General features: G+C 40.4%; 2 protein-coding genes across 2 annotated transcripts; one reads left to right on the top strand and one right to left on the bottom strand.

The window, feature by feature from the left end:
• Positions 1-21,059: 21,059 nt before the first annotated feature.
• plppr1 (phospholipid phosphatase related 1) lies at positions 21,060-63,021 on the top strand. The gene is made up of 8 exons (XM_041059600.1): positions 21,060-21,197; positions 35,383-35,492; positions 44,480-44,668; positions 51,680-51,812; positions 54,838-55,088; positions 57,301-57,477; positions 60,978-61,109; positions 61,518-63,021. Exons 2-8 carry the CDS (start codon positions 35,433-35,435, stop codon positions 61,521-61,523), a joined length of 948 nt encoding a protein of 315 aa, XP_040915534.1. The 5' UTR covers positions 21,060-21,197; positions 35,383-35,432; the 3' UTR covers positions 61,524-63,021.
• Positions 63,022-66,662: 3,641 nt separating this feature from the next.
• On the bottom strand, positions 66,663-105,057 carry grin3a (glutamate receptor, ionotropic, N-methyl-D-aspartate 3A). The gene is made up of 10 exons (XM_041059599.1): positions 104,296-105,057; positions 96,087-96,841; positions 85,188-85,857; positions 83,531-83,914; positions 82,460-82,605; positions 79,426-79,541; positions 78,443-78,594; positions 74,771-74,932; positions 74,315-74,385; positions 66,663-67,239 (listed from the first exon to the last, which is right to left on the bottom strand). Exons 1-10 carry the CDS (start codon positions 105,055-105,057, stop codon positions 66,663-66,665), a joined length of 3,795 nt encoding a protein of 1,264 aa, XP_040915533.1.
• Positions 105,058-142,567: the final 37,510 nt, after the last annotated feature.

Here is a 142,567-nt window from a genome sequence, read left to right as displayed (position 1 = left end):
ATACTCTAATCCATTTCCACCTGCAGCATGCCAGATGACTGTCCAGCTTTCCAGCCAAGCCCTTGCCTTCATTGCCTTTTAATAACGGTGAGTTGTTTGAACTTTTTATCGGTGTCTCTGCCTGAGTCATGCATTTGAGTTGTGCGTGTGTGTTCTGCGCCTTGAGAGACCGCTTGTCATAAGATGTGCGATGACAAATCTTTTCAAAGTTGGATTTGTAGAAAAGTTGGATTGAAGGCTACTATTTGTTCACTGCATAATGGAGCTACAGACTATTATAATCATCAAAGGACCACCAGTCAACCTGAAAAAAGAAAAAAAAAGTTTCATGTGTCAAGGGGAGCAGCCTGGAAACTAATCAAAGTGCAAGGCAAACACAAACTGCACAAAGGCTCTGCAAGTTGAATTCAAGCAACGCAGGTCTCACGGACATTTACAGTAGAGAGCTGGCTGATGGTATTTGACACACCACCTAATTTTTTAGACAGATTTATTTTTTTCTTCCATGCCAGACAAGACAAGAATCCTGCTGCTCCTGTAAGTGTGGTGAGAACTGTTTAGTCTTTGGGGACTTGCCTCAGATATTTCTCCAAACAAGAAGCACAGCAGTCTTTTTACAGAGTCTATAACCTGCTGGCTGTGCAGTGACTGGAGGGCAAAGGGAAAACAAGACTTTTTCCTCTGTCTATCTTTTTTTTCTTCTCCAATTTTTCCCTCCCTTCTCATCTTTATTTGTTTCTTCCTGTTATGTTCTTCAAAGTGGCTTGTTTTCTACTTTTTCTGTCTTCTCCAATCCCTTTCTCTTTTCCTATTTGTTCATCTTCTGTTTCATCCAAACTTCTTTGTGCCATTTATCCTTTTATCCTTCCTTTTCTCCCTCTCTTTTCCTTTGTTCCCCTTCCTTCCCTCCTTTGCTGTCCTCTGTAGAGAACTGGCTGTCCTGCAAACTTGAGAATGTTTCTCTTTATTGACTAAAGCAGATTAACCCTGATGTGCCAGCGAGTGAATCAGTGTAACTGCAACCTGGTCATTAAATACATCACAGAGGTCCATCATTGAGTGTTCATTAAATATTTATAAATTCCTTGTTTATAGAGTAATCAGACATTCTTTTCATTTTAAAAGAAGTTCTATTTAAGAAACTAATAGAAATAAACTTGAAGCAATTTATATTAGAAATGTGCTGAATGGGAAAAGAGACTAAAGAAGGGTAGAAATGGAAGCACAGACTTTCAGAAGGAGTGGAGAATTTCCACCATTTAGGAAAAGAAGGCAGCCAAATGGGTTGGAAAGGAAGAAAAAACATAACATTTAACATGATGGCCCAAATGTTGCCAGAAAACATAGCTGAATGTCTGAGTTTCTGTTGTTTTGTACCAGCAGTAGAGTAGAAAACTTGTAATTCCCAGACTTAAAGGACAAAGTAAAGGTCACATCTCTTAAAGTGCCAAGACGCTTCACGTTCCTGGCTGTCACACATTTAGATGTTTACACTTGTAGGGACAGTTTCTCGTCAACTTATCTGCCTCCCCTCTGCTCCCCCCTTCTCTCTCTCTCTCTCTCCCTTCCTGACAGTTCACGTTGAGCCCATGGTTATCATATTGCGTGGTATGCCAGTTATTCCAAGACTGCTCTTCAGGTTTAGGTAGTGACCTTAAATGGGCATCACACATGCAGCTGGTACCCGCCACACTCCTCACTCACCCTTTACTCCCCCCCTGCAGGCTGTGTGTGTGTGTGTTGAGAGTTGAAAGTGTGTCTTCGATCGATTGGCAACCTGTATGGCTAATGTGCTTAAAGTGCAGCTTAATTAATACATCATCATTCCAGATCAACGGGCTAAATGCATTCTTGCTCTAATGCAGTGGAAAGGAGCCATGATCATTACAGACTGATTGATTTAACTCTTGGTCCTGCCAAAGTATCAGTTATAAAATTTTGTCTAACTTTTGAAAAACTAGAAAGTTTTAATACTATGCATTTAGTTGTAATATAATAGAACATTTATTAGGCTATAACTATAAGTTATGTTTGGAATATATTCACAATATGTCATGTTTAACACCTTGTACTGTCTATAATCTATTATGATGATAGTGACAGAGGTTAATGTCCCTTTTTAAACTGCAGAATATACTGCCATCTTGTGGATTAATGAAGCCAGCTGAAAATATCTGTAGTGCTGGTGTCAAAATAGACACAAGCGCAGACAGCAGTGACCCTGCTCAGACAAAGCTGGTTTGAGATTACATTTTCGAGGCCATGGTGAATCAGAGACTTCAAAAAAACTGCCATGATTAACCCTACAGGTGTTTCCAGTTATCTATCTGCACAGTCAGAATTTTAAAAAATGAATGATTGGAAATGAAGTCAGAAGTAGAATCATAGATGAGATAAAGGAGGCTAAATTCTTCTGTGTGCCTTAATGCAGACTCACGGCATCAAATGTCTGTCTGTCCATTCACTGTAAGTGAAAAACACAACTGGTGCTGGTCTTTCTAAGTATCCCATACAATGGAGAATTACTGATGTCAGCAATGTTTGGGGGTAAGGACTGTGTTGCTATGTCTGGAATATACAGAGGTGCACAAGCTATCATAAAACAGGGGAGTGAGAAGGCTTACTTTATGCATTGCTATTTACAATGATTTAACCTAGTTACTGATAAGTGTTATAAGAACATAAAGCCTCATGTGACTTTCAAAAGACATGGCTTGTTCACTGATGTGCAAAAGGAGCTGATGGAAAGTGACTCCAAAAGACCCAAGACACTGATGGCTTTGGGTGTCACAAGGTTGTCAGGACAAACTGACAACTACAGAGTCCTTCTCACGGTAGAGACAATGGATTGGATTCAGACCAGTGACGCATTTGGACGGGACACATCAAGAACTGCAATGGCACTGAGAAAAAACTATTGGTTTTGAGCTGTGTCTCCATCTAGTGGCCTTGAGCTGAATTTTCACATCAATTGACTGACATTCTCTGAAAATGCCTCCAGGGTGTAGACATGGACCTCAGCATGTGGACGACTGCAAAATGGAGCTGTCCATCCTGAGGATGAAGTTTTTGTGGAGGTGTGGGAAGAAGAAGAGATGGTTGGCCATTATAGCCTCACGGTATTTACACTAAAGGTGATTTAGTAATGTCTTTAAATATATAGGTCAAATTGCAGAATATTGCATCATTATTGTCTTTTTTTTTTTAACTAATTAATGAATTTATTTATTAAGGATAAATTGCTAAACAATCATGAATAACGTCCAACACACCCCACTGTAACTTGACTAACTTAACACATTCGTTTTCTTTGCTCCTATGCAAAGTAAAATACTCTCATTGGAACTGTAAATAATGATGGAATGAGTGAATGAAAAATGAACATGTCATATTTTACCAGTGTATACAGTATACAGTAAATAGGGAACACCACAGTGACTGTCCCAGTGTTTGCACTGCCAGAGGACATCCAGTAGAGGACACTGCTAGTCAGATTTTAAAGCAGAGGAAATCTGTTAATGATACATTTAATACATTTTGACTTTTTAAGGGTTTCTTATTCTCTTTATGTTTTTTAATGTATACATTCACTAATTCCATAACCATGTTCGGCTAAATTGAAACAGGAAATGGGATGCTCCATGTTTCATAAACAGTGTTTAGTCTACTGTTTGTTACATGCCAAGGTTAGACCTTATTACATCAGTGTCAACAGACATACTGTTTTGCAGACTGTGTATGTCTTTACAGCTGCCAGGTCAGATTCCTGTACATACACAAACAGACATGCACACACATTTAAAAAAAAAAAAAAAAAGAGAGAGAGAGAGAGAGAGCGCCAGTGGGAGACGCTTCATGCTCCAGTGGGTTTTGGCTGTTGATCCAGAAAGTCTGTCAGCTTAGATGAGCCAGCGATACCACAGGAACCACATCTGGGATTTACTGTGACCCACTTCAGAAGTGCTTCCAAATTGTTTTACTACAGCACAGATCTGACATCTTCTTACAAGGAGGGGGGGGGGCAAAAAAGGCTTTAAATAAGTCAGAAAGTTTTGATATACTTAAACTTTTAACAAGAAATGCAAATTTTCATAATGTTGCACAGTTTTCAAATGAGATCAGATATTCAGGCCATTCAATTCAGAAAGCCAGAAAGCTTTATTTCTTCTTGTTTATTGGCATAAATAAGTACAAATAACTTACAATTCTGACAATATTATTCTAACCACAACACATGAAGCATACATAATCAGAAAAATCAACAACTATAAGCCAAGGGGAGTTCACACAGAACTCCCCTTGGAGTTCACAGAAAGAATTTAAATATAAAGAAAGTGATATTTTTTCCAGCCCTCAGATTAATAGAAAACCATAAAAGACAATCTAATATCTGACCTCCTCAGTGAAAACTAAAAAGTTTGGCTTTTTACCTGTACATTTGCGTTTACGTGCATGAAATTTAGACAACAAAAATGAAAGATTAGGAGTATACAGTAATATAAAATGTTGACTAATATGTTTGTTAACAGAAACACAAACGTTATTCCATAAAAAGTCTCACAGAAGGACAGCAGCATGCTGAGTGAGGAACAGTCTCAGAGGAAAAAGCCGGAAATCTACTGTTTTGCATCTTCACCAAATCCCTCTGCTGGAGCCAGGTTGATTTGACTTTCAGAGTCAGCCTGTTATAGAGGAAATACAATATAATACTAATTCTAATTCTACTATTGTAATAACAATATGTACGTTTATAAAGAAACACAAATGGAAATCAAATCAACAAAAAAAATACATATTTAAACTACTGAACGTTAAGCTGGGATTTTTGTCCTGAATAAAGTGAGTTAGGACAACAGATACCTTTGATCCAGCCAGCAAGAAATACGACTGTGTGACCCACTTCACTTGTGCAAAGACGTGTGTTTGCTACAGTGGAGGTGATAAACAATTCATTAACATCCTGGGGAGGATTTGGGTGGTGATGAAGGATGATCACATCCTTCTTGTCAGGGCAAAGTTATTAAAACAAATGAAAAATTAAACAGAATAGTTCCATTGTCTCATCTGCAGTGCAGCTCCAGCTCCAGCAGCAGGTAAATCTTACTGCAGCTCTAAGCAGTGGGCAGTGACACAAGTCTGTGATCCAAATGTAAAACTGAGAGATGGATCAGTGACAGTCGGTGGCTGATAAAGTGACAGCATGTGACACAGAGGTGGCAGTGGTCTGACAAAGTTTATTGTAATGTGTCCAGGTTTAACCTTCATTTCTGCACTTAATGTGAGATATTCATAAGCACCTTCAGACCATTTCTTTATTCCAGGAATAAACCATAAAATACATATGAACATATAAACACATTAAAATTTCCAACATAGTCGCACAGTGCCAGTTATTGGGAATATTTCTACATTTGTCTCAAAGCATCTTTTGTCAAACTTGAGTACTTCCACTCAGTTAAAAATTCAGCTGAAAATTCTGTGACTCATTCCTTCCTCTGAAACACACGAGGTATAAATACCTTCCGGCTGTGAATCTTCACCTTGTCGCAAGACAACTGACAAGTAAGACATCAACATGAAACCTGTCTGGGTAACAGAGCTGTCATTGGTTTCTGCTTCTAATTTTCACACTGTAAATGTCAGAACAGCTGTTTAAAAAAAAAAAAAAAATTCTTCCAAATTCTCAGGCAGGATCAGTTTCTGGATAAGTTTCAGACCAGGAATAGATTGTGTAGTTACAGAGTCAGGTTCTACTGTAAATGTCTACAACAGGTAACAGTTTAGGTATTGTGGTTCTGTTCTTATGGTTTACAAGTTTCAGAAGGTGGTGAATGAAAAAAAAACAAACACACAAAAATCACTTAAACCACCTACTGTGGTTAACTGATTCCACTTCCAGCTGTTGAGTCCCATCGATTCTTGCCGATGTTTTTCAGGATAAAGGTTCACTGTAAACTGAGTTATGTGTTTGGCCAGTGTGAGGCTGAGGTGGAGTGAGGTGAAGAGCGAGGTTATATTACTCGTCATCAGTGTCCAGCTGCACTTACATTTATCCATCTATAAGCAGTGTGAATAAAACATCAGAGAGGAGAGTGTTAATTTTTCATTCCAGTTTACAGACTGGTCGGCCAGCTGCAGTACACACGCACAAATACCTAATAGCACAGTTTAGACCACTGGGATGGTGTGTGTGTGCATGAGCATGCATGTGTGTATGTGAAAGAGAGACAGATTTTACACAGCCTGCTGTTATGGGCGGAACAGTTGGGAAAGCCCTTTTAACATTTAACTGGGAAATCCCAGGCACTGGTTTGGAGGAGGAGGAGGAGGCGTGTGGGAATAATTTTGGGGAGAACCCTGTTCTCAGAGGGTGGAGGGGTGGTGCTGTAAGTGCATACAGTGTGTATTGTGTGTGTGTGTGCGTGTGTGTGCAATGAGAAGCAAATGTTTGTTTTAAGGGTTTAATGTATTTATAATTGTGATTTCTGCAGGTCTGTTTGGGTGTGCATGCGTGTTCTGGTATGCTTGCTCGCATGCATGTGTACGTACGTGCATGTGTGTGCGCAGCTGCGGGACGCAAAAGAAGGCCAGGGCCCCCGAGACAAACGTGGCCGCTTACCCGCTTGGTTGCCATGGCGACGAAGAGATGGGAAAGGCTCTGTCGGAATTGCCATTAAAATGGAGAGCGGCACACCACTGCATGCCTGCACACACACACACACACACATACGCACCCAATGCATTCACATGAAGACAAAGCAAGCATACACACACAAATGTGAGCATGCACACACGGTTTTAGCTCCACTGTTTCAGCAGCATTGTGGTGGTGTTAATCAAATGAGAGGTGTGATTGGTGGCGATCCAGCCACAACTACAGCATCAATATCACAGTTAATGGCTGGTAATTCCCCCTGGGCACATGTGTGTGGTGTGTGTGTGGGTAGGTGTGGGTGTGGGTGTGAATTCTATTGTACTTATATCTTTGTGAGCTCCTTGAGCGAGAGCACATTTTTGGAAACCGATAATATTTTGGCCAGACATCAGTCGACTTCAAAGAAGTGCTTGAGGGTTAAGACTTGGTTTTAGGGTTGAGGAATTAGGAAGTAGATAATGTTAATGTCAAGGGTCCTCACAAGTATAGAGGCACAAACGTGTGCTGTTGAGGGCAAACTGATTCTGTAGTCTGGCATTGTCTCACCTAAAAAACCTTGTTGTGCCCTGCCAGTCCCATAAAACTCTTCCCCTGCCTACACACACACTCACTCACTCTCTCACACACTCACACACACACACACACACACACCCACACATACAGCTGAGGGTTTGCCAGTTAGACAGCTGGCTATAGTAGATGTCTACAGGACACACATACTCTGTGGACTGTGCTTCTAGCTGCTGACTGTCAGCTTTGGTGGCTGAACTTCCAACTTATTCTAGTGGGATTTATCAGCTGTAGCAAGCGAGTTTATTAGGTCAAGCTTATCTTTATTAGTTGGCTGAAAATGCTGTCTCTCTTTTTAATGTTTCTAGCTGGATCATTTTAGTACTGATCTCCTGTAAAAAGGTTTGATTGCTACATTTATGATATTGTGCCTAAAGACTGAGGCCAAAACTGTATGTCCCAGAGTAAAAGCCCAGCACCATCTCCAGTTGTTGTCATCCTCATCATGTTCATCCTTGCAGCGCATTGATGGAACTGTGAGCTAACATGCATGATCCTGATGTTTTACACTGGTGGTTTTCTGAGTCTGACAGTAGATAAATGACACTGTGCTGGACTCCTATAAGGCATGAATACATTTGTTTTTGTGTTTATGGCCGTTGCAAGGGTAATGAGTCCACACACCGTCTGTAAAGAAAGGTTAAACTAAATGTTATGGGAAACCTCAGGGGTAAACGCTTGGTTCCCAGCTGACTTTCATGTTTGTTCTTTTTTTTTTTTTTTTTAAAAGATGCATTCAATACAAGTGATTGGGTGGGAGGAGAATGGCTGTAGTCTCAGTGTGTATTATGATGATTTGTTTTGCACAGTCTGTTTATATGGGAGATTGATGTAATTTATATATGTGTACATAAGTTAGTTTCTCTCTCTCACTGTTTGCGAGTCTTCTTCAGATGGCTGACCAGATTTGTGCGTTAGCCCTAACAGATTCACGTTGTTGCCCAAGGCCACAGCTGCAAAAATATGGTTTCATAATACTGCTGCTTTGCTGCCTGCATAATCCTTTTTTTTCAGGCTTTGGATCTCCCTGCCTTCATATCTTTTTTTTCCCTTTTTTTCCCAGTCGCTCTCCTTTCTCCTTAGATTGTCTCTTCTTAATTTAGGCTGCAGCTCCCACTCCTCTCTTGTTGGCATAAATTCTTACAGACAAGAAAAAGTCTTTGTTTTCCTGACTCCTTTTCTTGTGAAGTCCTTTCAATAAGACAACTTGTTTCAAGCCAAAATATTTAATATCCATCATTAGTCATGTTAACATCTTTTCACCAGCATTTATCTTATTCATATTTTCTGACCTCAAAAGGCTTTTACGAGATGTGATGTGCTGCATCTTCTTCTCATCAGACTGAAGGAGTTTCGGCACCGATAAGCCATGGGGTTATCGCCTGCCTCAGGTGATAAGCCATTGGAGTTCGTTGTGGATAACTGCACGGGCATGTTCCTGGGAGATACCCAGCTCTGTGACAATGTACCTTTGTGTTATTCATCCAACTGTCTAGATCATGTCATGGATCTTGTCAATAGTCTCCTATATGATGACAGTAACTGACTTTCCAGGAGTGGTGGTCTTCGTCCTTTCGAATTCAGGAGTCCACTTCTTCACCATTCTGTAAGGAGGGGCACTTTCCCCTAGCGTTACCTCCATGTCTTCGTGGACCTCCCTGAGTGATAAGTCACTCGCTAAACTCATCCAATCAGTTTTCTGCAGAGCTGTGCTCCTCTGCATCATCAGTGTGACATCACCAGGAAACCCCTCAGCTCTGCTCATTAGGGCTTCACTTGTCGTAGCAAGCAAACTGCACAGCTGGGGCCATCTACCATGTGATTAATATGTTGCCACATGTGTACACATGTGCTCAATCATGTGGTGTTATGTGCTACAGTGTTGCAAAATCAGGCATCTCCTGATGTGTTTGTTGATATCATTAACTATTAAAAGTTAATGTTCAAAGAGAAGAGTCTCTCTTCTGGACTTGATAAACGATTTTCATCAATGTCTTGTTAATCTACTCTCTGTTGGACAGAAAGTACAAATGCACAAAATGGATTTTACCCCATAAAGTAAAGTTTATAATAATTTCTTAAACTACTTACAAGTATAGGAAGTTGTCTTTGGTTGCTTTGGGGAAAAAAATGGTTGCAAACAGCAGGGGGTTGGAGGGGGCTGTAATCAACGCAGTACATTAGTCCTCTGCTGTAAGGCTTATCTTCAAAGGATAACAAAAACAAAGAGGCTTTTAGAGAAAGCTTGGTTGAACGTCATTGGCTGCAGGTTTGTCAGATTTATTTTTAATTGAACTTATGCTGTGCTATTTTGACAGATCATTATCAAGCCATAAATTAAATAATTTGTGAAGCTTTAAAACTGATCTGTATCAAAGTGTGTGTGCTTAACAATCACTAAAATGAAGACGGACAAAGTATGATCATGTCATATTAAACCGCAGTGATGTCATTCTGCAAGGCTGCAAGCATATTAAAGGATGTGGGTATGGGTACATACAAAATAATGCCAGTACAATGGCAGATGAAGAACTTCACCAATTATCCGGTGGAATCAGTTTCAGAATGGATCTGGATCCTGTAGGCCATGCAGAAGCTGGATCATGTTTCGTTTTACATCTGAAACATCCTGATTAAATACTTTTTTGCTCCTTGGGTGGATATTTTCCAGATTTAAATCTCACAGAAAAATACAAACTCACTCTTTGTGAGGCTAAACGTCTACCAGTAAATATGTTTTTCAGAGTTACTGCAGAGGACGGAGTCATTTCAGTGGCATCAACAGAACAGTGATGTCAAGCCAAGCATATGATGGATACACCCCACTCATATTCTGGGAAGGTAATTACTTGTGTGTTGACATTTATGTCAGCAGCGTCGCCTCAATGTGTGTATGATCTAAAACAAATAATTTAGAGCTTCAATCAAACATTATGTTCATATCAGCTCACACCATTTATAATGACAAAGTCATTTTGATGAGACAACACTGACCTTTGCAGGGTTCATCAGCATCACGACTAATGAAAATAAAAGCTGGAGATACTCTATTTTATTATACTGCAAAATACTGAATTCTATTTTATTCTACTCTGCTGTATTCTGTGACACATGAATCTTACAGCATGGAGGAATATTTTTATGCACAGACGGATGGCTGTTAGATTTGCATCACATTTGTACTTGTGCTGTGTTCACTGACCTGTGAGACTCTGTGAGGGGAGGAGAGGTGACAAAATACGAGAGGAGAGGAATGGAAGAAAAGGTTGCAGATGCTTAAAAAGGGAGGAGAAGAGGAAACAAAGGCTTGTATATTGTATTATTTATCTCCTGCAGATGTAAGTCTACATTATTTATCCTCATGGGGAGCACGTGTCCGCTCTGGCCGGTAATAAATTACATCCTTGGTGTGAAGGATAGTTTTCATTGCAGTTCAGATCCTCTGTGCGGGACTCAAGCCAATCCCATACACTTATAATGCAGAATTGAATCGAACAAACTCAACACAACATGTGTAGTATTTTTGGTATTTGGATATATTCACATTTTTATATTTCTCCTTTGGATAAATCAGTGCCCCGAGCAAACTCCATTACTAATATGTTTGCTTCTCTGTGTCCCCAGTGTGTGTGTGTATGTGTGTGTGTGTGTGTGTGTGTGTGTGTTGAGTCACAGTGCCTCCATGAGCTTTCAGCCCTCTGAGTCTCTAATGGAGATGAATGCTGCCTCTACCACCTTGGAACACTGATTTAATCACACAAATAGGAGGCACAACTCACCTTTGTGTGTCTGTATTATGTATATGTGTATGTGCAGTTTGTGTATACATGTGTGTGTGTGTAATACTCTGTCATTGTTTAGGTCAGACCACATGGTACAGAGTTTCTGAGAGAGCTCCCTGAGGCCTGCGCATGAAACTGCACTAATGTGTGTGACAGTGTGTGTATGTGTGTGTCTGTCTATGTCAGAATGTGTGAGTAGATTTCCATACAATGTCCTCATAAGATTGGAAAACCTGAGAGAAATCTGTGCTCCGGGGACATCCTGCTGCTCCTCACATGTTTAGGGAGCTATTTTTGGGTCAGACTCTGGGTTTTTACGGATTACAGATTAGAATAATTATTCATTTGCCTGAGGTTAGGTAAAGCATAGGATGTGAGTTTACTAGGTAACTGCAAATTTAGGATTTGAGTTTTAAATCAAGACAAAAATAAAACTGAGGCTGAGATTAAATTTAAGATTGAAGTGCTGAACAATTTAGGGAATGAATTCAGTCGCAGAAGTCCTCAAAAAAATTTTGTTCCTGTGTGTCAATTAGTGTCTTAAAGTGTATGTCTTAATTGGCATTGCCATGGCAACCATTTAACTCCATCCTCCGGTGACATCAGAACCCCATTCATGTTTCCCAGAGAAACATCTGCTCCCATTCAGTTCAAATTGTTCACCTCAAGAGATGACTGATCATCTTCACTGCTCACAGACCGGGAGTCAGCGCAGTTTAAATCTGCAATAAGAAAAAAAGGGTCGAGTGGGAGAATTTTTATGGGCAGGTGTTTTACCTTTAATTGACTTGCTCATGAAGGTCATAGAAAGTACAGAAAGTTCATCACTGGCTTGGCAATTTGCAGAATCCTTGTTTTGATAAATACAAAAACTGGGCCACTGCATTTTGCTAAGCTGTGCACTCATTGTACCGAAATTGTATAATACCCGAGAATGAATAAGTCTGAGCTTCTGATTCTGTTTCTTCTTAGTGCAAATTATTTATTTATTTATTTTTTTTTTCTCTAAATCTGTAATTGAAAGTGTTTAGTAAATGTGGCATCAGCACTAAAAACTGGCATTCTTGGACTGTTTGCTTTTGTTTAGAAGGAAAGTGGAAGTTCCTGTCCCACGCTGAGAACTGAGCACCACAAGGACTGTGATAAAGGAGGCTGTAATCTAGACTGCATATTCTCCTGAATCAAATCCTCCCATATTTTTGGATGTAATTCAAACACTGCAACCAGAGGACAGTTTAAAAGAGACACTTCAAATGTCTCCATACTCCCACTCTGTAGGATTTGTTTGAAAAGTTGGATATACACTAACACGGCTCTGAAGCAAAACTTTTAGCTTGATTTTATTTGTGTCTTGTGTTGCAGGGAAAGAAGAAACACTCTGGAGGGCTTCATTCTTGTGGGAAATCTCTTGGGGAAGTCCTGCGTCACTGTCTTCAAATGGATATACACAGAGGGAGAGCGGTGGAGATGTGGAATGAGAGAGATACACAGGGCGAAGCTGAGAAATGGAAAGATGTGGAAGGAGTCGGAGGGATGGAAAGAAACTGACAAAGGAAAAGAGATGTGTAGAAACAGACTCGAACAATAACAGAGAGGGTTTTCCTCCGGCTGTGTTTATGATCAAACAGATAAACACAAAATGAAGTAGGATGGAAAAGACACCACAGAATGGGTGTGATGATTTATGGTGGATGTAGATGAAAAGCTTCAGCTCCCTTCGCAGCTCTAGGCTTTTGTCTTGCCTCACTAATCCTCCCTTCACCCCCTCTTCCTTAAGCCCACATTTTCCCTGAACGTTCCCAGTCTGTGCTTTCCCATCATCCCTCTCACTACTCCTCACACATCTCCCTGCATCTTTTTCCCCTCAAATGCACCTAAACTGCCCTATATTTCTCCCCTTCGCTCCCCCTTGACCCCTCCTCTCTGATTTTCTCCAGTCAGTTAAACATCTCCTTCTTCCCCTATCGCCCTCTCTCGCACATCAATCCTGCCCTCTGCACCCTTACGCTTCCCAGCTGTAACCACCACCACCACCCCCCTCTCCCTGTGATCCTGTTAAAGCTTCATGTCAGCATTAGTGTCTGTTCACACAGCGGTACACCACATATTAAGCCAGACAGCCGTTGTGTGGGTCTGGGAGTTAGAGGCAGACGGAGTCTAGGTCAGCACCAGCATCTGTCCAGCATGGCCAATAAAGGGGAGGAGGTTCAGGGGGGGTTATAATGTAGAATGAGGCTTCCTGTTAATGCAAGAATATAGAGTTTTTAAATGTTTATTGGGAAAAGAAGAAAAACAAAAAAAAAAACAAATGTCTGTGTGGCCAAAAGTATATGGAATGTAAAAGTATATAGTGCATTCAAATGTGATTGCTGAATATCTCTACAAGATTTTGACACCTGGCCACAGGGATTTGTTCCCATTCGGCCACAGAGGAATTAGGGTGGTGGACGGTGATGTGGGTTAGGTCAGGCAAGTTCTTCCACACTAAAGACAGAGAAATATTTCATAACAAACTCTTTCTCCTCTCTACTTATTCATGCCTTCTCTCCTCATCCCATGGTCTCGTTCTCATTCCTCATTGATCGTCTTCCAGTCCTCTTTCTCACCCCTTTCTCCTCTGTCTCCATTCTCCTTTTTGCCGTCTTCATTGCATTTCATCACCACTCTTTTATTTCTCTACATCTTCATCTTCGCTTCTCTATCTACTCCAGCCTTCTATCTTGTCATTTGCATCTTTCCTCCTCCTCTTCTGTATCCTGTCTCCTCTATATCTGCTGTATATTGCACTTTTATATCTTCAGAGATCTTTTCCGACTCCCGTCTCTGTTCCCATCCCTCCCTGTTCCTTTACATCTTTCCTCTCTCTCTCTCTCTCTCTCTCTCTCTCTCTCTGTCTCTCTCTCTGCTTGTCCCTCCACTGAATGTTTTCTCTTCAAGGAGCTGAGCGTTCCCACCCTGGCATCAGTTTGTTGGTTGCCACGACAACCTCCTGAGCCAAGTTATTTATAGCGGCAGATCAGCATGACTCCCATACAATACAGACTGTGTGTGGATACGTGTTTTGTTTTTTTTTTCTTTATTGTTGTTTGTGTTTTTTACATATTTGTGCCTGTGTGTGAACTTTCCTTTTGGACAAACATAATGACTAAAATCTTAGCTAAGCAAAATGTACGAGAGTGCATATCCATATAAATGAATGTGCATTTTATATTGCATCTTCAGTTCAGACAAGTAAAAATAATTGTAGTGACCTGATGCTCAGCGCCGGATGACAGGCAGATAAAGTTTGTGACTTGGCCAGTGAACGTCATGTGGCATTTAGCAGCTAGACAGCAAAGCCATAGCTTAAAGGAAACAGAATATTGGACCTACATTTGCTAGGTAGATGCAAACATGACTGCAAATGAAAGCTAATGTGCCATTAAAATAATTATGTAGGACACTTCCATCATATTGCATCCATCAAGAAAATGTTCTCTGATCAGGTTAATGCCTCTGGAACGTTGAACTTTGACCTTTTAAGGCCTTGAGATCCACATTTCAAATTGTTGTCCATTTAGAATGCATCGTCATGCACACTTGATTTAAATTGGTCCAGTAAAATGATGCACAAAAAAAAAAAAAAAAGATAATAGCATGAATGATTTGGCCACATCCCTCTGGAATTATTAAATTAACAAATCTGCATGAAAACGTTACACTAGTTTAGACAACAGATGATCTCATAAGTGTGATCAAAATCAATCCAGTTGGTTTACACTGACCACAAACTGGAAATCTTGCACATGTGCACATGCCAGAGTCAGTTATATATGTTTTATGTTTATGTTTATTTCTGTTTTACGCACAATGCAAACACTTTTTTTGTGAGTGTTGCAAGCTGTGCTGGAGGATTGTTGTGAGTCTGGTGGATCTCAGACTCACACAGACTCTCAGACGCATCCATTTGAAACTCACTGCTGGTAATTAACATTAAGTAACACTTCATCACAAAATGATACCTAAGTGGACCTCAGGGGATACATCTCCTCCAATGCAAGCTAAAGTTTTTTAAAGAGCAGCACTTTCTGTCAAATTAATATAATACATAGTTTAATAAAAGGGGAGGAAGCCACTTTAAAGAGATGATCTGTTTTCTAAATGCACATTATTTCCAGCTGTAACAATGACAGAGGGAATCTCTGGGTAGCACTGGAAACAGACAGTAGTACATTTAAAACCTCTCCATTGTCCGGTCTTTAGGCTATGTGTGTGTGTGTGTGTCATTGTGGCCGTTTGCAAGTCTCTCCAGCAACACTGATCACAGCCAAGGCCGTTCGCTTCGCGGCCAGCCTGTTAAGTTACCATGGAAACGAGCCCACCGCTTAGGAGCCGCCGAGAAACCAAACACCCTCCGATCAATAAGCTTCTTGAATAATGGGTTCGTGAGCACACACACACACACACAAAACATAGATGCGTACAGGCTCACACAGCAGTCTCAGTGCAACTCTGAAGCTCCATCAACAAGTATATAGTTGCACAAATTCAGGCAGTTATTCAGATAGAGCACAGTGAGGAGAAAGAGAGAGAAAGAGTCTTTTGAAACCCACTGAGACACTTAACTGAGTGCTGGAGAGAGGAGTCATGGCAGCTGGCAAACTGCTGAAGAGGGAGATCTGGAGTGCGACTACTATTCATCTCACAAAATGTTGCGAAATGAGCAGAGCCTGAAATACAGAATACACACTGTGGACATTTTTTAATGCGAGGACTCAATTCTTTTACAATAAATAGGATTCTGTGGCAACAATATAATATGTATTTTTAGGTCAATCACGACATGACAAACTGAATTTGAAGGTACTAATGTAGGTAGTACAGTAAGTAAGTAAAATAGCTGGATATAGTGTAACCCCATCATAATAAATATTTTATTTTCGACTCTGATCTTCATTTATTTTGATGTATCATTGTGCCTCAGTAGGTGTGGTTATTAATAAAACACAGTCTTGTTATTGTGTGCCCCTCCAACATGCTTCTCTCTATTATCATATTGGTGAAACATTACACTGTGCTGTTGAGTCAGTGTGGAGCTTCTTGGCAGATGGAGGGAATAATGCCAGGCATACAGTATGTGAGATGACAAGCGTATACACTAGGTGATGTAGTGAAAGCTGATATTCCTCTCTCAGTGTGTATGTGTGTGTGTGTGTGTGTGTGTGTGTGTGTGTGTGTGTGTGTGTAGTCTTCAGAGGAAGCATATGGATGTAGAACACAGGCCTGATAATCAAATGATTCCTGCAAATATTGCTGTTTAAACTCTGATTCCCTTTTATTTTTACATCTATCAGATGGAACAATTAAGAAGAGATTTAAAGGGAAAATGCAGATATAAATTCAGCTAAATTTAAATGGTTCCAAAGATAATTTAGTCAAATGATTTCCCTGCTATCATGGACAGACAGCTGAGCGGGCCGACTGGGCGCAGACACGCTGTTTGAAGTGACTGTTAACGTTTCTGGTTGGGAATTCAATCAAACGATTCAAAGCAACTGCAGATAGGCGAAACGATGACAAAGAGATGCAAAACCACCAAAAAGAGACACAGAATGACCATAAGAGGCTCAAAACAACTACAAAGAGATGCAAGATCCAAACAAAGCAGCACAAACTGACCACAAAGAGACACAACAGTAAAAAAAGATGGTAAATGGCAACAAAAAAAGCAGGAAACATCCAAAAAAGATACAAATTGATAATAAAGAGACACAAAAAAAGACACAAGCAACAAAAAAAATATTGAAAACAGAGACACAAAAATGCACGAAAAACAACCAAAAATACTCATTGAGTACAAAGAGAAGCAAAATTGCCTCAAAAGAGTGGCAAACAAAACATGTCTCTTTGAATCTATAGCTATTGCTTTCATGTAGGAGGGTTGTGGGGCCGTAGACATGCCTTCAGGGGCCCATTGTCTCATAATCTGTCCATGCTGTCATCATGTAACAACAGGGAGGAACAAGACTTTATTAGTCTTGTTCTCTCTGATGTTTCTACTTCAGCGTCTGACGAGTAAAGATGCCCTGAAATGCTCTTGTGCATGCCACCATTATACTGAGCTGTTTGTGAACGCATGGCTCAACTGTTTGTTTGAATAACTCTCACCTGACCTCTCTTTTGTCAACAAACCTTTTCAACTCTCCCAGGACTACAGCTGACTAGATGAGTTCTCGCCTTGTCCTTTTATGCTCAAGGCCAGAGAAACTGGAGATACTGGATCATCTGGCACAAGAATTTATACTTGGTCCCAGACATTCATGAGCAACTGAGCCCTTCTGACCCTGTCTTCATGCTTCACACACTCACAGTCTTAAGCATCTTAACACAATTAAGTAATTTACAGGATTCGAACAGTTGCCAACATTGCAGTACAAGCTTTATCTCATTGAATTCATTGGCAGAATAATCAACCACCAAGCAAATCACTTTTATACAGAGGATGTATTCCATAAATAAACCTACAGGAACAACACATTGATTTCGGTGTGTGAAAACAGTTTCTGCTGAGATTGCCATCAAAACATTGGTAAACACAAACTACGTGATGAATCTCTTTCCCATGGCAGACATTCCAGGGGGAGAACCTTGGGAACTGGAGCTTTCCAAAATACTTGTTTTTTTTTCCCCTGATGAGACTGAGACATTAATAGAGTGACTTTGGCTTCTTGCACTATAGATGTTTCAATCCTGCTCCTTCTCTTGGAGCAACTAAACAGTGCTGAAAAGATGAAAAAGATTACATGAAGAGTTACAATTATGTGAAAAGTGGTAAAAGAAGAATAAGAGCTAGAATTAGAGGAAGGTTGTCAGGACTAAGAAAATTAATAGTAACATGCCTTTTCCTCACTGACTACTTCCACCGCATCAAATTCTACAAATGATGCAGTGCCTTTATTTGTATTCACAGGTCTGCCAGCCTGGCCTAAATTACATTCATTCTCACTGGATCTGGTCCTGCTGTCTTACTGCAGGTCTCGAATCTGTGCATCAGAATGTCCAGCCCTGTGTCCTAGAAATTAGGTATAAACTGGATTAGATTTGCTATCAACATGATGAAACATTGTTGATTAGCCAAGTTAATCCACTTGAAATAACTAAAGCGTGAATCAGCTTTTTTATTCACACACTGCACTTGGTTGAAGTTAGGAAAAGGTAATGGTCATACACTGATGGGATGAAACATGACATTTTAACTTAATTGAGATTTAATAGAAGCGTGATCCTTCCTAAAATTTAACCAAAGTATTTCTGTTGCCTAAACCTAACCACACAGAGAATTCAGGATGTGAAAGTCCTGCACTTTGGCATCCACCACCTCCCTACAACTCGCATACAATAAATAAATGTATTACTCCCTGCACTACAATAAAATGTTGCCATGGAACATAATCCAAGCAGTGATTAGGTTTCCCTACAACAAATTAGGGATATGTAAATGCAATTTCCAGAAGAAGCGGTTGATGCATCTATTACCTGAGTGGACTCTACTGTTTATCAGCTCTGATTACATAATCATTGCATGAGGAAAATGAGGCAGATGGTGGGTGTGAACTGTGAGCTTCAGAGAAAAATTACACTTTCTGCTCATTAATTGTTGGAGCATCAGGCTGGTGCCGGTCTCTTCTCTCTATTGGGCCTGTTTGTGGCAACCACAGTTTGGATCAGGTCTAATTGTCCCTGGGTTTGAGTTGGTTTTTCACAGGTCTGTTTCTGATCAGGTTAAAAAAATCTTAACTTGTGAGACTCCACCTAAAAGTCTACTGAGAGTCGGGGCTTTCTCTTGCCTGACATCATCATCATTTTCTTTGTTTTAAATGCTACAGTAATTGTGTTTGAGGCTCTGAATACTTCCAAAACACAGGTGACCTACAACTCAAAACTGTGCCTGAAGGCAACACACGGAGCACTGGAGCTGCTGTTGCTGCTGCTGCTGCTGCTCCTCTAATGAGCTGATCATACTATGCCTTCTTTGTAGACTCTGCGCAACTTAAATAAAAAGACACTTTGGCAGCTTTTTATAAGAGTTTGCTACTTCTTCTCTCTCCCTGATAACATTCACTCAGATAATCTGGTAAATTATACCCAGCAACCCTCTGGCCTTGAGCCTGATTGTCTTCCTCTAGGCTATCATTGCCCCCGTTTAGATCCAGTACAACATCCCAAATGTGGTACCACATTTATCCATCACATCTTCAGACCATGTTAGCTCTATTGTTAATTATAACTTGTGCTGACTTCACATTTTGTGATTTTACAGTAATATCCATTTTTCTGCTCAGTTTGGTTAACGTTACTGAAGGCCATAGACGAGAAACGAAGGGGAGGAGAGGAAGAACTGGGCTGAAAAAGCAGAGGATTGGAAGAGGGGGAGCCTGAGTGCAGAGTGTAATGTAGCATGCTCTCTGAATCTAGATCACTGAACACACCAGTGTTTCCTCCATAATTTCTTGTTGCAGAGATGGGCTCCCTGGTTTCACTTGTCTGTCCCAGTTTTGGCAGCGGTGCAATCGCAGTGGTAATGCTACAGCTAGCCGAGTCACAGAGGTGGGACTGTAGATTTAGACCTTCCTTTGAGATGAGCTATATTATGCAATAAGGTAGAGCAGCAACCAGATGAAGAAAAAAGGGGGAGACAGAGATGACAGTTGGCTAGTTCCACTGGGAATATGGCTTAAATCCTTGTGTGGGTGTGCAATGCCAGAGTGTGTGGTAAAATAATAGAAATTCATAATTTGTATTTAAACCATTTGTGCTGTGGCTTGATATGACAGCTGAAGAATGCTTCTATGATCAAGGCATTGTACATGTGTTGTTTTGGTCCTGTTCATTCTCTGTAGCTTTAGATCAAATCAGTCCAATTTTACCACCAGATAAAACCAAAGTCAGACAATTTAAAATCCTGCATGTACAACAGAGGATGTAAACTGTAAAAACAGAATGGGGAAGTGAATACTGATACAGCATCTGTCATTTCAGTAAAACTGGTCTTTGAAGCTATGATTCTGAACTTAGATTTTACCAGATATAGAGGCCAAAAATCTAGCTTTGGGTACTGGGGCAAAATGATAACCACCACAGTTCAGTGTAACAGAGAAACCTGTCAGTCAAGTAAAAACAGCCAAAACATAAGCAAAGATCACAAAGATTTTTTCTTTTCAATCTGAGTTGTCTTGGAGCTAACATCTAGTGGCTGTTAGAGGAACTCCACCTTCCACATTATTTTTTTAACAATTAGTCTTGGCTGGCCCTGACCTGTTTCCTGGACAAATACCTTTAATTATCAACTAATCATGAAACTTTAACGCATAAAATCTTTATTTTACTTTATCAATACCAGAATGTCTTTTAGCAGATCGCATTCATACACTCTGCAGTAATAATTTTGTAATTTTTAAGACTGGGAGTGAAACGGTGATGCTAGAATTTCTAGCATCATTTCTAGCATTTTTGGACTTTATTTGTGTCCCTTTTATTACTGTTATCTATTTATGTAGACATAATTATTTGAGAGAAACTACTAGGAAAATCAGGATTATTTCTTACAGATAAATTCAATTCATACGTCTTTCCTTCGAAAACATGTCTGATAAAATAGAATTTGTTCTGTAAACAATGGTAGCAGTAAGAATCTCCCATATCAAATGTCAGCATACTGAATATCACCACAGCCACAACAGCTCAGCAAACCATTCACCCTGTCTGTGTGTGCACGTGAGAAGCTCCATGAATATGAAGCAGCATTGAAAAGACCTCCTGATGCCCTCTGTGGGATATGGAAAGGTAAAATAAAGGGAGTGTTCCTATAGGACTTGGAGGTCTATAGGGCAGGCTGGCTGGGAATATGCGGGACAGACAGCCGACTTGCTTGTAACACAAGGACCCTACACAGAATTAAGCACGCTCCACTGGACCCGAGTACGCGTCTTGTCCCCGCCCCCTCCCCACTCCCGACAAGGCACAGCATCCATCCTCATGCGCTCACACGCTGCGTGATCCCCATCACAAACCGAGAGCGGCGGCTTTACTGAACCGATGGAGTAGTAGTACTAGTAGTAGTGGGGGTGCTCACGGCTTCCTTTCGCCCTTATCTCCTCATTTCTCTTCAATGGATTCGCCTTTTCTCCAGGATATTGCTTCAAACCATCGCGGTAAGTGTGTGTGTGTGTGTGATGCTTGCAGAAGAAAAGGGACTGTGTAGCTATTGTCTGTTGCTGAAGCAAGTTCGGACCTTAATCAAGTCACAAGGCAACGTTCACATTTGATCAAATGCATCCAGGCGAGTAAAAAATAATAAAAAGAAAAGGTCTGTGAATGGAACAGATTTCAGTGAGGATGTGTGGAGAGAATTGTGTTTTAATGATTGTAAAGAATCGATATCGGTATTTAGACAGACACCTGTCTCCACCAGCAACAGTGACCGCCCTCCGGGGCTTATTTACGCTCTCACAAACGTGATTTTTGAAGATAGTATCCGCCTCGGTGCCGTGCACCCCTCACTGAGAGCAGAAAACGAAGATTTGCGCAAATATTGTCGCCTCCGTTGCCGAGCAAACGCGTGCGTTCAGTCCAGGAACAAAATTTTGGCCCATCTCCCCGCCCCCCAACCTCACAGGCTGGATATTCCTCCTCAATCAGCCCCTTAGACGCGGTCAATGCCTTTCAGATCACTGAAAGACTGAAAATCCCATGCTTATTATGGTGCCTTGATGAGGGGTGTAGGGTAACCTTGACGGTAATTCAGTGCAGCGTATGTCATCATCCTCTTCTGATTGCTTCTTCTATCATCATACAAAAAACAAAACAAAAAAAACGGCACTGTGCATGTGCAGCCTTGGCCTTAGCTTGAATGTAAGAACAGAATATAATGCCAAGATGAACCTCATCTTCTTGTAGTGCTCCTGGAGAAAATACTGAACACAGTAAGAATGAGGTGAGAAATCAGCAGGTTGGGTTTCTGTGCGATTTGTCCGTTTGGTTCCTCTGTAACCTCATCATACAGCAGCTTTCTGGCATCACATACGGTTGACATGTAGTGGAAATATATTTCACAGTAAGCTTTAGTTGATGTGGAAGCCTGGGAATGGGATCAAATAATGAAAAGTCAAAAATCAGTGGCGAATAAAAGCAAATTATTACAGAGGTATATCAGATCATTTGCAGATTTGAAGCCGAGAGGCTTTACAGATGAGCACCATTGCACATTGGACTAATAACCACTTGGTTACAGGACCCTGAAAGTAGCATAGGGTCAACATTGTCCTTAGCTTTTGGCATCAAAGTGCTTCTTCTTCTTCTTCTTCTACTCTTAGATATGAGCAAATATTGTTTTTCCTTCCATTCTTCCTGACTGCTTTGTGTGCATGTTGCCAGTTGTATTGAATCCTCCTTGTGTCCCTTGGCTGAGTGCTGAAAATAAGATTGTATCACAGACCCAGAGGCACAGCCATTTGTAGCTGGAGCCTGTGAATTTGTGCATTTTGGTGTGTATGTGTGTTTTACATTTGACAGTTGTATTCATGCCCGTCCCTGTAGTATAGCAGGCGAATGGTATTATTCTGCAGACAGATGGCAGGTGGCTGGGCATCAGGTGAGCCTTTCCTTGGCTGTCAGCAGGGCCTGCTGAATGCAAGACACCTCTTGGCAAACACCCACCATGCCGTTCTACATGATGGCACAAGAGTGCGTTTATACAGACTGTGTGTTTGTGTGTGTGCATGTTGTAGATTTGAGTGTGAATGTGCCTATTTTGCCATAGTGTGCATGTGTACGTGTGTATTTGCCTTTCCTTGACAAGTTATGTCGCTTTTGACCAATCAGCTAAAAAAACAGGCTGAGGTCACAATGACATCATCATGCCTGGCAATGATAAACTAGGGTGACGTTCACATGTGGCATCATGGGTCGCATTAGTTATGCTGCTGTGGGATCGCTCGCATTTTACTCATTTGATTATTGTTGGTTTTAATTTTGTTTGACATTTACTAAATATGTTTTGTTTCGGTCATTAAAATTTTGTTATTAGTTTAATGTTGGTTTATCACTATTTTTAGTTGTTTAAAATTTCAGTAAAACACTTTCTGAGGCTACTTGTTCATATAGTTAACTGTTTTTTGGCCCACTTTACAATATCATTCAGCTTCAGTGTTTTGGTCTTGTAAAAGCATAAATTAAGATTTTTTTTGTCATAGGTTTTATTGTTTTAGTAAACTATTTACACTCTTTGTCCCTTCTGTGAGATTTAGTCTCTGCCACATCTGTGTCATTATGTGCTGCAGGGATGCATTGCAGACCTACAAGCTCAGATTTTGGAAAAAAGATGCACTTAGTGAGATTTTATAGCAAAAATATGTTTGTCTCATCGTGCTAAATCTCCAAATGGAGGGCCACTAGAATAGAGCATCCCATGAGGTTTGTCACAATGAAATTCAGCTCTATTGTATGATTACTTTTTCATGTAGCCATTCATAAATCAGAACATACCTGTGAAATTCAGCATGCCGCTTGAACAGCAGTGTGAGGTGAGGTGCTCAGGAAGAAACGGATACACAAAAGCATATCATTTCCTGGCTGTTTACAATAAACTGCTACCTTTTGTAGCCACAAACGCACAAAGCTGTTATAGTGCACTTAACGCGTGGGGAAAAAAAATTATATTAGCCGCAACATGCTGTTCTGAAATGTGTTACAAATTACAATACTTAGAGGGGAAACACCAACCGATGCGTTATGTTGTTAAAAAACGCCAGACGGATATAGTAGTGAGGATGCGGTAAGCAATGACCTCTGAACTCTCGTCTGATATCTAATGCCTCCTCCACTCCCACAACAGAGACTGGCTATTGATCACCCACACACACACACGCACAAAACACACATACACATACGTACCCACCCAGACATGCACATGCACATGCAAACCCTTTCCATGGTCCATTGCTAGCAGGTATTTGATTACCACTAGATGTGGTGGCGGTGTTATTAGTGCAGTGGGGGTGTCCTGATTGGGCAATAGATCTGTCAGTGTGATGTCTCATGGGAAATGATTGGCCCTAAGGTGAGATAAGGCCTGTCTCTGGAGATTGAGTGGCCCTCCTTTTATCTGTAAGAAGGCCGATACATGCAGGTGATAAGGCGTGAGAGGAACAGGAAGAACGATAACACTGGCAGCGCTTCATGAATATTTTTGGCTCAGTTTCCCAGAAGCCAGACAATAGAGTGGCATCTAATGTGGCTAAACATTTGTATTTTATAAGGATGCTAGATTAATTTGAGGGAGAAGTGGTGTGTTGTTGACTCAGATGGGTGTTTTGTATAGTTTGCCAGAATGTGGCGTGAACTTCTCAGCCCAGACTCGTGTATATCATTAGTCAGAATGTGAATGTGCAGCTAATGGAGAAATGCTTACAGTTGTGGCCAAATATCCCCGCTGGCTGTGTGCCACAGTTGTGTTTTGTTTTTGTTTTTTCATACATGCTAAGTGCGTATTTGAGATTGCTGAACGTATTTGGGCATGCACAGAAAACAGACCAGGGCTTAAATTGGAAAATGTCAACCACTTCACAACTACACTCACGGTATGTTCAGAATTATGAATATATGAGCTGTTTAATTTTTCATCTCTAGTTTCCTGTTTATATTGAATTAATGTTCTTAGCAGTAGATGTTGCAGTAGACTTGATTTAATTTATATCTCGATTTGGATAGAACTCTTTGGTCATCAGAAACCTTAACCTTTGCTTCTTTCATTAAGCTATTTGGGGCCCCTGTCAGTGGTGGCCACACTGACAGGTAATAAAGAAAGTGACCATGGAGTACATTTCCCTTTCCCTTTCTTTATGACGCGCTTAGACAGAGGGCAGTGTGAATTTTAGATTGCTTTACAATACATATTGTCCATGAAGACATATTGGACGTGATTAGAAGCAAATTTGTCAGCGTGGACTGAGGCAAAGACCCGTCCATGGGAGTTGGAATTGTTTACGCTTGAGCAGAACATTTGTGTTTATCCCAGGGCTTCACAAATCTTCATAGATGCAGAGAGACAAATGGAGAAAGGAGAGAGGATTGAGGGAAATAACAAAAGTCAGAGTGTGAGTTGTCAAACAAACTCACAGGTGCATGCATGCTTTCTGGCTTGCAATAGCTAATGTTTGTACAGTTGATACATTGCTTGTTTGGGGCTCATAAAAACAGACTACACAAACAGTCCAGCAGTCAAATTTGTGCAAATAACACTGCGAAAGCCTGATCTGCTTTATGTTTGAACACACCCTTAGATTTCTCTGAAGCAGTAAGACAGACTTCACAACTGTTCTGCTGTGAAGCTGGCGTCTTGCGTTCTGTGCCGCTTAATCTCTGAAGTTATCTTATGTGTTATGTGCAAATGTCTTTTGAAATTTTTTGCTGTTTCTTTTATGTGTCATGTATAATATTAATATAATGTATGTGAGTCAAACCTTTCTTGTCAGATGTTAAATGTTGCAGGTGAATAATCAGTTTGCCTCATTAAGTACTGTCAAAGAATGGGCAAAATTCAGATTTAAATGAGTAAACTTTAAAATTTACATTTACATTTGATCAGATCCACAGTCCTCTTGGAGGCAACAAAGGTGCTTTGGATATGTTTAGAGAAAGAAAACTGTGGTTTTGGCTAAATCTAGATAAACTTGTTGTGTCTGAAGTCACTGTGAAGTTTTTCTGTATTAAACCAGACCACGATCTATCTGTAACCAAGTTCTGTGACAATTAAATTTCCTAAAATGTATTTGCTGTTGCAGATTAGTTGTATATAATTGCAAAGTAAAGGGGAAATAGGCTTGATTTCCCCATGTGGTCCCATTCTTTTATCTACACTGACTAGAAGACTTTAATGATTTTTGGGTGGCATAAACTAATAAGAGCAGCTCTGTTTTTCCACATATCTGTACATGATGCATGACCAGAACTAAATTACAGACAGAGATTTTACTGTTGTTCTGTCTCCTGTAAAATTTTTTGGAACGTGTTAAATGATTGCAAGGATGATACAGGAAGCTACAAAAGCATGATATTAATATTAAGAAATCTCATAAGGGAACACATTCTTTATCTCCAGCTGGGTAAGAAGGCCGGTACCGTGATGGTTCTAACAGTTGTTATTGGACTAAAAAAAAAAAAAAAAATAGCTGAACACTGGGAGATCAAGAGCTTGTTTGATCTAAATATAGACAGAGATGTTACAAGGCAGCATAAGAAAAACTTGCAAAACAGCATCACTCAGCATTCAACACACGGAGTGAAATGCACACAGAAGCCTTGGAGCGATCATGGAAATGCGTTTTCCCAACCTAAAACATTTACATTCATACATATGTAAATTTACCTGAAGCATTTGCAGTTGTTTATTAATGACATTTGTTGGGATGGAAAGCAACAACCACTACTCTCGTTGGATTAATTCACTGCATATTCTTAACCGGCAGTGTTGAATTTGAATATAAATAGAATTAATTCAATATTATGAAATGGTATTTAGCCTTAAGTTTCTCTATGAACAATCAATAAGTTAATAAATTGAGATTGTATTTAGAGGGAATCTCAAACCAGACATAAACAGAAAAGCACTGACCTCATGAGCATGTCACCGCACTGTGTTTAGCTCTAAATCAATAGGAGAATTTACAGTAATAATAAAGCATCTGATAATAAAATTGCTGTGTGTTTTTGTGAAGTCAAGAAATGAGCAGACAGAGAAATGACATTGAGGATGAAACGATCAAGGCTTTGGCAGCGAGTTGAAATGAGTTTCAAAGGCAAATATCACTTTGCTTCATCAGGAAAGACGTGAGGGTGAAACCGAGGCCAGCAGCTGAGGCGAAGCCTTGATATGTGGAAATACAGAAATGTGTTTGAAGACTTTTGAGAATGTACGTGTTGCTGGTTAGCAGCGTCTGAGGACGCGAGCTTAATACCTCCTCAGCTCTTCTCTGCTGCTTCTTCATGTCTGGCTTCTCTTTCTCACGTACTCTAAAGTATTTCTCCATGGGGAGTCCCATGTTTTTTCTTTGTGAAAATCTTTTCTAAAAGCATGCTCCTGATCTTCTTTTACTTTCAAAATTGTTCTTTGTCTGATCTCATCCTACTTGTCCCTGTGTTTGACATTCATATGTCCTCCACTGTATGTTGTTGCCAGGCACTGTGCAGACTTTCCAGATAAGCTGTCTGTCAGAGAGACAAAAAAAAAAAGTGATTCCCATAGTGATTCCTCACAGTCGAGTGTTTTTATCACAGCTGCTACAGAGCTTAATTTAGAAATGTACAGGCATAGGGACTGAAATAGATACCAAGCTTCATCAGGGTTAGCATTGTTTTGATTATTATCTGAATAAATAACCCTGAGAATATGCTAATTTGGTTGCTATTGAAACTTTATGTGATGTATGGGTTTTGTGAACATTCATCAGTACTTATCATTTCAGGCCAGAAGAACTTAGAAACAATAGAAATAGAAATAGAAACCTATTTTTTTTTGTACATTAGATTAACGATAAAATATCATTGGATTCCACTAAATGTAGTTGATTTGTACTGTGAAAGTTTTGTTGCCTGTTTAGCAGCTCATAAGTCTTGTGCAGTGGAGTTTTATTCAGCATTTGAGACCAAGTCAAATCCAAGACCAGATTAGATCCAGATCAATTAAAATCTGGAATTCAGGCCAGATGTAGTCTACACGTCTTTCAAAATTTGAAAAGTAGTGCTTAAAGGGATCTTTTTACATGATCTCTGGGCAACTCCTAGTGAGATTTTGTTCTCCTTTCACTAGTTTTAAGGGCACGATCCCTCACCAGCTTCCCACACCCAAACACGGGGGCAATTAATTGTGTTTGTTGGAATGCGTGACCAATCTGAGGGCTCGAACCTGGGGCCTGGTGGTGAATAAACGCTTTGCTCCTGCACCATCTGTGTATCAATACAGTGAGTTTATGAGAGTTGATTAAAAACTCGGTGTGACTCCTCAGATGTGAGTTACGATGTTACTGATTGTTCATATTGTATTTTCTTTTCTAGTGAGTGTTTTTTTGTCAACAGAATGTCTCAGAGCTCGTTTTAATTATGCCTTTGTTACATTTTTTTTTTTGCTCACTGTTTATTCAATCTATTTTACTGCAAAAGGGAATTACACTTGTAATTGATTCTTGTTTTTTCATTTGCACTGTAGGTTTTGAAATTAAAGGCACTGAATATTTCCACTAAGTAAAGCCTATGAGCATCTTCAGTTTGAAAATATAAGAAACAGGATGGCTCTTTAACATCCAAATGATGTATGTTGAACCCTAAATAGAACTTTCCATATGTGCAGATGGTAGGTGTGATATGCGGAGGTAGAAAGAACTGTGGCTGCCAGTGAGAGAGAAGCCATTTATCAAGACTTTGCTTGTAACTCCTGCTGAAAATGACAAGGAGTATCTCCCATAAGAGAAAAAAGTTCTCTCCCAAATGAACCACCTTCTGAAACATGATTTCCGTTTCACTTGATCTTTTCTTCCCCCCCTCTTCTGCTTCGTCTTTCCCACATCTTTTTTTTTTCTTCTGTTTCTCACTTTCCCATCCCTTTTCGCTTTGTCCGCTGTGAGTCCTTGTCCTGTCTGATGTTTAGCTCTGCGGGGAAATAGGAGAGGAAAGATGACAAAGTTATTTTATGTTAACACACAGAGTTGTATGTGGACAGATCTCTCTACAATTACTTTGTGAGCAAACTTGTAAATGTTATTTTCTGCAGTGATTGATTTCCCATAAATCATTTCTTTTAGCCACAAGGGAAGAATGAAAATGGACTATTTATAGCAACAAAGATGCTCTGTTGGCAAGAGTTGTAGCCATGGGACAGCTCTGTGTCTATGAGAGAGTGTGTTCGCACTGTTGTGCAGTCAGCAGATGAGAAATTCAAAATGAGATTTATACACCATGTTGACCACAAACCTTTTCCTGGCAGTTATGATTTCAGGAAGAAAAAAAAAAGATTTATATAAGAGTTGTATAATAAATGTGGAAAAATAACCATTTGATGACAGCAGGGGAATTTTTAGCATCCAAATACTCAGCAGATTTTTCTGTAGTCAAATAAAAAAGGCACAACAGTGTGCTGCAGGGTGGGTCTGGACACAGACTGGCATGCTGGGTTGGCCTGTTTCCCAGCAAACATGCTCCTCAGTTCTGCTGCTGCAAAAAGAAATTCAAAATACCTTCATTTAGGGCTGTAACTGTGGCTCAGATAATATTACTATTATACACAACGGTAGCACTTTTAAATAGGTCTGTAAGGCCCAGTAACAATGAGCAACAAAAACAGATGATAAATGTAACATGAAAAATTGAGTGTGAGAGTTAAGGTCTTTTTTTTTTTAGAGGTCTTCTTTCTTGTTTGTCTCTTTGGTGTCCTCTCAGGCTGTAGTTAAAGTGGCTATAATCATTATTTTAATTATCTATCAGCAATGTATCAAAGGATCATGTGGAAACAATGTGAAAGAGGTTGCTTGTAGTCATGAACCTGCATGAAATTATGACCCAAATTTTTGATTGTGCTCGGCTTTACAGAGCCTTGCAGTGAGTTGCATCTCATTTTTTTATCTGTCCTGTCTGCAGCTTTACTGTTTACCGTTGGTTCACTGTCACCGTGGTCATGGTGTCGTTGTCGGCTCTAAAAAGCCACAGGCAGAAAAAGTTAAGAACCAGCTGGGGAACATTGCCATTTCAAACAGAGAAAAGCAGCAAATCCTCACATTCGACAAGCTGAAGTGAGCAGATGTTTGGCGTTTTTGCTCAATAAATGCAGTTTAGACTTGTTTCTCTTGTATCTAGGTTGGTAAACCACAGTATTTGAAACCACCATGTTTTAAAGTGAAGCTATAAAATTCTGGCATTTGTAAGAGTTCAATAACTGATGCTCCTCTGTTCAAGTACAGAAGGAGAGAAGGGCACGGGGCCAACACGCTGGCTGTGATAACAGGAGGTAATATTTCATTTTTCCGTGCACAGCTTTTGACTCCCGGTTCTATCACCAACTCCTTCATTGTGACAGTTTAGTCACTTTCAGACAGTGATCACAGTCAGGCAGAACGACTCAGCTGGAGACCAGGAGATGGTCAATCAGATGATATTTCTGGGGCTCAATATTTCACAGTCAGCTCTTGCCGTCTCTGAGAGGAGAGCAGTCACGTCTAGACAAAGTCATCACAGCCTGGCTGAGTGGAGAGGAGATACTGATGAATCCTGACAAGGCCTGTAGGCTGCTCGTTTGATGAGCTCGCCGCTGGGAAGACAATCTGATCACCTTTCATCAGACTGTAATTAACTGGCTCCTGGAATTGGAAGAAAAATGCTCCACGGTTATGATCTTTGAAACGTCTTTTGAAACCGTGATGTCCCGGGGCTAGAAAAAAAGAGAAATCACGGTAAGACTTTGGCGTGACTAGGTCCAATTGTTCGGGGCTGTGACTCCTCAGAGCCGTGAGGCTGCTCTGGTGCGTGTGAAATGAATGAATGTAGTGTAAACTCTTTGGCAGTGAGTGCAGCCCCCTTAAATTTTCTGATTTGAATCATCTGTCACAGTGCCACGAGTCAAATCATCAAGCTCGCAGTCTAACTGTTAAATTGCCAGTTTCTCTTTTGTCCATTCCCTCTGCATGATTGCTCAGAACAGGACATAAATAAAAGCCTAGCCTGCAAAGTTTTTGAGTCTTTCACAAAAATAGGCTACATGTGTCAAAGGGTTTACAGTTTGGACCCATGTGTGTGTGTGTGTGTGTGTATATATATATGAGTTATATGTAATTCATTTATGTAACAGTTTTAGTGAATATCGTTCTGTCTCCATGAAAAAACATGGACAAATTAAATTTCAGTGACTGACAACAAATCGTGCAGCACTTTGCTGCATCACATGTTTATTTGTCTTCTCTGCTGTCACAAAGAGCTTATGGAGAATTAACTGATTATGAGCGTCAGTAGCAAAGACTGCAACTGAACCTCATATCTCATAAGGACAGATAGAAACAGGAGGAAAAAGAGGCGCTTTGTACTGTGATGTTACGAGGAGGACGTACTGTGTGTAATGAGGAACTGCCAAAATACATGAAGCAGGATTCAGGCACAACACAAGTTTGTTTTACTTCTAATTCTTTGTCATTGATCAGGGAAAATCCCAGCACTCGTGTATTGATATGCATACATGTTGCCATGGTTATCAAATGAACTGTTTGCTGGAAATTCTGGTGGTTTCGGCACAACATAATCTATGATTGCAAAATCACTGGTATAATGGTAGATTATGCATCATAGACCTGCCTTCACAGTTATCAATATTGTGTGAAAGATATTGTGGTTGTATTGTGTGGTCACTTACAGTGATAAGTGATTTCTTGCACTGTTTTGTAAAGTTCCAACTTTAAAGTTGCCTGAAAATTATGCACCAGTTATAATGCTTTTTGCAGTTACAATATGTTTTGCTCGTGACTACTGTATGTATAGCTAGCAATGCTGTATATTATGCAGATTTCAAACTAATCGAATTTCCCATTGAGATTGGAAAAAAAAAAGAAATCACTGTTGACTACATGAGCTGTTTCCATTTGACTAGCTTGATAAAATCCTGGTTCTGAGGAGCAAGCTGCAGAAGTGATGAATAATTCATTTCCTGTCAGTGGTTGTAGAGAAATTTTTAAAAATGCAGCATATTGTGAAGTATCAGAAGTATAACAGTGTAAATGTGATTAGTATGGTCATTTAATTTTGGGGGCTTTTTACCACATTACAAGCATGACTACTCAATTTCTTCTCTGTAGCTGATGCTTCTCCACCTGCCATAATCTGAAAAGTCACTGAGTCACTGGAGGCCGATTACACTGTTAATACGCACTGTGACGGATAGCAGGGATGTCTAGCAGTTGCTTTTTTTAATTATTATTATGGATTTACTGAAAGCAATTACATTTACATGGCGTGTAAGACTTTTCAGGCAGGTGTTTGCAATTTTAGTGAACTGGGAGACCATCCATCAATCTCGCCTGACAGCTATCCACCCATCTGGCGTGTACTCTAACAGGAGAGTGAGCTCTGAGTTGAAGTTCAGCGGAGAGAAATATAAATTACAACATTTTCTTTTGCAGGTAAATGAAACCTAAGTGTAAATTCTGCCATTCCTGTCAGCTTCAGTCACACAATGCAATTGTTGAAAGCTTTAAGCATCACATGGCAGGGTGGCAGGTGTCGGTGCTAATTTGAAACTGTAGGTGTTTTATATAAAGACACCAACAGACGTTTGTGTTGCCGAAGCTCGAGTGTAGCACCGAGAGAACTGTGAGGCCGACGGTCAGATTGTTGCCATCGAACGTCGGCTCGATTAACCCGGAGTGAATGGTAAATGAGATGGGACAGCCACTTCTTGGGGTCTGATTAGACCTGACAGCCTCGCTGTCTGCCTGCGTCTAATGACTCAGTGAGATTGAAGCGCTTGGTTTCAAATTGGGATGAGAGTTGGGATCGGTGATGAGAGTTTCATGTGAGGTGTGCGGAGGGAACTTTGCAATCTGTTCTTATGATACAGCAAATGCAAGCAGCTGCACTGACTGTGCTGCTTATGCTGCTGTCATTATGTTCTGTGCCTAAATAATCAAAAATGACCAGAGTCATACACGGAGTCTAATGAACACTTGTTTTTTGACTCAGTATAATTTTGACTAGTGCCATCTATGAGTTATTATGTATTAAGAGACTTTAAATAGTTTATTTATCCATTCTGTTCATTCTGTGTCTGATTGATGTACAGATTTTTGAGTTTGACGTTGTTGCTCAGATCTTCTTGCTCAAATCGTTGAAAAAGTACATGTGGATCATTTTGGTGTTTTATTATTTTACCATGATGATATTCCGTGGCTTGATTTATAGACAAAGTAGTTACTTACCAAAGAAAAGCTACAGGAAGTAGAGATATATATATACAGCGAAAATAACACACCTACATGTTTTTTAGAGGGTAAATGCGGACATCTATGCTGGTATTGGCCCTGAACTCTGAGATTCTGACTCCAGCTGTGATCCATGTTTTCAGCCTGACTGTATATTCCCTGGATTTTTGTTGAATTTTGTGCTGCTTTGTTCAGATAAGAGCATTTTATCACTAGAGCTCAGTGCTAAAACCAGTTTTTAGGTTGTTCCCTGCCATTTAGTACAATGTAGCTATGTGTAAGATGCAGTAAAGGTGGCAATCTTTTCAACATTTCAACAGAAATATGATGTTATTCATCATATTCAACTAAAGCGTCTCTCCAGTGGTTGAAATGAGCAGTGAGTGTTCAAGGGCATTTCATCTGGTACAAGAAAGAAAGAACGAAAGATGGTAGAAGTGTTGTAAATGTAGAATTTGAAACACTGCACAGCTCCTTTTTTTCTCCAGCTTGGCTCTACAACAAACCTCCTGCTCTCCACACTCACTGCCTTCACTCAGAATTGCACAGTAGGAAGAGAGAGCGAGCTCAAATTGGGAACAATGTTCCTTTTTAATGGGGAATTAAGTACAATTACAGCCCCGTAACACATTTATGAACATTAAGTATCTGCAGGGGGTCATAGCTTTCTTGATTAAGACCAATAAATCTACAATTGCCACAGCAGATCCTGACATTTCTGGCTTTCCAGAACATTTTTAAAACCCATCTAATCTACACCCACTGAAACTGCGAGACACCTCCTCCTTGTACTGTCAGTGCTCAGCAATTAAAAAACAATGCTACGACTGACTGACAAGCTCATTTCAGCCTCGGCTAGAGCCAGAAAAGCAAAGAATGCAGCAGTTATATTTTTCCAGTATTCGTCTCCTTCATTACATATTTCTATTCGACTCCCACTCTTACTAATCAGCTTGCTCTTCTCATTGGGAAAATGCCATGTCATTGTTTACGACAATTAGAAGCCATGATAAAACACAATAAAGCAAGATAGCAGAGGGAGAATGGAAGCAGTGCCAGTCTGACTGTAGATCATTTCCGTCAGTGTGGTTGTAGACTCTACTGGTTGCTTATAACCAGAGGAAGTAGTTAAATCATGTTAATGAGTCTGATATGATAAGAGAAATATTATCTCTTGAGGGCGAGTTTGGTCTTGGACTCAGTCCCGTTAAAAATGCAACAAAAAGAGGCTTTAACTGACACTGAGAAATGAGTTAGAATACAAACAGGAACAGAACAAAATACCAGCATCAGAGTAACAGAAAAAAGCACAGTACGAGGCTGTTCTTTGGATAGAGTGTTACCCAGGGTGTTTAAAGACTCGACAGATACTTTTGTGAATCATATTTTGTAGATAGTAGATGTTTAATCTGGAAACTTGCCAGTTTTTGCCACCGAGATCCACAAAGTCCCAATTTGCCTCGACTCTGCTTGTTCCCGCTCAGTCCCAACTCTTTGCCTTGCGGGTGGTGAACCCAGCGGGCTTCACAGTTACCTAACCCACAGAGGTGACAGAAAAATTAACTGCCAACAGTTTTTGATAATATGATTAATCACTTCAAACAAATCAAGCATCAACCTTGAACTCTAGGAACTTATGATAGGCGTTTTCACAATTCTCCAACAGTTTATAGACACACACGATTAATTAAGAAAATAAGAAACAACTTATTTGATGATGACTGATTGTTAGTTGCAACCCTGAGGGGAACAGCTGCAGCCGTGGCAACCATTAAGGAATCCTCCGATCCTCCTCCCTTTGAAGGTTTTATGACTGACTCAGAGGACTCAGAGGAGACCTAAGGGTAGGCCTAGGACATTTCAGAGGGCTTGAATCCTAAAGCTGCTCTGGGTGTTCTTGGTTTCCACCCGAGGGAATCTGTGAAGGAAAAAGGTCATTTGAGCTTTTACACTTGTCCTTTTTTTTGCCAGTGGGACCCGGGATAAACAGCTGAAATCTAGATAGATGGTGGACTGGTTAGAGGTGATTTTCCAAATGCAGTGTTTCTGACAAATATGATGCTTTGCTTATCGTCTTTGAGCAGAGCAGACGACAGCAGATTTGTTTTTTGCACATAGTGGGAAGGAAAACCTCAGCTTCCTCATTGTTTTTATTTTGCTGCAACGATATGGGCAGACATGAGAAAGTTCACTTAACTGTCGTCAAGTCTTTCTGTAATGACAATGTATAAAATAACACTCTCTAGCTGTAGGTGATTGGTTCTTATCAATAGTCCTTATCAGTGAGTACCATTAATGACATACATCTACTGTAATAGTTATACATGGCACTGGCACATTTCTGTCATTATCAGATAATGAGCTGTGACACTTGATGTTCCCATCTTTGCAGAGTGAGCTGCTGTGAATCCGGAGAGGAGAAGTCTCCCAACAGGAGACAAGATGGCGTCCAACAACACCCTGCGTAGCTACTCCATCATCCCATGTTTCATCTTTGTAGAGGTGAGAGACTGTGTGTATGTGTGTGTGTCGGTGTGTGTGTGCGCGTGTGTATATGTTCAAGTTTGAGTGATAATCTGCCTTCTTCTGTACAAAATGTAAAATTCATGTATATGGGCATTTTAATCCTGGTTTAGGGATTGTACATGATGAGTTTGTGGTTGTGTGTGTGTGTGTGTGTGTGTGTGTGTGTGTGTGTGTTTGAGTGACAATTTAACCATTAGCAAATGACCTCTTCTGGTAAATTATACACAGCTAACCAGAGCGTAAAGTGTTGGAATGAGTGGAAAGCCAAGTGTGTGTGTGTGTTGTGTGCGTGTGTGTATGGGTGTGTGTGTGTGTGTGTGTGTGTGTGCACAGGAACAGTTTTGCTGCTCCTCCATACTCCTCCATATTTAATTACCATGTCAGCTGAAAATCCTTCATCAGAGAGATGTCTCAGGACGCCTTGCATTACTCTCCGCTGTCTCTCCTTCTCCTTCACACTCTCCCAAACAGACACACACACAGACACAGACACACACATACGCACACACACACGCACACGCACGCACACACACACACACACACACACACACACACACACACACACACACACACACACACTTCTCCAAGGAAATATCCTGCATAGAAGTCTCAGACTCTCATACTGTGCCTCTGCCTTTATCTCATGCCTTCTCCTTGACTAACCTTTGTGTCTCACTCATATTTTCTGACAGCTATCCATGATGAGTGTTATACTGTATGTTACTATGATGGTGTGTCCTCTGAGATAAGTGAATTGGTGAATGAGACAAGTGAAACATCACCATTGCATATGATCATTTCCCCTTTGATTCATGATGTTCTGCCTTGCTGCTTGCTTCAGAGCAGCCTTCTTTTTTTGCCTCAGTACTTTTGAGGTAAGAATCACATTATTGTTGTGTACCTCTTGTTGCATATGAAATTTTACTCCCACACAGCCAGACTTTAAGTTAGGTCATGTGAGAAATCGTCCGGCATAGAAGTTATTACCGTAAAAAACACACTGTGTACACTCACACTGCAAGCACTGTCCCCTCAATAAAATGTTCCTCTGAATCGTGACACAGAATTAATCATCAAAAAGTCCTGCAGCTTCAGTAGAAAATCCTTCTCTTGGACAGCCTGTCATCATTGTATAGCAATTTGCTTGTTTACATCTTTCAATTTTCTTGGCTGGAACTTGACCTGAAATGCTCAGTTGGACATTGATAAACTGTACTTACAGTTTCAGGTTCAAACAACATGGCATCATGGGAAATTGAGGTTGGTTTGAATGTGACCTTTGACCTTAAACCATAGCTTTCCTAGCCGTTCTTTTCATTTAGGATTTGTACATTTTATATAATTATAAATAGCTCACTGTGAACTCAGACCAAAAACATGTGAAATGTCTTTATGTCTTTTATTTGTTTATTTTAATGATCAGATTCAAAATCAGTTTTGTTGAAGAGTTCCTGTCGAATGCTGCGCCGTGTACTTTAGCTTGTTCCCACCAGCTGGAGACGTCACTGTTACCATAGAAACGTTAACGTCTTCAAAGTTCTTCATTGCTGGTAGCCCAAGAAGAATCAAACAAATTAGCTGGCAACTGTCTTTGGTTATTGCTGAAGCTCCACCAGGATTTATCTGCCTGATGTTTTGAGGATGAGAAAATTAAAACCATTACAGTTTCCAGTAATGGTTTTTATATTGCTCTATTACACCAGTTAGCATCACTGAGCAAGATAGGGGAGAAAGGAAATGTTTTATACCCTTGTGCCCTCCCTAATCTTTACATGGGGTTTACATGACAGTCTCAAGATCCAAAAAAGGTGTCGAACCATGTGCATGTTCACCATGTGGCAGCAGAGCATGGGAAGAGCACTCCTAAGAGACACACTGTTATAGCCCACTGAGGAGTAAGCTTTCTTTGATTTTTATTACTCTATTGTCACATACTCCCTCTCACAGTTCTCAAAGGCGTCCTATCCATCCCTGTCTTGCTCTGCCCGTCCCTGTTTTCTCTTTTTCCCCCTCTTTGATGTCTCTGTCACATCCTCACAGCCTCATTTCTCTCTCGCCCCCCCCCCCCCCCCCCCCCCCCCCCTTTCCCTGTTGAACCTGCTTCCTCCCTCCTTCTCTCCCCTCATCTCTTCCTATTTCTCATGGTGTCACTGAAGCTCTTCCTTCCTCCCACTCCACCTTCTTTATCCTCCTCTGTATCATTCCATCTCTGTGCTCCTCTCTCTTTCCCTGCTCCTTTGTTTCGTCCTGTCTTTTTTTTTTCTTTCTCTTACTCACTCTGCCTGTCACGAACAGAGCATAGCAGAGGGACAGTGCTGTCACATGACCAAAACATCGCTTTCTGATTGGAGCAACTAGTTCAGTGCCAGAAGCAGTGTGACAGAGAGGATGTTTATTTATGGTGATTTGTTTATTTTGTTGTGTAACTTGTTGCTTTGCTTTCATCCATTACTTAAGCACAAGAGCATCATTTGTTGTCTCTATTTGTCATTTCTGTGAGAGTAAGTATGAGACTATAAGAGAAAAAAAAAGACTGTGATAGCAAAGGGGATGAAAAGAATAGGATGTGAAGACTGGGAGTGAGTGGGACAGAAAGGTGGGACACATGGGAGGAGGAGGAGAATAAAAAGATGACAGGAGGAGGATGAAGAAAGTACAATAAAACGGGAAGGAAAGAAGTGAAAGGTTGCAGAAAGGGTGAGAAATTAATTAAAGGCTGAGCTGTAAGGGTGAGGAGTGAAGAATGAGGAAAGAACAGATATATCCTGTACCTCCCTCCGGATGAGATTATGTAACACGCAGAGCCCCAGGCTTTTATTAATCTAACTAGGACCACCTAGACTTTTCGGGTGTTGTGTTCAAAAATGAAAACTTGCCTGTGTTCACATCACCTGTGCCAGGCTGCAAGGAAAATCTCCTAATAAACGTGTGAAAATTACATCTGTCAACCTTAAGGACAATTTCTTTCCTTTATCTCGCTCAGTCTCCTCCACCAGAACGGTGTCGTAATGTTCGAGGATGTCATTATTTCAAAAACAAAAAGCTCCATCCCCTCAGGGACCGATTGTTTTTGATGTTGCTCCGTCTCTCTCTTGGCTGCGCTGACGCAATATGGTTTTTTACTTGGGGGATTCTGAAAAAAAAGGGGGGATTTATCTGGGGAATCACATGTTAAATTTAGTTCTGGAACATCACACAGCCTAATTGAACCTGCTAGTTTTGATTACACCGTTTAGACAGAAAACATGCCATTTAAATCAGACTTGAAGCCACCTATGGTGTGAATCATTTCATCATTGTTTCATGTCTTTTTTTTTTCCACTGCTAACGGGAAAAATTTGGTATGAATATGTGAGTGGCCTTCTGTCGCACAGTAAATGAAAAACATTAATTTACTACTACAGAGTATGAAAAAGCTGTTTGCCTGCAACCTCTGCGGCCACGAATGGCAAATACAGGACATGTAGACATTAAATTTTGTTGGGCTCCAAATCCGAGCAGTGAAGGGCATTCGAACAGACAGGAAAGGAAACACGTCAGCAAGTGAGGTAAAAAAGACTGTTTGCCCTTTTACTCTTTTCTTCTTATTTTTAAGACTCAACTCTTCCATTTCCCCCGACACGTTTGTTGTAGTCACATTCCCTTTTGTTCTTCTCATGTTTTATAGTGGCTCACAAACTATGAAGTGACTTACTACCAGCACTCGCTGCTACGGAGTGTGTCATTGCCGTCTTTTCTTTTATGTCGGGAACTTTGTTCATACCTTGTTGGTCGGGGACACGCTATCTCTCACCTGAGCTTTTTAGAAAAAGTAAGATTTAGTGGCCAAAATGAAAGTAAGAGTGGGTTACAAAGGCTCTTTAAGACTAAGGGTAAAATTTACTCCATCTGCAAATGTGCACTGTGGTCCTTATTGAATTTGTCACACAGTCTGTGTGTGTTTAGTTCCTGATTTAATAATGCAGCAGAAGGAGATCATATCATCTGTAGGCACACTTCAGCCATGGGATTTCTATGAGTTTGCCAAATTTAGAAAATGGATAACACGGTGATCTCGACTCCACAATTTTTACAACCACCGCAGTTGAATTTGACATGAGACAGAAAATTATTACTCATGAAAGTATAACATTACATCTATGACTAGTTATATCACTGGTTCAATAGGAGACAGGGGATCTTTAAGAGAAATGAAAAAAGTGATGGAGTAAGACACAAAGGTTGAGGGTGGAGCAGCATGTCCAGCAGCTCAGCTTGCAGCAGGTGGAGGTGGAGATTATACTGAGTCAAATCTGACTGAATACATAAACAACCTTTGCTGATGTCCCCACCTATTATTTGCACAACCCTCCCTTAACTGATATGCAGTAAGGAAAGAGACACACCAGGCTGTTCCTCCAACCTGGTGTGTCTGTTCCTTGATTAATACACCACACGTATTTGGGGCATAATGCGTCGCATCTGTGCCTGAGAAACAGGCACAAAAGCCTCAGAAAATCTGGCCCTCGATTCTTAAGACACACCCCACAAAGACTGGATGACCCTTCTTGAAACCCAGAACGGCACAAGATGCTGTTCTTAACATATTAATGAGCCTGGATGAAGAGAGGAGTCGTCTTTTTTTTTTTTTTTTTTTTTATAGCTGGGATTCTTTTTATTTAAACCTATTTAATACGCTGGTTTGTAATTTCTTTTCAGTGAAGACTGTTTTGGGGCCTGTAGCCACATTTAGCAGCTGACTATTTATCATTATATCATCATTTTTTGAATACATGATAGGGAAAAACAGAAATGAGTAGCTGTCTACGGTGTCATTTCAAGACAAGTTTGATAGTGTAATATTATGGTATAAAACCAGGCAAGCTGGGCTAAGATGCCCATTTCTGTCAGTCTGTTTTTTTCCAGCCTACTAACGCAACATGACAGTGAAATGAAAATGTGGCACTTGGTGTTGGATTTATATAACATTTTCCTGGTTGTTTTCATTGTGTGAGGGAAGAGATGGGCGGCGGGACTGACAGTAAAAAGATTTTGGAGTGAAGGAGATGAAGAAGAGAAGAGAAGTGGAAGGTTAGGATAAGGAGAGTGATGGATAAAAACTTAAGTAGGTTTGGATTTTTATTATGATGAAATTAGCTGTGCAGAAGCTAATTATAAATACATAATAATGTCAGATTTCATGAAAATGGTCTTAAAAGCAAAAGCAAACATATGTATCAGAACTATCACACGCATTAGTTGTACTATATCCATTATAACAGACCTTGCACAATTTCTGGGTAACTACAGGACCTACAATAGTGTTAGGTGATAATAATCTGTGGGTTCATCACTACAAGCAACTGCAGTTACATTACAAGTCATTATATGATCAAATGTTAATATGAAGATATTGATTAGAACAGTTTTGAGGCTGACAAAGAGGATTATGAGATTTTGCTTTGTTGAGCATTTAAATTATATTATTATGGTAGCAGTGGGAAATTCCTGTCCACTCCTCTGAAATGATATTCTACAAAGAAATGTAGCCTGTTAAACCCGAACAGAGGTAGATGGCTGCACCAAAATGCCGTGCCAGGCTCATGGGCAAAAAGAGGTGAATTGCACCCCTCCCAGGGAGAAGGATAATGGCATGCTGCAGTAACTTTTTTATATCCGTTTTACGACAGCCACTCTTGTCGGTCTGCCCTTCACACGGCTAATGCAGCATGACGCTGGCTGTGGAGTGAATATAATGGAGCCACAAGTTATGCCACACAGAGAAAGGGGGCACTTGTCCAGGTGTAGAACTGTGACAGGAAAGCCAGCTCATGAAGAATTTAGAGAAATGGAGAGCGGCCTCCAGGGTTTAAACTGCGCTGCTATTTTCTTTTCGACAAACTTGGCACACTTCAATGTCTTTATCAAAAAGGTAATTAAAGGGCTGATGCACAACAAAGTGAGGTCTGCAGCAGACTGCAGATCAGGCGAGAGAGGAGTAAGATCGAGCTGAAATTGCAAGCTCGTCTCTCGTTGCCTGTTTTGGTCATTTGCCACAGCCTGATGACTCTCAGCATGTCTAATGGCTCACTGGTTGTTTATGGCTTTCTATGATTTATGATGTGGAGAAGTAGAAGGAGGTGGGGTGAATGATAGAGGAAATATCGGCGCTTTATAGAGATCTAGAAGAGGGAATGTGATTAGGAGGAGTAAAGTGGGGAAGAAATGGTCCAGAACTTGCTCAAGGGCATCTTGATCTCCTGAACTAGCACAAAGCTTTCTACCAGCAACCTTTACTTTTTCGGCTACTGCTGAACCCAGGCCGGTAAAGTATCAGAAAATGTGGTTGCTGTTGTAAATGAGCTTAAGGCAAGCTTTGGTCTTTTTTTTTCAAATGCAAATAAGGTGAAGGTCAGAGTAAATGAAATCACAGTAGTAATAATAAAGTTCAACAGGTGAACCCTTGCGTAAACCCCTCTATATAACATGTCCAATCCTTTTCCAGGTGTTTCCTTGTAAGCCTGACATCCTTAGGTATGTAATCACACGAGGTATTACATGGCATTTCTGCAAGCGCAGGAATTTACATATTTTCAGAGGGAGACCTATGAATAATTTTGTAGCCGATTACCCTGCTGGAACTTGTTTGTGGAACAACATGAAAACATGAAATTAACCCCTATCTGTCTGTCTCAGTAATTTGGCTGCAGTGTGTGGACAAGCTGCTTAAAGATAGAGGTGCAGGGGGATTTCTGTTTATTTGAATAGCTTTACTTTGTTTCTTACTGATAGTTATGAGTATATAACTGAGATGTGGTTAGGTATGTTGCGTTCCCAAGTGTTATGGTTGCTCATAACAATAGTTAATGTATGTGAACCGTGTAAAAATGTTCTCCACAGCCGGGTACCTTTATAATAGTAGGAGGAAGCAAAAAATATTGCTAACTAGCCTGGTGTTATTCAAAGAGCTGGCATAAAAAAAGATGAGGCACACACACACCTGGACATCTCTGCGTAGCCATCTGTCACTGGACTAGATCTGCCAACAGTTCTCTCCTGTTCTCAGTTGCTTTCTTGCCTTCGCTGTTTGAACCCCACTGGCCATAATGTCCCGTCTGGTTCACACACCCTCCATATTTCTTGCTTTTTTTTTTTTTTTTTCACTTAGTTTGTTCTGCTCAGCTAATTTGATTGGACAGGATACATTGTTAATAATGAGTGAAATAGCACTAATATGTTTTACTTTTATTCCAGTGACCATCTCAGAAAATCCACAAGGAATTAAATACAGGTCACTTTAAAAGTGCTATACTAGCTTTTTACTCCAGCTCGAGTAAAAAGTGCGTCTTCTGCAAAAACACAGAAAAATCGACCATCAAACAAAAGCATTTTTCCTCAAATGTTCAGGGTGCACCCATTACTGCTGACTGACCCTTCTTCTAAGACAATACAATAATGCATGTAGACTAATACATCTAAAGCCAATAGTACTTACCGCATTTATAGTATTTGTGGTTGTCTTCACCTAAGATGACAGCACAGTACAATTTAAGCTGGTTTAGCCGATGATTACAGAAAAGTTCTCTAAAAAAAAGCTGGAGAAGACACGCAACAAATCAGGCACAAACATTTTATTAAGATTGTGGTCCAAATGTTCTATTCTGCAATGGGAACCATGAATTTCCACTAGAAGTCACCAGAAACAGATGAGAAAAAAAGAAAAAGAAAAACACAAGACTTGATGAGAAGAGGCTATGGAGTATTGTACTGTATGAACCTCCATGTGGGTAGATTTGTGTTGAAGCACTGCTGATGCTTCTGCAGTGGCATAGTGACTCCTGGTGTTGAAGAGATGTAATACAAAGGGCTGGGTTCACCATGAATGACAGGAACCATTCATAATATCACTTCCATATGATTCTTTTTTTAACAAGCGCAAACGTTTAGCAGATTGCAGTTTTCCAGAAAATGATGGTAAAAAGACATGACTGCTTGTGACATGTTTTATCTGGTTGTGATAATCTGATACGTCATCAAATCCTGTGGGATAAATGATGCACATTATTATTCTGTCCTTTCATCTGCTTTCCTTGAGGGAAACTTGTCACATTTTCACTGTGATCATCGGAAACTGAGTCGCTTTCATTCTGTTATTCTAAAGTTACCTTAACGTGATTAATGTTCAAATTAATTGGCAGCGTTTTGCCTGACTAAGACATCTTACTCCTTCCAGTTCCAGTGATGTTGTAGGGCCTTTTTTTCCTTTGGCAGCCTTCCTGGAACTAAAATATGAAAACATCTCATCACTTTTCTTTGATATAAAACTGAAATATAAAAACCCCAGCATATAGCCAGCAGGTTGACTAGATTGGCAGTATTATTGGCATATTAATGGCTGAGTGACACAAATGCAGATGATTTTCACAAACCGCATTATAAGCCTTGCCGTGCAATGTCTTACATTTTCTATTCCAGTGTTGGTTTGTTATCAGTGACTAAAGATACCATATATAAAAAAATTGCCTGCAGCCGATTCTAGAAAGAGAGTGAAAGGAGGCCAGAGACAAAAGATGATGTTAGAGGGATAAAAGGATGAGGGGGTGAGGGAGGAGAGGAGGTGGTAAGTGATGGTGGTGGTGCTGCTGCTGCTGCTGGTGGTGGCGGGGAGTGCTTGTACACGATCAGAGTTAGCATGAGAAAGAGAGAGAGAGAGAGAGAGAGGAAAAGAGATGTGGTTTTTGGAGGATTTATGCGGTTGTTTTGTATTGAAACCTGTCAGACACATCACAGATGGTAGAGGAGCAGAGTGACGTTCAGGGATCAGCCACAAAACAGCTCGATTTAAGGAAATCCACTTTTTAACTACAGAAACTGAGGAGGACATCCTTCAGTGCACTGGATACTCAACTAACAACTCTCTCCTTTTTCTCCCTCCTCTTCTTCAACTTTCTCTACTCCCTCGCTCCAACATGTTTTTCTTCCAGCTTGTCATCATGTCCGGCACGGTGTTGTTGGCCTACTACATGGAGTGCACGGACCTGTTCAGCGTGCATGTGCAGGGTTTCTTCTGTAATGATGCTGAGCTGATGAAGCCGTACCCTGGCACGGAGGAGTCCAGCTTCATCCCCCCCCTCATCCTGTATTGCGTGGTGGCTGCTGCTCCTACAGCTATAGTAAGTAAAATCTATTTTATATATATTTCATGACTGGTGACTTCTCAAATTGTTACACTGCAGGATGGAGAGTAAACAGCAATGTGGAAAGCCTGTGTTCGTTCAGGCTCTGTCCATCTCTCCTGCTGCAGTTGTCCCTCTATCCCTTTCAGTTTCTCTGCCAAAATATGGAAGAAAATGTCATGGGAAATCATCTGGCTGAAGATCGTTTTCATATCTTTTTATGGGTCAGCTGATACATTTGGCACCAATTTTACAGACTGGACTTCTGGCTCTGTGTTTTGAACTTTGTTCAGTTTCTCTTTGACTTGTAATTCACTGTCTGGCACTATGAAACACCACGCTGAAATCAGAACCTCAGAAAGTCTAGATGTCTTTGACTCATTTCCTTCAGATATAATGTAGCTAAAGTCATTGTCCTTTCACAGCTGACAGGAAACAGAAGCTATGTTACTAACATACTACATATGTTTTGGTTGTGTAGTATTTATACTGGAAAAGGGACAAAATGCTCAAACCTGACTGTGTGCATACTACGGTCAATTTGTGAGTGTGCTGTTTACTGACACTAATCTCCCCCACTGCAGTGCAAAGGAAAATGGATGGAAGTCATAGCTGGATAAAATCTGAAATAACTTATGGGAGGTAATGGAAAACTTCTAGAGTGAAGTATTAAATCTTTACACAGAGACTTTGCTGTTTCTTGTGCAGTTTAACTGGTAACCTTTGCTTGTATCATCTTTTCCTGTTAGTACAGAATAGTGAAGTATGTTGAATTAGTTTGTAGTGGTGGTTTTGGGAAATTCTGAGAAACCTCAGTAAGCCTTTTCATGGCAGACGTGACATGACTTTCATTCTTAACTTGTCATAGAAGGAAAAGCACAGCTGTAAATTAATGCTGTTAACCATGGCTCTGTTCCATTTAAGTGTCAGCCAGCATGCAGTGCACAGTGGCAGGCCCTTGACACTAGTAAAGCTAAGTGGAGTGCGGCCTTCATTAATTTTATTAATTACACCTGTGTTACCTGCTATGATAAGTCAAAATATCTACTGTGAAAAGGGTCTGTTAGAAATCATTTTCTGAACATTTCATGATTTATCAGAGTTGTTCATTTGCAAAGCTGTGTGATGGTGTTAGATAAATGTAGGACAGTGGCTACATGCAATTATGATTCAGTTGCTTCATACAGAAGTAGCAACATACAGCCACCAGGTGTCAGTTGTGCTCCGTGCTTCTGGACTCCAGCTGAGCTCACCAGACCAGGAACTATACGTCTCAGGGCCCCTGAGTCAGTTCATTATTAAAGCCATGTCAAAGATTTTCTGAACATCTCCTGAAGAGTTATTATATGCTTTGGTTTAATTCATTGTTTTCAGATATACAGTTGTCTGGCTCAGTCTGCTTTAAGTAGCTGGTCCTTCAGGGTCAGACAGGCCTCAGTATGTTTTAGAGTTATGCAGTGCACACATGTTAAAGGCTGCGGTAGTGTATCACATCCCTTTAGATTTGATGTATAGTATAAAGTGCCAGCTTTGAAATAGTTCCACACATTAGCTCTGGACATGTCATCTAAGTCAGGTGGTGAAAACAAAATATTTTGGTAACTGTACAGTACCACTTTAAAGGAGTGTGTAGGATTTAAGGGGATCTATTGGCAGAAATTTTATATAATATTCATAACTATATTTTCATTAGTGTATAATCACCTGAAACTAAGAATTGTTGTGTTTTCAGTAGCTAAGGATGAGCCCTTCATATCTACACAGGGAGCAGGTCCCTTTCCACCCAGCCCGCCATTTTTGTGCCGCCATGTTTCTACAATAACCCACAATGGACAAACTAAAACACACAAATCTGCAACCCTACTACTAGATGCCACTAAACCCTACACACTGGTCCTTTAAATTGTGAGCTGAACACACTGACCAAAGAGTCCAAGCAGAAATATTTCACAGCACCATGTTTGTATTGTCATTATAATTATTTTTTGTTTACTTAATTCAGTGGATCATACAATATATGATTCACATTTTTACTTGGTGAATTGTTAGCTGTAGTTATTTAACTTCTGTTTATCTGTGTTTTCAGATCCACTGTAGTTCACTGGAATTTTAAGTGTAGACTGTAAAGTTGCCATCAAATTGTATCCAAATAGTGTATGGTGAGTCCATGAGACCATTAGGCATTTTAACTGAAACAGAACGAATTAGGGATTTGGCTGCTGGTGTAGCACTTTAGTGCCAGAATGCTGTGTAGACTCTTCTGTTTTTTTTTCTGTGAGAAAGTAACTATGTATGAATCATTCTTCACTGATGTTTATACCTGCTCCAACACCAAGTCAGTAAGAGAGAAACTGTTCACAAAGGAGACTCTTATTTTTTGTGATCTGTGTCTCCTGAACAATGGGCCAACCAGAACCAGTCAGCCAAAGCTGTCTGTTCCAATCAGCAATGCCTTCCCAGTCTGTCCTCAGTGGGAACGCTGTGTATTGTTACATTCAGCCCATGAAATTCTGTTCCACATCCCGAGTCCTTTTTATATAACTCTAATCTGTTTTTATATACTGAGTGCTTGACCCACTGTTATACACTAGGTATATAGCATATGTCTGTAATGGTATCTTAAAGTGTGTTACTGTATTGTTCTTTCTGAGCTTTCCTGACTTACTCACCTACTCATCTTTAGTAACCACTATGTCAGTGGAGTTACTTATACTGTAATGTACTGGATTTCTTGATATCTTGACATCATTATGAAATTTAGTGTTTCAAATGTACTTCGCGGGGCTACTAGTCATCTTCTAAGGGATGTTCTGCACCAAATCCAAAACTGCAAAGTGCCAAGAGAAGGCTTTTAGCAGTGAATTGTATGTGCTCCATTTACATATCTCAGCTTTTACCTCCTTCCCAAACAGACAGCTTCCTTTTCTATTACGATTTCAAGAGGCCCCTTAATCATGGCTGTGATTTTTCAAAGATGTCTCATTCCTGGACACATGCCACCCATCGTATTTGTAATGAGATATCACTGCTCTGCTGCCTCTTTGTGTCTCCTGTTTTACTTGTTTATTATCTGGGACATTTCCTTCTTGGCTCTCAAGCTCTAAACATTTGCGTGCTGTTACCAGCGTGTCCTGGTGAAGTAAAATCTGAATTATTGCCACTTTCATTGAACGAATAAAACAGATCCTGTAGCTTGCATTTCCTCCCTGCAACTAATTGGTGTGGAGATGCATCAGCGGTCTATGGTGTTACACACCTGTACACACACACACTCACACACACACAACGCTGACATACTCAATGAAATAAAATAAATTGGTTTAAAATCTGGAAGAGTGCTTCGATTGGCCTGGAAATGTGACAGACAAAATTATTTACAGCTGAACTGGTGAGAGTGCATCTGTGCGCAGTTGTGACAGACTCTTCTGCACTGATTAATTCACAAAATAAATAGATAAATAAAAAAGTAAAAATATACTTAAACTAATAAAAAGTGTAAGTCTTGATACACAAAAATCAGAAAATATTGCCTTTTTTCAGATTAAAGTGCAGCTCTTCCTGCCATTCTTTACATATCAATGTCGTCATGTTCTTTTGTCTCTTATGGTGATACAGTTTAATTTCCTATGTGTAGTTTTACATAAAACTCATTAAATCCTAGAGAAGAAAGATTAATACTTTCTTCCTTTATCCTGCTTTTCCCTAATCACACACTCCTCGTTGTATTGTGCTGTGTCAGCTGTTTTGTTTAACACTGCTGGTCATTTCCCATAGTTCCATCTCTTTCGCTCTCTCCCTTTCTGTCTCATTGGTATATATGTGGCCTTTGTATTTCACAGTCCCTTTTGTCCATCTGCATGCTAACCCAAACTTTTTAATTGTGCCCTTTGAGAGTGCTGTGTCAGGTGCTTAAGTTGTGCTTGACACTGTATATCGCTCTGTCTTCGCATGCGTCATAAACCAGAGAGGTGGCCAGTCAGAATTAATGATGACAAGGCTTGGATGTTGGCCAATTAGCTGAGAGGCAGTAATTTATGCAGAGTGTTCCACATGGACAGACCATTTGGAGGCTGTGGGGGTTAGATGGGTCGTACTTAAGCAACGGTCTATAAACCTTTTCAGTCATGGACAGGCATCAGGCATCCTTCACCCTCAGAGCCAAGATAATGATAGCATGATGTTGTTCTTGTCAAGTGTGGGTCCAACAGAAACAACCGGCCGACTTAATGTTGAGGACTTGGCGGTAACCACTATCCCAGACTGTGGTAGTTATAGAAATGGATATTGAATTGAATGGGCAAGGTGCAGCTCCAATGCATTTTGTCTATATCAGTTTAGGTCCTTGATGCCTGATTCCACTGTTATTTATATGTCTTGGCTGTTTGATGCTATAAGAAACAATATTGATTAGAGCAAGTCAACCAAATATTACGTTGTTGAGGGAGAACAAAAATAGTGAGCTGAAAAACGCTAATACGCTCCATAAATCTGTTAAGAACTGTAGAGTGTGGTGACCTCTGTGAGTACACAGTGACTGACAAGTGACTATAAGCGATTTTCTGGTTCTACAACAATGTCTATGAGCAGTTAACCTAAATCAGAGCAACAAAACGATCCTTTGGAAACTTTTGGTTGACACTTCTACAACCTATGAATGTGATTTTTAGTAGAGCTGCTCCAATTATGAATGGATTGTCATTAGTAATTAATAATCATCATGAAATGTGAGGAGCAGGGAAAGAAATAAAGTATTCCTTCCGGATGGAAATTTTCTGATCTGAATTTTTTTTTTTTTTTTGGTCCTTTTGAGGCCCACATTAGCTGGCTAAGACACGTGTATTGCATATTACTAAATAAATAATAAACTTGTAACCGTAATAATTTGTTTTTATTAATATTTGAGAAGATCATCAAGCAATATAAACATCTCATAAACTAGAACAATCAACACAAGTTTTTTGCTGCCTCAGGCTGCCCGCTCGATTGTTTTCTGATCAGAAATTCTCTGCTTTTGGCAGCCAGTGTGGTGGAACGAACCGCGCCATGAATCATTTATGGTTCTCCACAGGATATAGCAGTCACATTTAATGTGTAAAAAAAAAAAAAAAGGGGGGGGGGGTGAATGTATAAAATATGGTTCTCCTAAATACTATAGACAATTACTGTCTGTCATTTTCTGTCACAGGTACAGTATTTTATGGACTTTCAAGGGTATTTCAGACATGAGTTCCCATACCTCTTTTACAGCGGTGGATAGATCAATGTTAATGAGACAGTACATGAACCAGAAATCTGTTCTTTTCGTTTCGTGTCATGCAAAGTACTCCTAAGTAGTAGGCGTCCTGTGAAAGATTTGCTTGTTCTTTTTCGTGTCTGTTGTTTAACCTTTTCACTTTGTGCTCAGACATCAGCGTGTCAGCTGAGTGCCATGATGCTTCTCTGCTTTCTAACATGGTACATTTTGGAGATGGTTGTTTTCAGTCAGTTTTCATGACATTTGTATAAAAGAGGGTGGGTGTTACATGAGTTGAAATAAGACTATCAGTCAGTGGTAACTAACCTTTTCAGTTCTGAGGCAAACTCTAGTGAGACAAATACCTCAAGGCAGTCGCTGGATGCTTAAAAATGTTAATGTCCTCATTTAGGAAAAGTATCAGGGAAATGACTCACTCATTAACAGCATTTCAAGGACCTGGATGGAAATGAACTGATCACTAACAGATTTTTAATTTTGTTTATTCAAGTTTATTTAAAGTTTGTCAGTAATTGAGTCACCAGAGAAGAATCTAGCATAGCGTACTTCTGTGTCTGAGGATTATTTGCATGAGTGCAACAAGAAAACTTCAACCTAAATAATTTGTTGACTCTAATTATGTAATAGACACATGAGACCTAAAGGAGGCTAATGAATAATTTTGTTTACATTGAGGTCGTGGATTTTTCCTTTAAACCACCACAACAAAGATTCGCAGCCTACAGTAAAGTAGCGTGTTGTTACACTGCTCCTCCTTTTTGGCCTCTTTTTAAAAAAGCATTGTGATTTGTCACAACTGCTGCTCAGCCTTACCAAAGTACATGCTGCAAGTTGCCCGCCTTTTTTCGGTTACAGTCTATTCCAAGATAAAGGTCTTTTCTGGCTATGCTGCATTTGAAGACAGATGTTTCTGGGTCATTTATACATCAAAAGATGGATCTTCTGTCATGATGCATTTGCCGATAGTTTGATTCAGTATCAGCACGCTTTATGTCAGTGGGAGATAAGTGTTTGAAAATATTAATTCAGCTTCCTTCAAATCCAGACAGGACTGAATCCAGTGCAAAGTTTTAAAACATTCATATCCACTTTATGTGAGTGCTGTCAGTCCCTCGTCCTTAATAGTTTTCCCAACATAACAACATTGGTTGCTCTCGCTGCTCTTAGCCACAGAGAAAGAAACAGGGTAGAGCTGCATTCACAGGAACATGTTGATGATAAAAAAAAAAAATATATATATATATATATACAAACATTCAAAAGGGATGGAAGAAGACACAGGAGTTTTGTTAACCTGTCCTGGGGCTCAAAAACAAACTCTTTTGTGAACACACACACACATATATACCAAAGGCCAAAACCAGGTGGTTACATACATACACACTTACTGTATACCCACTCTCACTCACTCACTCAAAAACACACACATAGTTTTGTAGCAGCCTGCATCACCCAAGGCGGCTGGCAACGATTTTCATTTTGTGTGTCCAGCAGCTGTTTTTCCATTAGACCTGATGTAATGTCCACACTATAATGGACCTGAAGAAAGGCTGCATTAAGACTCAGTGGTTTTTGTAGACAGGCCAGACAGGGGCAAAATGTTCCTCTGCCTTAAAATAGGATGCCTAACCTTATGGTTTTTGTTTTCCTCCTTGTCTGTATGTGTTTTTTTTTCTTTACTCTGTTTATATTTTTATTTGTGGATCTTTCTGAATATCTTCCTATTTCTTCTTCTGTCTCTCTCTTGTGTGTAGATTTTCATTGGAGAGGTGTCCATGTATGTGATGAAATCGACGAGGGAAGCTCTCCTGGCCCAGGAGAAAACCATTGTGACAGGAGACTGTTGTTACCTCAACCCCCTTATCCGCCGCATCATACGCTTCATAGGTAAGAAAGTTTTCATGTCAAATACTCAAATCTGCGCCAAGACCATTCATGTTAATCATGTCCAGTAACTGACAAGTCCAAAACACACATCAATAGTCTGTGTGTCTGTGTCCTTTCACATCGGCGCAAAATTAGGATATTTGTCTTCGTTTGATTGTAGAACTTTGTCAAATCGGCAGCAATGGTGCATCACCTCAGTGCAGCTGCACCGGACCAAAACGCCGAAAAATGATGGATCATTTCACCGATTCAGTTCATTTCATTCAGTTCAGTACAAAGACTCATCCTCACTGACTGTGTCGTTTGTTTTGTGTTGTAGCTAAGAGATCACATCATTATTCAGATACCCATCAGTATGCACATCAGCGATCGCATCACTATCATGTCAAGATGCTTTTTTTTTTTTTTTTTTGACTGTCTGCAGTTCAGATTTGGATTCTGTTCAAGTTGAAGTTCAGTCTCCTGCTGTTTTCTTTTAGTGCAAACACACTTTAAGCACTAGGTTGATTGCTCAGTAAGCCAAGCGTCTGAAACATCGCAGTTGTTTCTGTGACTTTCAGAGTCTCTCAGTAAGCTTTTAATCTGGAAGCAGAATGCTGTATATCATGGCTGAGCTGAATGTAGGTGCTGTCAGTCACCTGTGAGGGGAGCTCCAATGCAAAAAAGCTACAGATTCCAACAGTAACCCAGATGATTCAGAGATTTAGGATTTGGTGTTTAAGATTAGTTTCATCACATTCGAATGCTCGCAATATACAACCAACATGGTCATCAAGTCCCTATGACCTGTGAGTGACATGGTATAAAATGGGATCAGCCAGTCTTCTGTTGTGTCAGAGACAGGTGGACGCAGAACAGTGAGGGATGAAATGACAGAGATGAGGAATAAAGTGAGCCAGCATGAGGAGGGCAGCAGCAAATTTCAAGGACCACTGCAAACATTTTTACATTTTTACTCTTCTTTATGTCCGAACACCTACTCTCTACTTAACCCTAACACGTCTGTCTTACATCTACACATACATAACTGGAGGTTGTCCAATACTTAAAGCTCTGATCTTCATTACATGAAAGTACAGTGCAGCACACACTTACCGTGTCGCCCAGTGTTACATCATTCGATGCCTGTAGCACACACCTGACGTGCTGTGCAGACAGAAAAAGTGAAGGTGTGGAAGTTGGGACCTGATCTATGGAGCAAATGTGACAAATTTGCTGCTTTTCTGAGCCACTGATGCTTATTGACACTGGGAAATAGGACAGTGGTGTATCCTGACGTGATGATGGGCTTCAGACGCCCTGACGGAGAAAAATCTATTTTCTCGGTCAGGTTCTTACTGTGATAGATTTGGTGGCAGAGAACATGAATACAAAATGTTCTGCCAAAGGCTGCAAAAACTAAGCATCATTTGAATTGTTGTCTCTTGACAGTTGTGCAGTTTTTTTTGCTTATGCTTATGTGCCTGTTATACTCTTAATAAATAGAACCCGAAGAAGGTGTTTTTTTTTCCCAAACTTTACCTTTGATTTTACTAATATAATCATTAATAGTTAATGTTACAGAGAAATACTTATCAGGGGCTTTAACTGTAATTACTTTCCAGTATCAGTCACACACACATGTATTGGCTTTACATTTTGAAGTGCGTGGCTTAATTTGGACCAGTCAGTGGAATCTGATTGGCTGACCACACCGCCTGCTTTGATTTAAATAAAGGAAACTTTCTGGTTGTGGCTTTTCAGTTTAAATACTGGATTTAAAATAAAATTTAAACACCTTTATCAAACATGTTGAATCATATACTGGATAGGTTGACTATGAAAGATTTTCAGTCTTACAGTAAGTCTGCTTTACACCACAAGTACAGGTAAGGTTTTTTAAGCTCAAACACCTGTATCACTTTTCTTAAAGAGCTAACAGGACACCCAGCTCCAGTCTTTGATGTGAAATTATTTTATAGCCACAACAAAGCTTGAGCAGAACTGGGCAAACTGACAGACTCTTTGCTCTCTGTTCCAGTAAAGGAGTTCTCCTGCTGGACTTTCCTGGCATAATCAGAACTGTATTGTTCATTTTTAAATAATACCCCTGCAACACTCATCAGAAATTCATTAGGCAATTCTTATGATTTATATTTCCGTCTGTTCCCGAACAGTCTCTCAGATTTGCAGGGATCACTGAGGCTTTGCGCTTCCCGCTCTCGTGCTCCCCTCCCAGCTCCTCTCCTCTCACCCTAATTCCCCCTCTCTCTATTTCCCTCAATGCCCTTCACACAATCATGTCCCTGTACCCCTCACAGGAACCCGAACTCTCCCGCACCCCCCACAAACCCCCCCGGATGAGAATACAAAGCAGAGTAATTTCATGGCTAAGCAGGCCAGATAATCAACACTCATATTTCACAGCAAAAGAAATGCAGACGCAGACACTGGTCAGGGTTGGAGTGCTGAAAGTGTCGGTGCAATCATTCATATTAGATACAACTTTTTGTGTGTGTGTTTATGTTTCTCTCTGTCTTTTCTGTTGTCCACTCTTATGTCCTTCCAGTTTAACTTCATTTGATTCCTGTATTTCTGTCCTACTAAACAAACGAAACTAAACAAGGAAAAACGTGTTGTATTTGGCATAAGGCCAAATACAACATGTATGCAGATCAGTCAAATCAGTCAGTTTGCATCCAAAGTTCAGTTCCTTTGCTTGATCAAACAAGAAGTATTTACACTGACTATAAATAATAGTTTTTCCTCAACAGAAAATTTTCAGGGAATTAATGTTGTGTTAATATTTCATATTCTGGTTCTATTCTGGGTTTAACTCAGCCTAAAGACAGTTGGAAGCTTATGTGCCAGCAGTGGAAGCCAGATAGTCACAGTCTAATTTAACCCTGGGATATTAGGTGATTGCATCACGATGTAAGGCGGAAATGCCTGCGAAGCACTGAAGGCTTCTTCTAAATTTTTATTTTTAAGCTTTCATGCTCTCGGGTTCTCATTGTGCTGTATCTATGTCTCTGTGTGCCCTCAGGTGTGTTTGCATTCGGTCTGTTTGCCACAGACATCTTTGTGAACGCGGGCCAGGTGGTGACGGGAGGTCTCTCACCCTACTTCCTGTCCGTCTGCAAGCCCAACTACACTGGCACAGAGTGTCGCTTTAATCATCAGTTTATCGTCAACGGCAACATCTGCACCGGGAACCCTGTTGTCGTGGAGAACGCCCGCCGGTCGTTCCCATCCAAGGATGCTTCACTGAGTGTTTACTCTGCTGTATACCTGACGGTGAGAACAATAACTGTAATAACTTACTTTTTTCACCATGTGATCACCTGATTATCTTCTCTAGAAAAACTAAGTCTTTCCCTTGGTGTTTTCTCTGAGATCTTCCGTTTCTTTCACTCTCTCTTTCTCTTCTTTTGCTAATTTTTTCTTTAAGATTTTAGAACAACTCAGTGTTTTCTTACATTTTCCTGCATATTGTTTTGACATATACAATACACAGTACATATATAGTACATCTCATCAGGGATAAAGAAGAATCCACTGATTTTAAACATCAAAGTCTGTTAACAGGTCTTTGGGTGTAGAACTACATGTAAAAAGTTATATAAAGACTTTTATGGCTTCGGATGGAGCCACAAGAACTGTCTGAAAAAGTTAGTTCCCTTGTGTCAGCATTGGTTCAGTCTGAAGCCTACAAATTTGAAAGTGAACAAAATCTGGGGGCTGCGGAGTTAACAAGAAGTGAGCTTACCAGACCTTTGAGGCCCGTTCTTCATCTCTGTTTGAGGCTAGGAGCTCGAGGCGACATTAGCTGCTACTGGCATAACACAGCCAAAAATAAATGTCAGCGGTCAAGTTGTATTGTGGGTAACGTAGGTGCCAGGTTTTGGCAAGGAAGAAATATGCATGCAATGAACGAACGAATAAATGAATGAATAAAGAAATAAATAAGCGATATCTCTGGTTCTGCTGCATCCATTTTAATATTGATGGAATCCGGGAATGAGGACATTTGCAAGGATCAAACTTTTCTTCCTGCTGCTGTATTATATTAATGATATAATGTAATGTAACAGCAGAAGGGTGATGCATCCATGACAGCAACAGAAAAATACTGAAGTCTATAACCTCGATTCACTCATCAGTTAAACCATTTAGCTGCTAAACTAAAACTTAGATCATGTAGTATTGTAGTCTAAATTCTGGGTTGCTGCAAATCTCAGATTGTGTAATTGGTTAATAAATTTTAAAAATACTTTCCTGATATGTCCACTGCTGTATCATTATTATATATATATATATATATATATTCAATTTCCATTCAACTTCCGTTCTTAGTGCAGGTACTTACTTTTCCTTGCTGTTTGCTTCTGTTGTTTTAAATTTATTTTTGTTGGTTTAAATCAGTGTCCCCTAAAATAGTGTGGACAGAACAAATGTTGAGATTCTCTACCAGATTTTTCAAATAGATTTTCTTCAACACAACATAAGCACAGTTAATTAAAAATCAATGTTAAATGTGCTTGTGGCACTACAGTTACTCATTTGGGACAGAATGTAATTAGTTTACATCTTGGAAACAAATTATGGAATGTTAAAAAAAACAATCACACCCAAACAATCAGGGAGGAATAGATCTTTTTAGCTTGGACTGATTAAAGATATACACTATGTACTGAGTTTAAAAAAGACTGAATAAAAAGGAGTATTTGCTGTGAAGAGGTACAACATGGCACCTTTGGTTCTTTGATGGAGGGATTTCATATTTCTTGAAATTGTGTCGAGGACTATTTCACAGAAGTGTTGGCGGGTTCAGGCAGTTTTAGAAAACTGGCTGGAGGAACACATGATGAACGGCTTTTCGAAGGGCTATTTGAAGAGCTGCTGTTTGACGTCGGAGCAGGGTCTCAGCCGCTGAGAAGAGAAAGGGAGAGCAGAGGTTCAGATTTTATTAGCAGGAGCAGGAGAAATGCAAGGACAGATTGTTGATGAAAAGAGGATTTGATACCTACAGCTCCTCGGCTGGCATGGGAGGAGGTAAAAGTTCAAGAAGTGAGAATGTGTAGGAAGACCGAAGGTATGATTTTTAAATGCTGAGATTCCTCTCAAAACTTTCACTCACAGTAAGAGATTCCCTTATTAGGTTCATCTTTTAATCTCTTATTCTCTGTGAAAAAACTCTTTGTTTTGGGGAGTTATTTCACTCACATGATGTAAGTTTTTGACATCTTTCCTTGACCGTTTTGCTATGCACTGGAGGCTTTGTGCTGTCATGAAATGGTAAAATATTTGACTCCATTTCTGTGGAAACATCTCAGGTTGCTCTGCATGAGACTTGCTTTTGTTCTTGTCTACCTAAAGAGAGGAACGGGAGCTATTTTTCATGGATATATCATTTTCCTGTCTCTTTGGGAGACAGAAAAAACAAAACATAATCTTGTTTCTTCACATCTTTGGTTTGATCTAATATTTCTACTGTCTTCCCTTCCAGATGTACATCACTAGCACCATCAAGACCAAGTCCAGCCGCCTGGCCAAGCCTGTGCTCTGTCTGGGCACGCTCTGTTCGGCCTTCCTCACCGGCCTCAATCGAGTTTCGGAGTACCGAAACCACTGTTCGGACGTGGTGGCTGGATTTATACTGGGTTCAGCCGTCGCTCTGTTTCTGGTGAGGTTGATGGACGAATGAAACATTTGAGGGTGTGGAAAAGGGGATTTGAGGAGAGGAGGGAGAAGAGAAGATGGCTATACTCAGGTGCATTCTGGTCATGAATTATTTTCAAATTATAATAATAATTTTCAGCTTCATTCAGTCATTGGAACTGACCCAAACCAGTAATTAAATGATGAATTCCGGCTACAGCCTATAATGTAGGTTTGGAGCCATTTCTAAGCCAGTGTTGATGCAAATTTAAGTCCTAAAATTGTTATGCACAGCAGATTTTTTTTGCAGTTATTATATGGATTTTTAATCATTGATTGGGGAAGCCATATACTAAAAGCTGTGTATGTAAAAGGGTTAAGTAAGCTGTGTGCCATTTCAGTCAGGAATAATGAGTTCTTAAAAACTTATTTGGTAAAGAAGCTAAAAGCAATAGTTCATGAAGAGGTGATTGGGGAGAGGATGGGAAACAGGATGCAGCAGGGTTTGTACTGGGCTTGGAGGAGGTTCAGATGCAGGTGAATTTGGATAGGGGGATGAAGTTGAAGACGCACTAGTTGATTGGGGGGAAAGAGGAGAAGAGAAGAAAGGAGAGAAAAGACTAAGGTGGCACCTGGATTTCTACTGAGATCAGCAGTGGCTCTGGTTTCGAAAGAGCACGGTGAGGAGGAGGTAGAGGCACCAAGAAAAAGAGAAGAGAATAAAGTTAAATGGGACACGTTAGTTTTAATTAGGGGTTGTGTTTAATTCAGAGATAATGGAGGAAACCAGTTGAGGTAACCAGTGATTAATTCTGGCCCTGTACTCCACAGGTAAGGGATCTTGTTATTTATTTCATCATATTAAAACAAATGTCACAATGATGAATAAATTGCACAGGCTGGACTTGTTCTTCCAAGCATTCAAATTTTAATTTAAAATCAAGATCAGTCTCTCAACATCTCGTGATGTGTCGTCAAACAGCGCGGCTTCCACTGAAAATGAAAAAGGCTTTGTCAACATCAGATTTTATGCTGAGTGTTTAAATGCAGGGTAGTGATTACAGCTGAAGGCCTCAGGTTGTTTTGGGGTTGAAGCGGAAAGCCCACTGAGGAGGAGGAAGGAAGGTGAAGGGAACCCCCCCCACAAATCAAAAAAGATTTATTTAACAGTCTCAGAGGCTTCATTACACGTAATTGCCAGTGGGGCCTGAGCGTCAAAGCAGGAAGGAGCATGAAAGAGAGGAAAAGGAGGAGGGAAGACTGTGGAACAGAAGACATCACGGGTTGGTATTTGTGCATCGGTTGCTGGTGGCTGATTTGACAATGAGCTGCAGACACGTTTTGTACTGAAAAGCCTCCCTTTTTGTCCCCTTGAGTAAAGTTAGTGGCAGACATTCCCGCTCTTGTCTTTGCCGTCATGATGTGTGCTTCGTTGGTGGAAGGAAGCTGAAAAGCCAATGATGATCAGCATTTGAGCAGCTTTGTCCTTGGAACATGAAGAAGAGGAGCCACTGCACATCACTCTTTAATGAAGGATATAAGCTTTCAATGATTGACCTATAAAAATTGACATACATTGAGTCAGTGATCTCCAGGGAAAGATGACCGCAAGAAAGTCAATCATCACCTCAGCAATTTTGGACCTGCTCATTTCCAGCTTATTATCAGCAAACCATGAACTGAGGGGGGCTGCCCGTCCCCTTCTCATGGACCTAATGGTCCTGATGAAGCTTATCAAGGTCTTGTCATCAGAGAACTGAGGCCCTTTGATGGACTGCTATCTTGAGGGAAATTAATTGGTACAAAGAGAAGTAGAAAGCAGGTATAGCTTAAATCCCTGTGCTACCAGTGCGCACAGAGAGGAAATCTGAATGGGCTCATCAAACAGCACCTGCTGTTAGTCTTACAAGAGGTTTGTCCTCTGCCAGCAGATTGAGTGGTCAGTGTTAAGCACTTGGTCGTGGAGTTCCGGTATGGTGTTAGTAAAATCCTGACAAAGGAGATAGAGGTGTCTGCTTGATCCAAGACAAACTAGAGGTCCATGCTGACACCTGCTGAGTCTGACAGAAGCCTTGAAATTTAAAATGGGTGCAAACTAAACCTCTAATTCGAGGCTTTCAAAGTATGAAAAATTGCCACGTGAAAGGCATGTTACATCATCAGGATAAATCCTGTTGTTTTATTCTTGTCTCATTTTATGTGGGTCTGATGTCTTCTAATCAGTCTGCAAAAAAAAACAAAAAAAAAAAAAAACTTGGAGACATGGAGACAGTTCAATCTGGACCTGATTCTGTGGCATAAAATTGGATTCTGGGGCCAGACAAAATGCACCTTTTATTTAAAAGCCTGAAGCCATTTTTTCAGTCTGTAAGGAAAATGTTCACTTTCCTCACCTGAGACAGTAGAGTGCAGCCTGGCCGAGCCTGTCTTAGCATGGATGACAAGACACAAAAATGGAAAGAAAGCAGTCCGCCACGATCTTAGGGGATGCAATTGAGTGAAAACAAAAAAAAGTGGATGCCATCGTGAAATGTCTTTGAAACATGCAGGATGGTTACAGCTTAAAAAATAGGTCGAATCGAAGAGTAGATAAGAGCAATCATGTGAAAACAATGGAAATCAGTGTCAGTGTGGAGTTGATCGCAAAGGCCTGAACTTTGAACATTTTTGGCTCTGCAACCTAATCAGCTTAAAGTTCCGATTCACTGTGACAGACAGTTTTGTGAAGAAACAGCGATGCCAAGCCACTGTGATATATTCATTTCCTTGGTTTGGCAGTACTAGAGAACGACTGTCCGTGAACTGCTACAAACAGGGAAACCTTGAGCGTCCTCCAGCAGCGAATCGTCCTGCTTCATTTTCTCCTTTGTCACTGCCTGAGGGCATGGTTGGCCTGCGGGGTTGGGTGGTGGGGGGGATCTTTCTTTGATTAACTAGTCCAATACAGCAGTTCAGAAATGCAGCAGTCTTGGTGGTGTCTTTACTGACTGATGGACCAGGACAAGAATTTACAAGTAGATGTAATTTATAGGAATTTTAACAGACATATAAATGAAGAAACAAGACATCAGTTCACTGTGCCTGCTGGGCACAGTGCCGTGCCACAGAGATGAACATCCCAGAGCATCTCCTGACTGCGTTAAATGATAGCTGACTTTTGTGCACTCATGCAATGTTTGATTAAGTCTTTACACCCATATAAACTTTATATTACAGCAATAACTGTTATGAAGCAGAAAATATAGCCACGTCTCAAAAACTCATGGGTGCTATTAATTTCCTATAATTGGAGTTTGGGATCTGGGTTGCAAGAGGGTTGGTAAGCAGTTTAATTTAAGCAGTTTAAATGTTTTTAGATTTAAATCATGTTTAAATCCAGTTTTGATGTACTGTCATTTAATTGGCATTCTCTTTTAACAATAGTTGGATAGTCTTTTTTGACCAAAGCCAATGTTAGCATGCTAAAACATTAAACTAAGAAGGTGTGTCTTTCTATTAATGTTGAACTGTCCTCATGCTTCACAGGGTATGTGTGTTGTGAACAACTTCAAAGGCGTCCACAGTGCGGCAGCTAAACAGAAGACTGAAGACTACCGTGGTCTGCCTCTAATGACTTTCCCCCGTGTAGAGAGTCCCCTGGAGACCCTCAGCGCACAGGTAGCTAAAAACACTTAACCTGGAATCCCAAAACCTTTAATCTCTATGATGCCCATTATCTTTCCCCATTAATTGGTAGAGCTCCCTCAAGGCCTTCATCTTAAAACAAAAATCCCCCCTCCTGATACTTTTAATTTAGTTTACTGGAATTTGGTTTGGACTGTAACTTGCTCTTACGCTTCTTTGTTGTCATTTATTTTTTCATATCGTGCTTCATTTGGTAATTTCCTAAATATCTTAGAATTCCTATAGAGACAGGGTACGTTAATCAGCTAAAGAGGGGTTGTCAGTACCACATATTTGGTTCACAATGTGTTCTTTCTTTCTTTCTTTCTTTCTTTCTTTCTTTTTCTTTTTTTCTTTCTTTCTTTCTTTCTTTCTTCTATCCTTCCTTTCTTTTACACAAAGCAATGACACATGTTCAGAAGAACATACAGGCATGACGTTTTGCACTACACTCCTGTCCTCCCTCCCGAACGCACAGAAACACTTACAGAACCTTACACAGAGCACTCCTGGCACCGGTTGACAATTTCCTCTACCTTTTCATTTCCACGCCTTTTCCCTCTCCTGTCTCCTTCCATCTTCTTTGTTTTCTACATCTCTCTCAATCTTCGTACCTCCTTCTCCATCCCTCCTCCCACACCCATTTTCAGAACCACTCGGCATCGATGACGGAGGTCACATGACTAAGGGGGCAGCACCGGGTCACGTTTGCGTCTCCACAGCACTTCCAGACACAATGACGAGGACGCATGCCACGTGGCTCCGAATGCTTAATAAAAAAAAACAAACACTCCTGATATATCTGTTTCATTCACTTGGGGGACAAAATACACCATGTTTGTAATGGTTCTCATCTAGTTGGGCTATGCTCAGTTCAACCTGCCAAGTCACACAGATCGCATCAGTGGCAAAAATATCACAAGTGGCAAAAACTTAAGCACAGATTGTTTTTCCAGATACCTGAAACCATTTGAAACATGGGACATTTCTTTTTTTCCTCCAAGGTGTGCTGTTTGTAGTTAGAGGACGGTGTTTTGTACATTTTGTATGAGCGAGTGCTGTAGCCTATCCTGCACACTTCCTGTCAGCTGACTCACTCTGTTTTACATCACATCCTGCCAGGTGAAATGCCTCGTCGATCACCGCATCTACCCCCCTCAGTCTGAAAAAGCTACTATGGAAAAAATATTGATGTTGTTGTTCTGTGATGTTCGCCATTTGTACATAAAAAAAAAGACAGAATCCTTCTTTTTATTATCTCTTTCTGTACATTAATTGACCATGTCAGGTCATATTTTGTAAAGATTTTTGTTAATCTGTATGACTATTACGATCCATTTGGACCTGTTTGCCTGCTGTAAACCTGGATATGTTTTGGTATCAGTTTAAGTGTTTTGGGGAATGACCCGTGTCTCCTTTGGAGGAAATGATGAGGAAGAGTCAGTGACATCCTCCGAGTCAGAAAATGGGGTTTGTGCACCTGCAGTGTCATGTTATCAGCCGTAATGTATGAAAATATGATTGGTTGAAATTCTCACTATGAGTGCGTTTCACCCCAATTTTCTGATTTACCGTAATGTTAGATAATATCCCAATGGATGGCATCCTTATAAAATATGCGGAAATAAAGAAAGGACAGAAATGCTCTTTGGAGTGAAACTGTGCGATCCGGCTAGCCCTTTTAATGGAAACCAGGCTAATGACTCTTGCTTCACTTTTCCTCCTTGAGGCACCCCTTCCCCTCCCCAAGCCACCAGTGGATTGTGATGCATTGTTGTGACTCCATTTCCTATTGGAAGATATGCCCAGCATGAAGAGAGAAGTCGAGATGTTTTATAAATATTCATGATTTGAATTATACTCATTATCATTGTGATTATAATCGTCTTTTACTTTGACAACAAAAGAAGAGCATTTCATTTGAAATGCTGCATATATATATTTTTTTTCTTGGTTTGTCCACGAATTAAATAGTCAGTAGCAACAGTGTGTTCTCTTGTGTTTAATTATGTGTCAGAAAGCTCAAATTAAAAATTGGAACTTTTTATTTCTCAGTGTAAACAAAGGTGTCCAAAAACAAGCAGAATAATAGGTCCTCTACTTTTTCAATTTCAAACTGAAATAACCAAATGTTGGAAATGGTGGAGGAATTGCTGGAGGAAGTGGGGAATGTGTCTGTCCTTGTGTTTCTTCTCTTCCCAAATTTTTACCCCGGGTTTAGACTTGTAGTCAGACTTACAGTATCCTCTCTGCTGCTTACAAATCCCACCTTCTTTACTGTGACTGGCCCCAGCTAAAACCATGGCTCATCTACTACTTGAGGGTATGGTTGAGCAAAACTGCCACGCAGTCATTCCTGAAAAAGGTGATGTCATGGTTTTAATGTGGGTAATAAGTGTTGAGCAGGGTGATCAGAAACTTTAAAACATCTCTGAGACTGAAGCTGTGGTTTGTAGTCTGATAGTGTTAAGTGTGTGATGGCACACAAAATTAATTTTTCCATTTACAAACACAGTGCAGCAGTGTGTGTATTGGCTGATTGTGCACATTCACACAGTCAGACTTGAATAAAGGTTAACTCTGAACTGTGAATCCTGCAGAGTCAGCCATGGGGGGGTGGAGGGGTGCACTGAAACGAGAAACGCGTGCTCGAATTTGTCAGTCGTACAGGCTTTCAGTTGAACTGAACGGGAGACGGAACAAATATTTGCAGGACAGAGATAAAATGTGACCACACCTTTGAACATTTGCTCGGTAGAGGATGCAGTGGGCAGCAAACAGTGTTGGAGGGAGCTGCCTCTTTGAAAGCTCAGGTTCAGGGAAAAGAAAAAAAAACCTCTTGCTTTAAATGTTCTTCAGGGATGAATTCAAGCATTATGCTTGAGTTAAAACTAAATCTTTGGAGATGATCAGTGCAGAATAATTTCACTAAACAGATTACGAGTTTGAAATTACCAAAAGTTGGGAGCCTCATAGAATAAGTCAGGAGACAAACATTATGTTTTCTGCAGCTTATGTTTAGACAGACCTTCAAAAACTCTCTATGAATATGACCTTATTCTGTGTCACATCCTGTGAGGCAGTTCTCTCCTCTCCTCTTCACACCACACCCCTGTCCAACCACACGTGTTACCCAGGCAAGTGATTAGAATTCGCACAGATATGCTAAAACCGGGCTCTTATTTAGGTTTTCAGTTGATTCATCCTGTTACGACCGCATCGACTTCGGTGATGTTTATGTCAACGCTAAGCAAGGCATACACACACAGAGACACAAAGAAAGCTGACGGCTCAGCCAGTGCACTTGCTCTTTTGCTCTGTCAGGTATTCATTTCAGCTGTGACAGCCTGCGCTTACCCTGCAGACACACTGGCTAAATAGATAGGCTCTGTTTGTGCATGCATGTGTGTGTCTGTATGTGTGTGTGTGTGTGGGTGGCAGTATTTGACCATGCTATGTGTTTATAAAATGTCATCCTTAGCTGTTCTGAGTACACCTCCCTGTCTAAATTGCTGTCCTCTAGCAATATGAGTGAAGAACAGAGCGACAACCAAATATCGTTTCAAGGTAGGCAGCAAAGCTCTGAGTGGGTTGATTATGAGTAGCCACAAGGTGTATTTTTCTTTATTTTATAAACCATAATGGAATCTTTTTAGATGGAAGGAAATGAGAAACTGCGAGTGAATCTCAATGGCCAATTTGTGAAAAAGAAAAGAAAAATTCAGGCGAATAAATCCTTGATGCATGGTGTGATTGGCGTGCCCTGGATGTTAGCCATTGTTCCTCTGGTTTCACTGACTCATCTTTGTCTGTCTTACAAGAGCTCATTACCTATCAGTGAAAGCAAATCCCTTAAATCCTTGGAAAAAAAAATTGCATGATAGTCTGTTGAAATCATCAAGCCTCTGGTTTCCACTTGAGTCTTTTGGCATTAAATTCTTCTGGTTGCTAGAAATGAACGGCATTAAGGTTTTTTCGGAAAACAGAGTGGTTTCATACCTAACCGTTTCAAGTTTGTCGTGAAAATATAACCTTGGAAACCAGAAATCACGTGTCAGAGGGACAGATAAGGTAATTAATTGCAAAGAAGAGAGGTAATTTTTAATAACAGAACACATCCAAACCCAAACAGAAAAGATGCAAGAAAACAGGTCTCATCACAGAGGGACTGTTTCAGTGTGTTCAGTTGTGAATTGTTCATCATAATTAAATAACATGTCAGAGTTCGGCGAGAGGTCTACAGTATGTTCATGTTGACATTTTTATATCTTTTCCTTTTCTATTTAACAATAGGTTTGTACGAGAAAGTCACTTGTGATCCTTGATGTGTCACGATATTACAAGAGCACCGGTATAACATTAAGAGGCTTGGCAAGAAGGTTTTTTTTCGGGTACCTGACTAGAAAAGCTGAAGATTCCTTTTCTTTCCATTTTATGTATACCTTATTACTTCTTCAGACCCTGAAGCCATTATGGAGAAAAAAACAAAACAAAGAAAACTTTCAGACCATAACTCAAACTCTGACAAGTTAAATGATGACTTGTAGGTGCAGCTTTCCTTAAGAAACTAGAAGTGCATCAGTGAAGTGCAGGACAACATTGTACAGTGATCCATAAATAAGATTTTGTATAATCCTAGAATCCACCAGAAGATGCCAACCATCAGATGTTCTTGATGAAGACAGAGGTGTCTTGCCATGACTTTATATCTTTTTTTGTTTTTCTGCTTGTAGTAACAGCCCCACCAACCCTTAAGAGACAAACGATAATGAAACACCCCAAGCCAAATTAAACACGCTGCCAAAGGCCAGAAACATTTAGGTGTCAATGGTAAAATCAACCAGTCGTCAGCAGTTGTATTTCTTCTCTTCCCCACTCAAAGATACAAGGTTTCAGCAAGACACAAGGACATAAAGACTTAACTGTCTGGGTTAAACCTCAGGTCATTTTACACTGTCAATGAGTCTCAACATAAGACTCAGGTGAATTAGCCCATTAAGCTTAAATACCAAAGAGTCTTCATATCTATGATCAAGCTTATCATCCTGGCAAGCAAATCTGTACCCTTGAAGAGACAAGGCTTAGAGGGAAGGGATGAGAGGGACAAAAGAAAGAGAGAGCAAAGAGGAAATGGAAATGAAAAAATGGAGGGATCAGAAAAAGAGGTGAAGAGTAGGTGAAGAAATGGAGGATGGGGCGTGTAGAAGAAGGGGTCGCACAGCTCTTCAGTGATAGCAACAAGCTAGTGAGAACAGATTTGTTTCAGGATGTCTGGTTCCCCTTCATCTAGTGTCCCTCTTCTGTTTAAATCCAGAAGTCAGGAAATGCCCTGCTGGAGTTACAGAGCAGGATCTGACCCCTGGAGAACGTCTCAGTCTGGTGTTCAGGGGAACTCCTGAGCCTAAGAGAGAATTTAGCTTCCAGAAATTTGTGAAGGTTCCTACTCCAGAACTCAGGTGATGATCCTTTTCCAGAACCTGCAAGAAGTTTTGGAAACTCATCCTGTGTCTGACCAGGTTTCACTGGGCAAAACAGAGGTGAAAAGCTTTAGAACTCCGGGAGTGTGTTTGTGTGTTGTTTAGTCTGCTGGTGGGACTGGGTATACTGAGCAAACTGGTTAGACTGGAGAGTAGTGGGCTGACCGGGTGAAGTCTGATTTGCATGCTGGTTTTCTGATTGGTACTGTTCTAGCTCTCTCTTCCTCCTCATGGCTGACTGCAGCTGCTGCTTGATTACGAGGATTTGACCCTCCAGTTCTGACAGCTCCTGTACCAGAGGATTCCGGCCTACGCCCAAGCCGGGGCCGCAGTCCCCCACTCCCAAACCACGGCACTGTGTTAAGCCTTGTCCAGAGCCCCCCTGCCCTGACCCCAACCCTTGGCCCGGTCCTCGCCCTAACAGGTCGGAGCGACCGTTAGAGGTGGTCACTATGGGCAGTGGTTTCTCCAGTAGGGGAAGAGAATGGGGGTGAGACAAGGGAGAAGGGGGCGGTGGAGGAGGAAGATCCTGGGAGGATGGGCGTTCCAGATCATTCTGCATCTCTTGAGGGAGAACCCTACGCCTGTTGCAGTGTGAGGACTCTGCAGGATTCCAAGATGCTGACTGGTTGTTTCCCTCATTGCACCTTGAGACAAGACAGATACAGAGAGAAATGTAAGTTTCAGAAGCAAACCATGAACAAGAAAGTAAAGCAGAGAAAAATGTCCTTAAACTCCTGTACAGGAAAGTTCCAGACATTATTGTGAAGACGCTCACGTCGAGATTCTTGGAGGAATACAACAACCAGCAAAAATGCTTGCCAAGAAATAGCACAAGAGTTATCCTGAAATGTCCCATTAAATGAAAAATGCCTTTTTGTGAGTTTCCCTGAGTGTATTGTTCTGCTATTTATTGTTTACTATTTATATTTTTATTTCTTTTAGCAATGCAAGTTCCACCAGTCTGTTCCAGATTGAAATATCACTATTACATGCTATGAAATCTTGTACAGACATTAATGTTCCCCTCACGATGAATTCTAACTTTGGTGACTTGCCAAAGTTTCATTTAGCACCATCATCAGGTTAAAAAAAAAAGAAAAAAAAAGAAAAGGAAAAACGAACTTACCCAGTACTTTGATTTATGACCAAATACCTACAGAACTAATGGCACTCCCATCAGTCTCAGCTGTACTTAGTGGATGTCATGTTATAACCAGGTTTATCTACATATCACATGGGATCAAAACATACCCTGTGTCTCTCATGCTTCACCAAAGCATGGGAATATTTTCCTCGATTCTTAATATTTAGTTACTGCAATGTTTATCCTCTGGCTGATTCATTATAAATATCATAGTTTTTAATATTTTGTAGTCTACAACTGATTTATTAAATATAAATACTATGAGGATTAAATTGCCATGCGAGGGCAACATTCAGAGTTGACATCCAGAGAAACAAACTAGCAAATAAATAAATAAATAAATAAAAGCTGCATGCATTCTCATATTCATAGGAATGGTAGAGCAGCTATCAGATTACTATTGGATATTAATGGTAGTGTTATGCCACACTGCAAAAAAAAAAAAAAAAACTTTAGAAAACTTTTTTTATGGATGTAAAGCTCCTGAGATCACTTTGTGCACCCTGTCACTGAGAATGAGAACATAACCCAGTGTATAAAGCACCAATACGATAAAATACATACTGTACTCCCTGTCAGCTCTAATGTTCCCTGCAGTCATTTATAGGATAGTTCTGACTTGGGCATAGACTTGGAAAAGAACAAAATTTGGTTTCCTTTCTCAAACAGTAACTTTTCATATCTACTGGACCAGATCTGCAAGCTGAAAAATGAACCATGATTTCATTAAGGGAGAAGAGAAGAGGAGTCCTGAACATATGAATCGCAGCCTAACTTAAGAACCCTCTGAATCAAAGGTATTTCTGCTGATGATTAAAAAAAAAAGTGACAAGACGGGTCTAATGAGATACTCCTGACATCAAAAGAGTCCTTAAACTGAAAGATAAGACATCGGAGCATATGAACATAAAAAGAATTTCATCTTAAAATGATATGTGGACCTTTTGACAAGAAGACACCTGTGCTGACATCATGGCTGCAATGAAAGAGAGCTTATTTTGCAGTGTGGTTAACATTATCAGTTCTCTCAAGCCTCTTCTATTATCTTAAGATAATCACACCCAGTTTTAGCATCTTCATGAGCACTGCTTGTTAGTGCTAGAACTGCCCTTATTGCACAGATGTTCTGTAACTAGCTAAGCTATATCACATCAGCCAGAGGCTCTCAGGTAGGTCCTTGGTAGGTGTTACATCATCTAGATTGAAAACAAACGCTGGCTTGAATGTGGACAAGTCATGTTTTTAAATCACTGCCTAAAACTCTGCTTTTATTTCAACTGCTCATGACCTTTTATATATTATTTTCCTTTGTACTGTTTTGGGTTTTATTGATGAATTTAACTTTTGTGTTTTGTTGTTTTTTTAATTATTATTACTAATTCATTCTGATTCTGAAAGCACTTTGTGGCTGCCCACAAAAGTACTATGCAAATAAAGAAGATTCTTGTTATAGTAATAATACTAATCCTTCCACACTAACTAAAAAGCTTGTAGCAAAGTTTTTCTACACTATTGTTTTTCCATCCAGGCTCTGACTTAATTTCCCTAGCATTTAGCCAGCTGTTACTCCCACCTGAAAGAGGAACTCTTTCAACTTTTCATGCTACGAATGGGAAAGATGATTGAGACTGTGCTTATATCATTTCACTTGAAAATATCAGTTACTCCATGCTAAAGTATTTGTGTAAAGGATTATGTGCATCTGAAAGGAAAATTACACATTTAAGGTTTGAAATGTGAGAGCTATAAAGCTTGTTATTGTGCTTCTCTCATTAACATCAGAGGGCTTATCCTTTTCTAACTCATATTTATGGAAATTTACATTTTCATAATTTTACTTTTACTTTTTGAAAATGTACTTTTTCATGAATATGCGGTGGTTTTATGCATGTTCTTGCAGCCTGCTGTAGATCCAAAGTTGTTAGCTGCACAAACTGAAAACAGAATCCAGACTTGCTACCACTCAGAACTTCCAGTAATCACAGATACCTTTGTGTGGCATGTCGCAGCTTATAAAAATTCACATTTACCTGCAGCAGTTTTCTATGCTAAATGCTTAGAATGCAATTAACAGCATTTCACCACTGACCACTGTTTCCCTACCCATCTGTCAGTGCAGATGTTGCTACCACCAGTCACAACAAGACGTAGGCACAGCTTGTAGCATTGTGCATTGGGAGGCTGTGCTTCAACAAGCAGGACACAGGTGCAGCACAAAGATATCCACCCTGCTGAAGTGTCCTCGAGCAAGATATTGAATCCCTACTGGCTCTGGGCTGCAATTCTGTACTTCTTTAAATGACCTCTTAATCACCCCGAGGAGGGTGAAAACATTAATATCAAATTTTGAATTCTGGTATTAGACTCTTAAACACTAACTCTTATCTGTTGTGATTACACTTTTGTCAAATTGAGGTGCACTACAAAAAAATTGCACATCAGGACTGAAGCAGGAAAACACAATCCCTGCCCAGTTATGTAGAAACTGCGGTCCTAAACAATGGTCATAGGACCATTGAATTTCTCCACTAAAAAGAGAATAGCAGGTAAATCATAACTGATGTTACTGATCTACTTGTTTTAATGTGGATGTCAGTTAAAGGGCTTTCCTGGCTCTTCATGACCTGAAAACTGCTTTTGATACCAAATCACAGGATCTTATTTGGCCATCAGACTGTTTCAGGGTATTTCACACATTGCTCCTAATTCTCTCAGTCAGACACTTCTCTGATGCCTCTGGGTTTTTCCACATCCTTGTTAGCAAAGTTAGGAAATGAAATACACTGGGATTCTGTCCTAGTTAGTTGTTTTAAACTATTTAATTTTTACCCATAAACTGCATTTGGTTATATAATACCGCTGATGGAAAAGATGTGGGTACACAGTACTTCTTTAAGATGTACTGCAGTGGTAGCAATGATACTCAAAGGGGTTTTTGGTGTATTTTCTAGTAACTGACCCCAGGCTGGATCCATGTGCAGCACAAAATCTCAGCCTACCTCATTACAGGGCTTGCAAAACAGACATTTTTGACACACAAGCTTTCTACTGGACATGGACAATATGACAGTAATAAGTTCTGACTCTTAGACAACGTGCAGCCACGATGCAGAAGCGCTTGACTGAATGAGCGTAATTATGCAGGAAGAGGTAATCTATCCTCATTACCACAGGCATCCCTCACATGGCCTTGGCTCCATAATTATTACATGTACTTAATCCCCACTTTGAGCGCTCCACCTGAGTGTCCCCCCTCAGAGTGTGTTGCTAAGTAGCGATAGATGTGAAATACAGTGCTGCAGAATTTTTCATGCAGTGTGTAATAAATTCAAGGTTAAGCATATTGCACATAGAATTTTGGAAGCTAGCATTGGCTAATAGTAATGTATGATGATAAATGGTGGATACAAGAAAGCGGCTTAACGTTAAAGGAAATTCGTCCAGCATGGAATCAGAAGAAAGACAGTACTCCATGCTAACATTTGATATTTCTGAATTTTGTGAATAGAAATCAGCAAATGTCACACAATTCCCATTTTTCATGTTACATTGACAAACATATCGTGTCTGTTAAAATGTGGTGTATCATTTTAGTGTTGCTTGACAGCAAATTCCCAGGCTGCAATTTGTTGCCAGTCCACCTGTGACCATAACTTCAGCTTCCAGATGGCCTTGGAAATGAGAGACCGAATCAAGTGGTTCTAAAGCAAAGCCCTGGCCATCAGTGTCAGAACAAGAGTTGCTCTTAGGTGTTCTTGTGGTACCAGACTTGGAAATGGCGTGAATATAGTGTGAAGGCAGATCCCTGCAGGATGTTTAACAGCACATGCAACTCAGTTGACTCAACTTTCACAGTGAGAGGCTACTGCGATTGGAAACATACTGCTTAGAAAGACAGGGGGTCTCACAAACACTCAACTTCAAAGCGAGACCTCACATGCACATGTCTGAATGAATGGAAGGACAAGGTCCTCAGGAGGTTCCACACCAAGACACGTCGCCTGCAGCTCTTATAATGGTGGCTTATAAAGCCGTTCACTCTGACACAAACTGATGCAGATTTAGAATGAGGGAAGAGGTTTTTTTTTTTGTTGTTTTTTGGCTAAGTTTGATATTAGTTTGTTCTATGTCTTTGCATCAAAGCGCAGGTTTTTAAGCATCTTAATACTGATGTATTATCAGCAGTCTAGGATTTCCTGATACAGCGATGTTGGCATTTTACCCTGTAAAAGTATATAGTATGTTTACAACCACGTTTAAATTCCAGACCCCCTCTTGAAAACTAAAAGACTGGCGGTTGTTTTGATCCCTCCTCAGAAGCATAAAAAGAATAAATTTCCCTCTACATCAGATATGCTTATGTGAAAGCAAAGAGCAAGCTCCAAAGCGATGTTAAAAATGGCAACATGAGTAGAGGCCAAATGTGAATAAAAGCCGGCTTCACCATGACACAAGCTGTCTTGGTGTCAAAATGACTGTGAAGGTTTATGTAACTAATCGGAAACAAAATGCACCCATGCAACATCATGAAAAGACACTGAAACTCAAAGAAGGAGCTTTCATGATTTACTAAATCTCAGTCTCTCACCCCACCCCTGCCAAACAATACCCTGTTACGTCAGCATGAGATTATTTCCTCAATATCCCTTACTGATAATTAGCTTCTAACAGACTGACCATTCTGTTTAGTGTCTGATTTAACAGGGGTCCCCAAACTGCCACTTGGATGTTAATTGATGTCACTTATTCTCAGCTGGATAATTTGGCCAAGGGCCTGCTGGAAAACCTTCTGTGCATTTGTAGTGTGACTGATGGTTACAACATATGAGCTCATATGTGATTCATAATGATACCCCATTATTCAGCATGACATCTATCTTTATTTTACGTTTTATTTATTTATTTTTTTAAACAATGAAGTGTAATTCTGAGTAAAAGTTTCTTGGTGTGCTGTTGGTTCAGGTACAGCACTGTAGTCGCGCTTGTATTGGCTGATTGTCTCCTGCCCGTTTGCAGTATGCTTCACAGTGATTGGCTCCTTCACAGCTGTGTAATTAACTATCATCCACTCACAGCCATTCAGGTGTACATCGCGGACTCTCCAATGTCTGATGGTCACGCTGAGGCCTGCGCCGCCTGCGCCGCTTGCTGCCGCAGCTCACCTGTCGGCGTCCGTGCTTCACCTTTCGGATGACCAAGTGAAGGAGCAAACGATGCCCTGCTTTCGCCGGTGGTCAGACGGCCTTGAGTTCATGATAGCATCCGGATGGAAGCCGAGTTTTCCCGTTGTTTGGTGTCGGACCGGGTCCACTCTACCACAGGTCTTCACCAGATTTGGCCGGAGGTAAGAGAAGTATCTGCTTCTGCACTGCTTGTGTCTTCATTCGTTTCCAGTGACATGTCGTGTTTTGGCTTAGTACAGGCTGTTTGCTTGGCAGTACCAGTAATCTATGGCTGCAGTGCTGTTGTTGTTGTTTTTTTTGTTTGTTTTTTTTTCCTGTTGTTGGCTGCTGTTCTCTAATCAATCTCATTATAAGCTTGAATTACTGGGGTTTATGTCTTCTGCATGCTCACAGGTGATGTGCTGTTGCTGCTGGCTGCTCAGTTTGCTATTGTGCTGCTGAATCTCTGTGATTACATTTGCAAAGCATCAAAATCCATTTGCAGTATGTGTGCTCCCATGCAACATACGTGTATTTATTTGCACTGGCATTATTTGAAGGAATTTCATGTAGCAGCTAATTTCTTGTGTTGTCTGTCACCTCTGTGAGGTAAATGGTGCTTGTTCTCCCCTTGTGGTCTGAAGTTGTTTTGGGGTTTTTCTTTTAGCCAGTGCATGCGCTTTAGCAGATCATTAGATAATACTTTACCCAAACTTTCTTACAGTTACTCATTTTCCCATGTGTCATGATACGATTGGTGTTTTACCATATGTTCATCTGAGAGTTCATCTGTTTCATATTCAGGATGGCAGATCACAGTGGCTTTTTTTTTTTTTTTTTTTTTTTTTATGTGCCCCTGCTTATACTTATTAAGCAGGGAGCAATAATTTTGTTTTTGGGGATTAGCTCTCTCAGCAGAATCCACATTGCTGCTTGGATTCATTGAGAGCTCCCTCAAACAGCAGAGCCTTTTTTGCCAAAGAGATGTAAGAGATGACCCATTATTATCTGAAGCTTAAAGGAGTTTGAGGTGATGGAAAAGCAAATTGCCTTTCTAGTGGATATGGTGGTTTGATACCACTCAGATGAGTAACAATACGCCTTGATTAAAAATAAACATCACATGTAAAATATTGTGTCAGCATTAAATCACTTCACGACTACATTTCGGAGTTGGTTAAAATGGTTTGCAGGCCTGTTTTTTGTGTATCTTTGCATGAAAAGTCCTAAGTCAAAATTAAATGAACTAAATGGCTCATAAATAAATAAATAAAACATAAAGGTACTTAGATGATGTTCAGTTCAATCAGTTAAATCAAATTACGCATTGATATAGTACAATACTTGTCTACTGGATTCATTGGACTGAACTGAAACTGAAGTGAGCCCAGCTTTCAGTGATGGGTACAGTACCTCTTCTCAGGCTTGGTAACAGTCGGTAGTTTGTCATCAGTGAAGACTGAGTTGAGGGCCCGGTGTAATCTCTGGAAAACAAGCCACACGTGAAATGCCGTGAAATGCATAGTGGAAATGACTTGTCTGTTTTTCTGTGATTACTCTGGTGTTTATTGGGCTGTGTGTGTGTCTGTGTGTGTGTGTGTGCGTGTGTGTGTGTGTGTGTGTGTGGAAGAAGGAGAGAGAGCAGCAGTGACTGTCTACATTCATTTGGACTTAAGTAGTACACATTGCTGCTTTACTTTTACTTTGAACTTTAGACTTTTACTTACAAACAGGTACTTTCATGTTGTGTAATAGCTACTTAAAGTGGTCAGTGTTTCTCCTCTTGATGCAGTGTAGATGTGTGCCAACTCATGATTGAAAGTGTGCTTCATTGTGGCATGATGCGTATATTTGTGTGTGTGTTTGTACCTGGCTAGTGTGCAGCCAGTATTTGAAGCGTGGCTCCTTGACCCTCGGGATCACCAGCTTGTACACAATGTGTTCTGCTATTGTGGTCAGTAGAGATAAGGCCACTCCCACGCACAGCATCACAAACAGACCGGAAAAATGCTTTATGCCCATCTGCAACGTCTGGAGAGAGACAGGGTTATAGAGATCAAAGGTGGAAGGCAGACAAAGAATGTGGATAGATTGGATAAGTAAAGGAGATGCAAGAAAAAAAAAAGAGATCAGCGATGAATATCTGTTGTCTCTAAAGGAGGAGGAGTTGTGTGAAAAATTCTGTCCAGGAAGTACAATGATTAAAAAGTCCCTCAGGTTGTGCTGCATGGTGGAGACAAAGATAAAACACGATTACACTTCACATCTTAAACATCAATGTTTAATTATTGATCAAACTCTTTATCTTGAAATTCCCATGGTCTGTGTATGGAACTGTGCAAGCCACATCATACAATATGTATGCATTGTTTTGCACAGCAGTTTAAGTTCAATGGATTCACTTTGGCAGTGACACTGAAATTTATAGCAATTGTATTTCTTTTCACTACTGTCCTTGTTTGTAACTTGTGCCCTGTGTTTTGTGTTTCTACTGTAATAGAAAAAATAGTAATAACTGAGAACAATACTGAAACTGCATGCTTGAGCAGCCTTATCTTAGTGAAACAGATGTTTTCAGTGGTAAGAGTGGCAGTGGCTTTTGGTTGGTGTATGCAAAATTGCTTCTCCAGCTAACACTTCAATGATAACACCAGTGTAATTTTATTATTATTGTTATTATTTTTGCTGTTATAACCCATGAAAAGTGTGACCCCACTGATGTATTCACCACAGTCAGAAATCCCTGCCGTCTCTATTACAGCAAATTTGGCTGACCTCCAGGGAGTCATCTGCTCCCATTGTCTTCAAAATTACATTTAAAAACAGCTTGCATAGACAAAACGCCGAACTGACAAATGTAATGCATCACAGTTTTTTTCCCCCCATAACTTAACATTGCAATCCCTGCAGGTTGTGCTGTAAAAAGATTTCTATAAAAATGGATTTTAGGAAACTTGAGACTCAGAAAAAGTGATAATAGTCTCTAAATTGAAGCATAAGGATTAAAAACTCACTCACAAGTGCTGAAATCCTTGTATACCACACTGAATCAAACAATGCAGTGTTATCTTGTTAAAAGAGAAATGGAGAACTATTTCAGAGAAGTCTGGAATAAGGAATCTGTTACTTCTGCAAATATACATAATGAGTTTCACTTAAATCATCAATTTTTTTTCTGATTCCTCTGAAATCCCACTCCTTAGAAAAAGTTTGATTGTCTCACTCTGGGATTCACATGTTAATTTGCAGTCATTCTATTCCAAATGTGTCAGTGTGGAGAAACCTGTCAGATCTGTGTAATCAGTCTGCGAGTGTATCTCCAAATGTAATATCACACTTTTTCTTAATTGAGCACTTGTTGCTGTTGCTGCAGACGCACGTTCTCGTAAGAATCTTTTTTAGTGCAAAGAATGGAGCAGCTTGTGATACAGCAGCAGCTGGAATGATTGCATTATAAACCCTTGTTGGAAAGGAATGTATGATGGATTAAATTCATCATTGCAGTATTGTGACTTGGCGAGCTGGCTGTAATGAAATTTGGGAAGTCTGGCAAAATACACACAGCAGTAGCATCTGGCTGCTGGGGGACACATTTTCAACTGTATTGGAATAGGAAGAAAATACAATGACAGTTACAGCAAGGCAAGCTTAGAGTACATTACATTAATAATATAATCTATTAAATAAAAGTATTGCAAGTTAGTGTGTGTTATCCCACTCCAACATTTCTCACAGATATGGTTGATCTTTGGATTAGCAGTGTCAACACTGACTCTTTTCACTGATGCGGCCTTATAAGACTATCATTTTTTCACAGTGTTCTTATAATTCAAAACTTCACTGCGTTTTCTGCTGTCTTTAGTTCGATATAGTCTTTTGATTAATTGCAAAAAATTGCTGCAAAAAACTACAAATAACTTAAGTAAAGCACATAACACTCATAATCTGCATCCCTTTGATGACAATTTACTTCTCAGTAATGTTAAGCTTGGCCCTCTTAATGTTAGCTAATTGAATAATATGTCATTTATTAGTATTGATTTTATTACTTCAAATGGGATCAACTTCTTTGGGGTGACAGAGAGCTAGCTAAATGCCAGAGAGTTTGGCTGGCTCACTGAAGCCAATCCATCAGATTTTTTTTTTTTTCTTTTTTCCCCGTCTTTTCAGGATCCTAGGCTTGCCGCCGCCGCCGCTGCTGGTGTAGTAGTCATTCATCGGAATAAAAGATTGCTTAAAAAAATGCTGAGCAGGACTAAACTGAGCCAGCCTTGTCAGTAATTCATATACTGCTTATATCACATGAATTTCCCGCTGATGTTGTCCAGTGTTCATTTTGACAGCACGCTGGACCTGTGCCAAAACATTCTGCTTTTGTCCGACTTTCTAGGCGACGACAGAGCTCTATTTGCAAGCGACTCTAAAATAAGTTTAAACCTCAGTTAAGGTAGATTTTATTTTGTCATACATATTCTATATTTCATATTCTACAGCATTCAGTATCCATAACGTGAGAAATAGGAGCGTGCACATGATCATCATGCTGTGATTTATCTAATGCAACTGTCTGATATAGTTGTAAGTAAAACTATATGACACACGGCTGAAGCAAACTCCTGAGCGAGCAGCTTTCTCTGCCATCACCATAGGCGGGCGGAGGCGTGATGCTGCAAAAGGAAGTGTACCTGCATGGAGACAGTTTAAATGTCTGTGTGTAGATAGCATCTGTCACACTTCTAGATGTGACACAATGGAAAATGGTTCACGTCAGCGACACTGAATCTGTGGCACTGCAATGTACTGTCACTGCTACTCATAAGACGGTCATTTACATGTGTACTTCTGTGTTAGGTGTTTAGGTGATGCTGTCATTCATAGACACGCACCATGAGTGCTTCTTAATTAGATGACATTATAAACAACTAACTGAGTTTATGTTGCTTGTCACACAGTATCTTAGAAAATAAATAATATAAAGAGTAAAGTGCAACTACAGGAAGAAGATGGGCAGAGGAAGGACGTGAAGATACTTTTTAATTCACGCTTGAAAACGAGGAGCATAGAGTCCATACTGAGCTCGGAGACACTTTTGGAGATTCCACAGTCACAGCTGGGTGGAGAGATGGCCAGACTGCTAAGAGAGCTAAGTGCTTTGTAATGGCAGAACAGCATGGACCATGGGGCCTGGACTGCTTAGGACTGAAGTTAGGGGGACAGATTGGTTAGCAGCTGGAGGGTCAGGGGCCAGGGTCTGAATTAGAAGGAAGCAATTACTGTACATGGAGGTTGTGGAGGGACTGCAGAGAAAGTACTCTGAGAGTAGAGCCAGAAAAATGATGAAACGAGGAGCAGAGTCCTTGGTTAAGATGTGTTTGAAGTGCTTTGTAAAATAAACCTCCACATTTGAAATAACCAGAGCTGTCATTTATTATTTTTTTTTCTAAAGTAATTGGCGGCAAAGCTTCTTTTTTTTTCTTGACAAGAATCAACAGACACGATACATTTGTTGCTGTTGTGTGCAGCAGGTGGTGTTGGTCTTACCTCAGTCACAGCGAAGCTGCGCTTCCCGCAGGGCACAACCTTGTACCATTTGTCATGCAGCATGTCCATGAAGCCATCTGACTTGTACTGACTAACAAGCTCTGAGATGTTGGATGTGAGTGGGGAGTTCTGAGGGAGGCCAATGCCGTAGCCTGCCGACGGACACATACACAAATGCACGCACGAAAAAATGCATCACATTACAGTACAGACTCTTTAGCAGTCATTCCTCGGTCACGGCAAAAATCATGTTCACTTCACAGCCGTGTGCTGCCATGATATTATTTAACTGGTTATAGCTGTGCACAAGAATAAGAAAACTAGCTGCTGAGCTGAAGGAAGGCAGTCCAGGTAATTTTGCCAAAAGCACACACTTGAAAATGTCTGTATATCTCGGAATTTTTTAAGCATGCCAGGAAAGTGTGACAAATTCAGCAATAGCCAATTACAGAAGTACCTTGCCTGAGTAGGAAGTCCACTGATTGATTTGTATTGTATCCTGAAGGCTTAAGGGTGCATTAAGTAATTAACAACACTGGAATCTGGGACTATGGTGGCCTGTAATGGAAGCAACCACCGTGGGAGCATTTTCACTGTGGGAGGAAGAGGTTTGCTAAATGGACCAGAGATTAACAGTAGACAGTAGAGAATGTAAGCTTTTGAAAGCCAGAAGATTAACCGCTGTGTAAGGGTTGAGTGATTGATATTGTTAAATTTAGGGCTGTCCTAAAAACGCTCATGGTCAGTTGGTCTGCAGTCATGCTGAAAGACCTCTTAAAATCATGTGATAATTAAAAACCAAAACATATTTGCGATGCCAGAAATCAGACTACGGTTTTCCACAGCAGAGTATTGAGTTATTTTGATCAAATGATTTCTTAATCAATACCCCAAACCGCTCAGTCAGCAAATCCACAAAGATGGACAACCCCCCCCCCCCCCCCCCCCCCCCCCCCACCATATAAGAAACTGCCATGAGTTACCTTCTATTGCAAAGGGTTTTCCAACGGTTAGTGTTTTGCAGTCTGCATCTATGGAGACCTCATAGTCCAGCAGAGCTTTGTCCATGATGAATGCGTCCAGTTTTTGAGGGTCAGCCCTGTAAACACACAGCAAGAAGATATACTCTGAGCGCAAAGCAAGTGCAGGTGCAGCAAAAAGAAGCCACACTTTCTGCTTCATGCACTCCAGATAACAACAAACTGCTGTTCCAGACATAGGAGCTGCAAGGATTTTCAAATTCTGCTGTCTGTTATTTGCTGGTACTGAGTTCTCCTCAGGCGTAACAGTAACAAATATACACTGTGGAATTAGTCAGTCTTAATCAAATATGTGGCGTTTCATATTCTGTGTGCTGTGTTCAGACAATTAAGCATTGTAATGCTGGGACAGAAGAATTGACTTCAATGACAGTTTAAGTTTTATGAAAATGTGATCAGTGGCATTTGAGATGTTGTTGATGGATGATTCATTGTGGCGACTATAGCATAACAAAAATGTTCTGGGAATAAACCACAAATTTATATAAATTAACCTTTAATACCTCACATCACTCCTGTCTATTTTGGTAGCTCTTGGATGTAAACTTTTTGTTTACACTTCATCAACACATACTGTAGACGTGCCACTACTTAACACAACACTAAGTGGGGTGGGGTTGGGGGGATTGAAATCAGCGAATAAGGCATAAAAAGCATGTGAGAATGAATAAATTTTGCCTTTCAGAGGGCAAATAAAAAAAAGATATAAATGATTCAACAAATTCTCTCTACCTTTTTCCTCATCTGAACCTCGTTTTTTTCTCAGTCCAGTCTTGTCTGTGATTTTCCAATACTTATATTCATCATATGGCATTAAAATAACTGCCCGTCTGCCAGTTTTTGGCAATTTATTCGTATTTCTCACTCCAAGCTTGTCATTCGGAGGTGAGATTAAGTCACAACACTCTCTGTGAGGCTTTTACAAATCAGGAAGCTTTTTTTTTTTTTGCAAGATATACTGTGTTTTGCTTGTTGTCAAGGACAGTGTTTCAAATCCTCTGCTATCTTCTATCGATGAGCTGATGCATTTTATGTCCTTGGTCCGTCCATCATATGAAACTGAACTTATGTATTTTATGACCAGACTGCTACCCTGACATCAACCAATTAAAAAACCAAAATGTTTAAAACATGACCCTTCTTCTTCTTCTCTTTCATCTTCCCGCAGTAATGTCTGTGAAAGGAGCCCCATCATGTATTGGCGTCCCAGTGGCGTGAATGGAAAGGCTGCTGATGACAGGGACACATTTCTGCAGTGTGGCTTTGTTTTATACGAGGCAATGTAAGACACAGCAGTTCCATTAATGTTCAATCTCTGAAGTTGATCAGGGAAAAGTCTTCATCATGAAGCAAGACCGGTTATTACCCTGGTTGAGAATCTTCTATAATAAATTGTTGTGCTTTGTATTCAAGGCCAATGTGTTCTGTGAAACTCACACACAAATGAGACTGTACTAAAAGCATCACTTCCAATATCTCCTTCTCCATTTTAATAAGCAAGACAAAACAGTACAAGACAGTTGTCTGATGGCTGATAATGCTCCAGTCAGTGCACTTTCTCCAGATGCTCTAATTATGTAGCAGACAGGCTGCAGTTGGTAGTTTTAGCTACAGGCGGCTGAAATTAAAGGAAAAAGCACAATAAATGAGTGAAGAATGCAGATGCATACAGGTGCACTGCACGGATACAACATGTATAAAAGCGCAGACCCAGTGGATTCTGATTTTGTATCGAGATGGCAAGAAGAAAAGATCTAAGTGCCTTTGAAAGCAGGTTCATTGTTGGGGCACAGATGGCAGGAACTTAAGTCACAAAGACTGTTCAACAGGAACAGTGACTAAAGTGGCTTCTGTATTTAGATCTATGGGGAAAAAACATCAGTAAATAGGGTCGTAAATTGTAGTCAACAGCACACATTTGATGACACTCGTGCATGAGTGCAATACGTAAGGAAGGAACAGAACGTCTCGTCCTCAGGTGACAGAGAATGTCAATGCAGGACGCGATCAGACTGCGTCAGCAAGAAAAGTCCGTCGACAAGTACATAGAGAGGGATGTTATAGTAGGGCTGCTGTGCATAAACCCTTCATTACAAAGACGAATGCACAGTTGAGAGTTCAGTGGTGTACAAACTGTACAAAAATAAAAACAGATGTATTTAGTCAAAGAGCACTGCAGGATTTGTTTTCTTCAATCTGCAATAACTTTAACCTAAACAGCTTATTCAACTCTTGTTCTGTGCATGAAGGTAACCACAGCAGTCCCAACACCCAATTTTTAGGACTGCTCTTGTCAGTGCAGTATAGCGTTATAATATTACATGATTTACATAATACACACAGGCTTACTGTGTGATTAAGTAACTGATAACTAATGCCTGGTCCCTTGGGGAGTAAACCCTGAGCACAGAGTATTCAAAGTTGCATCGCGGCACACTTGGATGCTGTCTTGTTCCCTGGGGCTAATTTGCTAAAGATGACATTTTTCCTTGAACCCCCTAATCAGCATTTTACAAGCTCAGTTAAAAAAAAAATCTTGTTTCATCCATTGAAATTGTGTCCTAACCAGCATAGGCCGACATTCCAGCTGCTTTCTCTCACTATATTCTTGCTTTGCTCCTCGGGGATGCCAGTTGAATGTCGAAGCAGCTTAGGATGACAGCAATGGCAGGGTAAGGAGGAGGGTGAGATCTGAAAGCAAACAGGCAGGCTCGCAGTGGAGAACAACAACCGCAGCAGGGATTTTTTTTTTTTTTTTTTTTTTAACTTTCCTTGGATACGCAACTTTGAACAGTTTCTTTTTATCCCATTTGTGCAACTAGAGAGAAGTTGATTTTAAGGGAATTATGACATTAGAATAGTTAGTGAATAATCAAGGACAGATGACAGTCGATCCTGGTGCCATTTGTGCACCTGAATATTTCTGTATGTCTGTCTGTATGGCTGTACGTGCGCTGTATGTGTAACATCGCCTTACTTGAGATGTTGTATGCCATCGGGTGTGGCCGGGACATTGTATCTTCTCATGTACTCGTGCATCTCAGGGAAACTCTTCTTGACGTAGTCCTCTGCGCTGCTTTCTCTCACTGTGGCAAATCGGAATCCCTGAGAGGGATGGTGCAACTGCAGGAAAAAAGAAGGAAACAGAGGTGTTTCTGCTAAAATTCCTTCAAAAAGCGTTAATTAATATTGATATTTTATATTTCGGTTTGTTTTTCTCTCTCTCTTTTTGAAATTTCTTTTTTATTTTTTTCCGTTGGCATTTTTAAATTCCCAGATGTAGAAGGAATGCTCTTAGAAGACTTAACATCAATTTAATTCCTTTTCTTTACTTTTCTTTCACTAACACTCAATATTCCTGCGCTCTTGTGATTCAGGGACTTGGTGAGTTTGCAAAAAAAGAGTTAATTATCTTACCCCAATTGGCCTTATAAAGGTGGTTTAATTAAAGAATGTATTTGCTGACTAAAGGACTGTAGAGGGGCTCTTCTAAAATTTGGAACAGATACCTGAACTTCTGCTCTGCAGTTTTATCAAGTGCACATCAAGGTTGCTTTTCAAAGAGAAACTCCACAACAGCCTGTTAATCATCATAAACTCAGCCATGTTTGCAGTGACAGAAGGTGTACCAGAAATACATGAACAAACAAACAAAAAAATTAAGCCGAGTCAATTTTAAAACCACACTTTTAAATGAAAATGAAAACTGAAGTGAAGAAAAACAAAAAATAATATAGACAGTTCTCCAGTGTCATCAGACATTGCCATCAGATCATGATTCAGATAATGCTGAGTTGTGATTGGTGCGAGCAAGTGTGTGACATCATTTTCTAACTGTCCCGCCCACTTCAAACCAGTAAGAAGAGCATGGAGAAATAAAAAGTTCCTAATGTAAAATAATCAAAACTATTGGCCTGAAAATAGAGTTAATTTAAGAGCCCCTCCATCATAGTAAGAGGCTGATTGAGTAACATGTTTTTAGGGCCTTTAAACTTCAACTTTTGAAACTGTGTTTATTTTCAGTGTTGCACCTGTCTGACTTCAGTACCTTTGGGTCATGAATCCCTGACAGTTGTTCGTAGGTCTTCTCCCCGACCATGACGGCAGCCAGATTTGCAGTGTAGGTGGACAGACAGAACAGGCAGAAGATGGCCCAGAGATTCATCAGCAGACGACCTGTCCAGCACTTTGGGGGCTTGATGGCCACCGTCCTCCCAAAGAGAATAGCGTAGCATACGTTGAGCGCTGATGAGAAGGAGAAGACCCGGTCGCGGTTGCGCCCACGTGGTGTCATACCGAACGGGCTGTGCCACTCATACAGGGTGAGGAAGACGGCAGTGACATGGAGGGAGACAAAAATGCCGAGCCACATGGACCAGTGGAGAGGCCACATGAAGGCCCCGATGGGTGCAGCTGTGTCGCGTGTACGAACCTGGGCAGGGGGTGGGGGGGAGACACATGATTGGAAAACGTCCATAATTTTCACAAGTCATTTAGAATAAGCTCAAATAAGTGCAATTTGTTGTTTTATTCTGATGTGCCATGGGGATATGTGTCTTTTGAATAACCTTCATTGTAAGTTGCAGTTTCTTTCTTTTGACTGGGATTATGGTTTTGTTAATTAATATTATGATGAAATAAGCATTTTATGGTAGGTCCACTTTAATGTGAAAATATTTCATATGATTTTAAAGGCCGGATTTAGGATTTTATTAGGTAAAATATTGTAATTTCTTATTAATTTCCTTTGTTGTTTAGGACCATAGCAATTATCGTGGCAATCAACATTCACGTCATTCATTGGATAGATAAACAGGATAGATAAACAGGACAGCGCTTGTTTCTAGGTAGGTCGTGGCTCCAGTTAGAATCTTAAATCCACAACAGATGGGATTATGTTTGTTTATAAACAGTATTATCTTTTTTGTTTTCATGTCACAGTGTTGGGTTGAAGTGTGTGTTATTTGCTCATCAAAAATCCAGTGAATAATTATATGTGGTCCTTTTTCACTAACTGAAACAGGAACAGGAGTCTGAACAAGAGCAGGGTGGGATGGGAACAGGGAATATTGGAATAACGTTTTAATCCCCCATCACCCTGTATTATATATAAACACTAAAATTACTATAAATCAGTCAACACTAGGAAGCTACAAATTCTTAATTGAACAAAACTTTGCTTCACAGTCCAACAGTGTACTGTTATCAAATGCATCACAAAGAACACCAGATCAGTCTGATCTGGTGTGACATTGTTATTCATTGAGAGGATACCTAGGGTGAAATGTGGGGGGAAAAAAATACAAAATCAAACAGATAGAATAGAAGAGACATCCACCGTAAATAAAGCAGAACATCTCCCGCTGTTGTGGCGTGTTAAGAGGAGGGGGGAGAGTGATTACCACCATCACTATGCCTGTCAACTGGTGAGACAAACCATAGTAATTGGAGTAATAGGGTCACCCCACAAAGCTGTACGCTCACCAGTCTTACCCCATACAGGGAATTGCATTAGATTCCAATAACGTAGTGCTTGCAGTAATAAAACTCTGCCATATTGATACTGACCACCAGCATACCAAGCGGAAAGAGTTGAGGTGAGGTCAATGACAGACAGCAGAGAAGGAGGTGGAGAGAGGAAAAAAAAAATCTCTTTATAATGAGGAGAAAAAGAAGTGAGACAGCAAGATAAGAGCAGCACTGACCAGAATTCCCAGGCTGGTGGAGAAGAATGGTGATGTGAAGTCAATGACTTGACTTCTGGCTGAATTAATGCTAAAAGAAGTCACTGCCAGGTGGGCAGCGCCACTGAGCAGATCACCCACCAGTCCCGTCCAGCGGCCATTCTTGAACCCCCCATACTTCCCATCGCCCACAATATAGAGGTCAAAAGTGAATCCCATGTCCTCTGCCAGTTTCTCCAAGAGATCAATGCAGTATCCATAACAACACTTCTTCAAGTCAGTGGGAACAGATCCATTGGGTCCTGCAAGGTTCTGGAAAAGTCCTTCCAAAACCGAAGACTCATTGGTGAGTGGGTCGAGGCACAGCTGGCCCGCGGGACACAACCCATCCCCGTCCACCTCACGGGTAAATACAAAGGGGTGCTCCACTAGTGTCACCACCCGCATGTGTAGCCTTGTGGGTCGGCGCCAATCACCTCCGCCTCCAGAACCCGGACGGCTTGGCCAGGCCCCCTGGTCCATCAGAACTCTCCCCCTGCGCCAGCGTCCCAGGCGGGTCCAGGTTGGCTGGCCTAGGGGGTCCAGCTGGAGCGACCAGATGTAGTGATGGGCCTCTGAGATGACATTCTGGCTGTGACTGTCTCTGGATATAAAGCCGCTCTGGCCCTCAAATGATGTGTTGGATAGAAATCTGAGAGGAATGAAGGGAAAGAGAAAAAGGAAATAACAGGGGGAGAAAGGGCAGGAAGGGAGAGAAGAGTGGTGGAAGGAGGATGGGAGTGACAGCGGATAGCAAAGGGTTAGAATAGGAGAGATGATTTTTAGTCTGTCTATAATTTCAGCCATCTTGCATTTCATTCCTTGCAGGTATATTGCTAGAGATAACTGAAAGAAATTGTGGGCAATATACAGATCAAGGAGTAAAATATAATTATCTTTTGCTTTCTGTATGTTAAGTTTCCAGAGTTGAAACTGAGGTCAAGATCTTCAGTCACTCTTGCAGACGTGACGTGGTGACAAAGAGCTCATCAAACACGTCACAGTACATATGACGAAAGTCTGCAAGGGCTCAGTCTGCAAGTCTAGAGGGTGGGAATTTCGATCCGGCCAGGCTTTGTTCCAATTCAACTTTTTCATTCTCTCAAAACCTGAGTTAAATGTTTAAATTTCCAAATAAATGTGTGGTGTGTACTGCAGAAGTTTAAAGTTTTAAATTACTTTCTAGCTTTTAGTATAAAGAAGTTGGTTGGACTTCAAACTAAAGTCTTTCAAACCCTTTAGCCACTATTCTCGGTGGAAAGAAAATACATTTGACCAGTGCCATAAATAATAGTGTATTGATCCTGAATGAGTCTCACATTTTGATGTATTATATGTGTATGATAGTAGAAAACACTACTACAAAGGTGGGTCATATTAGGCTGAATGCCACTTCAGCTGTTGATAGCATCAAAACACAGGCAACATGAGATGCCTTGCTTAAGGAACTATATACACATTTGCCACAATTCTGACTGAGCATCTCTAAGGTTTCTTATCTGTGTTGACTTACAATTTGAGCTTGACAGTTCATGTTTGACCTTGGAAGCATCTTTCAGTCTTATTCAGTTTCATGGTAATCTGCTGATCAGGACTGTGCAATATGGTCAAACTTGCCCAAACAAACAAGAAAGTAGACCTTGAATTGAGATTGTGTTTTTGTCTCCTACAGAAAGATCCTGTTCCCTTAAAACTTTTGTGGTACTGTAGCAAAATCACGCATTATTGACACGGATCGTTTTAGATATATGAACAAATGACCAAGGGTTCAGTTTCTCTGGTGAAGACAGAAAGGAACAGTGATCACGGAAATAGGCAGGGATATGGCTGAGTTCATAGTATGGTTGACACTGCAAACTAATCACCCGCTGACTGTACTTAATTCAAAGATGTATTATTTTGTCTTGTATCCATGTATGTATCTTCTTTATGCTCGCAGAAGGCTAAAACTCTGTCTTTTATTAGATGAGATGCAGAGTGAGAGTGCATGGAGCACAGCTCAGCTCATACAATTAACTGCAAGATGCACAGCGGCTAAGGAAGTTTTCTGCTGGCTTGCTTTTTTCTGTTCATTTGCCAATAAGAATATCACCTTTTCCAGAAACCTTTTAGGATTTTTTTTTTTTGTGGCTGGGATTTACAGGCTTAAAGGTATGATTATGTTCTACCCTTGGTTAGTTTATACAAAAATTCCAATTTAATGGTGTAACACCAGCTCCGGAGAGGTGTATTATCTTGGTGGCCTCAGTGACTGTCTAAAGTGTGTGTGTGTGTGTGCGTGTGTGCGCGTGCGTTTGTATGTGTGTGACGGGATAAGACAGACCACGGTCCAATGATCACGCCATCTCTCTCACTGAGCCGTGCTACTGGCTGTCTGAGAGTGTCAGATACCAGAGCAGGCACACACACACATACACACACACACACACACACACACACACTCACACCCACATCCATCACCCCCCCCAAAAAAAGAAAGAAAAAACACAGACACACGCACTTGTCCATTGAAATGGATATGTTTGGATGTAATAAGGAATACGGCATCCCATTCCTTCTCTGCAGGTAGATGCACACCTCTTCAATGTGCCTTCAGGAGGTAATGATCTAAATGATGTGACCTTTTCAGAAATGTTTCTTTTGTGTCACCTTGCTCACTGGAAAATTCCCCTTTCCACCACCTTGTCTACTTTCTTCCATCGTGAACAGGCTTTAAGACAACCTGACAGCTCAACTACTCTGTCTGAAGGTCAGTGTCTTCACTGTTGCTTGTAGATGTTAAACTACCTGGGGAGTGTGTCTTTCTCCTCGTTGGGCGCAAATGAAGTGACATGCTCCGGCACGCTCCTGACAGTGCAGAGGGTCTTGCGTGTTAAAAGGGAAAATGTCACCGATTAAAACTCTTAACATTTTATGTTTAGTCAAGACCTCGATAGCATTTCAGTGTGTTTCACTTCCCTGAAATCTGAAGCTACGGGAAGTTTCAGACGAATACTTGCAGGGTATGTCAGCAGAGTGGAGTTGTATAAGGGGAACTGAATTTCACAGTTTTTTGCCTGCAGCCAGAAGTCGCTTCTTAGAAAGTCACAGATGCTTTTCTTTCACTGAAAGGTCTCGTCAACAGTGCTCTTTCCCACCAGCACAACAAACATTACATGCTACAACAAACATAGATACAAATGTCCAAGTCTAACAAATCAGTGCTTAGAGCGTACATGCAGATTTTTACATATAAGGGACAATTTTGGACACTTTGCTCTCACACATGAACAGTGAGAAAGTGCTGCTACTGCGCTCACATAATCAGAACTCAGAGATACTCACTACATCTGGCCTTGATTCTGATTGGATCCTCTTAATGAGCTGTTGACTTCCTCTCGTTAGAACAGGTTGCACTAGTTGAACTGACACACTCTTAAGACCTGCTTTGTCGGATGACTCAGGATGTTTGTGAGCTCAGGTCTGGTGTAGAATGGGTTAACATTACCTACAGTCTGGAAGAAGCAGCATAGGCAATGGGGATGTCAGTTCTTGTTCCGAATTTATTTATTTCTGTGGCTAGGATGTAAAGTACATTTACTCAAGTACAAATCTGAGATACTTGTACTGAGTATTTCCAGTTAATACTTGCAGTTCTACATCTTACTTTGTACTACAAAGAAGAATATTACTGTGAGTCTGCCTGTTCCCCTCACAGTCCATATTATGGCGGTTTAGGTGTGTATCATAAAATCAATACTTTCGGTTGATTTTATTTTCACCCGGTATAAATATCTATAGTTTTCAGTGTGTGACAGTAAAACTGCAAACATCTGGAGTTGCTACAGCACCTCCTAGACTCTGAATAAAAACTTTGGTTTGACTTTTTACACAATGCAACCTGATGGAAAAAAAAAATGATGGCATTTGAAGCAGAGGAGTCGTGATGGTATTTTAGGCTGAAGAGTGACGTCTGGGTGAATCACATCTATAACAACAGCAACACTAACTCAATTTCATGTCTGCCTCATGTTCTTGCCTCATGCATCACCTAAAAAAAAAAAAAAGAGTTTGAGGATAATGCAGAGTATAACCACAATCTGTGTTTGTGTCCAGGTCACTGGCCATAAAGAGGGAGTGAGCGAAAAAGCAAGCAGAATGAAACAGGATATAAATTCTACTTAAAATTTCATAGATTACTTGCACAACATTCATCATTTTCAGTAAGTATCAAAACATCTTGTTCGTGGCACAGAAAGATAGAGACATAAGCAAATGCAGCTGACTTTTTAGCAACATAAAAGTGTCTGCCAAGGGCATTCCTCCTTGTTAAACCGATCCCTCCCTGAAGCAAACAGAAAGTGTTTTACTTACATTGGTTCGGGGAATACAAGCCTCAGAGGGGACATTTATCATATAGCATTTTCTGTCTTCATAGCTCAGCTGGCTGGCATATTCAGGGTACTATACTTAGCACTGGTAGGCATGCATCACTTTAAAATGATTTTTATCAAGAAGGACTGTCTCTGGTGGGGGGGAAAGAAATGAAAAATGAAAAAGAAAACCTGCTGAAATTTGTCCTGGCTGTATCTTATCTGTTATTACACGAGTTTTGCCCCCTGTAGTTTAATCTATGTGTGAGCATCTCCAGGGGTTATATACAGTATTTATATGAATATCCTTTTCTCGTTCTTTATTTTCCACACTGTCTTTCTCTTTCTGTCTCTGCTCCTTACGGTTTCTCTTCCACCGTTTTGTTATCAGCCCCTCTCACTGGCTAATACATACTACAGATGCAGATACTTTGGAAAAGTGTACCCCATGTTGGTCTCCCCGCTTTTAATAAAATGACCATAATTATATGGAACGCCACATCACATGTAGGTGCAGGTCGGACGTCTGCATTCTGACCCCAAACCACAAATTGTCTGGTCTGATCTTCATCAGAATGAACTGGTTATTAATGGCTACTAGTCCTGTATACACCAATAGGCTGATAGGAGCCATGGTAAAAAGCTATAGCTAACAACAGGTTGTGTTAACTGTTAACCACACTCACATTTTTACACATCTTTACATATACAGTAGCAGAAGACATCATTTCTGTGTATACCATCACTGTCCTGCACTATGTACAGTACTCACGAGTCCCCTAGAGGCTATTTCCTCTACATAAAGCTAAGTGATGTGCGTTGAAAGAATTTTCCAACAGGACCAAATGAATGAATGAATGAATGATAAAAAAAAAGCACAGCTCTGAGAGTGGTCAGCAAATGGAACTCAGTGGTAAACAGAAATAAAACAATCTGGGATGTGACCATCAGGATGAAGAGTCTATCCATGGTACAGCCTGACCCTTCCTTGTCTATCTTGAATGAAAGCCTGAGAAAGCAAATGAGAGATGAGACTGAAAGTAATAATGACTAAATCACGTATAAAGCCAAGCCGAATAGCCAGCGGTAACTGATTAACCCTGTTTGAAATAAAGAATAATTAATCCTCTGGTTTCTCATAATGGAATCTTTCTACATTATTAGATTATTCCTTGTTTCATTTTTCAGCAATGCATTATTTATGTCAGTATATTTAGTCCATAAATATTCTAAACATGCAGACCAAACTTGATCTTGCGACACTGAAAAATGTTCCTCTGTAGTAAGAACTGACAAGATTTCTTTAGAACCGTTTCACTTTGAATCGAGAATTTAAACATCCATACAGTCAGGCCACTTTTACGCACCAGCCAAACATTACGCTGCATCTGCCTGACCAGCTCTCCATCCCCAGAGAAATTTCCATTTAGAGATGTGTCTACTTGCATTAATACATATACAGTACATATATATTGTACGCACTGTATATTACTATACACAATTTTTGCTGACGATTAGTTGAGCTCCTCAACCAAAGTAACCAACGTATCATTAACATTAACCCGACTTTTAGTTAGTTTAGTAGTGGCTGTGAAATCAAGTGTCATATCTAAGCCCTGTAATTTAACTGACCAAACAGCACTTGCAATATCTGTAAAAAGAGCAAAAACCCAAATTAAGTTTTAGTAGCTAATTTCACTGGCCATTTGCATCTTTGTCACTTTTATTAATCCTTATGAGTTTGCACTCCTGATTTAAAATGATCAATGCTACATACTGGTAACTTAAGCATTTTTGCAATCGTTAAACAGAAAACAATTAAAAAAAAAAAAAAAAACATGTAATGTTGGTGAGTTCAGTTTCCACAGTGGGCTCTTAAATACTGTTATATGGTTTGGCACTTGCTTTATTTGCAGAAAAACAGCAGCACCAGTGAAAGTCGGGCAAGTAAAACAACCTTAAAGTTTGTTAATTAGGAGGGCTCCCGGGCTTTTCTTTGTGATTCAGTCTGATACAACAGTTTTTTTTTTCTTTCAAATAACAACATGGCCTGGAGCAACATGATTAATGAGGATCACACACTCATTTTACCTCACATCACTTTTTTGTTCGTATTTAAAATTCCTCAGTAACCCCCTCATTCATTACATATTCACCAACCCCATGGAAGTCCTGTCCCTTACACCCACACTCTGTTTTTATCACATAGCCAGGAGGAAAACATCTGGATAAACGTCTCACCAAATGTTATTGTGTCCGTGTTTCTCTTCTTTGACTTGTCACCTATCCTTGTGCAGTTGTGATGTGGATTCTGTTGTACAAATGAATAGGTCTTTGATCTATAATCCTGATTGCTACGTTATTTTTTTGTGCCTCTTGAATAGCTTGACAAGATATTTTCCTTATCTGCATAAATCTGCATTTTTAAATCTTTTTGTGCATGTAAGATTTTACTTTGTTAATGTGCCTCACTCTTGTGCTTCATTACCATTCAAATAGGGCTTCTATTTCAAGCAGCTCCTAATTGCTATTGAGTCTGGATTTTTCACATCCTTCTATCAAATTATGGCTCCTCTTTGGTTTGGTAACACTTGAATTGGCTCAGCATGCCACAGTTGCCTGATGACACCTGTATATATCATCAGCTGTTTCTGCTTGTGACTGGCTGATGGCTTGGCCAGCAGCTCTGCTGCGACCATTCCTCCATAATAATCATGCAATGGATTCCCTGGAGGTTTTCAGTGTCCATCTTGAGAAGTGCTACAGCCTCTCTGCTGCTCACCTGCCACATGGTTTCTGGTTTCAACACTACTGTGGTGACAACAGATCCCTCCAGGTCAGCTCATCCACCAAAACCAAAAGGCAGTCCTCTCGCAAAGTAAATCTAAAATGACTGGAAATTACAGCATGTTTATCGCAAAGAAAGCCATTGGATTTTAGTGGTTTAAGAGAAGGGTGGGAGGTATAAACGTGATAACTTGTCATCTTCAGTGTTTAAGAAACATTCATGCTGTGTGACAGTATGTCATTGTCTTCAGTCAGCTTAGACTCGGTAAGACTGTGTTAACAAGACCTACAAAAGGGAAATTCCTATATCTGAGAATTCAACAGGCGGAACAGTAGAAGTCACACAGGTGTTGAGCTTGAGGTGGTTTGATTGATGATTTTCTAATTGCAGTATCTAATGAGTTCAGTGATTCTCTCTGTTGCAGAGGCACTGTGCTACTGTAGCAATTTGCTGGTAACAGCTGGAGGATTCGGAGTCAGTGTAGCTTAACTCCCTCCCCTCGTGCACACTCCCTTACACACTCCTCCACCAGAGCACCTATAAAGTGCATCAGGACATGACTGCGGGGCGGTGACATAAACTCTACTGAACAACTGCTACCTGCTCTTGAAGCCATCTTTTTTTATTTTTAGCTGCATTGCTTTGTTTGTTTTTAACAGAGGCACACAAACCTCTATTTGTCAGCTTCTCCTTTGAACACCTGCTCCTCCTTTCACAGAACCGAAATGTGTGAAAGACAGCTTCTTGTAATATTTACTTTTGGTTTTCAGGGTAAAATCCTTGGTTTCAACATAAATTCTGTCTCACATGTTGCTTGGCCGTAAGCTGTGTTTGTTAACAAGCTTTTCGAAATGAAAGTTGATGTAGGACAAATCTATGTTGTGTCAAATGTTGTAGCTCTGCACATGGAAGGATTCCAGAGCAGGACTACCATGCACAGGGGCCCAAGGGGTCACGGAGCCCATAGGCCAGAGCCTCTGTTTGAAGTGGCTGTTAACTTTTTTTTGTTCTAAAGTCAGTCATATGACTAAAAAGAGATGCAAAATGACCACACACAGACACATAACCACAGAGAGATTTGAAAGAAGATACAACCTACAATGAAATGAAATATCATAACAAGACTCAAAAAAAGACGCAGAATGACTACAAGGTGACTCACAACGACCACAAAGAATTGACAAAAATGAGCAGGAAAAGGTAAAAAAAAAAAAACACAGATGCAAGAGAAGAAACAAAAAAGCTAAATTGCTGCAAAGAGATGGTAAACAACTATAAAAAGATGCAATATGATGAAAAATGACATAGCTGTGTCATTTGCAGTCATTATGTTTAAAATTTTAGTGCCCTAAGGGAACAGCAGGTATTTGCAGTCCCTTTAAAACCTCATCATATGCATTATATTCTTTATTTTCCAAGCCTGCGTCCACCTCATCCTCAACCCCAGATCCTCAGCTGAACTCAGACTTAATAAAAATAACATTATTATAGAATAACATTAAACTTTAATGCATCTAAGCACTTCACCTGGGTCTAAGTGTCCAACAGCGCCAAAGCAGGAAAAAGTCAAAATTGCTTAAAAAAAAAAGTAGTCTAACTTTCATGTGCAAATATCAGCTTCTTCCTCTGCAGAACTTGAGGACATTCAGCTCCAACCTTTCGCCACACCCTCACCTCATTCATATATCTCACTCTCCCTCAGGCCGTTTACAGCCCCTGAGCCCCCTGTCATTGTGTGGAATATTATGACGGAATGAAGCAATCTGAATGTTCAGCAATCTGTCTATACGGCTTGTTGACAAATGGCATGTGCGTAGCAGAAAGCAATGGACAGAGCAAGAGAGTGATGAGGAAAGCAAAGGTGTGAGTGATTTTTGAGTCACCTAAAATTTATCTTCAATTTGTAGTTAAGAATGAAAACCAGGAGACATCAAAAACATATGTTTAGCTGCTTGTTTAAGCACAAGAAACTCGAAAAAACTTTAAAGCTCCTATCATTCACAATGTGTTTCGGCATTGAAAATCCACAGGTTTCATATATTGATAAAGACAAAAAAAGACAGTGACCTTGGCGTATCTGACCACTAAAAGAGACCCTGTCTCCTCACAGATTCATAAAGAAAAGGAAAAGGCAGCCACTAAAACTTAGATTGCGCACGCAAATATATTTCATACTATATAGAACAAAAGTTAATGGTAATAGATGATGATCAGGACCCTGATTCAATTTATCGCCAATCTTTATAACCTAGGGAGACATGCGGAAATTGGAAAAAGAACAGTGAGTCAACATCTATTAATCCCCAGACCATGAATATGATCGGACAGACCAAACAGTCCCACGGCTTTACAAAAATTGAATTACAAAAAAGGAATGACATTTCTTGGAGTAAAAAGCCTTTTCTTTGTATCTTCTTATTATGTACGAACATACATCCTTTCCTTTTCCACCACCTCCTCTGCTGGATATAGTGTATCATATTTTACAATCTAATACCTACAGATTTTCCTGAGCCACACATATGGCTGACTTTTCCAAATCAGCAGCTTGGATTAAACCCGGAACCCAACATGGAAAAACTAAAGCTCTTCAGGTAAATCCCCCTGCCACCACAGGGTCAACGACAGGTCTCTTATAAACCTGTGACAGCTGTTTTTTTTGTTCTGGAATATGTAAAACACTGGCAGACTAATCAACATTTCATAAGCCGATTAAAACGAACCAAAGAAATGTAAACACAATCAGAAATTTCCTCCCGCTCTTCCATGCTCACCATGTTCAAATATTTCTCTTCCTGCGATGGTTATTCTGCTGATTCAGGTATTTTGAGGAGAATCTTAGGAAAGGTCAAACTCTAATTGTAATGCAGTGGTGTGTGATCACGCATTCTTCATTGCTCATATCTCAGCAATATAAAGTAGAGCGGCCCAGCTGCAGATTACGGCGTTGCTGCTAAATGCAATTTGTCAAACGTTATCATTTTACCACAGCGCTGCAGTTATTTAGTGTAGACAGTGTGCGTAATATGCTGTGCACTTGTGCGGGCATTCGCCTATGCAAATGTGTATGAATGATGCGTTTCAGTGGCAAATTCCAGACTGACATTGCAGCCGGGCTGTGGCCAAACATCTGCAAGATGTGACAGAAGTAGATTGTCCCACAACAAAAGGATTAAGGAGGAGGCAAAGACAAAACAAGATGCACATAACAGCTGCTAACAAGGCAAAGGAATGTCTGTGTCGTGTTCACAGCTTATTATGATCGCACTTTTAAACTATTGTGAGGTTTAATACAGGTTTTTTTGATCAACTTGCATTAAAACTGATTTATAAAGTTACAATAATGTAACAAAAAAAAAACGTTTGACGTTTACAGTGAGGGACTACATAACAGAGGTAGGTTTGGAGATAGTCCGAATAGATTTACAACCTGTATGAAAATTACCACTACTTCCACTTTGTTAAACCACTACTTTGAACTAAGCCTAAGTCTTTAACATATCCCTATTCTATTCTAAAATTGTTTATGTTGCCCAGTCTTCGCTTTAATGTGTTTATTTTAGCAGATATGCAAAAATTGTAAGTCATAGCGCAGAAACAATCCTTTGATAGTGTAGAAACATAACTCTCACTGTATTCATGTCCACAACATGCAGTGTCTGTATCTTTGTGGTCACTGCATTTGATTTTCTAAGAATATATGAATGTAATTATCACTTAAGTATCCACATGATTCCCTACCTTGCCAAGTATTCCCCCGAGCTGCCGTTGCTCTGTTGTACATCCATACAGTTAGTAGTCCCAGGTATGAGTGCCAAAGCGGGATTCTCCTGGGCTGCACTGCCCACTGCCCGCGCCACCAGCTCCAGTGAGTCGTGGACGTAGTGATCCAGTGAAGGGGACCCCATAACCCCATGAGCCAGAAGCCCCAGGGGCAACCCCTCTGTTCTGAGCTCGGCCACATTCTGGCTGTCCCCCAAGACCCAGTGAAACTCTGGGAGCATCATTCGAGTGGCTAGCGTCCACAGACGGCGCAGCTCCCGGATATCACACCCAAATGTCACCACCCCTGTTGTGGTTGAAGGTTCTCTAAGGGCCTCCAGCTGCCGCATGAGAGCTTGTTGCTGGTCTGATTTTGAGGAGGAAGTGGATGAAGAAACAGAGGCTGAGGCAGCGGAGGAAAAATAGGGTAAAGACGATGATGATGATGATGACGACGAAGCCTCCGCTCCCGTTGCGACACCTGATGCTAATCCTGAGGATGATTGCAAAGATGAAGACGGTGATGAGGTTGAAGCGGTAGTTGTCAGGTTGACAAGAGTGCCCAGGTGGAAGCGGGTGTTGTTTTTGATGAGGAAGAGGAAGTTGCTAATGTCCCATTCCTGACACAGGAGAACACTGATGTCCCACCAGCCATTCATCATCAGCAGGAAGTAGAGGAGACGGGATTGTGGAGCCTCCACGGTCCGCATTGCCATTTGGAAGTGGAGAGGATTCTATGAGGAGATAGGAAGAGGGAAATGTGTGTAATGGGAGATGAATGGGTATGTGGGTGCGAAAAGGTTTACACAAAGGGAGAGAAAAAACAGAAGATAGAGGAATGTAAGATGATTTGAGAAAGGGGTCAATTTAATGAGATAAGAAGGGAGAGAGTGTACGAGCGGAGAGGGTGAGGAAGATTTAAGAGGTGGGGGAAAAATGGATGGATGAGATATGAGGAAAGAGCACAGGGAAATGGGAATGGAGACGATGGGATGGAAATAAGGGATAGTTAAATATAAGATGAAATGGAGGGAATGAAAATGTAAGGTTGATGGGAGTGATAAACAAGTGGTGATGGGGAGGACAAAGGGTTGTTAGGGTCAGTTTGGTTTCACAGAGGGCAGAGAGATAGGAGGAGAAATAAAACATCAGTGGATGGTTTTGGAATGAAGGGTAGATTGCGAGAAAGGGAGCAATGAGATGGAACATGGGTGAAAGATAAAATAAGGATAACAGGAAGATGGTGGAGGAGGAAGCAGGGTGCAACGTTAAGGAAGAGGAGAGACGGTTAGAGAGGAATACGAATAGGAAGATGGAGCACCAGGAGGGAGAAACAAATACAGTAGGGTGGAAGAGGACAGAAAAAGAGGAAAGAAAGGAAAGACAGAACAACAGAAAGGTTATAAATTCAACAGTGGAGTTTCTTCCCATCTTAGAATTCCATTTGTTCCTTGAGAACAAACACAGTCTGCTGGATATAATGGATTTCAGCTTACCTGCTCCCATGAATATCATTATTCACATCATAAGAAATACAGTACAGCTATTTTTATGTGTATTATCTTTGTATATTTAATAATACCAAAGAAAAAAAAATAACACACATAACTGGACCCCATTTTGAAAGCGTCTTTCATATACTCTGTCAAGTCCATGTAATAGAATTCACACCTGTGACTTGTGATTCATAAATTCATCAGCTGATTCATGAGGGCTGGACAGAGCAATGAGTCCAGCATGGCTCTGGTGTGTGATTTCCACCTGGACCTTGAATGATGAATGTGTGGTCTTGCGGCACTGCGAGGAGCTATGATGAAAACCATTGACAAACTGGCCTGATGTTCAAGACATACTCCAATGAGATGCCTGATTGATATGCTTTCTTTGGAAATATCCAAAATGCATTTGGACAGCAGCTTCATTAAGAGCCATAGATAGGTCAAGTATCATTTACACTGTTATTCATTATGATCTGAGAAGCATACAGTTCATATTACCGTATATTTTAGCCCATCAGTGGCAAGTGGTGGTGTATTCTTTATATCACTATTGACCATTTTCTAAACTATCTAGTGCATCAGTACATTGATTTCCTACCTTTTAGACAGTGGTTGGTTTCATTTCAGAATATTAAATCACCTCTACATCTGCTTGAGATAGCTAATCTGAAGTGAAAGTCCATCACCTTTAGCTATTTGTTGGTCACACAAGTTAATGTCCGATCTTCTTTTTATTAGAAAATCAACCCATGAGACAAATGATGAGAAAAAAAAATGATATTATGAAAATGCTTCCAGGATAAATTGATCAATGAGAAGCACTTTACACAACATTTTTATTAATCTGATGCTACTGAATCATTAAGAATCAAATCGACTCAAATCTAATTGAATCGATTCTGGAAATCAATATCCAGTCCCAGTGTCAAGCACTGATTTTCAAATCATACTGAAATAAACTTAATCCAAAAGCTTTATGCAAAACTGGACATTAATCTTAAAACTTACTGTATGCTATGGGAAATAGTTGGGGGTAATGTAAATTAGGGCTGATTTGTTGGTAATTGGTTAAAACGGAAGAAACCACCTTGTGGGTCCACTGACTCCCTCAGTGCCATTATGATCAGACCACTGCAAACCGACTGTACCCTACAGATACAGTGCACTGCACCAACAGAATTAGAGTAAGCCAGAAGATCAGAGCAGATACGTTTCAAAGCTGACACAGTCATCCCTGTAATGCTTCAGATAAAATTAATTCAGGCTGCATGAGCTGCCAGTTCTGCTGCAGTATACCTTGGCATACTGTACCCAGCCCACAACATACCAGTCACCCAGGTAATCAATCAGTCATGCACTCGCTCACATGTGCTCACACATACACGCAACACAGAACTACACACACTTAAAAGGCCCTCAACAACTCAGTTTAATTGAGTTAACAACTTTAACACAAGCTTTGCACTAAATGTCCATTACATTAATCTACTGGTTAATTTCATTTATCCCATTAATCACTCTAGTCAGTGGGCATGCAAATAAGACAATCATTATTCACCTGCTTATTGCATGTACACAGGTGGATTACTGTTGCAAACAAAAGCACCAACAAAAGCGATACGACATGTTCTGTTTCAGATTTAGAAGTCCTGCTTCAGGGAAGGGATCGGTAATACAGTCCACAGGGCATCAGACTCTCACCTCCTTTCATCCCCCAGGAGAAATAGAGGATTTATTCTCAGCTGCAGCACTTCTGCACTGTGATCACCATAAATCTGTAAGACTCTCTCTGTTCCTCATGTAAATAAACAGAAAAAAAAATTAGCTAGGAAGCGCGGATGCCTGCTCTCTTACATAAATGCAGAGATCTGTTGATTTCGATGCACAGGGAAATCCCAGGTCTGTTGTCACTGTGCTCCCTTTCATCACTCATCTATCTTCAGAAATCTTTTTTTTTCTTTTCTTTGATTTCTACAGCCAAATATATTTGCTGTGAGTTTTGATGCGAAGAAACTTGCAGCCCTTGCTGTATGGTAAAAGTGCAGGGACTGGCAGAATCATGAGCCAGTGGACAAATCAAATAAACTAGTAATGGCTTGGTTATTGATCTTTTCTTGATTAGATGATTCATTGTGGGGAAAGTGTGAAAACGGATTAAAATGGGTTTTCTGGTTTGTGTGTGTGTGTGTGTGTGTGTGTGTGTGTGTGTGTGTGTGTGTGTGTGTGTATATATATCATATATACAGAATATCATGTATATACACTACCCAGTGCTTGCTAGTACTTGTAAGAAAAAAAAAATCTTGCAGATGTTGCAAAATTTTAATGTCCTGAGAAAGAAATCCCTAAGGTCCCAGCCCCTAACTCCATGAAGACCTACCCATAGTTATCACCCTTTCATCCGACTGGCCTCTTTATGTCACTGCTAATGTTATTTATGAGGGGGACAAAGAGAAACTTCACTGACTCCCCCCACAGTCAGAAAAACCCTATCATTCATCTGTTATCACTGGATAGAGGCTGAGGATATAATTATAACAATCTCCCAATCTACAAATTAATTTACCAGGGTGTAATTGAAAAACAAATTCCAGGCGTATTACATGGATCCCAGTACAAACGTGTCTTGTTGTTTTTTTACAGTACAAATATTCCTGACAAAGAACATCTCTGAGTTCTCACTATCATCCGTCATTCCCACAGCCCTCTGCCCTTGCCTTGAACCTATTGTAAGATGTGAAGAGGAAAAAAAAAGACTTTTGTACGTTTTCAAGAAAACACCATTCATCTTAGATATCCGGCTGTCCTGAGTCATTACTGAAAACACTACGAATGTGGGTCATGTTAAGTCGCTGCATGCCAAATAGAAGTATCTGTCAATACCACCTACAATGCATGTCAGTCATATGATTGTTGGTGAGTTTTCATGTGTGATCATTGTTTGTTTTCATCAGTGCTGCCGTTGTACGGATCGATCCGGACTATTTTAGGTTGTCTGTGATTTGGAGCTCACAAATTACAGTGCTGATTGTCATAGTTGACATTGACAAATTCTGCTCGGTGGCATTCAGTATGACCCAATTGTGTGAGGTAGGGCTCGTAGCTGTGATGAAGTTATTCCAAAGCCAGTGACGTATTTGGACTTAGTCATCTCATTTCTGTACATGTTGTTAGACAAATGGCTTCCCTCTTCTGACAGGGGCAGACTGCCACGTCGTATACACCGTTATTTACACCAATGCAGATGTGAGTTACACCTGTACAAACTAACGCGGCCCAGTGCAACACTACTACAGCATTAAAAGTCACCATCAAATTGATTCAGTACCTTCCAATGTTCATCTTTCTTCAAAAGATAAAGTTTGCAGAGGCAGGATTTATATCAGATTGTACATAAATTAGGTACAAATGTAACCAAATGTTCCTAATGAACTGGTAACGTGTCTCTATCTATGATTAATATTGCACATCTACATATTCCAGACATGGTTCTGTACATATGCCCTTTGACATTATGGGAATATCTGCACCACATTTTAATCCAAATCACATACATTTGTACATAATTGGATTAAGTGGCAACAGATATTTGCATATACGCTTCAAGCTCTCAGTGAAGATGCTGTATCTTTATTTTCCACTTGCCACAGTGTAGTAGGCCAGCATGGGATATTATTTCCACTCTAAAACTAGGTCCTTATATATCAGAGACAACTGGTCTTTCCCCAGGAGTTTCTCACTCCCTGGTCTTTTAAATGGTAAATTCTCAACCATTTGCTTTTTCCAAAACCGCTCACCATCTATTCCCAGCCTTCCTAGTTCTTTCACTCCAAGTTTACTTTATCTTTTGGTCCATAAGCTTCATATTCTCATGCAGCCTCATCATTTTGATACTTACATAACAAACTGTGGGCAGATTACATTATCCAAAGTCACTCACTGATTTTTTTTAAAAAATATATAATTACTAAGAGTGAACTTTTTTTTTACCTTAACTACAAACCTTGCTAGGATAAAATAAAACCAAGGTCACCAAAGGTCACCAAATAAACACTAATGAGATCCGCTCAAACCACTGAAGAAGTTTTCACATTCTGAAAACTCTGTTTTGAAGAAATTGCTGTCAGCCTTCAGTTGGGATTTGCTAGCGAAACTAGATTGAGTCAGAGGGGAGTTAAGCCTTTTCTCCAGAAGTCACAGACCAGCACTGCACACAATCTGTTTGTATAACTGTATATTTCCTAGTCAGTTTTTTTTCCCCCGCCTGTTCATTCTTCCATCCACCCAACCGTCAATCCACCCATTCATGCACCCATCAGTTAATCAGTCTTTATCAGCTGGTTTATCTTCTATATCTTTACCTGTTATGTTACTTTTCAGAACCAGAACCAGGACTTTAGCCACCTGCTGACTCCTTGCAGCAAAATGCTTCCTTGTGCACAGAGCAGGAAATTAGATATTACACACACGGGCACGTTAGCTTACTAGGTGGCAAGTGTCCCAGAACTCTTCAGTCTAACTAATGGTTCTGGTGTGTGTGGGTGTACGTTTGTGTGAGTGTTGGGGGTGAAAAAAAAAATTCAAATAATGATGCTGTATGCCCCTCCCAGGATGGTTGTGTGTGGAAAGTCAAACACACACACACACACCACTCTGTTAGTCTGCACTCATTGATATGCCATAAGTCCCCTGTTCGTGTCAAGTTAATTAAAGAGGTTTACAGTTCGTAGTTACAGCAAATCATTTTGTGTATGTGTCCGCATGTGGGTGTGTTGAGTTGTACTTGTGAGAGAGATTTTTACCTGTTCAACCAAAGAACTACACATGCACACACACACAAATACACTCAACGCGCATCTTCTCCACAGAATGATTATTGATGAACCATCCCAGTGTTGAATTTAGTGTGTTTACACTTTTAACTCATTTTCTCTGTCTCTCTCATTACACCTGCAAACTATGATAATCTTCAGTTGTTTTACCTGGCATAGGAGCAGCTTTTCAGCTCATGACCAAGCTCATCCCTCCTCTCACTGGCAGTCAAAGCTGATTTTTCATTAAACATAAACGTTGTCTTACATGAATCCTAACCAAACTGTTGCAGTTACCTAACCTTAAGCGTGAATCTGAAAAGGAGACATATGAGAAAATGTTGTATCTTTTCAATATGGTTATAGGGGTGGTTTTGGAAGGCACGGACAAACAGTTTTAAACCAAAAAATGGCTTTTGGTTTAAAAAATGTAAATTCCACTGCAGACTTGAATATATTTAGTGATGAAGTTCTTATAATTATATTCAACCTGCCCACGAACGAACAGTACACATAGTCTAGCCAAAGCTATACTAAAGTAATTTGGAAAACAAGTGGTGAGAAACAATTTTGACCTTATTGTATAAGCAGAGAAATGTCTTCAAAATGTCCTGTACTGTTGAATCCGTGGGTGCTGTTCAGTGTGCATCTGCCTCTGGAACAATCCAGCTTGCTCTGCCTTTTGAGTGCCTCTGTATCAATGGCTTTGTCTTGTACAGACATTAGACATCAGACATTAGAGCAGGCCAGAAGCTAGTCAAAGATTTGACTTTAGATTGGTGGTGCTGCTCACTGCAGACGTGAAGCAGTAGTTAGTTAGTCTCCTCATGCACATGTCAATGTGTAATATGATTATCAGATATGATAATTATCAGCAGATAGAAAGATAAAAGAGCAGGAGTCAGATCAATATTGTACATGTCAGCACAACTAGAGGTTACCTTGTGTATGTGTGTGTGTGTGTGTGTGTGCGTGTGCGTGTGCGTGTGTGTGAATTCATCTCAGTTGTTCAGGTAGTCGTGCCAAATTTTATTAGCTGCTAAGTATTTTGACTACGCTACACTGTTGTGCTCTCTCCCCATGATGCTGTACTTAAGCTGTATGTATACACAGTGGGATACTGAATATAAACAAAGCGTTTGTTTACCTATTTAAATACCTCAGATCTTGTGCTGTTAGGTGTTCAAAGCCTTCAATCAAATTTTTACTTTGCCTATCAGAAGAGGAAATCTGCTCTCCTCATCCTCCCTCTCTGCATAGACACACTTTGTGCGTACAGTGGATTTCAGCACCATGGACAGAGCCTGCTTTTGCTGGCTTTTTCAATGCTCCTTAATTTGATGCCTTATGTGAAAAAACATCAGCTTGTGTCACAAGTTGTGTCGCCATCTTAGCTGAATTTGGTCCATTTAACCAAGATCAATACTGAGCATGAAAAGAAAAAGAAAATGTTCTGCCCTTCCTCTGAAACGATGCCTAATGCACAGTAGGAGGAGGAGGATGAGAGGAAAAAGACCAACAACAAGAGGAAGTGTCTCCCCCTCCAGCGTCTGTCTGAAATGTGGGCCACTGATGGCACTTGGTGAATTAGGCCTTATAAATCCACTTGAACTCATTTTACTCAGGGCTTTGAACTGAGAGAGATTTATTCTGTGTAACACAGCAGCGGAAGACTTGTGTTCATATAGGCTGTTTTTTGAACTTGTCACAGGTAGGCTACAGCCCGTGTTTTTTGTTTTTGTTTTTATTATAACAACTGAAACACCTGAACAGAGACGGCCCACTGCAGCTGTGTGTGTGCCCGAGTGCAGCAATCAACAGTTAACAACACTTCAGATATAACTCAGAAATAACTTTTTCTTTTTTTTTTTCTTTTACCTCACTGTGGCGCGTGAACACCCTCTGCACAACGCTAACGACTGGCACCTGAAGCGCCAGCGAGACGAATTCCAACTTGACGAACTCGTCCCGGTTCCGTGGAAAGGCGATCATGGCGGAAACCCCCTGCACAACCACGGTGTGACACACGCTCTCCATAAAGGACAGCGGGTCCTCGTTCTCGGGGTTACCCGCGGAGGAGAAGGAGAACGCGGGCAGCTCGCCGAGTCCGGACCCCACGGCCATGACCAGCTCCAGAGACAAATTATAGGGCAGCAATCCGGCCCGGTTCAGAGCCTCGACAGCGAGAAGGATCGAGTCTCGGGGTGCGAACACCCGGTTCTCCCTCGAGGTGTTCTCCTCCCGCTGCCGAGCCTGGTTCTTACTCCTGTTGGCTCCCCGCTGGCTATAAGCAGTGCCTCTAGTCCTGAGGCTTCCGTATCCAGGCGCACCGGCACTTGTTTTAACCTGCTTTTCCAACTTCAGCTGTCGCTCTCCGCTCCCTGTCAAGCCCCCCTCGGTTTCCCAGTCCTCATACTGGCTGCCCGCAGTGGCGGAGAACAAGCGCGGCTGTACGTGCAGAACCCCGACCCGAACCGTGTGGCCGATCCGTTTCAGCACCTGGCACGGCTGCGGGTGCGAGTGAGCGCACGGAGGGAGAAAGACGAGAGCGCACAGTAGGAAACATAACGGTGGCGAGACCCCGGTGCCTGCTCGAGCTGCCGGGCCATTCATCATCATCATCACCCCCGTCTTCATCATCCCCGCTCCACAGCTGCTCCGAATGCCCTGTCCAACCACAGACCGGCCGAACACCGGGGCCGCTCCGTTGGTCCCCCTCCTGGCACCCCACGTGTGGCCCTGGTGCGCCGCTCAGACCAGCTGCAGCCCCGGCTCCAGGTCCAGCTCCAGCTCGCGGCAAAGTTGTGCGTTTCTCCACGGACACAGACAACAGGCTGCTGAGGCGCGAGATTAGGCAGGAGCCGCGCACAAGCAAAAAATGATCCCCAAAAGTGCCGTTTTTCATCTCAAAAGATTTTCATCATTCAAGCCTTTTGATTACTAAACAGGTCGTGGAATCAAACCGTAAAAATTGCACACATTCCAGTGGCAGAAAAAAAAAGAAAAACATGAAGCAGAGTGTGTAGGCAAGCCCAGAGGAGGAAATGTTGAAAGAAAAGGTTAATGCGCATCCAACACATTCCAAAACAGTGAAATCCACCACTGGAAATATCTAATGGTTTCGACGGAAAATGATCCCATTATCATCCAGAGCTCAGGAGCCAAGACAACATTACTTCATCCCGGTACTCGAGATGAAAAGAAAATGTTCCTTCTCCCCCCCACCCCCTCTTGTTAAATACCCGAGTAGAAGCTTTCCAGAGCGCGCGCGCCGCTTGGCTCAAGTCACCCTCTGTACTGACATTTGTACCGGCGAGACCTCCGGCACGAGAGCGCGGTCTTCTGTGCACGTTCCAATGTGATTTAACCCCGTCCTCACTTTGCACCCACCCACCTCCTTCAAAGGTGTCAGGGGGAGAGGTTATGAATGAATAAGTTGCGTAACGCGAAAAATAGAAACACCCAGGTAAAGACACAGAGACAGAGAGACAGAGAGACAGACAGATAGATGAGTCTTGATGCAGATCTGATGTATTAGATCAATTCATTTCCACTGGAGCTTTATGTATGGTGGAGCAGCAAATCTTATGTTGTTCACTTGGAAAAACTCTATATTAGTCCTGTTTTATGAAGAGAAAAACATCATCTCTGCAAGTCTGGTTAAACTTGACAGGTCATGAAGCAAGAATACACAAGGCATTCATTTATACAGCAGCTGTGCGCCATGTGTGCATAATACAGTGTCCCTGCCGCTCCCTGGTGCATGTGTTGAGCTAATTCAGACAGCCACCCGCCCTTAATGACATTGTTTTATTTAATCATATCTAAGGACACCCAATTAGACCATTAACAACTGCTGAAGGAACAAATGATTAACTGATGTGCTTTGTGTTGCTGTGGTAACCCCACGGGTCAGAGGTCACCATTGACCCAATCAGCAGCCTCAGTTTAAATAGCGACCCAGATTAATGATTGGTTAATGGTCTGATCAAGATTAATGATTGGCTAATGGTCTGGCTTGAAATGAGAGGCACGCCTACCGGGATATTGGAAGATCAATGACCCCGATCGATCTGATATAGCATGACCTCAAAGTACGGGACGGGAAGGAAAACGAGTGAGATGGAGAGGAGAGATTTTGACAGGAGGAGAGTAAGAGGAGGTGGTGACCAGAGAGGATAGGAGCAGGAGGAGGTGAGAGAAAACAGAGGTGATGGAAAGTCAAAAGGAGCATAGGAGGAGATGGAAATTTGTCTGTGAGGGGAGGGGGATTGGTGGGAGGAGAAAAGATAGAGAGTGTGGAGAGGAGGGAGAGGATGAGCAGGTGATGTGGGTGTGAAGGGAAGAAGTGAATAAGGACAGAGGAAGAAGAAAGGGGAGCACAGGTAAATGAAGAAGGAGAATTTGGGGAAAGAGAAGTGTTATGAGAGAGAACTCTTTGAGGAATCAAGGGTAGTACAAACACAAGAGAAAGAAAGCTATTTTACTGAAGAAGATGAAACAAAAACAGAAGGAGGGGAAAAAAAAAGGAAATTACATTGAGCGCGAGATTCAGTGTGAGAGTTAAGAGTGAGTCTTTGAAAAAGCCATCATAGTTGTTGTTGCACCGGAAAAGCAATTGCTTTTTTTTTTTTGTTTTTTCTGCTATAATATTTTTGCACTGTGTTGGAGCGGGATATCAGACAGCCATATGCTGAACAGGACTTTCAAAACGGCTTCAGAGTCAGAACGTTAATTTTAATTCCAGCTCTTGATGAAAAGAGAGTTTAATCAGACAAATGTTGAAGATTACCTCTGCCATTCGAATTGAGCTCAGTGGAGGAAGTTCCCACTTTTAAAATTATTATAAGCACAATCATGTTCTAGCCTGGTGTCCTCATGGGCCTCTCAGGAGGTGATTTATACTTTTTCTGGACTGTATAATAATTTATTGGGGATGGTAGTGTCATTTTTATTTTTAGCTGAAAGGAGGATAACCTTGAATTTTTGGGATATTTTTTGCTCACTGTATATATTTTTACAGTCACAAAAAGTCTGTAACTAATAGGATTAATATTAAACACACACTCATACATATGGATGTTATTAGTTATTAGTGATTGAACGTTATCTCTAACAAAAAGCACATTTTTTTTTTGACCAGTCCACAGTGGCCTGCGCTCCACTGTTAACTGTGACCAAGATTCTTAGAGCTTCATCTATATGTAAAACCAAACCATCTGTGTGGAAATGACCTGTCTTCCTACAGTAACTGCGTTCTGCTTTTGTGATGTGAAACTGCACCTTAAAGAAGATAAATGCTATTTCAGTTAATGCCAAGTCAATGAAACCTTGACAAAAACTTCACCTGAAATTAATGTTAAAGCGTTTATCAGTGTTTTCCCAGCACTGTCTGTGTGTTTCTAACGAACAAACTTTTCTTACTTTTTTTGTTTTTCTTCCTGGCTTCTGGTCTGTGTCTCTCTCTCTCTCTCTCTCTCTCTCTCTCTCTCTCTCTCTCTCTCTCTCTCTCTCTCTCTCAACTTTCGATTTCTTTATCTAACTTCCTGTTTTTCTCTCTTTGTTTGTCCCTCCAGCCGTCTTCCTGTCTCTGTCTGCTTGTGAGCTCATCTGATTTCACATGCATGCCTGCCTGCCTAGTTGATACACCTGTAAGTCTGCCCCCTCTTTTGTCCCTGTCTGAATATCTGTCTGACCCCTTGTCTGATTGAATATTTGTCCATGTTATGTGTCCGTGTGTCTGCTTTGGTTGTCTGATTTACTGACCGTTTCCCTCACCTGCCTGCTTTCTTGTTGATCTGCTCACCTGTCTGTCTTCTTCCTCTGCCAGCGCCATTGCTTAACTGTCTGCTTGTCTGTCACTCTGTCCACCTGTCTCTCTCCCTGGCTGACCCTTACACATGCCAACCAGATTCCTCCATGGTTCAATTCCCCCTCCAGCAGCAGAGCTTTTGAATAGATTAAACCAGAAGACATGAAAAAAAAAGGTTGGACCACCTATTAGACACACACCTGATCACACAGGTCTGTGTCAGCAAACGTGCACAGAGATCAATCACACAGATTGATCACGCATGTATACATTGATTTACATGAACAAATACCATACAGGCCACTGCATTCTCTCTTTTGTGAAGATAAAAAATGCATCTGGAGAAAGGATAGGCTTGCAACTAAAGCAATCATTTCTACATTTAAAGATCAGACTGTGTTTTTAGTTACATAGCTCATAAATGAAGTGACTTGAAATCTTTAGCAGAAATTGTCTGACACGTTTTATAATTTCTTGACAGCTGCAAGGGATTCAGGCTAGGCCTGATGTACAAATGGATCATGATTAGTGTTCAGGTGAAGTGTCTGACTTTGCAACTTGGACTTAAATGAAAAATAGTTCACTCTTCTATTCTGACTAACGCATAACTATTTATATTACTTGGTTTTGGGTGGAAGCCTTGATTCAGTTGAGCCAGCATGAGCAAAAGCCTGATTTTAATGATTTAATCCCCCCTCATCAGTCTGCTGTCACAGCATCAAGCTGTTGCCATAATTTTTCATCAAACACCTCTATTGTTTAAAGGAATTATAACTTTGTACATTGTTACAAATGTCTTGTATTACTTTTTTTTTTGCTAATTTTTATTGATGAAGCAAGACAAACAGAACAAAACGAGTGATTTTACATAGACGTTCCTTGACACCACACACATACAGACATGCAGTACTACAGTGGGACAAGGATTACATTGAACAGAGACTGGGGCATAAAGATAAACTGATATGGCGGATGAGTGAGGGGCAGTCAGCACCATTGTTTTGTTTTTAATGCTTTTGTAATGACTAACAGATGAATAGGTAAATACATTCCATCATGAGTACAGTAATACAAGGCTGTTCCTGTCTTGTGACCACCTGGTCACAAGACCCTGTCTCCCAACTTGAACTGCCCCCAGACCCTCAAGGAAGGAGCTAATTCTTTGTAAGGTCTTTTCAAGATTTCCAATTCTGACAATTTATTTAACTTAGCAATAGTTAGAGAAATAAGTAATGGGTTTCTGTATTTAGTTGGGAGGGCAACTTGTGTAATATCCCCCAGCAGGCAGAGTGATGGGGACAATAGGATTCTGCAGCTCAAGATAGTGGAGAGTTTCTCACTTACTGCTATCCAAAGGGAGTGAACTGGTTGGCAGGCATGAAAATAATTGTCTGCACTACCCAAAGTGCATTGTGAACATGTGTCTGTATCAGCCAATCCCGTTTTAAACATTCTACCTTGGGTGATGTGGGTTCTGTGGATAGTTGTATAATGTATAAGTTTCAAATTTATACATTGTACAATAAACAACAACACACTCAGGGTGTGGGGAGAGAGCCAAGTCATATCCCTATTTTGTAATTGAGATATCTCAGATGAATATAAGTTTATGAATTTTTGAGATAATTTGAGTTGCCACTTCACTTAGAAGGTTGTAGTGTGCTGTTGGTTGTGTTAATTTTGCATTTATTTGTGGATTTTAATTGTTGTTAATAGAAGAACTGGTCTTTCTCAACCTCGTTCTTCTAGATTATTGTATTGAATGATATGAATTGAGTGATGGAGATGAGTGATTCCTTTTTGTTGCCGTGATGGACAGTAGACAGGGGTGTTTCTGGGGTGTATCTACGTGGTGCTGGTGATGATTTAGTGATTCTGTTGGTTTTCCATCAGGCTTGAGGAGATTGTGTTGTTCTTACAGTATTTCAATTTCTTGATTGCTTGTGGTAGGTAAGGAAGGCCTGCATTTGTGGTAGTTTTGAGGTGGTTTTATGTTTCATCTAATTCTAGCCAATGGATATTAGCTGTGCTTTTGGGTCAATTTTAATAAATATTATAGTTTATTTGCCAAGAAAGTGGGAAAAATTTTGTAATGTTGAAAGAAAGGTTCTGGGTTTTTTGTTTCGCCAGTAAAATTGACTAGTTACTGAGTGGAACGCTTTGACGGTGGGGGTGGTGGGAAGCATTGGAAACAAATAATTAATCTGAGGTAAGGTTTTCATTTTAACTGTAGGGATTTGCCCAATGAGAGTGAGTGGGAGCTTAGTCCAGCGTTTGAAGTCATCTTATATTTTTTATAGCAAACGGGTGTAATTGAGGTTGAAGAGCTCTGACAGCCTAGGAGAAATATTAATGCCTAAATATTTTATGTTGCCAATGTGAAGTGGGAGAGGGGAATCTGGGGCTGCAGAATCCCAAGCATCTTCAGACAGTGGTTGTGTAGTTGATTTGTTCCAGTTTTTGTTTTGTAGTTTGAGCTTGTGGAGAAGTTGTTAATTATGTTGAAATTTTCCTATAGAGGCACGTAAGAGTTCTGTAAATATACAAACAAATCATCTGCGTAAAGAGAGTAAAGAATAAATATCTTGTAATACATCAAGCACACTAACACACACTTTCTTCTTTGCTGTTATCTTCCTTTGTGAGTCTCAAAGGATGTGATCTCGTCAAGCAAAGCGTTTGGTGTTTGTTCAAAAATCCATAATTAGACATGCATGGAGTGATGAAGTAAACTAAATCAGACATATACAGACTACACAAACAAAAATCTCTCAGTATTTAGGTTTGTACTCTTTCATTCACAATGAGTGTTCCCAGGAAAGAGAAGAAAAAAACATGAAAGACTGATATGCTTGCAATCAGTCGGTCCACCGCAGTTTAACTTCAGATTCTACAGCACTGCTCTGCCAAGGTCAAGCATTCAAGCTAAGAAAAAAAAATGGGTAAAGTGGTTTCCAGTAGAAAGGGTTTTTACGCATGATGTGGCTAAGGAGTCCATTCAGCATGTCAGAATTAATGTACAGAGTGTATTACATATGCTGCACCTTTCATGAATGAAAATGTGAGTGACAGCTATTTTCTAGGTGGAGAATGATCTACATTCAAACCTTAGCCACTAATATCTTTTTATGTGTGCTATCACTCATGATTAGGGTGGAAGGAAAAGAAAAAGAAATGATAAGAATTTTTGCATACTCACCTAAATGATCTCAGCTGTGCTTCTGTATAAAAACTGCACTATACAGAGGAATTTTTTTTTTCATTCTCTGAACATGACAAGGTCTTAATGATCCAGTCTGGGTCACAGAATACAAAAAGGCAATAAAACTGCCATATAATGCAGCAGTGAGTTCTCTGTAGAAGTGGTGACTTCAGTGGAATCAAAACAAGACAGAAACAAGACAAAATATGAAAACTAACATAAAATGGCAGATTGGGATGATTTGGATCCAGTTTCATAAATAACCTTGAGAGAGTTTAGGGTGAGTCATCTGCGAGCCCCGTGCTCCTGTTTGTGTTGAAACTATAGACTGCATGAGAATACGATATGAAAAGATGGGCAGAGAGAAAAATTGAGAAAAGCACAGAGAATACACATGCAAAATACTCTAAAAGAGCAGGAGACTGAAAGTTTTTTTTTGTTAACTATTTCTGCTGCTTTCCAATCAACATTAAACTACAACAGTCCTTCACTCCAAAGCTCTATTTTATCTCACAGACAGCCAGTCTCTGTCAATCCCCCTTTGGACCATCGCCCCAGATTACAAAACCCAGATTCGGCAGAGGAGAACAATACCCTTGTTTTAAGCCGGGCACCCGGAGGATAGCATGGTGCCACACAGACCAGGAGTCAAGAAGGACTCAGTTCTGTTGTGCTATCTCCTCTGCCTGGACTTGTTTTGTCTGTTTCCCCAAAATTTTCTGTTGCCCCTGCCTCCCCACTTTTCCCTGTTTTCGTCTGTGTGTTTCAGGACCTGCCATTTAATCAAATGAGCAAAAAACACAGTACACAGAGAGCAAAGGCACATACATCATAACAAATACAACAGAATTATTGGAAACTGAACACTGGCTTGCACACTTCAAAAGCTGTAAATGAAAATACTCTTAAAACAAAAAAACAAAAAATAAATGCACCACCTAATTCCTATTTGGACATGATCCCTAAAATGAGAGACCACAGATCTTCCCTGGATTGATAATAATGTCCTGCTGACAAAACACTAAGCAGACATAAGTTGTGGTGTTTTGAGAGTATCTTCAGAGACATATCGCTTCTCAGAAGGCAAAGTTTGAAGGAAGCTAAAAGATTACAGGAGGTGGTTTAAAGCACTTTGATTTGATGATGATATGAGGCACTTCATATAGATCTCTGACTGGTGCAGAGGCAAAGCGGTGGATTCGGGCAAGGGAGAAATGAGCCCAATGATTCATTTCCTCGCACCCATTTACAATGCAATGAAGTTGGAGCGCCCGACTAGAGTCAAAGATTGTCTGTGAAAGGAGAACGAAGTCAACGCAAGGCATTTATTCTGCGATCCATCTCTTGCCCTCGCCCTCAGTCCTGCCCTCTCTGATTTTTGCTGCTTAGGCATTTCCCTTTCTCCTCAAAAAGAAATGTCTCACCACCACACCTCACGCTCAGTGTAAACTAAAACACCTTGAAAATACTGCAGCTATAACAGCATAGTGTTGTTCCAGCTTTAGGAAAGGAAGAAAATAAAAGGACAGCTCTTCTACAAATTATATTCTCATACAGCTGATCTGTAACAGTGGCATCCATTCACTGGCGTCTTTTGGTGACAGTGAAGAAAATAGTGTGATGTTCCCACAGTACAGCGGTCAGAAAAAAAGCTTTGACAAAAACGTACTTGACAATGGTTCATCAGCTTGATAAAGTTTTAGAGCAGATAACTTGCTTCCCATGCCTGCTGCAGAAACTGACATGCAACTTTGTGTCTTTCCTGCATATCTGTGATTGGTGTTTTTTACACATGCCTTGACGTAGAGAGTGTTTTGCGTCCTTTAAGTGTCCTTATGTCATGGTTAATGCGCCATTTTTAATTTGAAAATCACTTTTAAGTGATTCAAGTTAAGCGCTCGAAATCTGCAGTCTCATCCAAAATGCCAAGTTGTGATCCATACTGTGTTAGGTAATTGCTTCTGCAAACATCAGCGATACCTAATCAATACCTCTCACTCATCTCAGTGAGATGCTTATTACACCGGCTCATGTGCATTTTCATTTATCCTGCAGATGACACCAGCAGAGACAAGAGAATGCTAATATTGACACAGACGAGAAGCCATCATCCCTGTGATGCTAATCTCGCGCTGACGTTAGCTTCATGCTAATCGCTGACGTGTCACTATGTATTACAAAAAAGGGCAAAGCTCTTCGTACTGTATGAGTAGAATGCTAATATTGACACTGGAAATCACATAATAATCGGATGACCAAAATGTAATGTAACGTTATATGGCAAGAGAAAATTTAAGCCATGACTGTCTGAGAAATTGTCTAACCTAATCTCACCTTTGCACAGTGTGTTATACATTGTTATGAAAGGCTGTTTAAGGACAGTGAAACTGCTGAAAAGTAGAAAGTTTAAAAATATTCTTGCACATCGCAAAGGCTTAGTGAGGGGTGGATAAGACTAAAACTCTGTGGACTGCAAAGAAGCAAAGAATCCAACACATTGTTGATCACTTGAACTCACTTTATTCATTAATGACATTTTGGTAAACCTTCAAGTAGGAAAAAAAATGCATCTGTTATTCAATTGAAGAAAGAAAGATTACTTCTCTCTTAAACCAGATGTTTAAAGGGAAGTCATTGTCGAAATCTCAGCATTTCCTCTCAGCTGCTAAGTGTGTTAAATAACTACTTTTTGTTCCACATTTGCCTCAACTTAGGTGTAAAGATTTGAAGAATTCCAGCACTTGAATGTTTAGAGATGTTGTAGAATGAGATATTGCACTGGGAACCATTTGTATAGCAGTGCAAAGGGATAAACAGCAAATTATTTTGTAAAATAGGCGCATGGAGAGGGAAATGAGGAAAGGGGGCCTGTCAGCCATGGTGAACCCCAGAGGTGATGTTGCCTGTGGAAGATGATGGATTGTTTGTCATGACAGAGGGTTGTACAGATGGGACGCTCAGCACAGTGCTCAGCCGGAGATGTCCAAGCATACTGTATATGATTAAGAAAAAGTGTTTTAATTTAGCATTGATGGATTGAGTCGGTCGTCTGCAGTTGTTTAAAGTTTTAGAAATGTTTTTGGGCTCTTGTATAATATTTGTGACTACAAGGCATTCGTGTGTGGCAAGAGAGAAGTAAAGGTAGGTGCAAAATAAATTGGTGAAGTGCCAGTGGAACAGGTAGAGGATGTTTTTGAAGGATTACTGGAGAGCTCATACTGTAAGATAATTCTGAAGGTTTTTTCAGTCTAAAAAGTATGCATGAGAGAGAAGTGGGAAGGTCGGTACGCCCTTGGCTGGTCAGTGAGGAGAAGGGTCGAGCCTCTCTGAGTGTCAGAATGTAGAGGGCAGGCTGATGGGCTTCGGACACGTTATAGCTGGGAGGCATAGGGCCGGATCATGGCCTGTAGATAGGTGTGTCAATCCCCTTGCAGCGCTGCCAAAGGAGGGGATCTATGAAGGGGATGACACAGGAGATTTCAGGGAGGTTGAAGTTAACACCGGCTGCAGCGTTCTGTATTTTAGGAGGAATACAAACTACTGCTCAAACATGGAGCTGCGCTAAGACACTGGTACAACTTCTTCATATGTGATAAAGATTACAGTCCTATAATGAACTCCTGTGTTTTTCTTAATGGACTTCTCACATTAAAGTGGCAATAGAAACGGTTTTTGCTCCAATTTATTATTAAGAAGTAATTGTTGATTGCACAATGTAAAGGATTTAGAATAATAGCACAATCAGTGGATTAACAACTGGAGTTAACTGTGGGAGAGTGATAGAACCTGAAGTAAAACGAATGAATCCTGTCATATGTCTTTCTCTTTGCATTAACCTGCCAATCTGCCACAGCTCATTGTAAAGATGACGACTGTGCTCATTGTTTTGTCCCTCGTCTTCCTCTTTGTCCTGTGGTAGTCCACTACAAGATCATTGGTTTTGCTAGTATTGAGCTTTAGGTGATTGACTTTGCACCATGTGATGAAGCTCTCTATCATTCCTCTGTACACCTCTGTAAAAAATAGTCTCTTAAGTGAAGACAGCATGTTTCCCAGTGGAAATTATTCACTGTCAATATAGTGATAACTTCCATTTAGCCAACAAATACACCTAATACCTTTTTTTAAATTAAAGTCCTTCAAAGTCTTCACTACATATATTATATATAAGTCTGGATAGACATTGGTGTAAACTGCAGCTTGAGTGGTTGGTGGAGGCATACAGCTGTCAATAAGCAATAGTACCACAAGCACCACACAGTGAACCTGGATCCTTTGGGCCTCGGGTTCGTGGGCAGTTTCCTGCTTTGCCCAGTTGCTAATCCAGTGCTGTGTGCATGAAGAAAAAGAAAAGAAAGATAGATGTTATGCTTTTCACGATTTTAGTGGGAGGTTATCGTGGGACAAAACATAAAATCTGATTTAAAAGATTGCCCTCAACTGTTTTCTTTCGGTTAAAAAAAAGATCAATATGATTTTATTCTCAGATGGTTTAGTTAATCTGTCTGCTGGTGAGAGAGGTTCTGATTTAACAGGTGCTATGGCACATGCACAAATGTCTGTATTATTGACACTCCCCGTATGCTCTGCCAGCAACATCAGTGTGTTCATGTGCACTTTATGTACATGTGTACTGTTGAACTTGAACATCACACATTACCTTACTGTTTTCTAGCGATAATGAGCGAATGTTTATCCAGACAGATTGTCAATGACAATAAGCTCCATCCCATCAGCTAAAACCAACACAGCTGTCTGAGATTGTGGACCAATACCCAGATATCTAATTGGCAGGTGAACTCAGACTGAGTACAACCACACCACTAGCATTAGGGACTCCGAAAGGCTTGAGACATATGCCTTGAGAGGTATAACCGCAGTGTTTCGCTATACTGCTCATGTTAATACATAAAAACATATAAGGCTAAAGACCACAACAGAATGCCTTTTTTTGGGAACTATAATAGCATAACGCTCATGGCCCTAGGCCAAATCATCTGTGTATTTGTCAACCCCCAAGCATCAGCACATCTCACATGCTTTTTTATCAGTCAAAAAGTGTACATTGCCAAAAACGACTGCACGCTATGCACTGGAGAGCAACTGCACCTGCATCTGTGTTTGAATCAAGGGAAGCAAAGTTGATTTTCTACTCCAATTTCTCATCATTGCGTAAAGTCATTTTCACTAAAAATAGATACAAATCTAAATGAGCACAGAATTACACACGTAAGCACCTGCGCTGATAGACAAAGACGCACGTTAGTAGATACATTCCTTAATCAATAGCGTTGACTGGTGAAAGCCATATCCTGCCTCACTCCCACTGTGCTATTGTGTTTTTTCAGCTATCTAAGGCGCCTGTGTAAATGACTCCAGGCTTGAAATCCAGTCAGTCAGTCAGATACAGGTTGGGCAGAAAATAAATAGTTTTTTTTTTTTTTCGTTCTTTTCCTCTTTTTTTTTTTTTTTTTGTCCTGCAGAGGTGCTGTGGAAACAGCCAAAACGATGAGGTAAACAACAGGAAGGAGCTTTTGGACGTTAAGCTGTGAAAGCTGTCTGGGAGGCAGCTAAATTACTTTGTTCTAATTGGGCAAATGTGAGTGGAGCGTGCCATGTGAACATGATGTAAGACAAACCTGACAACAAACTGTAATTTATATATTTTGTAGCTGTTTTTGCAGGCATTTAAACTCAACCTGTTAAATTAGATGCTATGGATACTGCAAGAAAACGTAATATTTAAGCAATTAAGGTTTGGGTTACAATAATTGAAATAATAACTAATAGTAATGGGGAAAATCATTTGCTTAATATTTTTGGATGACACTGTTATAATAAAAATTGACCTTGTTAGAATGGAAAATTAATGATTCAGTGAACAATATCCAAAATACAGCATAAGCTCTCATCTAGGTGTGACTGTGCTTGTAGGTTTGAGCTGATGCAGACGTACATGTAGCATGAACATCAGTGACAAATTCTGCTTGGATTAAAACCATTTCTTCAGAAGCCTGAGTAGAAAAGTTAATCAAATCATTAATTGCACTACTTAACTGTGCAAAATTCTGTTCGACATGAGCAGAAAGACAAGTGACATTTACAGACGACTGAGCTGCTCGAGTGTCAGTCAGGAGGTGAGACAGAGAGGGATGCTTTGGTTGGGCTGCTGTGCATAAACCCCTTATTACAATTAAATATGCACTTTAGTAAATTAAGTTTTGCAAAGAAGGCAGAGAAGGTAGCAATCTACTGAGCAGTGAGCACAAGTGAGTCATCCCTCTCTGTTGTCGGCACGGTTAAAGCAGGTCATCGTGTTTGTTTACAATTAGCGGCTGAATACACATAGAATTCAGGCTGTAAACCTTTTATTCGAGTAACCAGGTTTTCAAAGCAAACTGCCACCAACAACAATTTTACTTAAGAATATCAAACGGCAGCCTCTTTCATACACAAAACAACCAATTTCACATGATTTTTTCCACAAAGTCCATGTGTGCCATGTTATTGTTTGTCCCCCAGGATAGAGTTTCTGATAAAACACCCCTTGAATGCTCATTTTCGACATTTGCGCAGTATATTACCTTTGAATGCACCAAAGAGAGTTTTCAAGCAGATCTCAGAACATAAAAAAACAAAGAATGATCAAACCTTTTTACTCCCTTGAAACATCTATAAAGCCTTTGTCACACATATACCCTTTGACTCATGCAGCACAAAACCGGAGATTGTCCACGTGAGACGTGTTCACACCTACTGAAAATACTCTGGTTTAGGTGAGGGGCAGGGTCTGGGTAAAGCTCGCAGGAGGCCAGATAAGAACATCATCAACGTGCCCGATCAACAATTCACACGTCAGATCAATCAGACATTACGCTGACTTTGTACTCGAGAGCTGGCAGGGTAAAGTCTGTTTAATGTCCAGTTCAGCTAATTTGGATATTTGCGTTCACACGTACAGCTTCTCTGGATAATGTTTAGAGTTACAATGTGTGTGTGAAAGCAGCTTAAGATATGGCTGAACACCTTATCAAGACAATGAATTCATTTGGTTTTTTTTTAAATTATATTTAGTTATATATTCATAGTCATATTACCTCATAATCAAGATATCAGGAACTGAGACACACACACACAAAAAAACCCAAACAATTTGAATCTGACAAAGAAAATGCTGGAAAACTCTGTGAAGCAAAGCAGTTCTGCTCATCAGGTCAGAGTGCATATTATCACTCTGACACTCCAAGCAGTTAATTAATCTCAATTCATTTATAAGAGTCTGGTTGGGGAATTTACTAATTAATGAAACGAAAGCTTGAAACCAGTGACACAAAAATGATTTTTTCAGCTAGACTCTAAATTCCACTTCAAGAATTTGAGAGAGAAGTTAATGCAATTTAATGCCACGACCTCTCTCTCACCAAAACCGTTTCTCGACAAGTTTTCAGGGCTTTCTAAAGAAAACTACCATAGTTCAGCAGCAGTGTGTTCAGCCCGTTTATGATATAGCTTGACACTGTGACACCCGCCCTGTCTCTCTCTTCAGCCTCAGACTCTCCTCCTTCCCATAAACTATGCATTCATTGTCGTACTTTGCAGATCTTGTCATTCACCATTTGTCCACCAGTTTCCCTTGGTGAGTTTCCCGCCATTGCCACCAGACACCCGACCCATCTACCTCTTGCCTCTGTAGTCCAGCTGTAAATATGTCTGCCCTGTATTCATTAGCCAGATCTTCAGTGTTGCTTTACTGTCATTGGGTTCAAACCTGCCTCTTCCCTCATACTGTTCCTATAACTCAGCCTGTTTACTGCTGCCGTGTTTGGACCTGTTGCCTGCCTTTGTTTGGCAGACCCTGACTGCCTTTAAGTTGCCCAAATTTAAGCCTGTTGTCTGACCACTGATTGCCTCGCAGACTGTCCCCATTACAAGAACTCTGACTTTGCATGTGCTTAAAAATGTAGAGACAGGGGCAGTGACTTCTATCGATGGTAAATCCATGTTGGAGTGTGGTTTGTACATAGTTGTAAGTGGAGACATTTGAGAAGCACTGACTAGAGCAGAGCCATGCACACATTTACAACCACCAAACTGAAGGGATATTAATCATAGTCTTTCACTGCCACATTAGAAATGCTATCATAAAACAATTGATTTTTAATTTTATGGGAGCTAACCATCCCCTGCCCACACTTCAGCTGTAATTCCAACTCTGATTATGACTCAGTCAGTCAGTCATCATTCATCTCACCTTTTCCGATAAACATAAAACAAAACAAAAAGATGTTCACTGAGTCAGTTTCAAACCCAGAGGCACTCACGCACACTTTCAAAAGGTCAGCGTAGACACACCTTTAAGGGCAGTGTAAAATCTCAGATGATCAACGATGACAAATTAACAATTACTTAGAGAGAATTTTAACGCTATTTAGTCCCAGCGCTCTGTGTTGCAAGGCCAGAAGGTGAATTTGGCCCTGAGTAAAAACAAAATACTTGGCTGTCTGGGGGGATGGAGTGCAAGGTTAAAGTCTGTAATAAGGTGCAGCAAAAACAAATATAAGGGACCTGGATCTTGTCATAGTCTGAGGCACATGTTTGAGCATGAAGTGGGCTAAAGAGATCCCCTCATTCAGTAATCTCAGAAGCTTTCTGCTAACAGCAAATCAGGACTGTGCCTAGTCAGTTTGATACAGCCATCGATTGATTGATTGGCATGCTATAAATATCATATTAGGGAGACAGATCGTCTCCAGTGATCGTCTGCAGGCCCCTTGAATCAGTCCAAACCGAATTACAGTGGATTAGTGAGCCATAACCTCACCTTCACCTAACCGTAACTCTCCAGTTGCAGAGAACCAGACACTTTGCAAATGGCAGTACATGTCCACAGCACACATTAAAGTAGACAAGAGGCACTTGAGCTGCCTAATGTCACACGATAATAATGATATACTGCACCGAATGTACCCGGTTATGCAAATGGAGTTATTAATTAATTAGAGAATACTTCTATGTCAAGCTGTCCTCACTCAGTCTGTATCTTAAAGCAATTAGCAGTTACAGTAGTTCTAACAAAGTAGTTTTCCTTCTAATTAATATGTAAAATTATGCAACGAGGTGCCCCAAAATCTAATCAGGTCATCTGCTCTATTAAGGGAACCTGTGGTGTCAGTATGAAGACTGTATTGTTCTGTAGAGATTGTGCAAGTATTGAGTATTCATTTCCTTTATGAAGTCAACGGACAGTGTAAAGATGGGACCGTCCTCTTGTAAAAGGCGAGACCGTAGGCTGTCTGCGCAAAGCAGCTTATTACGACCCACACTTCCGTTTTATTGTTGGGCGACCTATAAATATGGTAGCAATTATGACGGGAGAAAAGGAGGAAGTCAATTGATGTAGTATAAAGAGCAACAAAGTCCTCATCAGGAGGGCACCACTGTTCGTTTCTCATGTGAAATTGATAGTTAATATTTTATCCATGAGCGTTCGAAGACCTTGACTTTATTTTGACCACGATGACCAATTACTTATACACCTGCCTCTAGTATGGATCATATCTGAGGGTAGGGACAAATGACCTGTATAGTTGTTTAGGTTGGAGGGCTTGTTGGTTAGGATGCCTGTGACATGACTAACCTAAGCTCGAACAAGAGGCTTCAATATTATTACGGGTGTGTGCAGTAAATGCAGCTGTCCTGCTGAGTGTGTCAGATGCGTGCAGCTTTCTAACACCTCTGGTAAGTGTTTTTTTTTTTTTGGCTGAAAACAGTCAAACACCGTGCCAGTAAGCAGGTCAGAGTGTGGCAGTGTTTACTGAACAAAACCCTGAGTGTGGGCCTGTCCCTCTGTGAAATCAGCTAAATAATCCAATAATATTTTGGACCCTCTTATTTCCAAGAGGCACTGGAGTCAGCATTTAGTTCATTTCTCAAACTTTTCTCTATTTTCTGTTTTGTAGAGGCAGGGGATTACTGGCTCAGCAGGGGGGAGCCCCCCTCGCCGAGGTATTATACTACAAGCTGCCCTGAAATGATCTGCTTCTCTCTTACTACTACTGTTTTTTGAATCCCCGTCCCCCTATTTCTGTATATCACTCACTGGCTGTCTGTCTCTGTCCATCTCTGAAATTAATGCTGCCATTTCTCTTTTACTACCCATTACTATCTTATACTGTATACCCTTCCCTCACCATAAATCTCCCCCTCCTTCATCCTTGCGCCACTTATACCTCCCTCTATTACTCTACTCTACTGCTATGATTTGGTTATGTGTGTCTTTTCATTTTGCCAATCCATCCATCCATCCATCCATCCATCCATCCATCCATTTATCCAACCAGCAGCCAGAGTTGTGTGTGTCTGTATGTGTCTGGTTAGGCTGTTTTAAATCATGCATATTTGTGCCCACATGTGCATTTGCAACACTAATAATTGTGTTTTCCCCTGTGTATTTGTAATAGTAGATGCATGTGAGCGTGTGTGTGTGTGTGTGATATCAGTTCAGAATCTTCGTGATAGTCCTCATCCATCATTTCAGCAGTTTAAATTATGAGGACACTCCAGCAGAGTAATCCATTACAGATTTCACATCTTGTTATTTCTGTTAAATGATATGTGTTAATTTCAAAGAAAGTCGAGATCATCGCAGAGAAGTGAAACGCAATTTGTGATAGATGTTACATTTTTTTTCCAGTGTGCTTCGGCAAAATGAGATTTGTGAGTTTAAAAAAAAATCAAATTCATGTTAAATGCACATTTGAGCATATGATTATTTGCAAAATAAATTGAATCCTAAGATAAACACACGCATCTCCCCACAATCATTCATATTACAGAACCATAGATGAACAGATTCCAGTTAATTATACACTGATTTGTATTCTGCTATCCCAGTAAATTGTGTTTTGATGTACTGGTTTTAGTGAATACAGAAAATTACAAGGTTACTTTCATCAGAACTCAATAAAGCATCAAAATGATATTTTTTTTTTAATGAGGAAAGACCTGAATAGGCCCTACCTTGTTGATATCATATCATGAAACCTGCACAGAGCTACAGCAGCACATTCATATGGGTGAATCTGTGTTGGCACACTATGTCCAATCTGTACTAATGGTAAGGAGCCTTCACTGTTTTTAAGACTTCTGACCTTTACCTGACATTGCTCGCCTCTCTGACTCTCTGTATGACAAAATTCTGTCCCACTGTGAGAGCAGTATACACAGTATAACTTGAGAATACAATGTATACTGTTTCTTTCTTTGCGTAGTGTATATCCTTACCTCCCTCCCAATTTCTCTCAGTCACACTCCCTCTTCTATTCATTTGCTTCGAAAGCCTGTTGATCCATAACATAAAAGACAACCCTCAGAGAGCTCAGGCGGTAATGAAAAAAAATGTTGATAAGCTCCCAGCTCTTTTTCACTCTGTGGAACTGTATTCTGCTCTCAGTTCTGAGCTAAATGAACCTTGGTTGGTTCTTGATGTGGCGTTAAGTGGTTTTAAGTTTAGATTTCTAAATACATAGCCCTTGGATCTAGTCTGCCTGTCACCCTTTCCAATTTGCACTCAGTCGTCACCTCGTGCTCTGTGTGAATACATTTACTCTTAGTACAAAAGCTGTTTTGGATTATTGCCATTATAGCAACTTGTAGTCAAGTGCAGGTTTTTGTCTCTGTTAATGTAGCCAGGAAAACAATAGTGGAAAAAGTGGTATGGAAATAAAACATTTTAAACATAATTTTTGACTTAGCTTTCAGTGCCATTTGAGGAACTGCACTTAGCAACTCCATTTAGGTTCCATATATTCTCCTGTGAATTACCATCATATACAACTGCACTTTGATAATCCAGGTAAAATTACATTTCCACCAAAACATATTTTGGATTTGGTAAAACACTTCAAGAATAATGGGCAAAATTCCAAACTGTTACAGGAGTAAAGTATATGCACATCTTGTTTATGTTATCTGTTGAGGGACATTAAAGTGTTGTGGAAAGTTAAAACATATTGAATGGATCGCTGGCTTTGTAATAATGTCATGGCATTTAGGATGAATGAGTCAATTCACTCAATTAACTGGGAACGACTCATTAAGTAAGTGGACAATATGGAGAATTGGCAGATGTTTAATCACGAGACATCTATCTAGTCTGTTGTTGAATAACTCTCTAAATGTGCAGATAAGCTGGAACCACAGGAGTTATGCTGATATTATGATCTGCGTATCCTGTTTCTTGCTCTGCAGTCTGTGCCAGCCTATTACGATAATGCAACATGAACATACAGTACATTCATCCTTTTGTGAAGAAGGGCAGACAAGACATTACCCATCGTAATTTTTCTAACTGCTTCTTAGTAAGTACTTCAAATTATGTGTCTGCTTAAGGCTAATCAGTTTCATTTTCATGGTGGAGTTGCACTAAATAGGTTTGATTTTTTTTTTTTTTTGTCAGTTCAGAATTTCCTCTTCTCCCCTTTAACTTTTTATCCTTGTGTCTAAATTTCTGCAAAAAAATATTTTTTTTTTCTGTCTTGCTCTCCCTCTCTGACTTTCATTCCCTCCATCTCTTTGTCCCACAGGGATAAAACAGTGGGAGGCTCAATTTGGTCAAAGGAGATACTGGTGAACCTCTAGCTACTTTATCGAAGACTTGTATACACAGGCTGTTGCACACACAACTTTGTGAAAGCACCATTAGATCTCTGTCAACCAGTGCCTTTGACTCAGAGCAGCAAGTGATAAGATAAAAATGAGGGAAGGTGTAACAGATAAGGACACAGTAGATAAGACAAAGAAACTGGGAAGTCTGAGAGAGACGAGTTTAAGGAAAGAAAGGTGAAATTATGTTATTGTGAACAGCTTCAGAGAGACAGAGAGAAAGAAAGAAAGACAGAGAAAGAGAGAGACAGGTAAACAAAGAGACAGAAGTGGGGGGTTTTCTGCTTCTCATCTGGATGCATGTCCAGCCAGACGATTTTGGCTGTGGCCTCTCATTCAATGCAAATGGGGTTTCCGCCATACTGCCTGTTACTGTACTGCTACATTATATTTGCTGAGGCTGGGGCGCCCTGATAACACGCCACTTCTCTCCTGCTCTCTTGCTCTTTTGTCTTTTGCTTTCATGATATGCGTGCTGCTCTGTCAGTTCTTTTTGTCCTTTCACTTATTCATCATCTGTCTACCATCCATTGCTGTGTTTGTGTCTCAGACTCTCCTCTTCTCTCACCTGCTCACTCTCTTCATCATCCTGCTGCCATCACAGGAATGGATGGAGCCCCTCTGCTTTCTGAAGAAGATTTGACTAAGCTTTCAGTTCAGATCTTGACTTTTTATGTGAATCAGTTTTTAGCAGGGAATCGCCCAGTAGGAGTTAAACAGTGCAATGCTCTGATAACCGGACTACCACTGCACACAGCGAAACAGTCAGTATCAATAAAGTCCAAGAGTAAAGGCTTCAATATCAGGTTCACATTTTGCAGTATTTAATAAAAAAAAAAATAAATCAAATTTAAACCAAACTTTATTGAATTTGTCACATTTTTTATGTTTGTTTGTTTATTATATTATTACATTGAATATCATATGGTGTGGTATCGTCTTACAAAACGTCCACACTTTCTAATGGCTACTCTTCTTATGGAATTAGGACATTTTAAAGCTCCTGGGGTGTAATGACAAAGGCCATTTTCCCTGTACTCTTGATTAAACTGCACATTAGTGAAATACTTCGCCTCCTTAGGCAGGACACACACATACACGCTGACTCTCTTGGTGTTAAAACTGTCCTTCATCTATATTTCAGCTTTTGTCTCTGTGACAGAATGAGCTGATCCTAAGAAGAGGTAGAGACACAGAGAAAAATGAAGTTATATCTGTGTTCATCATGTCTTGTGGGGTCCAAAAGTTTGTTTTAGGGTCAGAGTATAAGGTTAATGACAGAGGGATGATGTTTAAAGGCAGCAGGAAGTCAATAGCTATAAGTCTAAAAAGGTAGCACACTATTCAAGGATGCATGTTTGCATTTGTGTGTCTGTGTACTTGTGTGTGAGTTATAGTTATGGGAGATGGTCAGGCAGGTGAATGTCATCTTATTAGACCTATTTGATTATTTTCTCTGGGGACAGGCTGCCTTGGTTAAACTACATAATACAGTTGAAGAGATACCTTGACATTTTGACTTTTGGTATTTTGCTGCACTAGGAACTCTCCTCCAGGTTGTAATGAATATAATATACAGGGGATATGGTGTTGTTTGGTGCTGGAACACTCTAAGGGGATGTTAAAGAAAGCAGAACTGTAGGCAAAGAAAATGTTTATGAAGTTTAGTAACCACAAACTTTAATAAAACAGATGCAAAACAATAAATACCAAGTACACAAGTTACAGGTCAGAGACAAGCCACATGGGTTTCTTCTCTCATTTAATGAGCAGATGGTCTACACCTACAGCACAAAAAACCAATTCTCAAAAAATGACAATAAGTATTGAATTTAACTACTTGATTAAATATTAAAAACTCAGAATATCAATGGCACAAAACCAATGACTCATTCTACTGTGATAACATTAATAACTTAACTGTTTCATGTTTGAATAACTGGTTTACATTAATGGAGTTGAATTGGACATTTTTAAATCTGTCCTGTACGAGTAACAGAAAAAAAAGTTAGATTTTCACATTTAAGTGGGACATTTCATTTATTATTTTTCAGAAAATCAGCAGTGAAAGACCTACATCCTCTTCAGCAGCATCTGTCACCTTGAGTTATGTGACGAGGATGAGACAGCATTTCTTTTGTGCCAAAATAAAGTAACTGTTGCCCACTCAAGGGCATACATGGCCAATACCTGGTTCTTTAGTTCTTAATAAATCTGTCATTAGTATTTGTAGAAAAGAACAGGTCTATTCATGTTATGCTCACTGTGAATGACAGTCTGCACTGCATAACAACAAAAAGAAAAAGCAAACAATGACCCTAAAAAGAAAAATGGCCCTCCAGCCAATGCTTTTAAAAAAGAAAAGTATCTAGGTATTTGTGTGGGTTTACTGACTGTGTCTTGGCTGTTCATGGCCAGAAATACGGTCATAAGTTTGAGATCTAGCAGTACTTTCAAACAACTATGAACTCACTCGTTTAAATGGGTCCCTTAACACTAAATGTTTACATTTGTGTTAGACTTGCTTGATTCATTGATCCATTTCTGTTTTCTAAAACACAGAGTTAAATGACTCCCAGATCCCAGAGAGAATTCAACCCACTTACATTCTATAATGTCCAAAAACATGGTTTTACACTTAGAAAAGTACTTGCAATGTGTACACCAAAATCAAATTTGACATGCAGTTGATATGTGCAGTACTCTAATAGAATCCGTGGAGACCAAGTGTGTCTTATTTGACCTTTTGAAAATTGAGGTGGAGATGATGTCCATGAGAGGTAAGGAAACGATGTGGACTCTGGCTCTTTTGCATGGCTTGCCTAAAATTTTACAGTTAACAAATGAAATAACCAGAATCTAATTATGTAATCATTGATGATTTGTCTATTGAAAAAGTGTTTTGTATTGGTTGCAGAGGCAGCTGCAGCAACATGGGCCACAGTCAAGACTACAAAACTTTGACAGCCCACTCGCATCCCAGAGCATCACAGACAGAGGTTGTAGTCACTGCAGCTAAGAAAAAAAATGCCATCTGTTGCTGTGAGTGTAGGTGTGTGGAGTGGTTTTGTCCAGGGTGTGATCGTACTCCACATCACATCAGGCAAACTGATAAGAAGTACAGCATCTGTGAACAGGGGATGTAAGATGTTTCTCCTTAAAGTTATTATTCCTTATACTTAATTGTACTTTCATTAAATTTCATCATTTTCATTCATTATACTTTCTGGTTATGCAGATACCCTCAAAAATTATATTCTGATTCTTGCTCATCCCTGCAGCGTGTTTGTTGCTTGTCATCCCCCTCCTTCCCCACAGTTTGCTGTAGTGACTCTGATTTTATGATTGTGATCTCCATGTCCCACAACTTGCATTCCTGTAGGAGCCTGGGGCTAATTTTTAAGGAGAGGTTACTAGCCCACCACCCACTGTCCAGGCACAGACACTGTTGCACCAGGACCTGTCTGAGTCTTTTGAAGTTATGAAGAAAACAGCCCCCAGGAATGTCAGCGACAGGGCTTCACAGCAGTGCTGTACCAGAGGACAAAGCCCTTTGGGAGACTGAGTGAAATGTATTACAACTGACATTTGTTATTACTCTAGAAGGTTTGATGTCACTAAGTATCAGCTAGAGGACAGAATGCTGTTACTTTCCATTAGAGCTATGTTTTCAGACTTTACTCTGATTCCTAGATTAAGCTAAATAAAGCACACACCACTCTTTAGTCAATTTACCACTATGGCATTATGCCATTAGGCCATCCTAAGCATGCATAAACTAGTCAGCATGTGGTGTAATTTGGCTACTATTTATTTTGGATATTGTAATAAAAAAATTGCAGGTCTCCAAATTAGAGGTGTAACCTGGCACTGTGGCTACACAAACAAAAACTGGTTACTAGTTACTGGCATCACTGTTAACTGATTTCTCTCAGTAATCCATGGTCGGCCTGTTCTGGTTTTCAGCAGATCTCAGCACAATCCAAAACAACAAAAACACACTATACTGTCTTAGCAGGACAAGCTGAGCCAAGCTAAAGTTAGCAGCCAACCAAACGTCACCCTTTAGCTGATGCAAAACTAAAAACAAATCTTTGTAACAATAATGTCAAAGCTGCTGCTGCTGTCATCAGTCAGGTCCATAATCAAATTGTCAGATTAGTCAAAGTCAAGGAGCTGGCAGCCAATACTGAGCTTTTTTTTAATGAAACGAATGAGAAATTGCAAGGCCCAATAATTGCGGAATGGTTATTTCATTTATTATATTCAAATAGAAAATATTAACAAAACCCTATTTTACACATTTTCCTACCTCTCATTTACATTATTGTGTGGGATCCCCCAGTTTTTTGAAAGGTTTGAACCATTGTGAGTTGTGCCAAAACAGCTATGTACATATTTCATGTAATTTCAAAGAGACCACGGGTCTGTTGGAATCAGACTGCAGACTGTGGGCTCCATGCTGCTCTCTGTTGCTTGCAGTTTGATATGTTGGGGTTTGCCATTCTGCTGACCAGTAAACCCTGCAGCCCATGCAGATCCATCACTGCTCCCAGCAAGCGGAGAGAAAAATAGATTAAATGAGGAAGTTCAAGTTTTAAGGCAGCACGTTCTTCAATGATCTAAAGTGTGAGAGTCAGGGCACACCTACACATCCCACCGCCCATTCTGAGAAATCATAATAGGTAAGATCTGGTAGTTTGAAACCTGCTTTTGCTGATGTTTCGAGCATGATACATGATAAGTGCACATGCTTGCCTTTTTAGCCTAATTCAGGTGTGCTGACAACTTAGTTTTTTATCTCTTTTCTGTTGAGTTATTAAAAGTTGAACTCCTAATTTCTGTATTTTCTGTTTTTGGTGCGCAAGTTTTCAACTCATTTCTTACAACTGTTAAAGTAAGGCAAGTATTTAATTCAGGAGAGACTGGTTTCCAGATACAAAGCAATTATAAAATGTAGATGAGATGTAGAATTTAAATTTCTGCTTTAAAAAGATTTTCAAAAATTGTTGGTAATAGCAATTCATATGGTATTGTTGTTTCCAAGAGCCAACTAATAAAGGGCATATATGGAAAGGTTCCTCACAAGATGGGTTTCCTAATGATGATACGAATCCCCTGAAATCTTTGAGCTATGTAGTTGGCTCAGTACTTGGCCTGAAGCATATTTTAAACCTGGCAGGATCAGCTCTGAGGTCTCTCCCTGTGATGCTGACAGCAATTGATATTCGACCCACACCTGTCTAGATGCCAGGACAGTGTGTAGTCAGGATGACCTTTATGAAAGGGATTTCTTGTAATAATGACATCTTTTTTCACAATTATGAGACCATTTCATTCTAATTGGTTATGAATGATGTTAAGATAATTCCAAAGTGTTTTGTCATCAACTCCTTATCGCCCAACTCCTAAATTTTTCGGTCTAATAAATCAGGGCTCATTGGTGCCAAAGGGAAGTTTTCTTCTACAGAGAAACAAACTTGGACCAGATCTCAGGCACAGGGTGTCCCCACACCCCTTGTGTGGTCACTCAGTACTTAGCCAAGAGGCCATGCCTCATACAGTAGTTTGCACCCCACCCAACCCCACTCCAGTGTGTCCTGTGGCAGAGAGAGATGAGGGTTGAAGACGAATTAGGGCATTTTTATTTGCACTGTTTTTTATGTAGTGAAGAGTTTTTATGTAGATTATAAAGTAGTTCAGAACATCTAAATATCAGGATGCCACAGGGAATATGCTGCTGGAAATATTGCAAAATTGATTTCTTCAGCTTTAGGCTTGGAAATCCTGGCTTATGAGATCATAGGTTGCTGCTATTTATTTATTTGAATTGCAATACAGTACCCAGCTGAATGCATACATTACAATCAAAGAATTTCTAAGTGCTATATGAAGTAAACTGAACCAATCTAAAATGAACTGAAGAAGCCTCTCGGATGAGAGGTGAAATGTCTTCAACAGCCTGAAGTAAGTCCAGTTCCCTTCGTATAGTACATAGAAATGCCTTGACCTGGATGACTGAGAATCTTCACAGACGCCGTCAATGTAAATCCACATCGAAAACAGATAACAGTCAGCAATTTTACAGTCTTGGCCATTTTATCTGGCTTGACTAAGGCTTGATTTGCTACGGTCTTTGAGAATGGATTTTGGTTCATTTAAGGTGATCGTAAATTGGAGTGCGGTGCTTTTGTTGGGTGTGTCAGGTAGTTTACTGTAGCTCTTCAAGTTGTCAGTGCGTTTTATTTGAGCATCCATAAACTGCAGTAAAACTGGCTGTGAAAAAAATAAAGTTAGGCCAGAAAAGTTAGAGCACTTCAACAGGCCAATAAGAACATCAAAGAGGAGGTAGGGAGATTGGGTGGGGGTGGGGTGGGTAGAGGAGGAATGGATATGAGGAGTGGCACTTAAGATAGATACTCTCTGATTCCTCTACTGATGAAGAGGAGGGCCAGAAAGATAGAGTGATAAAAGAGGACAGAAGAGAAATGGAGGGATGAAAAGCAGATAAGCAGATAATGGAAGGATCAAAGAAAGGGGTTGAAAGGAAAAGGAGAGGGTGACTCCAGCTGTTCATGTATCTTGGAATGGAGAAATGGTGTGTGTGTGTGTCATCATGGCAAAATGTTGTCATGGAGACACCTAATGTGGCAGGAACTCCCACAGTAATTTGGCAGGTGTTTATATCTCTGTCTGACTGTCTGTGGATAGTGTAACAACCGTGCATAACACTGCTGCAAAAGACAAATATACATTAAATGTTTGTTAATGTCAGAATAGCCAGAGCTGCCTGGCAACATTTCCTCTCTAGAAGAAACTGCTGACATTAGCACTTTGATAGTCGTAGGACAGAAACGTCACTGAAATGAAGGATTTGAAGCATGAAGCAGTAAACTGAATAACAATGCCTCATAAACAGTCATGGTCCATTTTTACAAGCCAGTGATTAAAAATATCTCCACATTCTCCATTTCACTGAAGTAAAGTTCCACACGATGAAACTCCTGCTCCCTCACAGCCATGCGGTTGAATGAATGTCAACTATGTAAATGAAAAGAATTGCATCGGGCTGTAGAAAGGAAATGGAAGAACTGACACCGGTCCCTGCTCACCAAGCCAGCCATCTGTTCCAAACACTTTCTTTTGGCATAGTGTGCCAGCATATTAAATCTGAGACTACTTTTTTTCCCCCTTAAGAGTTGTTAACCTGTTTAGTCAGCCCACCAGCTCCTGTACAGCCCCAACATATTCAACTCTGACTCAGTCTCAAAGAACAGTTTGCCTCCCCACTCTTTTTTATTTAGTGCAACATACCATTACTTTGCAGTCTAGACCTGCTTACTGTGCAATGTCTACACCAACCTCTAATCTGAGACCTTGCACTCTGTGACATTTTCACACCTTCTGCTCAAGATTTCAGTGCTTATAATTTATTTCAACCACCTAATTCTTTCAAGCACAACACACTGGACCATGACCCTGACAGACCATCTGCACTTTAATTCGCCGCAATCATGCAATATGTCCAACGCTTGACTGAGCTGAAAAGAAACTCAATGTACCCTTAATTGATCGAATCCTTTCCACCAGAAATGTAGATTACCTGCACTTGCTGTCCCGGTGCTGTTTGTGTCAGTATGCAATGCCTCAAAAAACTGCTCCCTTATTGTAAAGCATTTTCAGTATGTCTTTAAAATATATAACTTCATCAGCAATGATGACAATTAACGACTACTTTCAGTGTACTACTGCATTGACCGTGGGGTTTGTTCTGGACACAATACAGTGTGTCACATCTGTACGTCTGTATCAAACTAATAGTCAGTTGCTAGTTTGAAGATCTCTATCTTTGGATTTACATGTTTTAGCCACAGATCTTGTGATTCTGTCATTAACTGTGGTGATTATCTCTGTACACGTCTATCTAAATGTTCCCACCGTACTGAAAAAATATAATACTGTAATTAGTGGCTTCGGATCAACAAATTATGTCAGTCATTTGGGAAGTTTTCAAATGAAATGCAAATGAAGTGATTTGTATGCCAACCAAGAGCAGGCAAAACCAGCTGTATGTTCCTTCAAGTTGGTAGTGACATCGACCCTTTTGTATTCACATTACAAATGAGACAGTGACCCTTGAGTTTGACACAATCCTGCATAACATAGATTACATACTTCCACAGGTTGGTCCCCATTTGAATTTCTAATCTCGTGAGCAAGCTATTAACCTACGTGTCACCAAAATCGTGTCTACTTCAATTCCAGACATCAGTTTTTGGAAGCCAGCATGATAAGATGCTTTACTACTAGAAACACACAAAATGATAACAAAAACAATTCAAAGCAGCAATGGTAATAAATAATAGGAGCAAATGAAAAGAGTAGTCAAAGTTCACATGAAAATACACTTTAAAGAAACTCATTTATGGTTAGTTATGGCTGGTGTACACTCGCACAAAACTTAACATAATGTGCTAAGTGCACACCAACCACCCATCGCAAATGCTGACTTCATTTCAAGCACATTTATGGTCCTGCACAAATTTTCCAGTCAGAACACATCCTCTTGTTACATTCTCTAGATTTCTGACACAGTTGGAGCTGTCTCAAGCCTTCCTCTCATCTTGACCCTTATGACAAAATCAAACATGTTCAGTATTTTCAATTATTATATTTGGCAGAAATGTGTTTTAGCTACAGTTATGTGATTTGGAATCTCACAGCAGCCAACAGGTGAGCTCCTTTGGACTGATATCACAACTGTAGAGATGTTGAACTATTGTTTGTATTGTAAATATGGTGATGCCAGTGTTTACATAACTTCTGTCATAATCAGCAACTGCAGGCACAATGGCTGAAAGAGCATGAAATTGTTTTGTCTCAGATTCTATCTGTGTTGCCTGTGCTCCCAGTCTGATGGTCACAAAAAATGGTGTTACTAATAACATTAACAATGGCTATGTTCTGTTCAATTCATCTATGGTTATTTTAATTATTTCCAACTCTGTTTTTCCTACTGTGACGTGTCAAAACATTTTCTTTGAGAAAGGCCTCTTGTGCCCCTCACAGTGATCCCTCACTGTGTTATGCTCCATCTCAAACAGTCTGATTCAGCCACGCCCTTTAGGATTTGCTCTGAGTCAGGCAGTAATTTTGGCATGGTGGGCAGGGTTGGATTTGCAGGCCACATGACATCAGATGGGCCACACACATTCATCACTGAACTGCGAGTCAACATTTCCATCCACTGCTGTTATGCAACTAATAGTAGTTGGGTGCAAGATAAACAGTTGGTGGCGCTAAAGAGCTCATGGTGAGATGACATAATTAAATAGGCCGTGAGGCAAACCTAATGAAAAGAATTAAATAGTGTGGAAATTGTGATGGAAATATGGCATTTCAGTTTGTTTCATTGCTTTGAAGAAGGCTACAGTCTCTCTATATATATTTTTTTTTCCATCAGCTGCAGTGTTTCTTCAAGCGTAATCAAGCGTAAAAAAATAAATAAAAATGTTTTTGTGAAACGTGCATAAAAAGAGATGGATGGAAACAAACTTGTTTTGTCTCTATGATTTCTACGAAGGTAAACTGTAGAAATACACCACCCACATTCATTACAAGGTCATTTACCAAGAGTGTTCCCTTGCATGCAGTGCAGCGTCACGCTGGAGCATGTCCTGCTGCAGTCCAGCAAAAGGTGAAACAGGTACAACTTTTTTTTTTTTGATGGAAAAGCGTGTGTGTTTTTGCCCTCTGCGTTGGCAGCGTTGCCTTAAACAATGACATCTTTTGCAGTGCTCAGTATCAACATCTTTCACTTTGGCACTTTATTAAGTTCATTAAGTTGGCTTCACCAGGAAGTACATGACAATAAAGAAGTATAAATTAGGTTTAGTCTGTCTTTTGTTTTTTGTTTGTTTGTTTTTAATTTCTGACAAAGTTGGTTGACAAAGATAGAATCTTATTAGTTCTGTCTCCATAATGATGATCTGCAACTCATCTGTGAGAGTGTTTCAGACTAAATGTCTTGTAATGGGTAATGTAATTTATATAGGAGATAAGAGTGTGTTTGTCTTTCCATTTGTGTGTCTGTGAACACCTCAGTTCAGTGATAACCTTGTGTCCTCTCAACCCAAACAGATTCTAATCCTGTGAGACATGCCACTCCCCATGTCCTTCCTCTGTCTTTCACCGTCTTATCGCTGCCACATCCCTGCCCTTCTCTTCCTCCCCCCACCATCATCTTCCCACCCGGACCGTGCACCATGAGATGGCAATTACAACTCTGTTGACACGCTGACTCCGCAGGGGCTTTCGTCTGCTTTTTCTGTCCTGCAGCATCTGTCTCTCTGTCTGTCTCTCTCCCCTGTCTCCTTGTGTCTGCGTGTTTCTGTCTTGCTGTGTTTCCGTCTACACCTCTGTCTCTCTCTTGCTGTCTTCCTCATTCAGCACTCCAGCAACCATGGGTGTCCCTTTTGCTTTTTTGCCACCCACCCTCAATTGTCCTTCTGGCTCTTTTTGCACTTTTACTGCACCTTGTGACTGCCTCTCTCTTTCAGCGCCTTTATTTTATTATTCCTCAGCTGCTGCAGATTATTCACACTGAACTGAGCTGCTGGTTTCATGCCCATCATGGCCACGACTGCAGATACACGAACACCACCTCTGTTGACTGAATGTCTTCCATTCGGATAGTTTTTTTTTCATTATATATATTTTTTTCATCATCAGGTTTTTCCCTTCGTCTTACAAATTCTTTCAGGAGCACTGACGGCTTTTCATTAAGTCACTGAGATAAATGATATCAGCCCCAGAAGCACAGTCCAGTTACACTGCTGGCTTTGTGATGTGAAAACAGCTTTATTTCTTCTCTTTAGCGCTGTGGGAGGTTGTATAGGGACAACCCATAGATCTAAGAACGTGTCAGCTCTATCAGCGTGCGTGTGTGTGTGTGTGTGTGTGTGTGTGTGTGTGTGTGTGTGTGTGTGTGAGAGAGAGAGAGTACGTGCTGTGGAAAAGGGCCAAGTTAGTTGGCAAGACTGTGTTAAGTGTCAGCTTTTATTGGAAATCACGAAGTGTGGAGAAAGCAGTGCTTTTAGTAGCTCTTATTAAGTGTGGATATAAAACACTATCTGTCACAGATCAAGGCTCAGCCCAAATCCAGACATCGGACAAACAGGTGAGGTGAAAATTTAGTCTCAATTCTAACACAGGCAGAGATGATAAGATGGTGGAAGGCGGGAACTCGGGCTGAGATGATGGGGAATAATCTGGGAGGAGGGGATCCCGAGGCATTGAGCTGGCTAGTGAGCTTGGCAGACTGACGGCGCAGGTAGGCAGCCAGGTGATCCTGAAGACAAGGGGGGCGGGCGTCAGATTAGGCTGGCAGGCAGGCAAACAAACAAAACAAACAGGCAAGGCAGGTTGACTCTCTAGTGTAAGAACTAGCATCGACAAACCATGGATTGCACAACAATCTGGCGGGGACTGGCTGTCGTAGCAGTGTCCTCATTGTGGTATGGCGATGGCTTGATGGCAGGCAGATGTGTTGATTCCTGATGGTGGGCAGGTGTGTGGAGGGAGGGAGAGAGACAAAGGGCAAGGGGGCGAAGAGGAAACAAGCAGAAAGACAAAACCAGAGCACACCAAGCACACTTTATTCACACTGAAAAGCGCACAAATAACAGTCACACACAACAGGCACGCAGGTGTCACAGAGAAGGGATCATGACACTGTCTTTGGGTGTATGTGGTCTTTTGATATTGATGTAATATGGTTGTAGAAAGTGCAGCTGTGTGAGTGTGAGAGTAAGAGAGGGGTTATATGACTTTGTGCATGTGCAGTTTAGAATTAAATGCATTATAGACTATGCAAATTGTTTCCTTATCTGTTTGAAATGAAAGAACGAGAAAGGGAGAACCCTGTATAATTTAATACATGTATTAAATACTAGTTTTTCAGTATTGACAAATCTTTCTCTTTACTATTGGCAGCGCTAGCAATCCAGATATGGCACTAGAAAAGAAATATTATTCTGTAATTTGGAAATTGTAGGATAAAGTTCATTAAAATGTCATCTTATATCTTAATGGTGAGCACAAGTCAGGAGTCAGGAAAATCCAAATATTGACTTGGAAATGTTGAGGAATGTCACAATGTTAAGGAAAGTGATTGGAAAAAAAAAAAAAAAATCTGGATCCAACCCTTTACCCAGATCAGCACCAAAATTTAATTGGCTGTTCATGGGCATGTACCCCATCCCTCCACCAAGTCTGGTGCAAATCGGTTGTGTACTATTTGTGTAATCTTGCTGACGCATAAACAAACAAACCAACAGACATAAAAACATAAACCTCCTTGGCAGATGCAATTACTACCCATCTCAACACCACATGGGTCAGCAGACATGCATCATTTAGAACACACAAACTTTGAGGGGATTAATCTTTAAAAGCAAGAGCTTAAGTAACAGAAATAAGATCCGCAATGAAAAGCTATTAATCCATATCTCTATCTACACACACTCTCTAGGTTCAGATATAGCTTTCCATGCCGCCAGCTTGTTTATGTTTTGTTTCTATTTTTTTTTTTTAACCCAAGCTGCCATTTCATGCTTCCTCTACTGACATTTAACCAATCAGATCATTCCCTGAGTCATAGGAGACAGTCATTATGTTGCTGCCACTACTGAAAACTGTCCCGTACTTGTCTGCATTCAGCTGTCAGTCCTCTGCTGCTGTTTCTGGACACCACCTTCACCCCGCAGTCTCTGCTGCCTTATCAGCGACCTCAGTGTCTAGACTTCTTTGGGATAAATATGTCATAACGCTGCCAACTTTACAATGGCCTCATTTACTAGATTCTGTGCTCCTCTGTAAATTCAAAAATGCAATAGAGAAAAACTGTTTATCATCACTGAAATGATTGTGAATAAGATCTAATTTTAGACTGTGGAAGTGGTTCATCCACTAGGAAAAGACACATTGCAATGTAAAGTAAAAATCTCAAGCTGAACAAGCTCACCTGTGATGTTTGCTGCTTGTAGATCAATAATAAATGCATTTTGTGCTTTCTTCCCACTCAACTAAAATTAATCTACCATATCCAATAACTGAGTTCCTAACTCTAAGCTCAACATTGCACCTCATTACCAGAAGAAGATGTCGCCCCAATGCAATAGGCCCACTCTGCTGGTGTGAACTAATATGATTTAGCAGATCTAAATTGTAAATTGTTTAGAGACTGCGCATATAGCAGTGAGCAGTGCAGTGTAAATGTTTAACTCCTGACACATCCTGATACTTGTTTTCATATAAATCTAATGGATCTGAAATCAAATGTTACACAAGGTTTCATCAGAGACAGTCAGCATGTGTGTGGTTGAAAGTGATAGACAGGAAGGGGGAGGGAGAAACATGCTGAGGAAAGAGCGAACATGCAAGCACATGTACAGTATGTGGTGTATAGACTGTAACGTACTTGTAAGTGAGTAGTTACTTTAAATAAAAAAGTGCTATTTCCTGCATCTGTGTGCATTTTGCAGCGTGGGTCAGCGTATGTGTGTGTGTGTGTGTGCGTGCGTATGTGTGTGTTCCAGGGTGGCAGACATTTGGGAACAGAGAGCCAGAGGGACATGAGGAAGCTGTTTGATGTCATCACCAAGTGTCCTTTCTAGTTACCCTTGGCTCTAATCTATGGTGAGACGCTGTCTGAGTCCCTCATTAGTTACTGGTAACTCTCTTTACTGTAATGTCAACCTCCAGAGGCAAGGTTGACCCGTGGACTGAATATCAATGTGAATAGACATGCGGTGAAGGTAGACCGCCGTGAATATTACTGTCGCATGAATAAGAACACGTTGGTGACAGTAATGTGCTTTCCTTGCCTGCGTATGTGATCCAGCAGCACATCCAAGTCTCAGACGTTTTGAGATGTGAGCATAATCTTTGCATTTGTATCTTATTGTTCACTAAATAACATCATGTTTTTTCTCAGTGATGGCAGTGCACATGCAGAAATTTCACATGTTCACACCACAGGGAATGGTGCCCCCCGCCTTTTTTTTTTTTAAATAAATTAATGCATTCTAATTGAATGGTTTTGGCCCAACAAACCGAGATCAGTGACCTTACATCTTATGAGGTCAAAACCCACCTCTGTAAACCGTGTGTTTTTCGTACCAGAAGGCTGTGTAATCATGCTCAAGTCAGGTGGGATTTGACCCCCCCTTCAACCTGCCAGATGCAAGCTCTTCTATCAGCAGAATGGAGCTGCACCCTGAGGTCACCTATGCCCATTGTATACACATGCACACAGTAGTATGCAGGCAGTCACAGAGGTACAAAGCAACAAATAGAAATTTATACGCCTGCATCTGTGCTCAGGTTTCTGCTTTGTTTGTTTATGAGCTATGTATTGTATATTTTTTAAACTTACTTACCTAAACTTAAAACTGTTTTTTTTATGGCACAAGGGAACCAGCTTTTTTTCCATTTCTTGATATTCATGAAAACACACCTATACAGCCCTTAGGATCTTATTTTCATAGCAGTGCAGATCAAGTGCAATGACCTTGTGCCAGCAAAGGGGTAATTTCACTGCAAGCAGGTTTTTCTCTCTGCTTTTGTGGCACTGGTTTTTCATGGCCTTGTCTGTGCCAAAAATATGTGAGGGGTATACAACAAGGAAGTGTCAAAAAAAAAAAGAAAATGCAATTGCAAGTGCAATTGGAATCCAAAAATATATTTGAGCCTCTGTTTATTCAGACCCACTCTAATCCAAAAGGCTTGAAACCTCCACTACTTCAGCTTCAGTTGGTGAATGAGTACAAATATGGACTTTTCCCAAATCACATTATTTTGCTTCTGCTACGATTTCCTGTTTTATTTTGAAATAGCTGCAACAAGTAGATATGTTTACCTGTAATTCCAGTTTTTTTAAATCAAAATTGCTGCTATGGATGTTTCACTTCACAAAATCTTGCATAAGTATTCGTACTTAAGATAAATTTTGGTTTTTTAACTCTAAGCAGTGAAATTGAGCAGTGTTTTTAGCTAAGGCTCCAAGGTCAGTACAGATTTCAAATTCTTCCAAATCTCAACAGGTTAACAGGTTTATTAGGCCTCGAGGATACACACAATGCATTTTAATGAACAGTGAATGTAAGCATGGCTTTGTTTGTTTACAAAAAACTCCACAGGGTACCTTAATTTGCTGTATGCATCTGGTTCCCTCAGGGGAATCTGTGCTGAACTCCCCTTACAAAGCTGCCGGTCCACCACAGCAAGGTGTTCACTGCACTTAAACGGGATGAGAGCAGTTGATCTGATTGGCCTTGATTGATGCCAGCCGCTATCGCACCCACTGATAATTTAATCCTCCTAATCCAACCACTTTTACAAAAGTGCTGCAGGTGCTCTGGTCATGGAAATCTGTTGGTCACACACAAGAGAGCCAGTGCCAGAGAGCCAACTCCTGCACTCTGAGTGATAAAACAGGGGCCGAGTCCATGCGCCGAATATACGTGACTCATACTGCAAGTATTATGGAGGCAAAGAGGAATATGTGGAATGCCTTCTAGAGAAAAGCACAGCCAAATTTTTAAATATCAAACTGAAGTTACACCAACTTAGAAGCTCATCAGTGACAAAGCCATAACTAAAACACATTTATAGTACATCCTTACTAATATATATTGACTCCTAATTTGGCAAATATTTCCAAATATATAAAACCCAAAACAAGGCGAGGTGGAGGGGAGCTGACACTGCCCTGTGGTGCAGCAGTAGAGGATGAAAGTACACTGGCCAGTGTCCTGCTGATAAAAAATCCCCCCAGCCAACAGACAGTATTAAAACCCATGTCAAAGTTGGATATGAGCTTCTGAGAACATGGGGCTATATACAATTACAAGCTGTGGAAAAGTCAATAAAAAACAATCTGGCATGGTTCTTCCTCCTGTCCTGATTCCCTCTCCACAGTCTCTTAGACCAAGCTTCGGTAGAGTTAGTCTGGCATCATCCAGTCCTACTGGAGCACTGCAGGCAAAAAGGCAGAGATCAGCTCATCTGTATCATAGTGGTGTGAGTTTAACACTCTCTGTTCAGAGAAACAAAATACAATTGTCTAAATTTACAGTTAAGATAATAAACCCCTTTACTGATGCAAATAGGCTGATTGAGAATAATTTTGTATCATTGTCTGCATCTCTTTATCTAAATTAGTAATTTAAAAAAAGCAAATGATTAATAGTTCATTTATTCATGAATTCAATTCTGAAAGTCTGATAGGCTTGCTGAACAGGGTTGTTTGGCAGGGATGGTTTAGGACAGAGCAGGCAACCCAGGGAGATGAAAGGAAAGGTGGAGGCATCATCTTATCTTTGGAAATTTCCCATGAAGGCCTTGTAGAAAAGGGCAGAGAAGGAAGGACAGAGGAGAACCAGAGAAGAAAGAAGGGATAAGACAAAGAGGGCATGAAAAAATGAGACTGATTAAATATTAATCAGGGATCCAGTGGTCCCTATATTAACTACAGTATGGTGGACATAAGGACATTTTTAATGGTTTTCACTGTTCACCAAGCTTTCTGCACTGGTTGAAGACAATCCTAAGCATTATCTGTATTGTCACTAAGGTAGGAAAATCAGATGTGCACTTGCACGTGGAACTTTTTTTTTTCCCACACACTGTCCTTGTTCATGTTACTGCAATTACTCCCAACACAGATAATTTTGTTCCACTCTGATAGAGGCCTGTGCCTGAGGAGGGAGGTGTGTAACAAGTAAATGAGAAGGAGTTACACAGCACTTTTAAAGACCTGAAAGAAAGCTGATGTAAGGCTCATACAGTAGGAGGATCTGTAGTTTTTCTCACATGTAAATAAGAAGAAAGTTGAGCCGCTTGAGCATGTGACAGCTTTATTCCTACCAATGGACTTGGAGCATTTTTATACACAGAGACCCACAAGGTTTCAAGCCTGCGAGGCTTAACATGGCCTACACAGACACATTTCCATGTCTACAGCAATTAATTAAGCATGAAATGATAAAACAACATTATTTGTAAAACATGTAGCATGCCTGTGGAGACGCATGCTGATCTCAGCAAAGCAGTCCTTTAGCTAAAGCCAACAGACGGAGTTTTAAATATGTAACAAGCCACTGGAGACCCTCACATCAATTATATATAGTCTTTATTTTCTAGCAGCATTGCAGGCAGTATTAGAGTATTGCATTAACACAAAGGAGCATTGTCACTGTTCTAATCCCTACTATTAGTAGTAGGAATCCATCAGCAATACTGTTATTAATGACATAGCCATGATCACAGTTGAACATCATTGTTGAGTGTTTTTTATACAACAATATACAACTTGTAGTTAAGAAAAAAACACAAAAGTTGCTGAAAATCTTTGTGTTAGGAGCCCGTGTGTTGTTAGCTGAAGACGATTTACAAGCTGTGTTCATCCCCACTCGTGAATGTGCTGGATTAATCATGAAGCTGTACTGTGATTGAGAGGCCGAGATGAGACTGAACGGTACAGATATGTAGATTTGGGAATAAAATGTTTGCTGGGACAAACATTAGAATAAAATGAAAAAAGAGAATTTTAATGAAGAAAAAAAAAATCTTGAGGCCTCAAGCTTTCCTGTACACATTGGGGATTTGCTGTTTGTCCTGTCAGTGGAATTTATTTCTTTTTTGTTTTGTGTTGTTTTCCCACAAGGTCATTTGTGTTTTTAATGATAACTAATTTACATTTTTTGGATGGTGCTGGCAGAGCCAGCTGCAAGTAAACATCTGAACTTGAACTTACTCAGGTTTACCAACTTCTGCAACAAGCTGCTCAGAGCGTTGACTTAGTAAAGGTTAATGAAAGTTCATGGTTTTGGCCAATATGTCAGTGAAATAAACGTCAAGTCATGTGTCAGGTCACTGTTGACATCTACAATTATTTACTGTTGCAAATTAGTTGTGTACAAACATAGTTTTTTTTAGGATACAGGATTCCTATGTGCACTGTTCTGTCCTGCCTCCACTCACTTTTATTAAAATGGTTCAGATGCATTAATGTTACCAAAGCATTAGTTCATAAATTACAAATAAAATAATGTTAAATGACACAAAAAAATGTTAGAACATTCACACAAACGCTCATTATCAGCTTTTATACAATCTTTCATAAAGTCACACAATGTCTGCATTTCCTTACTGATTTCATTTCTGTTTCCTCCTTCCCTTCACCTTGCTGTGTTCCTCCTAATGAATGTTTATCAATGAATACTCATTGAAATAGAGAGCCCTGCAATCCACCACTAACCTATAGGTTAGTGGTCTCTCTTTCTCCCTCTCTCTCCCTCTCTCTTTCTCTCTCTCCCTCTCTCTCCCTCTCTCCCTCTCCCCCTCTCCCTCCCTCTCCCTCTCTCTGACACGCGTGCATGATGAGAGCCAGCGAAGCATTGAGAAGAGGT

Source organism: Toxotes jaculatrix, chromosome 16 (genome assembly GCF_017976425.1).
Source record: "Toxotes jaculatrix isolate fToxJac2 chromosome 16, fToxJac2.pri, whole genome shotgun sequence".
NCBI classification, from domain to species: domain Eukaryota; kingdom Metazoa; phylum Chordata; class Actinopteri; family Toxotidae; genus Toxotes; species Toxotes jaculatrix.
Note: the sequence above shows the minus strand (reverse complement) of the source record. Positions and strands in the feature narration are given on the sequence as shown.

Bases quoted from the DNA above. Each gene is read 5' to 3' on its own strand.
- grin3a (XM_041059599.1), bottom strand. From the start codon at position 105,057: ATGATGAAGACGGGGGTGATGATGATGATGAATGGCCCGGCAGCTCGA. The intron at 83,915-85,187 runs GTCAGTGCTGCT...CCCCCTGCCCAG, and splicing joins CCACCAGCCTGGGAATTCTG to GTTCGTACACGCGACACAGC. The intron at 74,386-74,770 runs GTACAAACACAC...CTTGTTTTCCAG, and splicing joins ACTGGCTGCACACTAGCCAG to AGATTACACCGGGCCCTCAA.
- plppr1 (XM_041059600.1), top strand. From the start codon at position 35,433: ATGGCGTCCAACAACACCCTGCGTAGCTACTCCATCATCCCATGTTTC. The intron at 51,813-54,837 runs GTAAGAAAGTTT...GTGTGCCCTCAG, and splicing joins CCGCATCATACGCTTCATAG to GTGTGTTTGCATTCGGTCTG. The intron at 55,089-57,300 runs GTGAGAACAATA...CTTCCCTTCCAG, and splicing joins ACTCTGCTGTATACCTGACG to ATGTACATCACTAGCACCAT.